We start from the raw sequence: 124,883 nt of genomic DNA, 5'->3' as shown, positions 1-124,883 counted from the left end.
TTGCATCAATTTAAGGGCCAATTCATTGTGTTTTTGTCCCTTTCTGTGCATTTGACATATTTTCCTACCTCAAGATGTTGGGAAAAGTCCATTTTGCAATAAAATATTACAGCCACCACACTCCTCTTGCAGACATGTGTTTGTGCTATTTCAATCACGTAAAGTAAACGAGATGTGCATTCTTGATACCTAAAGTTTTGCAATTCTTCTTGCATTCAAAACTAAACATCCATTTGGCTTCATCGCAAGAAATGAACACTTCTTCAAGGACCTGCTTAAGAGCCACTGCTATTCCATGAAATGCAGCTTTAAAATGTCAAAATTCTGCTTCAAACTTTTGTTGGTATTGGATTTCCTGCTGTAAATCTGGCGGTTGCGGCGACAGGGTGGTGCTCCGTATTCCTATTCTCGAATATTTCATGTGAGTAACACGATCACAACTTATGTTTACTTGTGCTGATTTATCCCGACCTCAAACACCACGCTGCGTCAGACTCAATTCACCTCAACCGCCGTCAAAGAGAAATCTGGGATGAGTTTATGCTTTGACAGGAAATGCTCTCTTTACAGTCTAAAAGTGAAAAAGCTACTCATACATAACATATCTAAAAAAGATTGAATATTGGTGCTCTGAAAGGAGGGAGCCGCATCCACAGAAGGCTGTCAATGGTCCTTGAACACTTCATCTGATATGGTTCATAATGCTCTCATATTAAAGCATCAATCTGCTCGGAAACCTCATTGGAAATGAGTCATTTCACATCAGCTATAACCCAGTGGATAAGCGCGCAGAGCCACAGATCAAAGTACCTGTGGGAGTCACTGAAGTGGTACGTTCTGTGGCTTGGATGAAGACTGAACCCAATCCCCCAGACTTCCAGATCCATTGCTCCATTTGAGGAAGAAGAATCATGCACTACCGTCTCACAGGATGTGCCCCCCACCCCTTTCCCTCCTGCCCAATATCCATACAGGTTATTCATTCAAACCATGGCGAGCGGAAGCGTTTGATTTTAAACGTCCCAGCGTTCCTCTCAGGGTCCGTCACCAGGGAGCCCAGTCGTCACTCCTCATTTGCTTCTATGCAGCAATGGAGTGAGGTGACCGATCCGTAATGGCTTCCACCATCTCCATATCCGGCTCTGTTATGATGTCTGCAGGGTGGCAATAGCTTGTGACTCAGGCTGCCAGTCTTTGTTATCCCCCAGATGAGGGATACTAAATCTTAAATGATGGGTTAAGTACACAGCGTTTGTCCCGCTGACACCAATGAGACACAATATAAATCCTCCTGAATTATTCTATGGGTTTCATTGGTGGTCATGGGGGGAGGTTTAATTGCACATGAGGGAGGGTACATTCTGCACGCACACTGACCCTCACAGCACATGGGAAACCACTTAGCAGTCAGTGGACGAGGTAATCAGACCTTTTACTCAAGTAAAATGAGCAACACTCTGTTACAAGTAGGAGTATAGCAATCAAATTCTGAAGTTAAAGTACAACACGTTTTAGTTTAGGTAAATTTACTCGCAATGAAATGGACAAACATCCCTGTGAATGAACTTCTACCTTGTGAAGTTACAAAATCATGTATAAATCAGTGTGCATGCTCACACATCCAAGTGTGCACTCATTTCTGCTCCCACACCTTTGAAGTAAACCGGACGTCTTGTGATTGGCTGAGCTGTGCGAAGTAAGGCTCTGCAGAGTGAGTGATAGGCCGCCCATGTGCAGCCCGGTCCTGTGAGAGAAAGGTGAGGCGAACATACATCAGACAGGTGTCAAAACTCACAGCAGGATGTGGTGATGGGTGGCGTTCAAGGGCTCCGAAAAATGAAAGGCAAGAAGATGAGGAGGATAGTGAAGGGGAGAGGGTGGGGGACAGAGCGACGGGCAGAGAGATAAGTTGAAGGAAGGAAGACTTTCTTGAGAATCAGACTTGCAGACCTTTTCATTGTCTCAAGATCTTAACTCAACATGCTCACAGGTATTTTTGTGAACAAGGTTTAATCGTCCTGAAATGCAGTAAAGTTTTGCAAGAGCAGCGTCATTGCGGACGTTCCATAAACATGCATTCTCCCTAATATCCAGCAGGGAGCGAGTCCTCTGATTGCATCAAAGTCTATTGAAGTCTATGAGAAAATTAAACCTCTTCTCACTTGATCTTTTACCTTAGTTGACGCTTTTCTGGTAAGTTTATGGTCTCAATCTGTAGCTTCAACTCTTCTTCAGTTAACTACAACTTTTGGACACTGTTGAAAAATCCTGCATGCCTTAATATTTAATGTGCAACACGTCGGTCGGTCGGTGCCTTCATATGCGAGCCACCAGACAGACGAGGTTGCATTAGCAGCAAAGTGACAGAGCTGCAGCCACGGGCCCATTAGGTCCAAGGAGACGGAGTGGCGTGAAGACAGATGGGATGAAAGACAAGCTCGCAGCTCTCAGGGTCTGCATGGTGCCACCCGTGTTTTCAGACTGTCGTTTAAAATAAGGAAGGCCATTAATAACCTCCTCACTGTGCTCTGCTCAGCTGCAGAGCTAAATGTGGCGCTGCATGGCATCAGACTGTGTCAAAGAGAGCATACACACCTGGGGGGGGGGGGGGGGGGGGGGGGGGGGGGTCAGCAGGCTAATGTGCATCTGAATGTGTTTGTGCTCTATGTGTGCATGTGCAGTATATTTGGGTTTAATTGTTTTTGGTTCACCTGTCTGTTTATGTGCAGTGCGTCTGGTTGGATGGCAGTCAGGTAGCAGGGACCCGTCAGCCCCGAGGTGCACGGTTACGGGTGCCAGTGGTAAAGACTGCCTTCCTTCTTGTCAAACCTTTACTTTGGCAGATGAACAAAATATTAAATATGACAGGGAGTGGGTTTTTCCCCCTCACGTACATTAGCCACACTGTGAATGTGTTTTTGCAAAGATGGGGTAGAAAAATCAGTTTTTCCTGAGTGGCAAGGTGACTCACATAATTATCGAGTTATTTTAGGCCTCTGTGCTTTTAAAACAAACCTCTGACAAACCTTAGACATTTGATTTATAATAACCATTCATTAGCAACTGGCTCTCCTGTGACCAACCCACCCAACAGCTTGAACCCAATCTTTTAACATGCAGTCAAATTAGCAGCGTTCAGCTGTGGGGAAATCTACCGGAATAAGTTCAACTTTAAAATCATTCAAGGCGACTGACACTCTGTTTAATGTGTAAATGTCTTTTGCCAATGTGAAGCATGGAAAAAAGGGTGGTAAAAAACCTTTCAAGATGTAAAGAAATGGGTTACACAGTTCCCTGTTTTACTGAGGTGTGAGCAGTGTGACCTAATACTGTCAAACTAAAGGTTACCTTCACATGAAGGCTGTGGTATGATCTGTAATGTGAGCCTTAGTGGTGTGGATTGAGCAACAGTTTGGAGCCAGTTTGTTACAGGTTAATTCCAGGAGGGTTTAGCAGATCAAATACTCCCTCTTTTCTTCAGTCCAACACAAATAAATGAGTCGTTTGGGAGGAAAAGCTGCTTTGTTGATAGAAACATGTTAAATTTGACTCCTGCATGATTATTTCTGTCACACGTGGGAGTAGAAAACCTAATTTAAGAACATCTGGTGAAGTGACTCCCTACAGATTATGCTCTACACAACGATGTGCATCTCCATATTAACACCGTCTCTCCCTGTCTTCCTCCTCCCTGCACACATGATGAACACACATCCATCTTACTTCTCCTGACAGGCAGGACCACAGCCATATTTTTGTACGCTTTATTACCAAGGAAGGAGGAAGAAAAGCTGCACATCAGATGATTTATCGTCAACAACTTGCACGCATAAGACACTGACATTTGTTCCTGTATAAACGGGTGTCAGTGAGGCGGTTTTGTGCCCTGGATGCAGATGTGGGCCACATGTAGAAGCCTTCAGAACGCTGTGCTGACTGTACGTCTCCAGGAGGGGCTGGCTGCCTCCCAGACTGCACTGCTGCAGCGCTGCCCCTCAGAATAAATAAGCCCTCATCATCTGGACACTTTCACAAACCAATTCATATTTACTCTGCCAGGAGTCTTAATACCTGGACCACGTTTTAAAGCTGCCAGTGTTTGTTTTTATTGTGTATTTTTGACTTTGACTTTATTTAAGTCACAGAAAGTGCTCAGTGCTGAGAAAGGATTTCAGAACAATCTATTACTTATAAAGTTTATACGTGTTGTTTTTTCTGGTTGGACACTAACTACATTAAATTGGCTTGTACTTTAACTCTGCAAAAGGAAAGTAAAGTCTATAATCAATAGATAACTGTCGGGGAAACGATGCAGAAATAACCAGGAATGAGCTGAGTCATTTATATTCAGATATAATTGTGCATGGTTTCCTGGCCTGGGTGCTTTTGACCTTTTTTAACATTTGTTAAATAGAGAGAGTTCATTTTTTATTGCAACCCCTATGGGGCTGCTTAATCCTACCAGTTATCTCTGTATAATTTATCAGCGTTTCCCTTTGCACTCGGAGCACATTTAATGGGCTGAGGTTTCCTGTTTACCCTCCACATGCATTAATACTAACACTAATAACAAAGCTATAGCGGAGGAATGTGACTTCACTCCTCACACACAAATCCACGGATAACAGAGGAAATGGCTCCAGTTTCAAAGAGACTGAAGCGCATCAGATGACCTGCGTGTAAAACAAACACTTGTTTGCAGCGGAAAGGAAAACAAATGTTGAGGAAGAGAATAAAGTCGCCTGGCAAGACAACAAGCTGCACTCAGCTGAGGGTCACGCCTGAACAATGAGGCCATGCACGGTCCATGTGCACACACATGCTCCTCTGCAGTCAGTCATAACACAGGGAGAAGGAAGTGGGAGCGTCCTGGGCCGAGGCCTCCAGGGCCCAGGGGGAGTGGGAGAAGAGCTCTGCATGAAAAATGAAAATAGTAGACTACATCAAAAGGAACCCCAGAATAAGTTTGTTTTCAACTTTCTGTGCGAGTCAGCAGAAAAGTTCCTCCCTGCAACACATGGTACAGTAAACAGACTCACAGCAGCGCTGCGACAGACACTGTGTTTATGTTGGGAACATGGTCAGGGGGCAAAGAGTGCAACACATAAAGAGCGGCAACCAATCAGGCGCCAGCGATGTGCCGCAGAATCACGGAGGAGGCTGTCCCTGCGCTCTGACGTCATCGCTGACCTTTGCTGTATTTACAGAGCAGGTTTGATTTCCACTCCTTTTCCATGCTCACACACGGGCCGTTGTGAAGTGGGCCCAGGAGGTAAAAGAGTGGCTTTGTCCCGACCTGGATGCCGGGCGCTGGAGTCATGTGCTCCTGCCAATCCCCGAAGAAGGGCCCACAAGCCGGGGCCATTGAGAGAGGCACAAGCGTCACCTGTTTTATATTAAACCTGTCAGATTAAATAAGGAGGCCAATAACCTGCAGCTCTCAGGGTGCTAAGGCTGACCCTCTGCTGCTCTCATCATATAGACTGTGTTCAAACTGAGCGGAGGGAAAAGACCGGCTCCTTCCTCAAATCATGCATCAATCTGCAGCTTGTTGCGTATTATATAAGATGCATGATAAAAACTTCTTGATTCATATTAAGGGGAATGCAAAATGTGTTAATTCCATGTGAGAGTGAGTCTGCAGCAGCATAAACCTCCAGTAGCTTAATCACCACTTTGATTTAACAAGTTTAGAAATCTAATTACCATTCAGTAGAAACATGAGGACATCTGAAAAGCCCGGCAGACAATATTGCCCTCTACAGGGCAGACATGTTAGTCATGCTAAGCAGGAGAGGCTGATCAGCAGCACATGTGTTGATGCATGTTTAATCCCAGAGCTGTAGGATCAGGGGCTGCAGGGGGGGGGGGGGGGTGGGGTGGGGGGGGGGATGAGATCAAGACCCTTGACTTCACCCTCTTGACATTTAGCATCCTTGACCTTCCTCTGCTAGCCTTTAGCATGCTAGCTCCACGTCAGGTCAGACAAACATGATCTATTAACAATGGTTTAACGATGTGAAATGTAATTCAAAGAGTGATTAAATGAAGTGATTAATAACTCCAAAGACCTGATCCTGGGAGTACTGGCTCTAATTCATGGAGTGTATCTGACTGTGAAAGTCATTTAAAATGAAGGAGACGGTCACAGGAAGGACCTTCAGTGATCCAGGACCTTCACTCCTTCACAGAGAAAGCCTCCTCTCTCCAAATTAGCTGCGTGGCATGAAGAGGAAGAAGGAAAAACAGGCGTCTCATCGCTCTTGTGGGAGTGAAGGGAGGCACCTATTTCCTCCTGCGTCTCCCAGGAGGAGCTGAGTGTGATGAACTGTGTGGAGTCAGCCTCCCCCGGTCCTTCGGCGAGAAACGCTGCAGCAGCAGAACAGAAAGCGTCTCCAGAGATCCGGCCCGGGTTCATCTTCACCGTGACTCAACATAGACCCCAATTTAAGACACAAAGAGCGGGTCAAACCAGCAGGAGGTGTAGCCTTTCCCGGGTTTTTATTCATTGTGATACCAACGTGCCTTTCTTCCTCCTCTTCCTATGTCTTTCTGGTTTCCCCTCTGATTCACCCTCATACGCCTGCATCTCCTCCCTTTATCCCTCACTCTCTCCTGCACACCATTAATTACCATAATGATCATTAGTGTACCTCCACAGTTTACTTCTAAAGTTCATTTTGTGACTCATGCACTCATTTACAATTATAAATCTTCTCACGGATGCAAATGCTTGCTTATCCACAATGGGATAATCACGAAGGAGGCCTCTGCAGGGCCGCCTTGCAGAGCAGACGTAAATCATGTCTCTTCCTCTTTTATTATTCATGTTTTTGATCATTTAGTAATGCAAGAAGCCGTTATAACAGGCTCAGATGTTTGATTGAAGTTGAGGACCCTCTCCAGCTCTCACCTTCTAGGGAAGGACAGAGACGCCCTGCAACCACTTCTACTTCTGAGTAAATCACAAACATGCCAAGGCCTGATCCTCGGGGACTCCGCACAACCTTCCCCGTCCTGCATCGTGTGACTGACCATTGTCCTCCTTCAATATCGAAGGACTCGCCGAGCCGGCTGCATCTCTTATTCTGAGAAATTAGCTTTTTTTCCTCTTTCCACATTAGCGCTTTTCCCCTCCAGGCATTGACATTTAATCAAACCCAAATCCCATTGTGCCTATTAACATATCAGGCTGATAGGAGTTGCTGTAAAAAGCTGGAGTACAGGAACCCGAGCCGAGCATTACCATAACTCTGCCTGTGTGATCTCTATTTTCTCTGCAGACGCCCACTCGTAAAAATGCTTACCTGGCAAACAAGTAAGCGAGGGGAGGCATTTTCTCCCTCCTCCCTCCCCCGTTCACCCCTGCTTATCTTTTCAGAATGTGTTAATTATTTAGCCGCTTATGGAGGAACGCCAAAGAGACAAACTAATGCAAAGGCACTGTTAGTATTCCAGCATCAGAAAGTTGCTCTAAATAAACGGTTCAGCTTCAGGAGTGCTTCATGCTCTAACGGATGGCTCGGCTTCGCTCAGTCTTCACAGTATTAATCATCACAGACGTGGAGGGACTCGGATATGTGAAGCGGATCGTCTATGACAAATGGCGATGATTATGAGGTCAATACCCGATAAATTGCCCGTATTGGACAAGAGTTGTTTTCCACAGCTCAGCAGATATCGGTGGCTTAGCTCGTGACCTTGATGAAGGTCCCTCCGCTCTTCGCCTGCCACCATGTGTTGGTTTGTGTGGCGACAAACCGAGGCCTAACTGGTAATTACCTCCCCCCAAAACCAGGAAAGCTCTCTGCAATGACACCAGGATATTTGATGCAATGAAAGAGACATGGTGGCTGTCAGCATTGTTTTCTTGGAGAGAGGAAGACGGAAGACGGCGGGAAATGGAACGGGGCCATGTTGTACAAAGAGCATTATGAAGACAAAACAACTTTGACAAGTCTGAAATTTGAGGACACTTCCACGGAGAAATGAGGGGAATCAAAGTCGAGCTGTTTGTCGGAGGGGAGGCGGCGTGCTGTTCGGAGAGCCACTTGTGAATGTGATGGAAAAAATCTGAGATTTACCTCAAAAAGATGACACTTGACAGGAGAGCTCGTCTCAAAGTGGCAGCCGGCCTATACGCACCGAAGAAAGCCTCCAGATTTCACACACAAACACTCAAGAATGCAAGTGATCTTTAGACTTTTAGACACAAAATAGGGAGGGAACATGAACAAAGTCACTATCAACACCGTTTTTAGTTTGTCACATCTTAGAACGCCTTTATTTACTTACTTTTTTCCCTGTGTCATGTAGAAATGTAATCCTTAGTTACATATTTCCCACTAATTGTGTATTTCTTCCCCTTCTCCCCTCTCTCATTCCCTCCCTACATCTCCTTTTTCTGAATTTTTTGTATATTTCTCTATACCTCTGCTGTAGTGTTGAAGTTTGTGGAAGAGTTGAAGCATCCACTAAAGTTTTTTCACGACAAATACAAACATTAGTATGAGAAATGGGATAATGGAGCCGAGCTGGAGAAGATAAAACATCCTCATTTATCTGTTTTCTGATACTGACACATTAATCTATGGCGCTGTCTTATTGTTGGATTGAGGAGAGTAAAATAAAGGAGTAAAAGTGATCTGCACTTCATTATATACTTGTTTATTTCCCTCTGTTACATAAGCCATCTCTCTTCTAATCAACATAATGCCAGCCTCTCTTATCGATGTACCTGATGCATCCTCTCTACATCCAGATCAGGATTACAGCTCTTGCATTTGCTCCTGTGCTTTTTAATTATCAGAGGTCTTTGATTGCCAATCTGCAGCATTGTATTACCATATGCAAGCTGCAGGCGAGGCTCTGTACAGTCGCTTACAATTAATTTCCTCTGTTAATGGACTATCTGCTCATATTCACCTACATGACACAACGTGGAGGCCACACACTCAGGTTGTGTTTTCCTATTAGGCTGTCAGGGTGAAATTATGGAAATGATATGCAGGCTCAGGTAATAATGACCTGAAGTCTGATGCAAATTAGTCCAAACATGCCTTGGTTGCACATTTGCACATTTTCTTTAACATGCAAAAGACAGACCAGCGCTACTTCAGATATTTCATAGTGAGATTTGAAATCCACTGAACAGGAAGTCTTATGAAGCACACGGAGTAACAGATGATGAAGAGGAGCACCTTGATTGTGACCTTGTGCACTAGCTCATAAATTATTTCAGTGATCATGATGATGAACGACCGCAAGCACCTGAACTCACAGTCCTGGCATGTCCCGCAGAAACACATTAAAATGTGCTGCTGCAAAATACAAAGGGAACGTCAAGTCATTGTTGAGATTTACAGTCACAAGCTGAAGTTTAATGATGGAATGGGAATTCAATTGAGTGTGTTTTCACTTGTTCATGTTGATTATATTACCCAGACTACAGTATAAAACCGAAATCTATTCAAGTTTATGATCCAACGAGGCAAAACACAGCAGCGTGTCTTAGTTTACAAGAGCTGAGAGGCATTCATATTGGATTGTTTTGGCCTTAAAATGACTATGAATAGTCCCTTTATTAGTTCATCTGATATCTATCTGTTAATGTCATAACACGAAGGGGGGGAATAAAAGGAATGAAGCAATCAAATAGTCTTTTAAAGTAAGAGAGTGGTTTATGTAAGTTAAAATAGGACTTTTTAATGGAGAAGGGTCATATTTAATATAGGAGTTAAAATCATCCTAAATAATATTTTTTCCACAGCTATACTCTTTCAGGATTTATAATGGAATTTTAGGCTGTTTTTGTTTAGTTCTGTATTATTTTTGACTATTGGTAACCTGTTGCCACTAAGTCATTGTAATATTTAACAGCAGAGTTTTCCTGCCAATAGATGGTTGCACCCTCCTTTAATGAAGCTCCTTCCCTCTGCAGGTTCCCTCCCCCACCCCCCTCGCAGTTTCTGGGATGGTGTGGTCCAGGAAGCTCTCCTCCTCCTCTCTCTCTCTCTCCTCGGAGGATCAGCTGACTGAATGGTATCTCCCTGCTCGGATGGATCGCTCCTCTGAAGCCGGGCAGGTCTCCCACCGCCGGATGTCTCCCCCACCAGCGACCCTCCAGTAGAGACACTCCCGCTGCACACAAACACACACTGGGAGAGATTACTCTGTGTTATTTCCCTCCCCGGGCAGGAAGCCTCCCCTCAGCATGGCTTCCAACTTCAACGACATAGTGAAGCAGGGATACGTGAGGATACGGAGCAAGAAGCTGGGGGTGAGTACTGTTGCACTTGCTGTCTGAGGGTGAGGAGGGGGGACGGAGGAGGAAGAGGAGTTCCAGTTGTTTGTCTTTAACATCAGGGGCGTCTGGATCAGGACCGACAGCCGTCCTGCAGATCAGAGCAAGTTTCTCTCCGGGCACAAACACACTTGTGCACACACTCACATGCTGTGCGAAGTGTGCACGAGTGACCGGTTGACAGCTGCTGTCATGTGCTTGTAGTTGTGAATCATTTCCTCCTTTATTCTCAGCTTCCAGACTTTCATTGAGAAAGTTAAAGTATATTTCTGGAGGAACAAAGGACTAAACTGCCCATAAGGAGATACACATGCTATTATAAACAGCCATTGAAGGACTGTGTTAAAGTATTATGACAGACATTAAATGCCTCATAACTACCTTTAATAAGGTCACTTACAATTGAGCACCACAGGCTATAAGTGTCTTTATTATAGGGATAATTAAAATGGGTTTTATGGATCTTAGGGTGTGCATTATAATTGGAAAGCTGCAGCGATTAGTTAATAGAATACACAGACATATTTTATGATGGATTGATCCTTAACGTAATTCTTTCCATGCTAAAATGTCAGAAAAATCTTCTTGCAGCCAAAATAAAGTGGATTTATTTCGATTTTGTACAAAAGCAAGATATTCAGAGACATATTTTGGATTTTAGAGGAACTACGATGGAGATGTTTCGCTATTTCTGACATTTTATAGACTATCTGGAGAATAATCTGCAGATGAATAGATAATGAAACTAGCCTAATAGGGATACTGGGGAAGCTGTACACACAGCCCAATCATCCCTGACTGTTCTCCTCTTTATAAATTATTCCCAGTATTGAGAGGTCTCACTGGATTCAGTGTGATGGCAGCTCCTGATAATGGCTCTCCATTGAGGTACATAAGGGAGAGAAATGGCTGGTCTGCTTAAATTGAAATGAACGATATATATTCAATTATGAGCGCCTTATTGTCTGACTCATAGAGCCATCTGCTTTTGTTCATGCTTCCGGCTCATTACGCCAGCGGAGCGGGAACACTCCCTCTCTCTGATGAAGTGTGATGATGAAGGCTAATGAAGTCTGACTGCCTCCTCTCATCATCACCTGGCTGCAGCGCCATCACTCCACCTTTGTTTGTGCCATCAGGACATCATACCGGATTAATTGTTGTAGAGGAAGAGGAACCTTAGCTGCCCCTAAACACAAGCTGCTCTCACAAATGAAAGTACATGTCCCTGTTAACATGCAAAGCAGCTGTTGCACACAGTTGGCTCAGTGTCTTTACTGCATTGAAACTAATGCATGTAAGGGATACCATATAGGATTAATCGTTGTAGTAAAAGGAAACTTAACTGCTCCCAACACAAGCTTGACTTCTTGCTTATGCTCGATAAAAAGAGGTAGTGCATAGTAGGGATAGCTTGCATACAGTTGGCAGGGTTATTTACTTCTTGCTTGTGGTGTTGCATATTAAGGATTACATACTGTATAGGATTAATTGATGTGTATTAATAGGAACCTTAACTGCCCCTAGCTTGATTAAACAATGAAAGACATTCGTCATCGTTAGCATGCAAATCATTTTGTTTACTTTTTGCATATGCTATTAGCAAGATGCATTCAGGAAACGAGGCTAGTGCATGTTGGGAATACCATTAGCTAACCCTAACTGCCCCGAACACACGCTGGAATCCATAAATGAAAATACATCTGTTGTTGTTAAGATGCAAATTAGCTTGCTAACAGTGAGCACGGTGTATTTCCTTCTCCTGTGTGCTATTAGCTTAATGCATTCTGGGAAAAAGAGGTCGAGCATGTGAGGAATTTCATATTAGATGTTTCATTGTGTTAGGGTCAGCCTTTACAAGCTGCAATGAAAGACTTGTTGTTACCATGCAGTTTAGTTTGCTTACATACAGTTGGAGTGGTTTATTTACCTTTTGCATATGCTATTATTAAGATCAGGAAAAGTGTAAGGGTTGGACAACATCGATATTATCTCAATATCATGATGAGAAGAGGTGTTGTCTTTGATGTTTGGATGTCTTCATTTGGCGCGTGTTGTGGTTTAAAAGCTGCATTACAGTAACGTGGTGTCATCTTCTGAACTCACAAGACTGTTCCATGCGCTCTTATTGTTTGTATTTACCAACTTAGTCATTAAACACACATTTAGGATGGAACATCTGTGTGTACAACTACAATACCATCCCAATATCATAGTATAATATTTAAAACCCCTAACCAAATGAAACCCTTACGTATCCAACCCTTACTGCTGAAATGAGCACTGAGTAGTCCAAACATTGGTTTATAAGGGATAATAAATGCAGATGTATGACAGAGGTAATGCTACAGTGGTACAGAGAGGATGCTCCTTCTCTTCCTGCTGTTTGTGGAGGAAGAAACAGTTGGTGTCCTGCTCGCCCACTCCTCTGCCTCGCTGCTGTTTCATCACAGAGAGCCGTGCAGCGCTGGCCTCAGAGGACCCAGGTGTGGGAAGACAGAAAATATTCTCCTGTCCACACTGGGGTTAGCTATTCCAGGCCCATTCTCCATCAGAAAGAGGGAGGTTTCCGTGTGCCACCTCTTTACTCCTCCGTGGGGAGATGATCGCGGATTCATTTCAAGTGTTTTTGTGTCGATGGAAAAGTGTGACGTGCGTGGGCTGACTGGAAAAAATATACATCTGCGTGGAGGGGATGACACTTAGAGTCGTTGTTGTGTAGCATCTTCTTGAGCGTCGATTTTGATTATGTTTCTGCTTTTGACTCAACAGCTCAATAGTGTTTATGGCTGGAAAGAGATGCTTGAGACAGAACAGAAGGGACGTTCAGACAGATTTTAGACACAAGCTGCTTCGCTTTTAGGATTCCTCACCGAGGAAACACTGCCAAACGTGCAGCATACTGTAGATCTGCATCCAATGGTCCCATATGTGTCTGGAGTAGGAAAGGTTTTAATACTCTGGGTTTGATTACTGAACAAGTATAGGATGTATTTCCTCAAATACCTACTACTTACTCTCTTCATTTGATGCCAGTAGAGCTGCGTTCAACCCTTCTTTTCAAGGAGAAATTATTCTTAGTTTGCTTTCTAAAATGAAATGGATTAAAGTAGGGAACATTACAATCTTCTAAAGCCTAAGATGACATCTTCAAATCCCTTGATTACTCTTCGAAAAGCCCCAGACCCAGGCATATTCAGATTTAATAATAGAGGACAAAGCTTTAGAGAAATTAATCTTCGTCTTCTGCTAAACCGACAGTTGTTTTCGGACAGTTTTTGGACATTTAGTGCCTCAGACACATTTCAGTTTGGTACCAGAAAAGCACTCAAGCTGCGTTCCAGACAATTTTACCCAGTTGGAGTTTCCAGCTTCCGACCTGCAGGCGTTCCAGATGCACGACGCCCAACGCAAACAGAAGACATGGCTGACCGTGACATGCTGATGTTTCTTTGGCAAGTGCGCAGTGCAGACTCAGCTTCTTCAGGGCCATTATTAACATTTTCCTGAGTATGTTTTGTGCAGAGATTGTAACCAGCTAGCATTGGCATCAGTTTACCTGCAGGGGAATACACTTTATTTTGCCTCTAGATGATGGTTAGACATCTGCTTTTTTGTGAGGTTGAGGTGGATGATTTTGACCCAACTTTACAAGGAACTCTAAACTCAAATGTCTGACTCTTTCTGGCAGGATGTGGTACATTCCTCCATTGGACTAGTCTGTAAAGTGAGGCTTGAAGCCCTGCAGCCCCACCTGGCAGGCGGCAGAAAGGTCCTGCCTGTTTTCCCCATCATGTGCTACTTTTAAACGCTTTTCTTTAGTGCCTTAAAGGTCTTTCAAATATCACATATCAAGGCTTTGCATCACAGATGACCTTCTAGCGGTCCCGCCCCGGCTCTCCATTGCCATTTAAAATGTATTATACATTATATTTTGTATTAGAAAGCAGCACAGTCCAATGGTTTCCTTTATGCGATATTAAAGTGGCCGCTCCAACACGGCCCAGCTCATCAGCATCTGTCAATATGATTGGCTCGTTTCCAAACCCTGTCATGTGTGAAGGCCGTGAGGTCCGTGTGTGTTCTGCAGAGTGATCACCGTCAGGGACGCTTTCTCCCCGGGACATTTGTTTTGTTTTTTCACCACCGGCAACGATTCCCAACATTAGCCAACTTCTTTGTCTCTTTGTTGGCCGCGCAGACAACGCCGCAGTGTTCTTGAATGCACAAGTACTCTCTTCCCTTCCTCACATCCCCTCCTCTTCCTCACCTCTTCCCCTTCTATTCTCTCACCTCACGTCTCACCTGTACTCCCCACGCTTCACAGTGTCTCTCTCACCCCCTCCCCATCTCCTCTTTTCTTCCCCTTTATCTGGATATCTCCCTCACCTCATCCTCCCTTTACTCTCTCACCATTCTCTCCTTCACTGGTTTGCAGACAGCTGAGAGACTGAGCACAAAAGCGTCCCATTCATCACCCCACGCTGCACCCTCCATAACCCCAACAGGCCATTCCCCCCCGACACAATCCACACACACACACACACACACACACACACACACACACACACACACACACACACACACACACACACACACACACACACACACACACACACACACACACGCTCCCGACAAACAAGTAAACAGTCTGCTGCCAGAGAACAGTGTGTGGATTCTCAATTAATTTTAATCCCGTGGCTTTGTACCGGACTGTCTTCTTCTCTTTGCTACATGAAGACAGAATGAGTGCCAAAAACAAGTCTCTCTGCACCGAGGGAAACCACAGAATCTGGCACAAGGTTTTCCTTTCTCGCTTTAGAGATGCTATCAGCGGGATGGGCTCCTCTTGAGCTGAATAAACTGACCTTTGAGTAATTTGTGCGTCAGCCAAAGCAGGCACATGTTTCCAAGGTTAACCGTGGCTCTGGTAAATAGAAAAGGTCAGCTGTGGAATATTTCTCCTCCGTCTGTCCAACGTTCTTAACAAAAAATCATTCTCCTTTAGCTGCAGGTGTGTGTGTGTGTGTGTGTGTGTGTGTGTGTGTGTGTGTGTGTGTGTGTGTGTGTGTGTGTGTGTGTGTGTGTGTGTGTGTGTGTGTGTGTGTGTGTGTGTGTGTGTGTGTGTGTGTGTGTGTGTGTGTCATTCAGCTCTCCATTCACAAACAGGTTTGTATTAACACTTCAAAGGAACACGATCCGGTGTCGGCCCTGAGGTGAAGTGTGTAATACTTTAAGAATAACGCTTCGCCCTCACACTTCACACGTGGATAATACTTGTTGGAAATTCATTTATCTCTTTGTAACCAAAGCAACACCACCCCAAAATAAACAATGCATGCAGTAAACATAACACTGACGTCTTTTACATACGGGTGCATGCAGATATTGTTGTTTTAGAGCGTGTTAATGAACTCTATTGGTTTATTCCACCACAAATAACTGTTGTTAGATGCAGAGACAGCTATAAATGTTTGAGTTTTTAATCACCAATATGTTCTGTAGCCCTGATTTAATCCCCTACTTAAGGTCAACTATTTAAGTGTCATTTTAGTTCGAGTGGTTTTGCTGGTTTTAGCTCAATTCAAGCTTATTCTTTAGTTTAAAACGTCAAATGTACTCAATTCTAGTTTGTTTTTCTGCAGAATTTACCTCCATGTCTGCAGAGTTGTGTGATAATTCACTATGGATGCATGAGAACATGTGACCTCATTTGTTATTATAAACACATTGGTTAAGCAGCTTTAAAGATAAGAAGATGGTGATATTTTTGGAGGCTGGAGCCCTTGACGTGCACTCTCCCAGATTTAGTGTTATGCACAATAGTTGAAAACATCCCCCATTCCTCTTCCAGCTACAACCAACAGTGAGCTGGAAAACATCTGTGAGACTCTGGTCATGTTATGGTGAAGGTGCAGACCGGTAGCCTAAGGATGAATATTATATATAATGTTCTGTAATTCAGGCGAGCATGAGTAAAGTCGTAAGGACACAGTTGTGCTCAGAGTGCAGTTGTTGGTCGGAGCAGACAAACACATTAAAAATGCGTTCTGTCGGCCCAGGACGAGGAGCGGGGGAAACACAATCAGACAAAAGTGTGGCTGTAAACAAATAATCAGTAAAGCAATAACCGCGCCGCAGACTGTGAGCTATTTATCTTCAAACACAAGGATATCATTTGCACAGAGACGGCTTACTCTCCTCTTTTCAGATTTACAGAAGTGTTCCGGGTTTAAAATGACTTTCTTTGCGAGGGAACCATTTCATATGTACAGTTTGTTTTGGGAAACAAGTGACAGCTAGTGTAGCTCGGGACGTATTGGAACCTTGCCGCATTCAGCTTTGGGTGGAAATGTTGTCAAAAGCACTCAGGAACTGACATTAAGGAGCGCTTGTAAACTGTTGTGGTTGTGGTTACTCCCCTGTTCTCTACAGAAGTGTTTCGGGGTTTTAAAATGACTTTTTAACGAGGGAAACATTTCACAATATTGGGGAGAATAGCCGTCTCTAATTTAAGAGCTAAAAAACAGTGACATCTCGTGTAGCTCGGGACTTATTGGACTTTGCCTCCTTCAGTTTTACCGTCTGGTTTCACAGAATTGAAATGTGTGACAACAGTTAAAACTGCCTTTAAGGAGCGCTTGTAATTTGTTTTGACATCAAATGACATGCTGGAATATTCCTACCAGTCACACTGGCTCTGTGGTTGGACTGGAGAGTTCATGCATCTTCCCATCTTTGCTCTATTGGGAAAGGAATTAGGATTTTAAACACGACAGTTAAAGGATATTCCCTTTTAGAGCTAGGATTGGATATCAGAAAGGCTGCAATGATTTAGATAATTGATCAGTGTTTTTTATAGAAATAATGCCACACATCATCAGAAACTATGGATTAAATTAGCAAAACTAAATGAGTTTTAATCACCTTTCGGCTCTCCACAGTTTAATGAAAATGATCGACTGCGATATTAGCTTTTAAGGTTAATAGAAATCTCTGCTGCGTATCAGATCAAGTGCCAAAATGAATGGCAAAGTGCAATTAAATGGGATGTTTTAGGGTGTTGGTTGGACAAAATAAATATTTATAAAGGCTTGCGTCCATAAAAACAATCTAAACAGTGGGCGTTTGGAAACCTTTCACACCCGGGTCTGATGCTAAGCTTGCAGTTTACAGACACAGACACTAATGGAGCAAATAGAGCCTCTTCCATCCATTAAATATGAGGAGAACATTTAGATTTATCACTCTTTTAAGTACTTTTTTGGACCAAGTCGTGCTCTCCTCCCATCCCTGCCTAAATACCTATTAACTGTTTTGTCTCCCTCAGCTGTTTCTGTCTCACAGAGTGTGTGTTTGTGGCCTTGAGGTGGACAGTTTGTATTGTCATGGTGTGTGTGGGTGTGTTCCCCCCTTTAGACGCAAAGAGAACAATGTGTCTATTGTCGGAGACGGCCGTTTAAGATAGGGTCCTGCCACTTCTGTGCACTCACGTTTAACAATGACAGGCCGTCCTGAGCGGTGCATTCAGGGGATTTTTCAGTGGAGCGTAGAAAGACAGAATTGTGGAAAGAAATCTCATTAAATCCATTAGAAATCATTGGATTTCTACCTCAAATAGCCACAATTCCTTCTGATTCCCTAACACAAATTGCTGTTTTTAATAAGCCTTGTTTATACGTGTGCCTTGTGTCTGATTGTAGCCTCCTCCCATCTCTTCTGGTGATAGATGCTATTCGATTGGGTGCATTAACTCTCAGATATGCAGAGCTGTACGTCGTGTGGTCGTTTCCTCTCGTTTCCATCAGCCCCCTCCATCAGACACAGACCTGAAGACAGATCGCCGGCTCTTATTGGCCCTGATGAATTGCATCTGGAGCGGGATGTGGGAGCAACACCTCGACCATCGTTATTCATTCTATTATAAAGCCGCTTTCATAAATAAATCTGGGCCCGGACTCCACTTGAACATTTCAACTCATTGATTCCCGTTGTTCCTCATCATCAGGAAAGCTTTTTGCCGTGGACAGATGTTGAAGTTGTTCCTAATGCATAAAACCCAATTGAATGAAAGGAAAAGCTACTTAGTAATAATAATGCCTTTGCATAAACTCTCTTCTGTCCTCCCTCAGTGTCCTGACATCCTTCTTTCAATCACAGCAACTTCTGTGATCCCCTCTCGCTGTATTGCTTCTGTTTCGGCCTGTGATCCGAACACAAACACATGTCACGTCAAGCTGCCGCTGTCCAGAACAGCTTTGTGTTCCCCCATGTTTTTCTGATGAGCTGCTTTTGTAAAGTGCAAAGTTCTCTAATCCCATCGGGGGGGGAGTCACAGCTCGATGGGAGAGGACTCTCCTCGTGGCTATTTAATCTTTCCAATCCCTGCAGAACCGACAACAGACGGGACACTCCATTCATAAGTTAGAGTTCAGAGAACAAATCCTTATTCCCCTTCGCTCTGTCTTTGAATATTTATAGCATATCATCTAAAGCAGCTTCATCAGTAAAGTCAGGATGTCAGTTTCAATTAAATTAGCTTCAAAAGCCATTAACCAATAACTTATCGGTCATTTCTTTTAAAGAAGACGCACATTTACAGCTTTCCATGGCCTCAATTAGCTGTGGTGTATTATTTCAAATGAAGATCTATTTAGAAATGCGACTCCTTTTCCGTTTCATGTTGTAAATCTGTTCTTATTTTGACTTTGCTGAAGGTTATTGTCACATTTTGATCACTTCAGTTGATCCTTATAGACTCACAGCTGTGCATCCTGTCTAAAAAATCCCAAATAGGCGACTGTATGCCAAAGGTGATAATATGTTAGTGGCATGTTTGCTCTCGTGTCTGCTGCCACCGTGTGGCCTAAAAGGGTACGACGATTTAAAAATGCAACAAAATCAAAGCTAAAAATCTGACAGGCTGTTCTTAGTCAATGTTAATTCATATTTAACCCATGGGGTCATGCTAGGACACAGATGTGGGTAGTATGGTTAAGATGTTTTAAATGAATTGGGCGCAATTAATATCTTTAATAAATTATAAAAAGATTCCCTCACATGAACTACCGTAAAATGCACATGTGATTTTAAGGTGATTATATTCTGCTCCATATTCAGGTCTGTCTGAGCCACATGTATCCCCCTCCCTGGTGGATTTACAGTCTTAGTGGTACTGTATTATTCGCTACTTTGTGCAGATCCTCTGGAGACTCACCTATAAAACAGCCGAGGAATCTATCATAGCTCCATTAACACTCCTGCTTCATCCTCCTCTCCTCGCCTTCCTCCCCTCATTAATCAACACACCGGCCCTCGGGGCTGTGCTCTGCAGCTATGCTCACTTTCACTGTGTGTGTGTGTGTGTGTGTGTGTGTGTGTGTGTGTGTGTGTGTGTGTGTGTATGTGTGTGTGTGTGTGTGTGTGTGTGTGTGTGTGTGTGTGTGTGTGTGTGTGTGTGTGTGTGTGTGTAGACCCAGTATGTGGATATGTAGTTGCAGTTGTGTACATGCACAGGTGTTATGTGTCAGATGTGTGAAAATCCATTTCCCAGAGCATTATTTTTCTGTTGCATTGCATTTAGGACAAAAAATGGGAAAACTGTTATTGTATTTTATATACAAGTTGTCAAATATATAAATATTAGTTGAACTTAAATGGGTTTTGTAATGACCAATGCCTATATTCATAGAGCAGGGCAGCCAAACGATCAATTGTTCTTTTGAAGTGCTTTTGTTGCATAACACGAAATCACATTTTACATTTTTATTGAACAATGTTATTGGTTTCACTATCTCAGTCACTCTGAATGCAAAGCACTTATTTTGTATTATTTTAATCTATTTATTAAAAACCTTTCCACAGGTTATCAAAAAGTAAACATTGAGGAACAAACTTTTGACAAAAAATCAAAAAATAGATTTGAGATTTAATGAACTTGACAAAAGCATCACCTGAATTCTTGATGTGAGACCACAAACACTTATAAATAAAGCTAAATAAACATGTAAGGGTACTGGTGTTGGCTCAGGGAAATACTATCACTTGTATCATAGTAAAACCCGTCTTAAAATGTGTCCAGATGAAGTAATTCCTGGAGAAAAGTCGTCCCTCCTCCCTTTAATATTTGACTCACGATCTATAATGAGTTCTTCCCCTGCTGTTACCTTTCATCAGCCTGCTTGCCAGGCACATTGAGTACAGTGTGCTCCAAAGATAGCCTCAGCTGTGTTTCTGTGTGTGTTAAGGGGCTTGTCGGGTTCTTAATTTACTCAGTGCGTTGCATAGGTAAACATTATTATGGCCTTGCTAAAATAATGAAATATAATACCTGATCTGCTTCAAAATGCAAGCAAATAGCCGTGTTTGCTCGTGTTGATTAGCCGAGGCTGCCGGGTAAACAAGGCTGTTTTATGTGGCACTAATTGTCAGGCTGTGTATTATTAATGTGTTGTTGGAAACACCTTGACCTTGTGCTGGTCGGGGGGGGGGGGGGATCTGTCTGTGTGGGTTTGTTTGGAGATGTTCTCCGGGGGTTTCTTTTAATAGTAAGGAGGGGACAGTTTGGTACCTGCCCAGCTCTGAAGCTACAGCTGACTCTCACGTTGCTTTTTTTAATTCACACTCTCATCCTAATGACCTCGAGTGGAGGCCGAGGCAATCTGATCCCCTTTCTATTTCTATTAAACAGCTTTTAATATTTCCACCAAGAATTATTGTTCTGGGAATGAATTTTGGATAAGGTCTGCCAAGGGAAATGGAGCACACAATGGCAGCCTTGGCAGCGGCACTTTGAGCAGATCATTTAAAGGTCATAACGGAGGAAATAATGGCTCTTAAGAGGCATAAAACAATTGAAAACATGAGGTTATTAAAGATATTATATAATGGAACAAGAAGAGATAATATGGTAAACTTTTGACCCGTCATTAATCTTTATCCACGTTGTGTGAATGCTTTTTAATGGAGAAACTGGGCTTAAAATAGCCCCCCGTTTAATGTCACAAACGCGCCTGAATGAAGGGCTTCTGAGCAGAGGTGGTTTCTTCTGTCACTGTAGACGCTTTCGAGCGTTGAACAGTGGGAATAAGATGCGTTCGATGAGTTATATTTGGTTTTTGTCCAATTTAAATGAAGTTAAATTCCTGTTTCTGCCAAGGAAGTCTAGTGGCTTTGAGGGCAGCCTACGAATTGTATGTTTTAGATTGTAAACATCCTTTTATAAGTCCAAATTCACTCATTATCTATAGCAATATGGTGTAAGAAGAGGGGGAAATGAGCGTGTCTATCTGGCAGTCGATTGAATCAAACACAGATTATGACCTCTCCCACTGAACACAGAAGACATGTTTTAGATGTGTTGTCCAGTTGTTGAGGGGCTTTAAGCACGCAATCAGATTAGGACTGGAACTAAAGTAATTCTGAAGTTGAGAGCACACATTGGGATCAACATTACACCCCCCCCCCCTCTTAATGTTCCCAGTTGTTCGCTCACATCTCGGAGAAATGAAGTGATAATTGCATTCCTTAAAGATTTCATGCTGAGACAACGAATCACAGCACACTTATTTCCAAGGGAGTGTGTTCTTAGGGAGGCAATGAGACACAAACTATCCGAGCCCCGTCTTTGGCACTGAAGTAAACTGAAGCCCAATCCTCTTTGATTTGCAGCCTGTGCCGAGTTGGTTCCAGGGAGCAGAAATCTCTTTTGGTTGTGAGGGAATAGTTGTTGCAGACACAGCTAACCGTATCAGAGGAGCAGCTCGAACATCAGTGAGCGAGTACCTCTTTAGAATTAATCCTCGCGGGGTGGGGGGTGGGTGACTGCACCAATGCATGAGGATTACTGCTTTTAGGGCCTCTGATGAATTTCAAATAACAAACGCTTCGCACACACTGTCCTGGAAAACGCTCTTTCGTTTCATAATACCCCGCTAAAGGGTTCTCCGGAAACCCCTGGCACCCCTCTCCACTTCACCGTCTTTATTTATATGATGATGAAGTGGTCAGCTAATGCTAATTAAGCCGGCCATTTGGTGGAGTTGCGTCATGGTGGCTCCTTTCATCCTCCTACTTTATATTCTCTTCCCACAGAGGCTGCTCGGCCACTTCTGAGGCTCTCCATCCTTCCTGCAGACCCTCACCTGTTGGCCTAGTTGCTAATTTAGCTCGTGTAGAAGCCGGTGGCGGCGTGAGCACCGACATACCAAAGTGAAAAATAACACTTTGCCCACCCGGGTTTGCATGCATGCAGATGACACTCTTTATTTATGCATTTATCTCAGATTAACATTCAGCCTGGCTCGAGGAAACCGTGCCGGACAACTCATTCCCGTCTCGTAGGAAACAACACGCCGCTGTATTGCTGCTTTTTCTGTCTCCGGGGGTCTCAGCATGCTCGTCGCCGAGGGTATTCTGCTGTAGTCAAATCCCTCTTTGCCTTGTACATAGATTAAATGGAAATTGCTTGTGTGTGTGTGTGTGTGTGTGTGTGTGTGTGTGTGTGTGTGTGTGTGTGTGTGTGTGTGTGTGTGTGTGTGTGTGTGTGTGTGTGTGTGTGTGTGTGTGTGTGTGTGTGTGTGTGTGCAGAGGATTGCTGACTAAAGCGGTAATACATAAAGAGGTTTTGGATGAGGGACGGTTTAAAGGAGCATGCAATTGTCATAATGATGACTTAAAGCTTGATTGTCCCTCTGTTAAAGTGCTTCACAAATGCACCGCCTCGCATACTGTACCCGGCAGCGCCTGCCAACATCAGGGTCACAAAAATCAATAATATAGAAGATGGAGTAAAGTATTATAAACTGTGTTATGGGATTATGATTGCACTGTAATCCTTTGTCCCAGCTTTGTAAATTGTCAAAAAGAAGATGTGGGTTTCCTGCACACGCAACACATCCCCCTGTTTACAGCATCTCCTCCTCCCCCCTCCCTTATACCTGGGAGAGAAACCTCAATATTGACCTACATCTCCTGCAGAATAATTTGGGCGGCTATTTCTGTGCCATCCTTTAGAAAAAAAGCAGCCCTGCTTCAGTGTGTGACGGCTGGATTACACACCGTGTGTGACATTTTAACTTGTGTTTTGCTGCTCCAGGCTGCGCTGCTCAGCATGGGTCGAACATCTCCCCTGTCTCCCCCCCCACCCACACAGTAATGAGAAACAACAGCAGAAATAGTTCTTCCCCTGCACTCAACAAGGGTATTTGCATGACAATTGGAAGCAGGAAAACACTCAGTCTGGAGCTGGGTGCTTCTGTTGTGCTTAATTTGGGGAAAGGGAAGCAGAGGAAAGGTAGTGGACACAATCTGTCCTCCGAAATGACTCTTAGTGGAGGCTGCAGCCAGTTCCTCTGTCTATGCAACACTTACTTTCTCAGCATCTGCTCTCACAACCTGATCATCGTTTCCAACCCAAGCATGCTTTCTTATTCCAGCTTCCTCTTTCTGTTTCCTTCTCTCATGCTTTCTCTTCTTCTACCTTCTTCTACCCTTGAAGTCTTTGTCATGACCCAAAAAGGAAAAGTATCCTCGTTCCCAATCTGACAAAGATTTGTTGTCCTTCCTAAAGCCTCCAATGCCCCCCACCCACACAGCCGACGCCTCAACGCGGGAGAATAAGAGAGTTACTAATACTCTGATATTACATTTCGGGAGCAGTTTGGCACGTGCATGCTTGATGAGAATGTCCAATCAGGCGTAGACACAAGAAAGAGATGGGGAATTTGAGAGGAGAAATATAGAAGAGCGAGGGGGACGACAGAAGGGCAGGAGGAGGGAGACGAATCAGGCTCTGAGTGAGGAGTGTGTGTGTGTGTGTGTGTGTGTGTGTGTGTGTGTGTGTGTGTGTGTGTGTGTGTGTGTGTGTGTGTGTGTGTGTGTGTGTGTGTGTGTGTGTGTGTGTGTGTGTTTGGGGTGGAGTGGGGGGCAGTGATTACTTGCTGCTGAGGTAGCACTGCATTACACATGAGGATTTGGAATGGCCCAGATAAAGTAATCTATGATTAACTGGGGCGCGGCTGGCTCGCCACTCTGCAAACAGCTGTAGTCAGGAGCGAATTATGAAATTATGGGATGTCCAAACATTTGAGACGAGGCGGGATACATGTGTCCGTACAAGCAGGGGGGGGGATGTTGTGTATCAAGTCAAAAGGTGACAGCCGGCGACCGGGGATGAGAGTGACAGAGGACAAATGCTTTGAGAGGAGGATTGTTGAAATGCTGGAGGAGATCTGGGAGGATTTGGGTGAGGGGGGGAGGCAGGGGGGAGTGATTGCCGCGATGATTGCTGTAACAACTGTCCAACGGAATAACAAATCAAATTATAAAAGATGGACACCGTGGCACAGACCCCGCCGCCGTCTGGAATTGATTGTCTGCACCAGGAGGTCTGTCAGAGTCCATCAGGCATCATCATCGCCGCGGGAACGCTGAGCCATGCAGAATAGAGAGGTGCAGGAATGAGTCCTCAACGTGGAGATGAGTTAGCGTTTATGAACTTCCTGTTCTGTCTGCAGTTCAATGGTTTTCTGAGTGTGTTTTTGGTTGTGTGGTTAACACAAGTTGAAGAGACCCCGCCTTTAGCTTAGCGGTGGTGACGTGAAGTCATGTGACCGTGCTGTAGTTCCTTTATAGCCCAACATTAGCTCCTTTAGCTTAGCTTAGCGGTGGTGACGGTGAAGTCATGTGACCGTGCTGTAGTTCCTTTATAGCCCAACATTAGCCTGCCTTTAGCTTAGCGGTGGTGACGTGAAGTCATGTGACCGTGCTGCAGTTCCTTTATAGCCCAACATTAGCCTCCTTTAGCTTAGCGGTGGTGACGTGAAGTCATGTGACCGTGCTGTAGTTCCTTTATAGCCCAACATTAGCTTTGTGGTGGGTATAACGTGTGTTTTATTTATTGTCTTCTCCGTGATTACAAGGTTAAATATTTTGTTCAGTCAGAACCCGCTCAGTATTCAACATGCTAAGTGTGTAATCCTGCCTGTTATCACCACATCTGAGTGTTGCAGGACTGCTTTGATTGAAGGGCTCTCCACTCCTGTATTGTCAGTAAGTGCCGCAGCAATCATTTTCAAATCACGTTTGCTAGCACACATAAATCACAGAGAGACTACAAAGCCTTCCCACATTGTCCCTTTCTTGTTCAAATCAAATATCTTAGGAATAATGAACGTTGTGCGCCTCTGAGGTATTATGATTGTGTGCACTCCTGAGGATTCAGCAGGAAGCTATTTTTATTCCGCCCTGTGATTAGTCATTTACCTGAAGCAGGCTGTCATTGGAAATCTTTCCCGTGTCTTCAAACAGTTCATCCAAATGACAAGTGATTTCGCCTGTGGGGGGAAGCAAGGCCCATATTTTATTGAGAGGCGAGACAGCTCTTTAATAGCGCCAGAAGTTTGATAATGCCCCGTGAGGTGAATGGACAGAAATGACTAAACCATCAGTCATCACTCAGGTGTCCGGGTCCTAAATTCTCACAGTCATGGTTTAATACACTCTCATTTAATTAACGTTTACTGTCAGTACACCATAAAGCAGATTCATCACGCCGGAAAGACGTCATGTTTTCTGTTTGTTCGTCAGGATTACTGGAGGTCTACTTAGCATAGTTTTCATGACGCTTGTCCAAGGATAAACCCGTAGAAATGTGGAGTTGATCTGAAGTATTCTTTATTTTTCACTCATGAACCAGCCTTGGCACTCTCTTGACGCCCTTCTTGTTTTATATGTAGACAGATGTGAACCTTTTATTAGAGCCTATCCAAAAGTCTGCGTCCATCTGTGGTCGTATTTTGGCTCTAATCCGTCCCCCCCAAGTATCAGCGGTTGTCGTTGGTGTTGATGAAGTCACTGCGCAGACAGACCACACACTGCAGGGTGGAAATGCACCTTTGATGATGTAGAATCAAACAGAGGTGCACTTTGAGAAGAAAAAGCATTGCACACAATGTCTGCAGAATGAATACGTCCCTGATAACTATGTGCTCAATAATTCAACATCTTACATTTTTAGAGACAAAGTTACTATTTTCCCCATTCAGATTTCCTCAAGGTCAGTTCAATTGTATTGGTGGTGCTTCAGTGGAAACCCAAGTTTTTACATGTTCAAATTGTGGCTTGGTGCACCCGTCACTTCTACTCTCATGCTTCCCACTGCACCCACCAGTAGATGAGCACTTTGGAGTCACTTTCCACTGACCACACAAACAAAAACTCTGTGCAGTTGTTTGTGGCTGGAGATGCTTTCCATTGTCTGCTTTTTAATAATGTTGGTGCTTTTTCTTAGTGACAAAGTGCTGATACAACCAAAACATGTGCTCTGCAGCAACATGCATGTGTCCTGATTCTGAAAGTTTGCTGAAACTTGAGGATGTTTGGTAGTGTGAGTGGGAAAGACTGGACCAGCACGCAGTTGTATATTTGTATGGTTAAAAAAAACAATCCATGGCATCAAAAAGTACATCATTTCATGCAGTGTGTCTCTTAGGATCCTCCATTCACATGGAGAGAGCAGACCAACCTGTTTGCTGTCTCCTGAAACCTCTTATACCCCGTCACCTGCTGCCTGTGGCCAATCAGGGAGGCAGCTTCACCAGGTGGCATCAATCTGCCCTCGTTTGGATCTGAATTACAATCAATTGCACCTTGAGACAAGTGTTTTATCAAATGTAACCTCCCAAACAGGCATCATTTAAACATATACATTAGTAAAGAAGATAAATTAACGAGTACAAATCCCTTATTTTGGAAATAAATGGGTCAGTAGTACTTAAAGTGGCACATATGTCACAATACACTTCACATGTTATGACTGCAATCACTTGCACATTAAAAGTACAACATAAAGGCCATTTAACCGTAAAAAGGCACATTTTTCTCAGTCATTTCTGGTTTTGGCCTCTTTACCTTTGTATTAAGAATGGACAGAGATGAACCAAAGCTTACACACATGGAATATGGGAAATCCTTAAATTAAAGTTGAGTTTACTGTGCATATTTTAAAAACTCAAGCCTACTTTGTGTTATTGAGCAGAGCTAAACTATGGAGTGGAGGTGTAACATCTTTCACACGTCAGTAATCAGAGGACATTTCAAAGCAATAACAGGAGGTGATTTCAGTTTTCCCAGAAGCGTCCTCTTCATCACTCTGTTTTTTCCTGGAACTGGTGGTTAGATCTCGGTGCCAGGCGGCGTGCTCGTGGCATTAAATGAATTGCACCAAACCAGCAGAGAGTCTCTCATTCACGTCTATGTAATTACAATCAGAGCTGGAGTGTCTCTGAATGAGCCGGAGAATAGCAGCGCCTTCACAAAGCTCTGACGACTGTGGAACAGGAGAAATTAAGCCCTCTCCATTCATACCCTCCTGTTCTTATTATGCACCAGCTATCTCACTGCTTTGTGCTCGTATAATTGCTTAATCTGAGCAGAGCTTGGGTAGCGTACTTTGTGTGCAGGCAGCATTGCTTTGACTCACGCTCCCTAAAGGGAATTCATTTTAAAACTCCCAAACGTGGAAATGACCATTGTCAAAAGGGATTCAGATCTCTGCTAGTTTTTCTGTCAAAGCTGCGGCTATATATATATATATATGCATGATTATGGGTATAAATACAGTATGCTCGATGTGATTTTATCGCCTCTTTAGGTCCTTCGGCTCGTCTTGAAAGCCTTTTCTGGATGGTGGGAGTAGGGAATGATGGAGGGAGTGTTGTGCATCGTTTTGTGCAGTTTGCTGTTTATAATGGGCCTGGGCAACACTTAACTAGAATGGAGGCCCATCAAGGCGGCCCGATAAGGACCTAGGGATCCACTCTAGTCAATTACTGCAAAGTGCCAAGTTCAACTCAGCGGGCCCTTTATGAAGTACACCAGCTGAGTAAACAAATTAATCCACGGCTCCCCAACACAACATGCGGCCCGGGGCAATCATACATCAGGCAGACTGATCGCGGCTGTCTGCACCAGGAAATGGAAAGGTCCCACTATTAGAGACGGGAAACCACGCAGGACTCATGAGCTACTGGCCATCACACTCCCTCAGCCTCTAAACGGGGGTGTCTGGGCTCCTTACACCCCGACACACACCGGCTCTAAAGGGGAAAGTTATGTTTTGGAGTTACTGCTGCGGGGGAACTCACTGGAAGGATATTTATCTTTTTATTGATCCTCAGGGATGTCGCTGCCCGGAGAAAAACATGAATCTCTAAAGGTGGAGATTTCAATTCTGTTCGTAGGGAGGAAGTGTGTCTTGCTGACAATCTCCTAAACCAAAAAAGAAATGTTGCATCAGCTGAGAAATGTGTCGTATTGACGCCGAAAACATTCCTGAATCATGATGATTAGACACGGTTTACACGCTTTACTTCTCCTGTCCCACAATGACAGATGCATTTTTGCAAATAAGACTAACGGGAAAGCTGCAGAGAGATATTTTGTGTGTGTGTGTGTGTGTGTGCATTCATTAGTGTCATGATTTGACCTTGAAGTATTCCGATATACAACAATCTGTATTTGTGTCATCTTCAGCCCGTGGTTGGGTCAGACTGAGGTCCATAATCAATACTGTAATGTGCTGCACCACAGAGAGAAGCGTGTGTGTGTGTGTGTGTGTGTGTGTGTGTGTGTGTGTGTGTGTGTGTGTGTGTGTGTGTGTGTGTGTGTGTGTGTGTGTGTGTGTGTGTGTGTGTGTGTGTGTGTGTGTGTGTGTGTGTGTGTGTGTGTGTGTGTGTGTGTGTGTGTGTGTGTGTGTGTGTGCACCTGTTTTAAAAAAGCAAATTGCTCCCGGATAGAACTAAGGTGTAAAGTTTGTTTGAAGCCTTTCAGGATCACGGATAACTTGGAGAAAAATACACGTTTTAAAACATTGAATACGTGTATTTGTTTGTGTGCATGTAGAGTTTAAAGCCTGCAGTAGCAGAAGATTTCCATCATATTGCTTAATAAATAAAGGAGTGAATTCATTTTCAAATCTGAAAATAAAGAATAGATTCATCACTGAAACAACAAAATATTCAGTGTTTACTTTATGAATTAAGAACAGTAAAAGTAAATTAATAATTGTGTGTTTCCTAACCTACATTCCCTCTTTGCAAAATGTTTTCACTAATTCAATATATGTTTCCCGGCTGGTGCACTAAATCCACAAAATCAACACACAACAAATATAGTATTCCTGCTGATCCTTCGGCTGATCCGTTATCTGTTAGTCTGAGAAACTATTAAATAAGGAGTCATTGGAGTTGCCTTCGTCCAAATGAAAGCATTAACTGTGAGTGCAGCTGTCAGTATTATCTGAATACATTTATAATGGGTTCTTAATATTTGAACGAGATACGTTCCTTTAAATGTATTTTCAGATTGATTCACGAGGCTTCAGAAGTCTTCCGTTTGGAGCTTTTCTCTCAGCTGTATTAGTCCCAGATCAATGGAACACATTTGAGCTCCTTAGAAAAGTAAGCTTTGTTTGTTGGTGTTTTGGTGGGAAATGGACGGAGTTCTGGTGAAGCAGCATTGACTTCTGTCTGCTGTGGAGGTTGCCTCTCCTACTCTGCTCTGTTGTGGTTTCAGCGGGTCGTCCTCAGCGTGTGTTTGTCTGTCTTTGTGTCTTCGGTTACCTTGATGCGTGTCTCTGCTCAGGGACGGTGGTGTTTCTGTAACTCACATCGCTGTCTGTCTTCAGATCTTCCGGAGGTGTTGGCTGGTGTTCAAGAAGGCTTCCAGTAAAGGACCGCGGCGGCTGGAGAAATACCCGGACGAGAAGGCGGCCTACTTCAGGAGCTTCCACAAAGTACACACACACACACACACACACACACACACACACACACACACACACACACACACACACACACACACACACACACACACACACACACACACACACACACACACACACACACACACACAAACTCATACACTCTGATTTTCATTTGTCCTATCTATTGATTTACCTTTTCAATACCAAGAGCATTACAGCTTCAACCGTATTGGAGCTGCAATGATACGTCAGAAATTCATTTAGTTAATTGACAGAAAAATAATCTGCAATTGCTTTTATGATCTATAAAACCCCCTGAGGAGAATCTCCATGGATCGATTTAGCTGGTTGGGACATACTCAGACAGGCAAACACTGCTTTAGGAGTGGCTTGATCACATCTGGAATAAGACATATTTAAAAACATCTCCCACAGGTTCATGAAATCCAATAAAGACAATACAATTAAATAACACATCATTTGTTGTTAAACTTAATGAAACATTATTTTGAAATGCTAAGTTTACTCTTGCACTTTCATCCAAGAGTTTCATTTTGCAATTTGTCCGATGGGTGATTTAAGTATCTTCAGCTGATGGATTTGACATCGATTGTCCCCGAGCAAAAAGGACAGCCTGTTTGTATCAAGGCATCACCTCTTAAAAAGTCCTCTGTTCACCAACACGTCTGACAGATCTTCTCCAAACGAAACAAGGTGTGGTTTATCAAACTGCTGTAGAACACTTTCCCACCAAGAGCCTTGTTTTCATCTTCATATAAACCTGTGTAAATGTGTCCGTTGGCCACAGATGATGGAGTTAAGGATCCATTAAGACACATTCTGCAACTTTATCTTCTCCTCTAGGGCTTTTTGAAAGTAATAATCCAGTGTATAATATCCCTCCCTGCCTCTTAAGCCCTTTGAAATTCTCCAATTATGGCTCATTATCAGGGTGAGAGGAGATGGTGAACAGTTCTGTATCGTAATGAGAGGAGATAAGAGCAGATGATAGGGGGCTCTGACTCGGGGGGCTGTGGTCTGCCATCATGTAATTATGGATGAGGGGGCTTCTCAGACTTCTGCACGCCTACATGATGTTAGCATCCCTCGCTGCTACGCTATCGTGAGTGAAGCGCCTTCCTGCATCATGCTGTGACACGGGCTGTCCTGTGTGGCTGTAACCCCCCCCCTCCCCCCTCTCATACATACGGCGCGGGAGTGAGCGATGAGCGCACACATGCACCAGTGCACCTGGTAATGCATCGCCACAAAGATCAGGAAAGGTCCCGTCTGAGGGCTTCATTCATCGCTGCGCTGCGCCGGGAGGAAATAGGCTGCACTGCTGGCTGATTTACAGAATCAACTCAAAGGGGATTGGCTTTCTATCCCACTTTGTTTTTGTTCTCTCTCTCTCTGCTTATTTCCCTGTGCCTTTTCCCTCTGTCTTAGAGGCAGTAAAACAATCCCTAGAATATTTTTTGCTCCAGTAGAAAAGTTGCTCTGGAGAGATAGAGCTGTGTTTAAATGCCTGAACAGAGGATGGTTTTAGTCACACTATAGTGGGGTTGGGAAACTGGTTAACTTGTTTAATTTGGAGGGAAATATCTCAACAAATATTAGAGGGATGGCCATTAAGATTTCTGCAGACCTTCATCGTCCAAAGTGGAAGGATCTCAAGGCCTGCCTTCTCTAGCATGAAGACATTTATGCTTTTTAGTGACTCTAGTTGAGCTGCTTGTTTGGTTTACAGCTGCTCATCCAAACAGCTTCACTTCCCCGGGTCCTCACCTATATTCCAGACAAATGGGAATTGAATCGAATGAACGATTGTCAATAAACTTGCAAGGACAGACAATAATGCATAAAGACAGAGAACATTTAAGTGGGATTTCTTAACATCTATCGGAGGGATTGGCTTGCATTTGGTACAGACATTCATCTCTTCCACTTCATTGACCCCTTCATTTCTTCTAGCAGCATTATCAGGTGTGAATATGTCCAAAACATCTTTTAAGTCAAGCGTGAGCTTTCCTTGACATTCCCGGAATCAGCCCAGGTGTTGGGGCTGACATCCTGGAAAAGATGACCTGCCAACTTCAAGATGTTATCACTGTCACTGTGTGCACGTTGACTGAAAGCACGGCCATGTCCGTGTGAGTGCACCGCTTGATTTCAAATGTGACGTACACCTTTGAATAGAGGAGAAGAAAAGACGGAGAGGGAGGAAGAGGAGGAGAGGAGATGAGGAATAGGTCTCATCACAAATGATTCACTTTACTCGGACTCTAGCGCCTCGGGTCGGGAATGCACCCAAATCTCTCTCACTTAGACTCACACACACACACACACACACACACACACACACACACACACACACACACACACACACACACACACACACACACACACACACACACACACACACACACACACACAAACACACAGTAACGCAAACAGAGGAGGAGATGAGAGGCTGTATTCAGGGCTCAGGAGTGGATGCTTGCTTTGTGTCAGTTATACGTATGAATGGTCGGCCCGGGGACAAAAACATAGGGCTACCGTTTCCTCACTGGCAGACACAAAATACTCTTCTCATATAAAATATATATAGATGCTATCTTTAAGGTGGCCATCCTTCAATATCTACAGCCTCCTCGCACTTTACTGAGTGCTGAGGAGAGGACACACGTTATATCTCCTATGTTATAGAGCAGATACATGTTGTGTGTGTTATAGGGTCTTTTATCGTTGGACCTTTACAGAACGGGCAGTGAGCCGAGCTAATTCATTCCCAACAGGCTGGCAAAAGGCCCATAGTTAGCACACAATGGACAACAATAATGTAATGGGCCTTATCTCCCAGGCAGAGCGAACACACAGAGGGCCGCTGAGCAGAATGGCCTGTAAATGCGGGGGATATTCAATTAAATGTAATCTTCTCTTTCTTTTTCACTCGCAATCAATCTCCTGGTAAAGTGATTTAGATGCTTTTGATCACACTCCTCTCCTCATTGACTGGAAAACCAGTTTGAAGGAGAGGCACTTAAACAGAGGCTGCACGATTACACACTGTGTGCATCGGGTCTCGTTCATAAAGTGCTTTTAGCGATACGTTATAGTAATGTGCTGCAGCTCAAAACTGCCAATATTTACCCTTCTCTTAACATCAGCTTCAGTTCTGTTTCCCTCCTGCTTCCCTCTCATGCTAAGCCTTTAACTACTATTGCACTTTCAGCAGAATCAATGCAAGATGGCAATTAGGTCTATGCTGGCGCTGCTGGCTGTGTTCATGGAGGTAATGTGCTTCCTCTTTAGATCACTGAGCTCCATAACATCAAGAACATTACCCGGATGCCGCGGGAGACGAAGAAGCATGCCGTGGCGATCATCTTCTGTGATGACACATCCAAGACATTCGCCTGTGATTCAGGTACGTGAGTAGGGGAGCAGGGGAGGGAAGGACTACTTTGTTTTGCATGCAAACACAAGGACAGGAATGAAGAGAAAAGTTTGTCAAGAAGCGGAGGAAGACTCAACTTGGCTGAGAGGCAGAGAGAGGTGAAAGAGGCAGTAAAGAATTGGAGTTTAGCCAAGTGATGCTCATTTGCCGCTATATTAAGAAGTGGGAGGATCCGTTCTGAAGTATTGATTTTCACACTGCAGGTATGAAAAATGATATTGGCCGTCGTTTGCAGTGTGTTGCAACCCAATTATGGACTGTAACAATCCAGATTGCCTCTCATACGTGGAAAGGATGCCAAAGAGGCACATGATGATGAGCACAGACTTTATTCTTTAAGGTGGAAATAAATGGAGCCGGCTGGGGAGGATAAGGTGGATGCACTTAATGTGACGGGGATGAAACTCTCCATCCTAACTCCAGCCTGGTGGATGTGTGTGTACATACAGTAAACCTCAGGAGACATATTATTGACCTCAGAGTGGTGAACTCTCTCTTTCTCCCTTGGCTCGGATCCATGCACAAACCCCCCCTCCTCTTCACACCACCATATGGATGTTTCTATCACCCTGCATCAATGACCTCCTATTGACCTTCACTTCCTGGAACCCCCTTACATTCACGCCCCTCACGCCTCAGTGCCTTGTGTCTGCATATGTGCACAGATACAAATGATCTGTATGGCTCTGTTGTGGTGTTTTTAACCCTGACTTTAGCAAGGTTTTCAACGTGTCTTCCCCCTGGACAGAGTTATACAAAAGCTCAATTTAATGGGACCAAAGGCATAGTTTTGTGTGTGAAAAAAAGGCCAACACAAAAAGAAAGAGCTAGTCTAAAATGTGTAGACAAGGTCAAGTCCAGGAGGAAATACAAATCAGGTGTGGTGAGAAAAAAAAGGTCTTTTAAAGGCGTAATGTGACTTTAATAAAAAACAAGGTTGCATGAGAGCCTGGCAAGCTCTCGTCAGTAAGAGTTTGTCTCTGAACCTGGCAGATGGAAAGCCAACCTTGGACATGTCTAAAGAGAAAAGCCAGATAACGACGAGGTGCTGACAGGTTTTAACAGAAATAAAAAACACAATTAGGCCTCATGGTGATCTCCTGATATATATATTATATACTTAGAATAATGTGATGCTTCACCCAGACGGTAACAGACCTGACATTTGTTGACAGATGTGTGCATGGGAGCAGCTGTCAAATATGGAGATACAGAGTGTGACCTGCAGATAGAACAAAGCGTCATCTGCATACAGCATTATCTTCCTCTGATCTGAGGAAAGACAAAGGGTCCTGATCCCATGTTTTTCACTCCAACACTAAGCACCACTCAATCCTATCCCCTCACACACCTACAGAAACATCCTCCTCCCACCGTATTCTTCATGCACGGCACACACAGACTAGTGAGGCAGATGAAGTGTTTGTTTAGCCGATTTTCCTCTCAGCAGTCTCAAAAGTGTGGGAGTTTGGAGGCATTCAGAGGCCATGGTAACTCTGAATGAGACAAGCTGAATCTTGGGAGGCATGGGCGAGGAGTTAAAGAGCAGAGCTGCTGCCTGTAAGTGTGTGTGTGTGTGTGTGTGTGTGTGTGTGTGTGTGTGTGTGTGTGTGTGTGTGTGTGTGTGTTTCTGTTGTGAATGAAGTGCTTCAGGCAGCGGTAGACCTTTCCTTCACCCTGCAAAGTTGTGTGTATCCGTCCCATTGGACACCACAGCTGATCTGACACAGCCTGTCACTAAATGTGAGGAAAGTAAAAATACCTCCCTGCATGTTTTACAACAGCGTGCATTAATTTGATTAATGGACACAGAACATGCTGCTGTTCCTGTGCATCCAAACGCGCCTCTGTACACATCACTGGACATGGTGACATATCCCATAATTCCACTGGGCTTTGAGTTAGGAGCTTCAGAAAGATAACCAACTCCCCGTTTGCCTCATTTCATCCTCCAGTAACTCTCCCCCAAAGCTCACACAAGACAACTGGAAAATCTCCTCCGCTGTAAACACAGTTTTGTTTCTGAATCAACGGGAAGTTGAATTGATATTCACAAACAACAAACCGCCACGCAGACTCGATTCAGGGAATTATTATTGGTCTCCACTTAGCCTCCAATTAAAGCATTCAGTCTCACAATGAATGCCCTCCCACCTTTAGGTGCCAGCTGTCACATGTTGTAGATATAACTCTGGCTCGAGAGCGCTGCTTCAAAGAGAGAACAATAGAGCTGCAGGGATGAGTCCGCTTATGCATCAGTCAAATGGTTGTTATCCAAAATAGCAGAACACTCTTTTATCAGCCTCTTAAATGTGGATATTTCCTGTATTTAAAGTGAATATCTGGCATGCAAAGCTTCTTACCTGCATCAAAACAAGCAAGGATGACATTTTGTACAAACAAAGGCATTCAAGATGTTCATGAACACAGTCTTTTCTTACTCATGATATGTGCCCCTTAAACTTGATGGAAAGCAACTTGAGCCGCCTTGTGTTAAGCTAAGCTAACTGGCTGCTAGCTCCATATTTAGCGGACAGATATGAGAGTGATATCGATTTTCTCATCTAACTTTCAACAAGTAAGCAAATCTGTGTTCTTCCTCTTCCTTTAACCAGCTCCTTCTTTTGAAATTTCCTTTCTCTTTTTTTATAATGCGCCACATTTCCTTTCCACTTAACAAGCTGCAGCTTCAATTTGGAAAATAGCTTATTGATTGTGTGAATGCAGGATCACTAGCTTCAGTTGTGACTGCGGACATATTGTTCCAGCTCCTCACCATACAGCCTCGCAAGAGTATTGGCAAAGGAGGGAGGTTTCGTTGCTGAGCCCACCTCCTCTTTTAATCTGCTCCTCATCGATCAGATTGATTTTTTGATTGATTTTTCTGTACATGCAGCGTTTTATTCTAAAATTCCCCGGGTGATTTATGTGCCACGCTAAAGGCAGCATGTTTGATCTGTGTTTTATCATGTTTGCACTGTTGGTCATGCAGGAGGTGTGTGTGTGTGTGTGTGTGTGTGTGTGTGTGTGTGTGTGTGCAGAGCTGGATGCAGAGGAATGGTGTAAGCTGCTGTGCGTGGAGTGCCTGGGCAGCCGTCTCAACGACATCAGCCTGGGAGAGCCAGACCTGTTAGCAGCGGGGGTGCAGCGGGAGCAGAACGGTGAGTGCCCAATTAGTCCCTGCTAACACAGACGGCCATTCAGGGTCAATCTCTCGCACTCAGCTCGCCACGCAGACGTTAGCGGTTGCGGTACAGGCCCGCGTGTTAAAGAGTCTTCAGAGGGTTAGGGGAGCAGAACATCCTCCGTCCAATTAGGCCCGGCTAATAAGGGCCATTTTTTTGTCAATATCTGATCCCAAGTCCCCTGTTGCAGTCTTTAGTGGAAGAGCGCATGTTGGTTCAACTTTAAAGTGTGTGTGTGTGTGTGTGTGTGTGTGTGTGTGTGTGTGTGTGTGTGTGTGTGTGTGTGTGTGTGTGTGTGTGTGTGTGTGTGTGTGTGTGTGTGTGTGTGTGTGTGTGTGTGTGTGTGTGTTGGAGCACAGGTCACAGGCTGTGGCCGAGGCTCTGTTCCAGCCCTAATGAGAAGTGCTGTGCATCACTGGCTTCCCTCATAATGAAGCTTGTCACAGAGATGGATGAGATTATGGCTCAATGTGAAATAAATGTGCTTCCCCACATATTCCCCTCACAGGAAATGGAAATGGAAAAGAGAGGAGTCAACGGGGCGCTGCTCTCACACCGGAGCTCATTCTCTGTGTAATTTGTAAACTCGCGGAGGAAATTGAAGAAGGCAACAGGCAAAGAGGAGAAGTTTAGAGTTGTAAAGAAGGAGGGCGGGTAATTGAAAAGAATCAGCCGTCATTTTATCTCTCTGTGGACTGAGATTGTATTCTTCAACATAACTCGGGCTCAAGATATCAATTTAAGTTTTTGACTGAGCCCGCTGAAGTGTAACATCACCCCTGAAGTTTGAGAAGTTGTGTAATAAAGCTCTCTGTGAATGAAGAGGCTCTGCAACCGCGCTTCAATTAGCGGCCCTCCCCAAACAGCAGGGGCCCATAATTAGATCAGAGTTCATTTCCACTGTCCCTAAAAATACGCCACATCGCCATTCTCCATCCGCTGCTTATTTTGAGTCATTAAGTGTGATGAGGACTGATTTAGATCACGGAGTCTGCCTCCCACAGCTCAACGTGCTGATCCCAGAGCAGCTCACTTTACGGCAGGTTAGACCCACCGCAGGTCAAGTCAGGTAAACTTAAAATACCTTTTGTTAGAGGGATCATGTCCTCCACTTTTGACACGTTGGATAAAAACCTCTCCTGTAGAGTGAATTGAGGGTAGGTGCTGACTATTTTTGTACAAAGTGCTGCAGGGATGACACATTTTGGGGTTTCTTCCAGTGTTTTCGGTACACTCTGTGTCATCAAATGCTTATAAGACATGCACGGTTCAGGAGGATCAGCTCCTCAAACAAAAAGCACTTCATGACCTCATCATCACCACCTGAGAGGAGCTAAAGGAAGACATTTCTCAGTGATATTTAAGCCATGCACATAGTTTTCGATGTTATAGGCCCTAATTATTTACTATATTTAAAAGAAAAGAGCCCGGGAAAATGTCTCCCAGCAGCTCCAGAGTAACAGGGACCATGTTTGTGAAAGAGAACATTTTAAATGTCACTCAGTGCTGCAAGCCCCATAAATAAAATCTCCATTTCACTGAATTAGAGGCACAGAAATAGTTGCTCCCTAACAAGGTCTTTTTGAATCTCCAGAGCGCTTCAACGTGTACCTCATGCCCACGCCCAACCTGGACATCTACGGGGAGTGCACCATGCAGATCACACATGAAAACATCTACCTGTGGGACATCCACAACGCCCGCCTCAAACTCGTCATGTGGCCTCTCAGCTCGCTGCGGCGATACGGACGAGACTCAACCTGGTTCACCTTTGAATCCGGAAGGTGTGTGTGCATGCTGATAACAGTGTGTGTGTGTGTGTGTGTGTGTGTGTGTGTGTGTGTGTGTGTGTGTGTGTGTGTGTGTGTGTGTGTGTGTGTGTGTGTGTGTGTGTGTGTGTGTGTGTGGGACAGAAATGTTAGCGGTTAGCGGCGGGAGGGACAAACAACTTTGAAAATGTAAAAACTTCAACAAAGCGCTTTTGGAGATGGAGGCATCCCAGGAAACACATTTGCCGCAGAACGCTTCAGGCACTGATGTGACAGGTGCCTCTGTCAGAGTGTGTGTGTTTGTGTGTGTGTGTGTGTGTGTGTGTGTGTGTGTGTGTGTGTGTGTGTTGGACATCAGTGGGGTGTAATATCAATGCTCCTCCCTCTGTCAGTGCACATTCAGCCATGCATTTCTGTAAATCAGCAATCCAAGAGTGAGCGCGATCAAAGCGTGTGCGTTTCTCTGCGTGTGTGTGTGTGTGTGTGTGTTCCTGGCGCAGGATGTGTGACACAGGAGAGGGTTTGTTCACGTTCCAGACGCGGGAGGGGGAGATGATCTACCAGCGGGTCCACTCCTCCACGCTGGCCATCGCCCAGCAGCACGAGAGGATGATGGAGGAGATGGAGAAGAGCTCCCAGGTACACTTTAACATTTCTGCTTTTTGTTTTTCTCATTCACCCGCAGCGGCTCACAGCCAGGCCGGGTTTATTCCAGCACTGCCAGCCTCACAAACAAATGAGAGCAAGTGTCGGCACGCCCAAACGCAGGATAGAGGCGATGCACACAAATTAGAAATAGACGCTGCACGAGATGCATGAATCTGACCAAGACTAAACAGGAGTCAAACACAAGCTGAGCTAAGGGGGTGGAGGAGGTGCAGGTGTGCAGGAGGTCAGGGGATTGCAGGGCTGATAGGGGACAGGTGAAACCAATAAAAAAAAGTATTGAATATATTTGAGCCTCAAATACCAATGAAAGAGGTGTCTTGATCACAATCCAGGACAATAAACATACTATGGAGCACATAATCAAATACAGGAGCTAAAAACTGTGAAATGGAATAAAAGAATCAATAACATCTGAAATCATTTTATTGATTTATTAATCATTCATTCAATGTTAAAAGACCATGGAGGAGGTAACTTCATTTCAGTAGTCAAGAGGTAGGTAAAACAATGCTTGCAAAAAAAGGACAAATGCTTAATGTGAAAATACAGGATGAAGCATGAATATAAAATAACAACCTGCATCTCAGGTGCAGGAAGTGTTCATTTCTGATTCATATACACCGTATTATGTGAGCAAGAAGAAACTGTTAGTATGCTTCAGGCACGAGTAGCTTAAATGTAGCTTATACATCTTGTTGCATGTATTACTGGAAGAAACACTGAACAAAGACTGGGCTCGTATTTTTAGAATCGATGTGTTTTAGACGTGTCTTTCTGTCCGTTTCATCTCAGCGGTTTTTTCACTGTCCGTCTGATTTAAGCTGATCAAGCCGGCGAGTCACTGAAGCCGTTCACAGGATTATTTTTAGAAACCAATGAACATAAGAGCTATAAATCATGCCTTTCTCTTTCTGTCTCACACTCACACACACACACACACACACACACACACACACACACACACACACACACACACACTCACACTCACACTCACACTCACACTCACACACACACACACTCCGGGTACTGCTGTCCGGTCCTGGTCCAGCAACCTCTGACGTCCCGTGGTCTTGGCCTCCGCTCCCTCCTTCCATCACAACACCCGTCCATCCTTCCTTCCTTCCTTCCTCCCCCCCCCCCCCCATCATCTGTATTCTTTATTTATGTAGGCCTGCCTAGTGTTTGATGAGCCTTGACCATATGGCCATGCTCTTGGACACCCCCCTCCCATTTGGGAACATTTCCAAATGGAGCCTTTAGCCTCAGCTCCATAAATCCAATAACTGACCACTCAGAGTCCCAGAGAGGAGAGGAGATGCAGATCACTCAGAGTATTAGGGACTTCACGGTTAGAATTATGAAATAAAAACGATATATCGGCCCTTCCGTTTCCCTCTGTGTTGCAGATCCTCCCCAGAGAGACGCTCACCAAGTCCATCTCTCTGCCGCGCAGCGCCTACTGGCAGCACATCACGCGCCAGAACAGCGTGGGAGACCTCTACACTTTCCAAGGTATGGACCTGGAGTTCCCGATGTTCCTCACCTGGGGGTGTCAGGGGGGATGTGGAGCACAGGATTAAATATTGTGATTACTGCGACTAAAACTGGTCACATGCAAGCATCAGTTCTGATCCACAGCCACAAAAAAACAGTCAACTCTCAAGAACTGATAGCAGCTGCTCATAGCATTCAGCTTCTGCACGTGGTGTGTGTGTGTGTGTGTGTGTGTGTGTGTGTGTGTGTGTGTGTGTGTGTGTGTGTGTGTGTGTGTGTGTGTGTGTGTGTGTGTGTGTGTGTGTGTGTGTGTGTGTGTGTGTGTGTGTGTGTGTGATTAGCAGGCTGATGGGATTGCTCTCTGTCCTGGCATTAGTTGATTAGTTGACTTATCTGAGGATTATGAGCCTTCTTGCTTTTTGCCTCCACTGACGGAGCCCAAGATGAAAGTCTCTCTGACGTCAATTTATTTTGAAAAACCTGAGGCTGGATTCATTTTTTTAATTATCATTTAATTACGGCGTGATAAAGTTAAACCACACATCTTTTGGACGTATAACCTCCAAAGGAAGATAGGCGACCTTATTACCTGGGCACGAATTCATGCTGAAAATATGACATGTTTATTTAACTCAACAGGATGCAGTTATTGTGCATATTGAGTCTACAGTATTTCATCCTTTATCCATATTTCTATAAAAGGCGTTCACATTGATCTGGGTGCGAATAGAGATAAGGGATCCTGAGTCAGCCTGTGGTATGTCTCACCGCGCTGCTGATGAATATCCAATCACCACAGTCAATTTGCTGAGTCATGCTCGGGCTGCATTCAAACACCTCGCGGGTCCGGCGGAATAATTAAGGAACACGGTTTCCTGTCCCGTCGAGGGTTATCCACCTATTTGTTTATTTCCCTGCCTCTGTTACCAGGGGTTGGGGGGGGGGGGGGGGGGGCTGGCAGCGAAGAACCCTTCTGCAATGCCTCTGTTTTAATCTATCACACATCTGCTTTTCATTTGTCTGGAAACGCTTCAAAAAAGCTAATCCCTGGAGCCTTGTTTGCCATAAATGAAAGAAATCATGGTGAAATGGTTTTGGATTAAAAGAAATTGAGGGTTTTAAGGTTGGAGAGAAACACTTTGATCATCTCGCTGCACAGTTTCCAAGTAAAACCAAGAACTGCTTTCTAAGATAATGCATCAACTGCCATCTCTCGTAATGGTATTCACTTTTTTGCATTTCACTGGCACTGCTCTGTCCTCCCAGTTTGCAGCACTTTAAAGAGTAAGAAAAGTATGGCCTGTCAACTAACAGCTCTAAAGAAACAAGAACGCTTGGGTTTCATCTCAGACTCATGTAATCTTTGTCGTTTCACGCTCCCTCCCCCTCTCAGCGTTTCATTGCACCCTGCAGTTTAGCGCCCTAGCATTAGCAATTCTAATAGGATGGAGCCGCTCTGAGTTTGATCTGCTGGGAGTGATAGGGAGAATTTTACAGAGAGGTAGCAAGTATCAAACACACCGGGACGAGGGATAGCAGAGCAGGGGGGTACCGCTCCGTCTGCAGCAGGTGACGGGAGGATAAGTGGATACTCCATGTGTGTCTGCGTGTCAGGAGGATTGTATAGAAACTAGAAACTTAATGGAGGGATAAAACATGAGCCGAGGAAGTTCTCATTTTAGAGCCGATTCGAATCACAGCTCTTTATTTTTCTCATACGTCTTTTCACCCTCTGTCTGAAACCAGAGCCCAGTCTGCTCTGATTGGTTAGCTGGCAGGCTCCGTTGTGATTGTTCAACCGCAAAGAGCTGTCCCGCCCCCTGAGCCTATCAGTACAATGTGTTGGAGCGTGAGTGCTCAGTGTTTGAAAGGGAAGTTAAGTGACCCGATCTTCAGCGTGCGTTGGATTCCCCTCACAGCTCGTTTTTGCTCCTGTGTTTGGTTTGATGTCATCAGCCTTGCATAATCCGTGCACACACACACACACACACACACACACACACACACACACACACACACACACACACACACACACACACACACACACACACACACACACACACACACACACACACACACACACACACACACACACACACACACACACACACACACACCACACAGTCTCTGGTTACAGCTGTTACTAGAAGGCCATCTGTGTGAGAAAGGGAGGTGCAGAAAGGTGTGTGTGCACATGCATGAATAGCTGAATAGGTTGTGTGTGTGTGTGTGTGTGTGTGTGTGTGTGTGTGTGTGTGTGTGTGTGTGTGCTATCCCAGGGTAGGATGACATGACCTTCGCTAAAAATGAAAAGGCTCTGACAAATCAGTGTCCGCTCTTCGTCGGGATGGAGAGGAGCTCTGTTGTCTTTCAGTATTTTGTTGCGTCCGTTGGCTCTCATCTCCTCGAACTAACCTCCGGTGTCTCTGAGCGAGGAGATGATGGGATGTGTTTCCTCCTCTCGGTCTGCCTCTTTTTTTTTTCGTACAGCCAAAATTGGCCTTGGTTGAGGAGAGGGATTGTCTTGGCAGAGATGTGGGAAGGATACGCCCGGGTGCACACCAGTCGTTTCAGCAATCTGTAAAGTGGAGCGTGCCGCGGACAGGAAGTGGATCCAACCTGCAGGAGCGTTTCTACAACATGGACTGAATTGCTCTTAAAAACCTTATGACATTTCTGCACGTGGTGTGTGTGTGTGTGTGTGTGTGTGTGTGTGTGTGTGTGTGTGTGTGTTTGCTATGTTATGAATGAGAGCGAGGACTTATTGATTAGTCGATCGAAGGAAATATCTGTGCTGCCTAATTTGATAATTGATTAAGCAAAAATGTCAGAAATGCTCTTGTTTCTCTCAAAAAATGTAGATTTCCTGCTTTCTCTCAGTTGTATATCATAATAAAGTGAATAAAGGTGTGTTTTGAAGTGACAAAACAAGATATTTAAAGACCTGATCTAAGACTTTAACTATTTTTGAACATTTTAAGACCAAATGATTCATTTCTACCGAGAATAATCCTTATTTCCCGCCCTACTTGTGTGTTGGCTTTATAATGAGTTGCTTATCTTATTACAATATATATGCCAAGAAGCACTTCAGCGGAAGAGAGAACGATCTCGTTGTCGATGTGGCCCCGAGAGAAGAACGCTTTTAGGAAACACCTTTTATTCGTTAATCAAATCCTAATTAACCTGTGGAGGGAAACGAGGCTGCAGTGTGTGTGTGTGTGTGTGTGTGTGTGTGTGTGTGTGTGTGTGTGTGTGTGTGTGTGTGTGTGTGTGTGTGTGTGTGTGTGTGTGTGTGTGTGTGTGTGTGTGTGCTGCAGGTGAGAGGGGGTAACACTGGTGCTGTGCTCCTCATGAAATATTAATCAGCGGCCACTTCCTCCTTGTTGTGTGCATGATCAGCAGCCTGCAGACACCTCATCCTCAGCCCACCTCGCCAAACAGCATCCTCATTTATTATTAATGCCCCCCCCCCCCAGCCTCTATTACTCCCTCTGTGTGTGCAGTTAACCAATATGAACCGCAGAACAAATTGGTGCAATTAATTTAGATTAAGGGGGAGAGAGGGGGAGCAGACAGACAGAGAGGACGAGACGCTGGGCATCACTCTGAGGGGAAGGTATTCATCAGAGGCGTCTCTATCGGACACTTTAGGGTTTACATTTGTATAAAGATATACAACGCATTGTGCAATTAATCTGAATTAAAGTGCAGATGGGGAAAGCAGCTGACAGGAAGAAAAAGAGGAGACAGCGTGCATCACTCTGAGATAGTGATCTATGTGAGATGAAGGGTTTCATTTTGCATCACTTTAGGTCAAATTCCATTCTCAAGGTTTAAGTTTCTGTGCAGCACCGCCCACATTACACCGCTTTAAAAGATCATTTGAGCTTTTCTTGTGGTCTTGCATGGACAGTAGCTAAGCAACAGTTACCCAAAAATATATTGTGTAAGGAAAGAGGACTTTGTTCTTATTCCTGAGTTCACTTCGTCTTGCACTGTCAGTCTTAAGTTTGTTGCATGCTGCAGGAGCTTGATAGTTTATTGCCAAAACTACGCTGTGGGGTGCAACAGATTTTAGATTGTTCATCCAGCTGAAGATATTTCCTCCACTGACTCTTCCTCCTCTCCCCCCCCCCCTGCAGGAAGTGGCCTGGAAATGACTTTTATCCCCCGAGCACAGACGTTCCCCAGCTTCCTGTCTGACGAGCAGGAGCAGAACCAGGAGCAGGCACCGTCGCCCTCTAGTGGCCGAGGGTCCAGTTGCAGCCTGAGACCCCTTCAATGACAGAGAACTGCCCCCCCACCCCCTAAAACCGGACACTTAACTCCCCCCCCCACACCCACACACACACTGTAGAAATATGTATAGACACATGTGTAATATATCATTTCCTGGTGAAACAGTCGACTGTAGAGCAAGCAGCACACGAGAAGGATCCTGAAAGCTCCTCTGTGTGTGTGTGTGTGTGTGTGTGTGTGTGTGTGTGTGTGTGTGTGTGTGTGTGTGTGTGTGTGTGTGTGTGTGTGTATGTGTGTGTGAGTAGCAGTAGCTTCAAAGATTGCACCAAATATGCTGTAGTTTAACATGCTTTATGTTGTCATTATGCTGTTGAAGCCAGCCGTATCCCCCCCCCCCCCGTTTTAAATCACACCCTCCAGCAGTACAGAATCCCCTCAGTTTTCTGACACATAATCCTCCCTAACTTGCTGTACTCTGCTCCCTCTTGAATGTGAATCTGCCTCACTCAGACACAGCCTGACGGTGGTGGCAGTGATGAATCAGTCATTCAGAGATGCAACTCAACGATAAACCCCTCTCTGGACTGCCAGCGCTACGGCACACTAGCAGAGCGACCTGATTTGAGCAGCTCCTCAGCCCTCATGCAGACTCATACCGTACAGTCATGGGTTCATTAGTTAGAGGAGGGGAAAAGTGCATCATGGGACTCATGGGAAAACATCACTCTTTGATCTGCTGGTATTTAAAGTTAGAAAAACCTTAACATTCATCTTTGAGAATCTACGCTCAGTTAAACACACTAAGATGGCATCAAAGGAACAGTTTGACAATTTGGGAAATTAGCTTTCTTTAAGAGCTTTTTTTGCAAAAGTGGGACTTCTTGATTTTATAATTGCTCCAAATAAATGCAGGGTATGCAGGAAGAGTAATTTCAGCCAAGTATATCTCAGAGAATTCGTACGTTTAATATTAAGCCAGCAGCTGGTTAGCTTAGCTTAGCATAAAGACTGGAAACAGGTGAAAAAGCCAGTCTGTTTCTGTTTAAAGCTAACATAATTAACCTGTTTGCATCTGAAAAACCACAACAAATTGCTTTAAGCATTTGGTTTTGCATAGAATTAAAAAATGGGGTATTTCATGGTAGTGTGTGCACTTCAGAGGTGAAGGTATAGGCAGATTCCCCCTTTTCTGTGTTTTTTCCAATGCTAGGCTATCAATCTTCTCTAAATCTTGTCAAAAGGGTATTTCCAAGAGTGTCCGAAGATTTCCATCTATAAGCAACAGCTAAAAGTGAGAAAGATTGGGATTGAAATAGCCCAAATCTTCTGTATCATGTGAGTAAATGACCGCTGTGTTGATAAATGTCCTCGAGTAAGAAGTGCCTTCAGACACAGACGGCAGAGAGACTTCTGGCTTTCGGTTTACCTACAATATGTACCCTTAACACGTGTTTAAAAAAGTCTTAACTTCCTCTTAAATACTGTAGACCCAGCCTCTGAAACACTATACCCAACCACAGTCTCGCATCAAGACTTTTCAGCAACTTTATAATTAAAAAGGATTTAAAGACAATCATTTTGGGGAATGTCAAACTAAATAATTTATTTGATGTGTGTTGTTGTTGTAAAGCTGGAGAAATTAGCACTTACTCTGTGTTGAGGTAATGCTTGCAGTCAGTCACTTTATTTTGTATATTTTATTCAACAAAAATGTTCATTTAAACGCGTCCTGCCACAGAGCCACGGTCAGATAGACGGACGTTCCTGCCCTCGTTGTCCTGAGTCTTAGCTACAGCGTGGTGAATAAATGTGTGTAAAATAGAATCATAGAGCCACTACATGTGGAGCGCCACAGCGGAGACTGGAGGAAGTCAATATCATTAGCAGATTCTGTTGTTTATTGTTGACTTGTTTGTAGCTCTGACATCTGTTGTTGTTGTTGTTGTCACGTTTTGTGTTCCTGTCAGATTCTGTGTTGATAGCACTTTGAATACATTGAGTGTAGGACTACAGTTTTCACTAAATGTACATATGTAATGTTTTTGATGATAAAAAAGGTATTAAATTGACTGTTCGATCGTTATCAGCACATCTGTTTGTGTTTATGGGAATTTTGAATGCAAAGCATCATTTTGCATTCGCTTACTGCATTCTGTTGAGAGTAACAGAACCGACTGATCCTTTCATTTCTTAACATTTTCTAAAAAGCACCAATGGTTTTCAGGTCATATGCAACGTATTAGGTGCAAATACGTTGCATAATAATGTAAAAGTCCAAATGAAATCACACACTTGTATCAATATATTCAGAGGGTTGAACAGACCCCAAAGTGCCAAGAGTTTTGGCTCAAAAACCTCCAAAATACACAAAATAATAGATTTTACACCCATTTGAACAAATATAGCTTCATGCTAGCTGTTTCCCTCCATTCAGTGTTTGTGCTAAGCTAACTTACTGCTAGCCAGCAAGCAAATGCTTCATATTAATCGTACAAACACGTGGAGTATCTGTCTCATACAACTCTCAGCAAGAAAGACAATGAGCAATGTCTCAAATCTGTCAAACTATTCCCTGAACAGCTCAACCACGAAGAGGAGCAGGTTCTTCTTCATCTTCACAGCAGATCATTTGTTTCCCTAGAAATACTTCAAAAGATTCAGTTCAGCTTTCTCTTGTCACAACCCCGCTTCACAGGAAATAACGAGGTAGAGGCTAACACATTGTTTTATTTATACCACATGGGAGGCATGTACAGTCACACACACATCAGTTTCAGTATCTCAGCACACACAAACACACACACACACACACACACACACAGTCAGATGTACAGATGCCGGGGAACAGCACACACTCCAAACTAAATTGTCCCTTTATGATCCACATTTGTCTCGTTCTCAAGCAGAAAAGTCTGCATATCCATTACCGCCTCTGCCACTGCCTCCACTTCTACGGAGATAAATGAATCACATAAAAACACAACTTAAATATTGAGTCACAGCTTGGAAATCACACAGAAGACGGCTCATCACAAAACCACTCTTTGTTTTTTAATTACACATTCATCAATACACAGCTGTAGCACATCTAATTAGAGTTTCACAATAAGAGTGCGTCCTACACACAGATCCCTCTGGGGGAACACACACACATCTCCAGTGATGTACAGTGCTGACTTCCTATCCATTAGATGATTAGACACCATTGTGAAGCGTTCAATGAAGAACCAGGAGGGATGGAAGTGAAAGGAGCGCAATTACAGCAGCTTTTGTCTGGCGTTTTACTCGCGGGTTAGGGGAGTGAGGAGAATGATTTCACAGGCTTTTGTCTGCTCTTTCTGCACATTGTTTCCCCCCCAAACAAATATTTCCTCAGCAGTGATAATGAAGTACATACTACGTTTGATTAGTGGAAGCAGGCCGGTGTTGGACACAAACAAACCTGTCAGCTGTGAGAGAGACACGAGCAGCGGCTTGTTAAACCACAGGGTGAATATTAATCAGCGTCAGTCTGATCAAATAAAAATCAAATACAAAATCAGAGTCTGTTACAATATGCTTGTTTTTGCTCTGAGGCTGCAGAAAGTGCACCATTTGTTCCCTTTTGTGTCATAAATGGGACTATCTTAACCTTTTAATGGTGCCAGGATAACAGCATTTAGTCTTTAAATGCTTGCAACAAAATATAAACTAAACCCTGACATGCACCGTGGCTTGTGGGACTTCCTGTTGTGCCCACATGTGCATCCCTTTATAACCTTTGTCTGATCAATTCAATTGGCCCCAGGTGCAGACTCTCTTCGAGGTTAATTAAAGCAAAACAGGATGCACCTGCACAGCAAAGGGGCTGAATATTAGTTTAAATGATAGATTTGAGTTCTTTAATTCTTATCAATGAGCAGACATCTCTAAGAGCATGCTTTTGTTTTAGTATTTTCAGCAATTGAGTGAAGATTGATGGGGGAAAAAAAGCAATGTTATCCTTTGAAAGCTGCTTTTACAACACAGTAAAGAGTGCAAAAAAGTCTGAATACTTTCTCTGAACATTATGTCATATTTACTTATTGTGCAGCGGCTGTTTAGTCTTTAGATTGGCATAAACAGGGCTGTTTTTTGTCTGCCGGGCTTTCTTTACTGTCCTGGGGCACGCTGGGACGTTCCCATAGATGTTAGGCTGTGGATGTGAGGAACATGTTGTTAGTATATGAGGTGTTCAGGTGAAAGGTGATTAAGAAATGGCAAAAAAAGTCAAATGAAACGGGATGAAATGTGCTTTTTATGATGATATGAAAGGCTTCATTCCACTGTTAGTGGTTGTAAAGCAGGGTTAACAAAGGAGGCGTTGATGAGAACAGTGTCACATGACGAGAGGATATAGAGTAACGGGTTTATAATGCAGTGCGTGTCTGAAGAGGAGGTAAGGGAGCGCCCTGAACGTGTCGAGTGTGAAGACGAGCGTGGATATGATGACTAACGTGAGGCTCACCTGTCTCTGTGAGGGGTGCAGCTTCACCCGGTACTCCTCCCTGCGGTTCTTCTTCCTGTGGATCAGTTGACAAAGGTACAAAAATAACACTGGAACACAACAAAAGAATAAACAAGACAACACATTTCATAAGTCTCAGTTTTCTGGTCATTTCTGATGCGTAAGCTTCTTCGGAAAGCACAAATAATCAAAGTATAGATCTTTTGCATCTGATATCACTTTTTCATCAACTTTTCAGTCTACTTCTCTTTCCAGAACAAGACCAACTACAATGTCAAGAGGGAGGATCAATGTGTGTGTGTGATGTGAAATAATCCACTTACAGGATCTCTTTACCTGCCTTACATGTTTAGAACGTTTACAGAGCCGAGTGTTATTACACTGACTGCAGCTCCACAGCCGTGTTTACCCTCAGGGATAACGTAAAGTACCTGAGCCCCCCACTCTCAGAGATATAAGGAGTGAAAGGGTATAACTCCCAGAGGAGCAGGTCATTTGGATGCTTCCAGGAGGAAGATATACTATTGTCTGCATATGATTTAAAGACGAACCAGTCTCCTACAAATTGACGTTCCCATTCAATTAAACTGCATTTTGGATTAGGGAAACATCCTTTTTCAGGATTACAGTCTGAGTTTTGGGGGTAAAATATCATGATTTGGACTGAAATATGGACATTTCTTACATGAGTTAAGTCACAACATGTATTGATTTCCAAACACTTCATTAATTCATATCAATGTCGCAGTCAAGATCAGACAAGAGTTTTATTTTTTGATTAATGAAACCACAACTCGGGGTCTCACCTGCGCTTCACTGCTACTACGATGATGACGATGAGGAGAAGAAGAAACGCAGACCCAGCCCCGATGTAAACATACATCATGTACACAGAGAGGCTGAATCCCCCTGCAGAGGAGAGGGACACAACCCAAATAAATATACAACATTAGCCGTCTTAGACATTGTAACGAGGAAGCTGAGCAGAGATGAGTGTTGCTGTGGTTTCAGCATGTGTGAGTCTGTTTGCTGAGTTTAGAAACACACCGCAGGCAGCGTTTCATTATGATTCATCCGTCACCGTGAGAAGTTTCTGCATCCATGAATCACTTTAAATATGAGAAACGATTTATCAAAAGCCATTCATATATACACTGACACTCCATGAGCAGCCGCTAAAACCCAAATTAATACCAATAAACCACTGCAAATGTATAATACACACATACTGTACATGTCTTACTGTATTATTATTGCACATTCTTTATTTAAATTATTATCAGAATTATATTCATTTTATATCTTTGTTGCTCATAATATTGCACATTATTTGTTATGTTTGTTTATATATTTGGAGTTATTTTGACTTCTTATCTTTATATAATTATTTTTACCCTTTTATTTTTATTCCTATATTCATCTAAATATTTTCATTACTTTAATTTCTATTGAACGTTTCTTTAACCTCGTATATTTATCTTAGTATTGTTATTCTATTTTAGGGTTTGTGTGTGTGTGTGTGTGTGTGTGTGTGTGTGTGTGTGTGTGTGTGTGTGTGTGTTTGTACCTGGGGGGGGCACAGTGAGCAGCACAGTGGTGGTCCTGACCCCTGTGTCGGTGCTGAAGTTGCAGCGGTAGAAGCCCCCGTCCTCCGGCTCCACCCCGGTCAGGTGCAGGCTGATGTCCAGGCTGTCCTCGCAGCTCACCTGGCCCCTGTCGCTGTAGTCCTCCCGCAGGAGCCGCCCCTCCACCCTCTTGCACACCCCGATGATGTCCGAGAGCCGACCGGGGGGGCTCCTCTCCAGGACCACCTGGTACACGGTGCCGTTGTGCTCGTGGTTGCAGCTGATGGTCAGGTTGCTGTCAGGCTCGGCCACCAGCACCGTGTCTGGCCTGGTCCCCTTGGGGGTGGGGGGGTCTGAGCCTTCCTCTTCCTCCGTGCTGTCCTCTGGGGGCTCGTCTGTAAACACAGAAAGATGGAGGGCCCACAGGGAACAGAAGGTGGAACAAGAGAAGAATTTAATGCTTGGTAGAAATAAACAATGTATATGAGTGTAATTTCTGGGAAAAGGGAAACACACCGCCTCAAATTACGAATCATAAAATGTTTATTTAAATGTCTTCTAGGAAAGTGTCAAACTAATTCATCAATATGAGTAACTTACTCTTGAACTTGTGACGTCAAACAGTATAGAGTCTGTAGATGCTCTATAGACAAGGAATGGGGAGTTATGGGGGGTAACGTCGTTTGTTTTCCATATCGATAAAAAAGGACTTCTATTCTCTTCTCAGTCGCTTAAGTAAAATGTGCCCGAATCATCAGCACCCTCACCAGCACCCTTCTTTCTCACATTATTGGGTGCCCTTGCATCACATTGCACATGAAAAAAACCTGGGGAAACTTTGGCAAGTCATAATAATCGTGGTACATCTCAAAAAAGTGTGCATGCCGTAACAACGTGCAATCAAAACCGATGGAACATGAACATCCATTGGCTTTTTCTCAACAAAAAACAGAAGAACAAATCAATGTTTTCACCACTCTGTTGTATCTGATTCAAAATAATTATGTTTAAAACCACAGGAATAACTGGTCGTTTACCTAAGTCCTCCACCTGGATCATCCGGGTCCAGGGCCCCAGAGGGAAGGTCTGCACGGAGCAGTGGTACTCCCCGATGTCCTGGTGCGTGACGTTCCTCATGGAGATGCTTCCATCCATATGTGTGGTCTTCAGGAACTCCACCCTGTCCCTGTACTGGTGAGGGGAGTGCACTCCAAGCTCTGGGCTGTAAACGACGAAGGCGGACTTGTCGGGTACTTTAGTCCAGGATACCATGCTGAGGTTCCCGTCCCAGGGGCAGAGGCAGCTGAGGACCATCCCCTCCTCAAGACGCACCGTGGACCCCTCCGTCTGCGGGACAGCAACTGAGAGAGGGACATTTTATCAGTTCATTAGAAAGTACAGACTCACAAAAGGCTTATTTGTCTTAACGTTTATCAACCAAACAGGAAGGTTTATGGTAGTAAAATGTATTCATTCCCTTTTTAACTTTAATATTCAACTAAGATAGACATAAAAAGGCCTGAAATCTCCCCTGCTTGAAGGCAGACTTTCCCAGCGCAGAGGCTATCCCTCCGTTAATGGTAATTAGGTTTATTTGAGCCAGTGAACATCAACACAAGTAAGAGATCAAGCCTCCGAGTTCTCAACGGCTTTTTATCCCAGCTGAATGAAAACTGATTTCCAGTCCGGTGATGCCCCGAGGGAGAGATGATGGCAGGTTTAGAATAATAATGTCTTACAAAAATCACAACAAGCTTCACAGACAATGTAATACAAACAGAAGTCCTAGTTTAAATCATTAAGAACTTTCTTCCATACACAACTAGAGACCATGCCCCTTTACAAAAAGTTCTATATGTCATATTGCCAATAATTAATCTACTATAAACTCAAGACATATAAATAAACTCCTTACCTTTAAGAAAAGGGAGAATGAGGAGTACCACGAAGTACCAGTGGAGCTTTTGTACAGCCTCCATGTTGCCCCGCTGAGGGAGAATGAAAGCTGCATTGATGAGACGAGAGACGCAGCGCTTCACTTCCTGCTGCTCAGTCTGTAGAGGAACACTACAAATACTGAGAGGAGGGGGCACACTTCAAGGAGCCCACTGTGAGGTTCTGCACTCACAGGGGCACTGCAACACCAGGGCAGGATCTGGGGGGAAAAGTGGAGGTATATCCTTTAACTACAATTTAAAATCAGCCAAGTTTTTTAAACTTTTCTGGAATTTGTGGATCATTTTGATGCATCTTTCCAGAATTTCTTTGACATTTTTAATAGTTTTTTAGATATTTGACATTAATTACCAGGTTTTTTTGCATGTCATACATACAGTGGCTTGCAAAAGTATTTGCCCCCCTTGACATTTTTCATGTTTTGTTGCCTCACAACCTGGAACCAAAATGGATTGCTTGAGGGTTTGCATCATTTCATTCACAGAACATGCCTACAACTTTGAAGAAGTGTTTTTTTTTTTATTGTGAAGCAAACAACAGAAAGGACAAAATAACTCCAGCGTGCAGAACTATTCACCCCCCTAATGTCAGTACTTTGTAGAGCCACCTTTTGGGGCAATTACAGCTGCAAGTCGCTTTTGATAAGTCTCTATGAGCTTGCCACATCTTGCCACTGGGATTTTTGCCCATTCCTCATGGCAACACTTCTCCAGCTCCTTGATGTTGGATGGTTTCTGCTTGTGAACAGCAGCCTTCAAGTCAAACCAGAGACTCTCAATTGGATTGAGGTCTGGGCCTTGACCAGTCCGTTCCAACACATTTAAATTCTCCCGGTTAAACCATTCGAGTGTTGCTTTAGCAGTATGCCTCGGGTCATTGTCCTGCTGGAAGGTGAACCTCCGTGCAGTCTCAAGTCACAGGCAGACTGAAACAGGTTCTGCTCCATATCCCTGTATTTAGCACCATCCATCTTTCCCTCGACCCGGACCAGTTTCCCAGTCCCTGCTGCTGAAAAATGTTTCACTGGGATGGTGTTCTTTGGGTGATGGGGTGTGTTGGGTTTCCGCCAGACATAGCGTTTCCCTTGGTGGCCGAAAAGTTCAATTTTAGTCTCATCTGACCAGAGCCCCTTCCGCCATACATTTAGGGAGTCGGCCACATGCCTCTTGGCAAACTCAAAAGGTGCCTTCTTATTTTTAACACAGCTCTATGGAGTGTGCGGCTTATTGTGGTCCTATGCACAGACACTCCAGTCTCTGCTGTGGAACTCTCTGTTGCCTCTCTGATTAATACCCTCCTTGCCCAGTCTGTGAGTTTTGGTGGGCGGCCGTCTTGGCAGGTTTGATGTGGTCCCATGTTCTTTCCAGTTGACATTTATGGATTTGATGGTTCGGGGGTCACCAAAGATGTGGATATTTTTTTATAACCCAACCCTGACTTGTATTTCTCAATAACTTTGTCCCTGACTTGTTTGGAGAGCCCCTTGGTCTTCATGGTGTGATGCCTCTTGCTTAGTGGTGTTGCAGCCTGTGGGGCCTTTCAGAAAAGGTGTGTTTGTACTGACAGATCATGTGACACTTAGATTGCACACAGGTGGACTTCATTTCACTAATTATGTGGCTTCTGAAGGTAATTGGTTTCACCAGAACTTTTTAGGCTTCATAGCTAAAGGGGGTGAATACATATGCATACCTTTTTTTATATATATTTCTCTCATTTCATTTCACCAGCTGATTTCATCACTCAGATTAAAAAACATTCAAATTACAGGTTGTAATGTAACAACATAGATAAAAAGCCAAGGGGGGTGAATACTTTGCAAGGCACTGTACAGTTATAATTAAATAATGCACATTTTATATTAAAACAGCATATCTTCAAAGGCTTTCTATGGATGCCAATGTCCGTGTTCCACTTTGGCCTTCACTGAAACACCTTTACAACTTTTTCCTGGTGAATTTGTAATGAAACAGAAATATAGAAGCCATTTACGCCAATGTTCTTTTGGTTACCAACCAACTAACCCAAGGTGGTGCCATGTGCAGAGCCATCAAAAACCTCCATCACCACACTCAGCTGCTCAAAGCCACAGCAGGGGAACTCTGCGAGAAACGGGTACTTTGTCCCTGAAGCAAAATCAGACATCAAAAAGACAGCCGCTTAAATCTGCCACTTGGCTCTTTAATATCAAAACTATAAAACATGGTACAGAAACACACAGTGTAAATAACGTTAGGTGTTTAGGAGTTCGGAAAGGCTTTCAAGGCACTTCAACAGGTAGGCATTCAGAGGCTCCTTCTCTGCTTCTGTGGGTAATGGAGAAAACAATGTGTAGAAAACAGGACATAAAAAAACACGTTTTGCATTTGAGTGAATAAATGCGTACCCTTCTTAGAGATGCTGCGTGCCTCCTCTACTCTCAACCGAACAGAGGGACACTTTAAAGTAGTCTTTGCCTTTGAGGGGAAATTAGAAAGAAAGACAATGATGGAAAAATCATTTAGAGGAGTGAATGCATTCAATCTGAAATATACCACCAACAAACCAGCCTTTAAAATAAGCTGTAAAGTAAAGTTTAAGTGTGTGTGTGTGTGTGTGTGTGTGTGTGTGCGTGCGTGCGTGCGTGCGTGTGTGTGTACCCTCTGGTTGTTGTGGAGCAGTGCCCACAGTGCAGACGCCCCCATGGAGCGTGTTTCCATCTCTCTACTGCTCAGACCGCAGAGCAGCACCTTCATGGCTTTATCTGAGGGAAACACATTGAGATAATCAGACGCCGTTCATCGTCAGCAGCCACAGATAATTCAAGATGACAGGAAGGGCGTCATTTAGAGGCGTTGACCTGGATGACACCACATGTTGATATTTTGACTAAAGGAGTTATTAACTGTGTCATTTCTTCATCACTACAGTAGATTGTTTTGCAACATAAACAGGAACATGTGAAAACTTTCCACAGGAAACAGAAATCACACTACAGTGTATGATCACCCACATGCTTTTACACCTCCCACCTACAGCGCCCACAGAGGGGCTCTGTGACTTCCTCTCCTCTCTTAGTATATGTGCCTCTCTGATCTTCACAGGCATCCTACTTTACTTGCCCTAAATGTTTAAAAATGAAATGCTACGTTTTGTTTCCTACTTCAATTCGAGCCATTACAGAGCAGCTCTAGAGATCAGATGATAATAAAACAGTACTTAATTCTGTCCATTTCACTTTTCCATTCCTTCTCTTCATCTTTTTTCTATTTAATTCTTTATTATGTGCTATAAAGCCACACCTTTTGTGCATCCTAACTTCCCCTGTGGTCTGAATTTCGTCCCAGAAGAACATTTAAACTTCAAGTTGTGTCGAGACTCATCTCCACATAAATTGTTTCACTTCTTCAGGCTTTGGAGACCTAAAAAGCTCATAATATGCACTTAAATAACGCTGTCCCTGCATGAGATCAGTATATGCAACTCCTGCTTCTCCAGCATACCGTTGGCGAGGAGGTGAGTCTTGTTGTTGGGGCAGAAGCAGAGGTTGTGGAGCGTCAGCAAAGCGTGGCGGCGCTGCAGAGCCAGGTCTGCCAGCACCTCCAGAGCTCCAGGCACCCGGAGGATACTCTGCTGACCGTCCTCCGCCGACGAGAGGCTGACCAGCAGCCGGAGCCACAGGCCCAGCAGAGCCCCACCACCACCACCACCGCCACCTCCACCTGCAGACCAGGCTTTACCTCCACCTGCTTTGGGCCTCTGCACCGACAGGAAGCCCTGCAGGAAGTTATTCTGAGAACGACAGAAGAGCAGCATTAAGATCTGATGCTGAGGTCAGATAGGAAGCGTGAAAGGAAAGCTATAAGACCTTCTACTCGATGTTCTCTATACACTGTGTTTTCACTCTCACCTTCTGCAGGACGCCTCTGCAGTCCCGGGACATGGCGAGGTTTGCGAGCAGACAGAAGGCGAGTTTCTGAACGGGGGTGTTATCAGAGGCGACCCCTGAGGCCAGCTTCATGACCAAGAGCATCAGGGAGCTGCTCGGAGCGCCTTTACATCCTGTAGCAGAACCAGAGCCACCGCCACACACACAACTGCAGGCTGAGAGGACAAAGAGAACATAATAAACATGAGAATTTCTGGGGATTCACCAGATTTCTCTACATTTTGTCAGAATTTAATAACACATCACACATGCATGCACTGTCAAATGTGTGTACAGTAAGTATAATGCACAGTAACTCAAAGCTGCAGGTCACTTTTACAGGAATACTCCAAGATTTTCCAACATATCCCTCGATTTTAGTGGAAAAGGAAGATAAATGCATCAATGCAAAGTCCACAAACAGTATAAAACACTTCTTCTTCTCAGTCTTTTTGGGAGAACTGGTTGCTTCTTACTGTTTATCTTAAAGCCAGCTAGCTGTTCACCAGTAGCGACATAAACAGAGAATGCACGCTGTCTGCTCCTTTACCAAAACATCTGTGCATGCTCTGCTTGTTGGGTGTGAAAGCTAAGACAAAAATGATGACTAAGAGAGAAATAAAATCCCCTTAGTGGGAACAATGAAGACGTGCAGCTGCAGAGACACTCAGTCATCTTTATAAACAAGAACACAATCATAGGTTCTTAAAAGCAAGAATCAGGAGGCTTTACCTTTAGAAATGTGCTTTATTTGTAATCATCATTTGTTGGAAAGCACTCTCTGACTCTAAGAGAGAGGGAAGTCATTTAGACCATTCAGAAATGTAAACACAAATACAAATATCTCTCTAGGCACCACCTTCACATCCGATAACTGACACGAGTAATTGCTACAGCTGGAGGTTACATATAAAACACAGAAATGAATGAGCTTAAGACAGAGTCGACACTGACTGACGTTTCCTCTCGGAGAACATGACAGCTTGTTGGTTATGCTAATCCTTGAACGGTAACACACGGCAACAGGCGCATGCTGATGTTCGCCCAACGTTATCTCAATACCTGTCAAAGAAGCCGCTCCATCACAGAATTAACACGGGAGGTCTGCTTCATAATGGATCTCCGACTCCACTGATGGGAGTCAAAGGCACTCGCACCGCTGCGGCATACCTACATGTTTTTATGATCTTTTTAGGAAACAAGTGTTTTGTTTTCTGTCTGTGGGAGATGGTTTTTGGGGCTGCTACAAGAATATCTGTGTGGCGCAAAGGAAGACAAACAGCCGTGAAGCAGGTAGACTGCAGAGGTCTCAGGAGGAGGAGAGGTAGCCTGAGGGTGGATGGTGTAACGCTAAGCCTGGCTGCATGCTGTCTGCTGTTCGGTTAACCTTCAGGGGAATAACTGAGCCGACTTCACTGCTGCTGCACAGCGCGAGCGGCTTTACATCACCGAGGAACCGCTGTCAATCAAACTCACATAAACTTTCTTCCACTGATGAATCTGATTTCCATTGCGCAACACAAAAGAGTAAATATCTGTGCTGTTTCCTCCCCACAAATCATGCATTTCCTGCCCAAAGGTCATCTTTATGAATGATCTGCAGATGTCTTCATTTCCAGCAATCATATTAAGATAATGCATTATCGTTTTCATTCAAACACACCATCTATTGCACAGAGAGAGGCTCTGTGCACACATCGTCTGCCGTACATACAGCGAGACTCTGCCTGACACTGCCTTCATTGTGACGAGGCGAGCAGCGCTGCTCTCACACAGCGAGACACCATGTTGTTCAGCGGGCAGCGAGCGGGACAATGGGCATCACAGTGTGAAGAGTGTGTGTGTGAGTCAGTCAGATTGCTGACCGCAGACAGAGGCCATGTGCAGGCAAGGGCCAGGCACAGTGCCTACACACAGACACACACAGACACACAGACACACAGACACACACACACACACACACACACACACACACACACACACAGACCTGTGGTGCAGTTGGCAGTGTAGACACACAGCAGCTCCAGCGCCGCCTCCATGGTGGGGTCGTCCAGGAGGAGCCACGGCCAGAGAGCAAACAGAGCCAGTGCGAGGCGAGCATCTGTAGCCACCACCTACACACACACACACACACACACACACACACACACACACACACACACACACACACACACACACACACATGGAATACACACAACACACACACACACACACACACACACACACACACCAGAGGTTATCTTGATAATGAGAATTCTGTTCATTAATAACATTTGTTTATGACTCAGACATACAGGCTCTTCTTCAGTTCTTTTATTTCAACTAAAAACCTCTCTGTTTAGAGGCAGTAGGTTTTGGCTGGATTTCAGAGCAGATTGACTGAAATATTCAATATAATCTGATGCCAACAAACACGGATATTTGACATAAGACTAAGCCTAAGATAAAATCAGAAAATAGCCGACACAATAAATTATACAAATACTAATGACTAAAACTACAGAATAAATAATGATTCAAACCTCACACTTAAACCCAAAACAGCTGCAGAATTAACACCAACACACACATATGTTAAAGCCCACATACAGGCGTGTACATGATTACAGATGCACGACAGAACTCTGATTTATACAACAGCACCAACACAGATGGCAGTAATCAGAATAAAAAGCTCCGATGTTTTTTGAGTGTGGGGTTGAACACACAGGGAGGAGAATAATAACACTCCATGGCTGTTTAGCCCAAAAGCAACCAGCAGTGACTGAGAGGCCACTTAGAAAATGAGAAGCCGCTAATATGCTCCTTAAGTAAAGCCATTACCGGGTTCTGGGAGCTGAACTTAGCAGGGCCCGGAACATTTAGGTGAATCTCATTTACAGACCCAGCCTTGGTGCTCCCAGGTCCCATTAAAAAACAATTAGCAGAGGGGAATTAAAAGGCAGCGCTCACTTTGCATTCATCGTTGCGGTACAGAGCGCTCCGCAGGACCTCCACACTCAGCTTCACCTCCTTTAAGAAGCTCTCCTCCTGAACATATAGAAAGAACTTTAATGCTCCACATCACAGAGAGGCTTCATAATATTTATCCAGAAACGTCATGTTCACTTCAGATTCTATCCAGTGGAAAACAGGCGAGCAGAAGTGCTGAGTCTGGAAGTTTCCAGCCAGACTTCACTCACCTTCCTGCGGTGGGAAGCCTTCCCGGGTCGGACGGACTCTAGGTGGAGCTGCGAGTGAGTCCGCCTCATCTGCTCCACACAGCTATCAATAAGACCAGCTGGGACAAAGAGAAACAGATATGTTGTTAACCTCCCAATAAACGAGCACTTACATTAAGGTATCAGGCCTAATTGACCAAAAAACCACTGACATAAGTCCAGAATCAGATTAATATTACCTTTTAATTAAAGTAGAGACCAACAGTGACAAAATGTACTTTCATTGACGCGTTTATGTGTGGAAACTGTTCCTATGCCTTGATTTTTCACCCCCAAAATCACCAAAGTTCCAGGATTTGATTTTATGATCTGTGTAAACATGAATACTTGAGTTTTTTACCCCTTAAGTCACGATCAAAAGAGAAAAACAGGTGTGCGTGCCTGTTAATGTCTCTTTTTGAAGTGTATTACATTGTAGGTTAACGTGGATAAACCACAACCCATGCTGTGAAACACCCAGTAAAAAAACCCTTTTCAAAGTGTCTGCAACAGGTGTCTACTCTGAGTTCTGGGGCTTTACCTTTAGCTACGTGGTTCTGAGCGGAGCGGCTGCAGGATAACAGCGCCATCAGAGCTCGGGCGGTCGGCTTCTTCAGAGGATCCTGGAGAGTCCTCTTGTCTAAACTCTGCATCAAACGTCAAACAGGGACGTTATTATTCAACAGAATCACAGGCTCTCAAGAGATAGCATCATTGCCTACTTTTATATGTATAGAAGTGGTAATACTGATTAAAATCCTTTGATTTAACGATCCTTTAAAATCCTCTTTCATGACCACACATCACAGGAGAAACAGGCCCTGTTGGCTAACATAAGACCCGAGCTGAAGAGCATTTGATCTACCAGATTTAGAAGATTACAATTAGACTGAATGTGGAAAAACATCAGGAATTAAATGTGATTATTTCTAAATAGCTCCATCTCCTGGAGGGTCAAGTTTCTGTGGTTCAATGTTTTCAGAGCTGGCATTTTATTCCTGTCTTATTTTGGACATAGCTTGTTTTTATTGTATATTATCTGGGTTTTTTAATCATTAATTATGTGTTTCTTTAGCACTTTGTCTCAATTCTTTTATTGTTTTATGTGAAGTACCTTCAACACATTTGCCTTTAGTTTTACTCAAACGACAACATGTTCCCCTGCTTGTTCTCCAATAATAACCCCGAGTCTAGACAGACGTACCTGCAGCAGCAGGTCACACAGCTGGCCGGCCGAGGGACCGTTTAAAACGTCCCACAAAGCCAAGCCATGTTTAGAGTTTGTGACCTCTGCACCCAGACTCTTTGTCTCCTCGGTGAAGACCGCGGTGAGGAACTGCAGAGCCGCCGTGTGCAGAGCAGAGTCGGCCCACTTCTCAGTCACACACACTGATAATGTTCCTGCACACACACACACATACGGGGGGGAAATAAAAAGAGTGAGTTGTTCTTTTATTGAATGACACAGCAGAAGTACATATCACAGCGAGACAAAATGGCACATCCATTGGTTTAAATCCCCCGACGGATATTTGTCCATGAACACACTCATCATTTGAATGTGTTTGCAGACACGCCATAAACAAGTGCACAAAGACATAAATACAAGCATGAAAAAAGCTCAGCATTCATCTTTCACTGGACTCATCACATCTCCCTGCCGGGCCATTAATCACAGAGGAAGATAAGGTGGAGTGAGGACGGGATGCAATTATCCACAGCCGGCATCTGCTCAGGGAACTTAACACACACAGTAATGATGCTACGTTAAAATCAGAGTATGAGTTTCTGCAAAAGTATACCTAGAATGCTTATCCTGGGTATTTAGCTCACTCAGCAGAATTAATGTTGTCTATCAGTCATTCATGGATCTGTTTTTAAATTCAACGAAACACCGTCTAAAGAGACAATAATCTACGATGATAAATGGTGATTAATGATCCATAATGGAAGTCATTCTGCAGCCTAAACCAGAATAATTAATGTTGTCTCTTTCACTCACACACACGCAAACAGTGTGTGTGTGTATGTATGTGTGTGTACCTGCAAATGTGTGCCAGCGCCTCCCCAGCGCAGCAGAGACAGATGGGTACGCCGCGGAGCCGTCCCTCCTCACCAGAGTCGCCAAGAGCGTCAACACGTCGGCCCAGCACACACACAACGCCGCCCGGGTACCTGCGTCTGAGAGGAAACACTGAGTCACACACTTTATGACACCAGATATACACACACACACACACACACACACACACACACACACACACACACACACACAGGGAGAAGGGGAGATGTGCGGGAGGCAGAAAGTACATTTACCCAAGAAATGTAAGGAGTTTTGCTATTTTATGTCACTTTCCACTTCTAATCCAGGAGATTTATGTGAGTTATTTTGGAGATTGAGATTAAAAATACAACATAAAATCAACAAATCATTATTTAAGATATAAATAAACACATTCGTGCAATAATAATTGGCTTCATTTATGTACTTTAAACCACTCAAGGCAGTAAAATACAACATAACACAGCATCTATTTTATGGAAAAGGTGTCTTTAAAAGCCAGGTTATATATCAATATAAAATTAACACATTTCTTTCTGACCTAATCCTTTGATATCCAGCATGAGTGCAGCCACCAGAGCCACCAGCAGCTGTTTCAGGAAGTCCATCTGACCAATCAGCTCCGAGCTCACGGTGACACATGACCCCAGCAGTTTGCAGAAGCCGGACAGGAACTGAAGCTGAGCGACGAACTGCAAACACACAGGAAGAGGATTTTCACAGGTCAAACACACACAGGAAGTGAACAGATTGCACACATTTATAGAGAAGCTGAGGTCAGAGACAATATGAAACAATTGTAGAGTAAAATAAAGTCATTCTGCTTTAAAGGAGCTGCAAAAACAATGTAATAGAGGAGGAGAATTGAGAATAGACAGTGAGCATTCCACCCACACTTAAATCTGTGTGTGCCCTCAGAAGACCTGAAGCTCTGAGCTGCACTCACACACTTTTTCTTGTGGTTGAGTTATAAAATAAACTCTTGAAACCTGGCAGTGTTTCTCACCTGGATCTTGATGTCTTCCCTCCCTCCTGGCAGCACGTTGGGCGTCTTCAGCTCGGTGAGACACGTCTCGATGGGCCGCACATCCACCAGACTGAGGAGGAAGAGGAGCATGATGGGATATGTGTGTAAGGAACTAGCTGGAGCGGATGGAGGCTTCAATTAGAATGAGTAAAATATATATACGTGTTTATTTACATCCTCTTTTATTGTTATTATCGTAATTGCACAAAAGCATCCTTCTAGTTTGTATTCCTGACCCACACCCTGCAGGAGGGGGGGCTCTCACCTGGCCAAAGCCCGCAGGATGTGCTGGTGCGTGACGGCGCTCAGCGTGAAGTCGGGCAGGATGGACAGCAGGTTGGTCAGCAAGGCCGCAGTGGGCCGTCATCAGGTCTGGAGTTACCATGGCTACGGGCTCCGAGGGCTCGCCGTGTCGGGAGTCTGCGGAGGTCACCGAGTCGCTGGAGTCCGTGTTGCTCTGACCTGTGAGAGACAGAGCCCAGAGATAAGAGAGACGCCTCCACACTGCACACACTGAGAGGACCATCATGTGTACCTTGAGCCGTCAGTCTGCTGGCCGGTGTGTCTTCGGTGGCGCTCAGTGGGGAGTTACTCTTGGGGGTGTGTGGCCCTGAACCCCTTATCTGCAACGTGCAATACAAAGACGTGAGGATGCATGACATTATGAACATGTGAGTGCACGTGTTCAGGTTGCTGACCACGGTGCTGGAGGTGGACAGCGAGCTGGACGGCCGGCTGGACTCCACAGGGGGGTCGCCTCTCCACAACCACAGAGAGCTCTCAGAGTCTACACACACACATGAAGACACCTTAATAACACACACTTGATGAGACATTGATGAATAATAAAACATACACATGATTCCTACCCAGTGATTGGCTCTCCTGGGGTCCGCTGGAGTCCCTGGCCCGAGGCTGCAGGTTGAACGTGAACCGGCCCCGGTAACATTTGGAGGCGGAGAGAGCCACGTGCTGGAAGTACTGACAGTGATACAGCAGAGCCTGCAACGCTGGAAGACCCACCAGGGAAACGCCCGACTCTTCATCATGGACACAGGGGTGCTGCAGGAGGACAGAGGAGTCTACATCAAACTGGTTTAGGGCTTCTACTGGGCTAGAAGAGACAGAGGTGAGGGAAAGGCTGGAGGTAAAATCATCTGGGCGTGTTGAACTCTGTCTGAACCGCACGCTGCTCCTAAGGTCTGAGCCCTCACTAGATCTATATGTTCAACATTCAATATTAAACTAAAGTCTTGTTCTGATAAGGCTATAGAGGGCTACAGGAAGTCCTAAGAAATTGAGAAAATACTGGTTAAGCTTAATGGTTTTCCAAATTAGGATGCTGTTTGTGTTTTGACAGAGATTTAAAATGAGTTATTTTGGATGCGAGCGCCCTAGTAGAGCTTCACTTCTAGCAAACAACCCTGGTCTGACCCTGCAGCTTCAACAACAGGGGGGAGGTAAGAGGGGGAGGAAAGGGAGAGAAACTGAAAGAGAGAAAAGCAGTTCATGGTCTGTAAAAGCTTTTCAACAGTTTGGCAGAGCGGCTGACCTGCCAGTGGGAGTCCTTGGCCTCCTCAGCGTTGGCAGGCATGGGCATCACCAGCAAGTTCTGCAGGATGAATGCAGCCTGGACACACACACACACACACACACACACACACACACACACACACACACACACACACACACACACACACACACACACACACACACACACACATACACATACACATACACATACACATACACATACACATACACATACACATACACACACACACACACACACACACACACACACACACACACACACACACACACACACACACACACACACACACACACACACACACATACACACACACACACACACACACACACACACACACACACACACACACACACACACACACACACACACACACACACACAATCAGCAACAGTGCCATCTGCCTGCTTTTGGCTGGTAATACAGAAAGGAGTCCAGGCATATATTCTGACCGTGGATGAAATAAAAATGACATTGGTTTGTTTTTGTTGTGTGGAGATTGTGCAACAACAGGAGTGGCTGAGTTTCAGCAATAGATGGGGTACGTTTTTGTCAATAATTCCTGTAAATATAAAGAAAAACAGGCTGTTCTGTGTGTTTCAGCTCCTCAGAGTCCATGGTTCATTTCCTGTTATGCAATAAGGACACATAGATGGTTCTGGGTGTCTAACGGGCAGGAGAGCAGAGTAGCAGATCAAATCAAATCCAATGTTATTGCACAATGGACACACTTGAATCAGGGGGCTTTTCAGTGCATACAGCATCCTCCGCCCTTAGATCCAACTACAGACAGAGACAGTCCAAATGTCACACATGGTACCTCTCTGCGGACCATGCTGCTCTCCTGCTGATCCAGGAGGATGTTGAGCAGCGTTCCCCACAATCCTCCGCTGATGTTCTGACAGCTGGCACACAGAGCCTGGCACCCGTGGGGCCCCGAGGTCAGAGCGGCCCCCAGACCCAGACTGGCAAACCTCACCTGAGAGGGAGACACGGAGGAGGTTAAGCTAGAAGAGTTAGAGTTAAATAAATATGCTGAAATCTAATTTGTCAACGAGCCTTCTCAGACCGAGTTATTTTTAGAAACAGACGGAGGGTTTGGTATGACTCGCTGTCAGGGGCCTGCTTTTATCTGTGAGTTCTTCTGCAGCTCTTATGGGTTTCAATTAATCCCAAACATGATTGATTAAAGTTGAGCTGGAGATTTAACAGTACAGTTTATAGTAGAACAAGAAGCTGTGTACCTCCTGATCACGGTCGACCCACAGCGGGATGAGCCAGGCCAAACCAAGCTGAGAGGGGTTCGCCTCCTCGGCAGCCTGCCTCGTTCCCCAAAGACCACTGGGAAATGAAGTCCTGATGAAACAGAGACAGAAACATTGGGCAACACTTTCTAAAGATGAGATGAGAAACTTAGAAAACCAGCGCCCTCACAGCAGTTTGAACGTCGTCCACACTTGCCTCGTCTTTGTTCTCCACCAGCATCTCGTGGGACAGGTGCAGCAGGCAGATGATGGCGTTCTTGGTCACACCTTTCCCCATGAAGGACATGGAGTTCCCCCCCCACTCAACGTAAAATGAGGAGATCACCTGTGTGTGTTAAATCAAAACAGTAATTTGTATGAATTATGTGGTCTATAAGCGGCAGAAAATATAGAAACATGTTCATGCAAGTTGCTAAAAAGTCAAAGGTGATGTCTTAATTTTATGTAATGTCTCTCCATCCCCCAAAATATTTACTTCAATATGATTTAAAACAGAGAAAAGCAGCTAATCTTCATTTTTGAGAGGCTGATTTTTCTGACATTTTTGCCTGAAAAATGACATGATTAATACATTATCAAAATAAATGACAATGTGTTTTATGGTTTCCCATTTGCTCTCATCCTGCAAACACATGACTTTCAGAAATGCAGGTGAGGCTATCTCATGTCCCTACAGCAGAACAAGAAGTACCACCTGATTTAGAGATAACGTTTGCTTGTCATGCACCTCGCGGCATGGAAAGGAAAGCTAAATACAGCTGAGACTAATTATTCTGCTCTGATGTGCCATCAGGATGTGGGACGGCGCCGGAGAGCAGCTGCAGAGCCAGGCCTGTGGAGCTTTAGGGCCCTACAGTGCTGAGAGCGTCAGGTGAGAGGTGGGTCAGAGGGAGGAGGAGTGTGAGGTGTCTCATTGTTATCAGTGAGATGGAAGCAGCCGCCAGAGATCCCGACTGAAAAAAGTTAACCTTCATCTTACTCCATGTCCATAAAAGCTGCCCATTGATAGGTGTTGTGTTAGCAGGACTGTCTTTTCCACCGGGCTCCCAGAAATAAAGTTCTGTGCACAAGCTGGTGCGACGGCGTGTTACGGTATTGTTTTATGGACCGTAGAACAACAAAACAGATGGAAAAGGCAAGGTTGATTAATCTCATCAGCATCTTCACAGTGTGGCATATCTATTGCAATGCGTAACCATGCTTTCCCTAATTAATTCCTCAGAAAGCACTTTCCTTTTATTCTCCATGTCTGTAGGCGCAGGCCAGAGGGTAGGAGGCCTGCACATGCAACATACACACCCTGAATACAGAGTGATTACAGCTTCAACACACACCTCTAGCAGCCCGCTGAGGTACTTGGAGCAGAGCAGTCTGGGCTCCAGGTCGGCGGAGTGAGAACTCCAGCCGGGCTGCGCGGTCAGGCTGACCATGCCCTGCAGAGTCCTCTCCAGGCTGGGGAGGCCGTAAAAGCGCGGGGCGTCCGAAACCCGCAGGCTCTGCAGCAAACGCACTGCCAGCTGGCTCTGGAAGGGGCCCGCTAATGCCAGACAAAGCCTGGACAGAGGGAGGAAGAGGGATGAGCAAACCAAAGATAAGAGAGGAAAGCCTTGCAACTAAAAGATCTGAAACAAAGGGTCCTGTCTGGTGATCAGTCAGTGTCTCCTGGGTGATATCCCTGGTACCTGTCAGTGGTATGTGAGAGTCTGAGCAGCAGTGTGTTGAAGAAGCAGCTGAGCTCTCTCTGCAGCCTCTGGCTGACGTGGTCATTCTGCTCATCCGGCTCCTCCGGGCTCTGAGAGGAGGTCTGGGTCTCCACACCGAGCAGGAGACTGAGGAGGGACGCCGTCTCCTGGAGAGTTGACACACAGAATCAGTGAGAGGCAAGAAAGAGTAGGAGTAAAGTGTTGACTGTGTTTAGGACTCAATAACTTGGGCAACACCTTCTTTTACCTGTGTTTAAGTAAAACATCAGGCAAGAAAACAACTAGAATCAGACCTTCCTCTCACTTGAAGAAGATAATGCTGTGTTTTTATTCTTTTACTTAATAATTATAAGTTTTTTACCACTTATTTAAACATTTTTCTCCTGGTATTTGTATGCCTTTGTGTCCTTTGTTAACTTGTGAAAGTACAAGGTGTTATTAACTTGGATTAGTATTACCTGTATATATAATCAACCTGTCGACCTTTCTTAAATCTTAAAGACTGACCGATGGAGGGAAGATGTGGAGGAAGCAGACAGGTGTATTTGAGCAAGAGTAGAGCTCCTTTTTTATTGTATTACCAACCCGGTTCCTGCAAAGCTCATATTCAAAACCAGATTAAGCAACATGCAGAGGTTCTTCCTGCTCATGGACTACAGAGTTATTATAAGTGTAGAGGGAGACAGATGTTCCTGAACCAGCTCAGTAATTACAGAAACATCGAGCAGAGCTGAGCCGCTCACCCCTAGCAGGCATTCAATTCGAGTCTGCTTACACTGCCGGGGGGGCGGGGGGCTTTACACACACAATAATGAGAAAACCAAGGTGAGACTGATTAAATCCTAAAAGTAGCTCTCAGTGCAAAAACTGTGAGATGATTCTCCGCCTCGGGGCGAAAATATGAATCCAACTTTGTTTTAAGAGCTCAGAAAATAATGCGTGCCGCGGGTCTGAGGGGGAATTATTTTTCTGTCGCTATGAGAGAGTAATGTGTTCAGCTTGTGATTTATTCACGCTGTGATTACAGGTATATCACCCTCTGTGTTTGAGGAGAGTAACCAGATTACTAGCTAACATACGCACACACACACATTTTACACTCCAGTACAGCAGTATTATTGCATATTCTCTACCACACTGACACACACCACCTGAGGGTTTTAGTTTTTTCCAGGGAGTGTGAATTATTTGTACCTGGTTGAGAAGAAGCTCCAGGATCCAGCGCAGGTCCTGGTCCTCGGGATCAGGTGCAGACTCAGGGGGGTTGATGTAGGCATTCAAAAATGCAACAATACCCACGAGCAACCTCTCGTCCTCCACACAGGCTGGACGCACCTGGAGGAACCTGCAGGGAGGAAGAGACCGACCTGTGTGATATTCATTCATTCATATCCAACCCTCTTTTTTATTTTAAGAGAAAGGGAACTATAGCAGTGATTCAGAAGATGCTCAAACCCATAGACTGCCTCCTTTGTACTTGATCAAAAGGGAATAAAAAGCCTGTCATACTTCTTCAGGAAAGCTTAAATACTCACAGTGAACAGAAAAGGCATTAAACTCAATGAATCCATGTCAATTCTTTAATAGAAGTCACAAAGACACTGAGCGCACTGAGCCATGGAAACATTTCCCAGTGAGTTTTGTTTCCTTCAGCAGCAGGAATAATAACGGCACACATCCCCCTCATTGTTTGCTTAATTAATAAACATTAACCACACATATTTACCGAGTCTTTAATTGAATTTGTGTGCCGTGTACCTGGTGACTGCTGCCTGCCACCCGAGAGAGGTGAGGGTGTCCCTGCAGCTGTGGGTGCGGGTGTGTGGCAGGGCGAGGCGCTCCGTCAGTAGATGGAGGCCCAGCCTGGAGAGGGCGGAGGTCACCGAGCCGTGTCCCGCCGCAGACACGATGGCATGGATGCAGTCCTGCAGGGCGGCGGGGGGGTGCACTACCTGCAGCCACACAATCTGCGCCTCCGACAGCTTCAAGTCTGGGTGGAATCTGTGGGGAACAAGATGTAGGAAAGTTGGACTTTAAAATTGGACTATATGATTTTTGAGTTGCAGCTCGAGATAATAAAGGTGCCTCGGTAAATAGTGATGTGCTGACAACTGTGTTGCATAAGTAACGTCCTCGGCATACTAATGACTGCATTAACAAACATATTTGATCACCAATCTGCAGGGAGGAGACATTTATGAGTCATCCAAAGAGCAGCAGAGCAATCGACAAGAAATGCTCAAGAAAACTGTCAAAACAATGTGGATAAACGTTGTAATAAGACAGAAGAATATCACCAGAGATATGGAAGGTACCTCTCAATATTCACTGAGTAATTCATCTTCAAAAAGCACTGTAAGAAAGTTAGTGGATTGTGCTTTAAACGTCTTTCCTGTAATTAAGCTCAGAGACATTCTCATCTCTTTGGATCAGGTCACATTGGAGGTAAATCAGGACAGGTGAAAGACAAGATGCTGAAACTAATTCGTAACAACGATTCTCTCCTACAGACGGAGAGCGTTATATATAAAAGTGGTGTGCATTCTTGGTCTCCAATCAATCCTTCATCATATAAGACTACCTCACACTCGCTGCACGCATAAAAGTAACATGATTCCTACTCGGTATCCTCCGTAGAGACGCCGTGCAGCTTCTCCAGGAGGTTATCTATCCCAGAATGCCACGCAGTGTTCCAGGCCAGCTGCAGGGCGAGGCGGGCGGGGGCGAGGGTGAGCAGGTCGGAGGAGGGGGGGAGCACGCAGCAGTACGGGCTGACAGCGTGATGAGACGCCGCCTGGAACGGGAGGTTGTACCTGCGAGGAAATTTGGGTGATTATAAAGCTTAGTGTCGCTGATGAGAGGAAGGGAAGACAAGTCTACCTGCGTATCACCGACAGAGGCAGGGAGAAGGGTGTGAGCGTCACGTCTGTGTTGTCCAACCTGATATGACACAAAACAACACATATTTAATGGATGCATATTTAGGCATGAAGGCTCTGTGAGATAAAACACTCACCATATTTCCATGCTGGCAATCTCATCAAACAGCAGTAAACTCATCAGGACAGCCATCTCATTCCCGTTGACGTTGTTCTCCTTTAGTATCAACGAGGCTGTAATGAAGACATGGAATACAGTTAACATGACAACCACAGCCTGAAGTTTTAATAAATATATATGATAATATTTTAGTTGCTTTAGTTACAAATACTACGTTTTATTACATTTTCTGTGTTTTTCTTACTTTTATCTCCTTTAACTGTTTAGGTAATAAAACATACAAAAAATACAATCAAGTGATCTTTGTTTCCTGAGAAGCCGCAGAACATAAAGTGCAAAGCTGTTACTTAATGTGGGGTGTTATGGACGTACCCCTGACCAGCGTGAGGAGCAGGAGGCTGCGCTGAGCCAGGCGATGCCTCAGAGACGGATCAGCGTACACCAGCTTCCTCAGGATGCACACACACGGCTCCAGCAGGCAGTCTGAGCTCTGAGGAGGGAAACACACACACACATACACACACACACACACACACACACACACACACACACACACACACACACACACACACACACACACACACACACACACACACACACACACACACACACACACACACACAGTGTTTAATTGGAGGGTAAACACAAACAACTCTTGGAGGGTTAGGGTAAACACAATCTCTCTCTCTCTCTCTCTCGCACAGGGTCATGGTTGAGAATTAAAACATAGGAATTATTATGCAAGGTAGAACTGCTCTGTTTTCTTAATGTATTCATGCAGGGGATCTTTAATATTGTTTTCCTCCAAAAGTACATGTCCTATCTACCACAGTATTGACTTATGACTGACTTATAACAAAGAGCAGACAGGCACAACTAAAAAAGCATTGAACCAGGTTTTATAAGAAGGAATGTGGCACAACATAAAGTCAAAGCGGTGATCTGTTGATTTAAATGTGAAAATGTAGTGCCTAACATCAATGAATAACTGATGAATAATCATGATCATCAGTTTGTCATTCAGTTTGTTTCAAGCTTATTTAGATGATGAACTGGATAATTATTCCTGGTAAGTTTTCCTGGCTCGCACAACCCTGACATGACATTTCCATCGCCTGTTCCAACTCCCCATAAGCTAAATAAGCTTCTTGATTGCTCAGGTTTCAGGCATTGGAGGGACAAACAGGACCTGCAGGCATCAACACTTCTTAGGTGAGAAAGTCCCTGGCCCTGCTCCTTCACTTCCATGTAAACACACATGCTGCACGATTAGCTGTTAGCGCCTTCTGATTCAAGGCCTGCGAATGATCAGCAGACTGCAGTCACTACGGGGCAAACATCGCCGCTGACCACGGCCTGTCTGACACCATTAATGCCGGCCACTTCATCCTCCATCATGCACGCCACACTGACTCGACTGCACCTCTAACAAGGACATGGAACACATACTGGCTTTCTCTCAATTGGCTTCAACAGAAAAGCTCCCAGTGTTTTTCACTTTTTACCTTGTTGCCGTTTACACTCCCCACAATGAAAGCGATGACTTTGTCTGTTATTCCAAGATTCTTCAGCACTGGGTGCATTGTTGTGTCTGCAGGGAAGCAAGCAGCAAAATTCAATATACCCACAAAAACATTTGCATAATCATACACTCTTTGCTTTCTCTGCTTCCCTCAAACATATGGTGGTGGGAGGGAGCACACTGCGGCATTTCTTGCAAAAATACATTTCACTAGCAGAGATCTCACACAAACTTTAAGAGCTGTTGTTATTGTGCATAAAATTACATCTAGAAATCTGTTTAGGCCTTTAAAACGTACACATTATCAAACCTGATATTCTCAAATCAATCAACAATGTGAACGGTCCTTCTGCTCGTACAATTTGCATAATTTCTCTCCCGTTTACAGACCAAGTGACCTCTCCTATGAACCATTAGAGATATGATTGCACAGTAGTGGACATGCACTTTAAAGTAAGCTTGTGAAAACATACTCTACATGTCTCACCTTGCAGCACTACAGACAGTTGCTCCCCTGCCGATCTTTTCAGGGAGATGTCAACAGTTTTCGAGGACAGGATACCAAACAGCTTCTCCACAGACTCCACCTTAGCACCAAAAAAGACATTTAGGGGATGCAACGAGTACAACACCGACAGAAAATGATAATTAATCAATCGTTTAAGGATTTAATAGTGCAAAAATGATAGAAAATGTTGATTTTAAGACAAAGAAATGAAGATTGTATGCTTTAATCTCTTTAATGTAATGTTAAAGTGAATGTTTGTTGTTTGTTTTGGACTGACAAAGCAAAATATCACCTTGGATTAATCATTAATCATGAAGCCCATACTATATCGTCCTCTGCAGGAGTGTGTATCTAAGTCTGTCTGTGTTTGTGTGTGTATACCTTGAGGACAGACTTGTTGCAGGTGTCCAGCGAGACGTCTGCAGGCTGTCGGAGGCAGAAGAGGTTGGGCAGGGAGGAGATCGCTGATTGGTCCAGCTCTGGTCGCGCTGCCTCAGCATCATCATGGCTGCTCAAGTGGGGCAGGATTTGTTGCACTGCTGCTATTCTCACACTGCAGAAATCATGCAGAACTTGGGAGTTAAAAACACAGCTCTATTCAGGAGCCTTTTGTCTGCATCAAAATAACAACTCAGGGTTGAAAATCTAACCTTCCTTTTATTCTTTTTGGGACGAAACATCCAAGTGGTTGTCAAAACACATCATGCAGGGAAGACCAAATTAAGTGCTGATGCCAGAATTGACCAGGGCTTGTCTCCCGGCCCGGGGTTAATTTCAATCTCTATCAATATTCAGAGGCTGGGACTGGCTGTTTGAGGCCTCACAAAGCACAGAGAGGACTTGATAAGAACATCAGCAGACAGATGGTGGTAATATGTCTATCACTTTACGTGTTGTAAAGCAGACTATTAAGACCTCCAGGAGTTTATCAAACATGCAGAAGAGACATATCATCACAGACACACAATCCTGATACCCAAACACAAATAAACCCAGAGAGACACAGAGACAGAACAAAAGAGCCCAGACTCACGTGGGTTGTTTGGTGAAGAGGAGTCGCAGCGCTGCTTTCAGTTTGGCTTTGCTCGGAAATGCGTCGTCTCCTGCCACGTCCGACATGTCACTTATCAGCAGGACACAGTTTCCCAGCGAGTCTTCAGTGCCGGCATAGCCCTGCAACACACACACACTCAATTCTCAGAAAGCTTTGGCAGACAATGCACCGAACAATGGGGAATTCCGGCAAAGCAGCACAACAGTAAATAAAATATGCATCGCTTTGATTATGCTTTGGTTTTCATTTCGTCTCCTGTTGACATGGCAGCTCATCTCTGAATGGCCTCCTTGAATTGAATCACACTTGACAGCCTAGTCAAACTCTCATGTATATTCATGAAGTGTTTCCAGGCTCTCTGTTGCCTGAAACTCAACAATTAATAAAGCCTTTTCTCCCCATCCAAAAAAGGAAAACAATACAACACAGAATATGTAAATGAGAGAATAACTACATGTTTCTACGCTCAATACGCCGTCTTTGTGGCTCAAATTGATCTTTTGATCGTCGTTGTTTTGATCGTGGAGATCATGCAACACTTCCTGCAGCTCCAGACCTACAACACATCTAAAGAGAGTACCTGTAACACGGGCATGACCGGGTGAAGTGCCTCGTTGAATCTGTCCCAGGTTGCTGCTGTCATCATCAATCGTCCTTTGAGCAGGAATAGCAGAATATCCTTGGCGGCGTTGTTCACCTATAGATCACAGGTAAACTGCTGAATTCACAATGACACTGCTGACTAAACATTTACCAGCAAGCAGTGAAAGGGACAGACGATTAAACTACATGACACCGGTGATCCCTGGCGCGTTATCAGGAGCTCAAACTCTCGTACAGTGACATAGAAAGTACTTGTGTTTGATTACATGGTTTCTTATCAACACATTGAGAGAGAACATGTCATTTCAGCCTCTCGGGGTCCCTAAATCAAACAAAAGATGGACTTTGGTGACGTTGTGAAGTAGCGTGGGATCATGGGAGTTTGTCGTTGCACATGGTTTTTATCTGGAGCATAATTATCCGCAGAGTTCTGTTGAGTAAACCAGTAAAACTATTAAAGTAAAATCTGTGTTTTTCATCCGATACTGTTCAAGAGACAGAGGATTTTGGGTCTGTATGCTAGTAGCTACCGTTTGCTCAGCTTGTTTCTCAAATTACAAACATGTGATGACTAACATCCTTTATCCTGTTGAAAGATGGAGTTAAAAACTACCAAAATGTCAAAGTGTACGGGAACAATGGGGCTAAAAACTGGACAAAAACTCAATTAGTGTCAGCTTTTGGCAGATTACGCTTATTGTGTGTCTAATCTGTGTTGATGGTGTCTAACATATGTATATATTACTCACCTTTTACTCCCCCCTCTTTTTTCTTTCTAGGCTCTTATCTTTTTACGTTATATGTTCTTGTTTATATTCGCACTGTGGGACTGCCAGAAACCGTATTTCAATTTTCTGTATGTGTAACACATGTGGAAACTTTGACAATAAAGTGGACTTTGACTTTGTGCATGTTTAAAAACTACCTTCATTTGAGGAATATTATATATTTAGAAGAAGAATGACTGCTCCAAAAAGTGTAATTGGTTCTGTGGAGCAGATGTGTAACAGATGTGTGATAGCGTACCTTCTCTGCAGAATCCTGGAGTCCGAAAGCAGTGATTTCGTAGAGCACCCTGTGGTGGATAAGGAAGTTGACTCCGCCACAGGCCGCCGCCGCTTCCTGTCTTGCCGCATTCTGGATGCCGAGGCAGTCCTAAGGGTGTATGTAATCACACCAAAGCACATCATAAATTATCGGCGTCCTCCCGCATGCAGGAGTTCACTTTAAAATGTAGCAGCGTACTCCAGATGGCGGTTAGTAAAACGAAAGTCTGATTTCAAATGTCAAGTGGGATTTTTTTTATAGCTCGCTGTCACACATTCATCCATCTTCATCAGGGTTTTTTACATACGGGTTCCCGGCAAACTGCCTTAGTAACCATTATTTCATCCATGAACCTGGATTTAAGTGTGTGTTGGATGGCAGCTCTGACCTTGACCAGGCGTAAAGTGCATTGGTATGTTTCCGCCCTGACAGACGGTAAGGGATGGGACAGCAGCTTGAGGAGGAGCTTCTGGCTCTCCCGTTGGAGGAGGGGGCTGGGATCATCAAATGTCCACCTAGTGATGGAAACCACAAGACTTTAAAGCATGCATTAAAACACACGCATCGACATGAGTTCACATTGTGAGGTTTGAACGTACAGGTGGGAGCAGATGTGAACACACTCCCTGACGACTGGGAGGTGTTGGTGAAGCGGGAGGCCGTTTATCGCCTGGTCTGCCAGCTCCAGCAACTCCAACCAGTTCTTCTCTCCCTTTATGCAGAAATAAATAAATGAGCGACGATAGAAACATCAATGTGAGTGATGGGCTAAACAGGTTAGCGACAGGTGAATATGTGGAAGAGTGGTTTTTGATTCAGAGCAATGCCTCATCCTCACAATGAGCAGTTTATCAATTATTCATCTCTGGAATTCTGGAAGGAAATGAAGACATCCGTTACGAAGTCCCATGCATCTCGTCCACTTAAATTCAAGTCATCTTGTGTTCAGTTGTCATGACTTCTCAGTACAACCTGCCTGTTTGACACTGCATATGCTTAGAAAGTGGTGAGGATACTGCTTCAATTCACGTACACTTTTTCCAGTCTTTGTTCCAAGTTTCCTTCTACAATTCAAGGTTGCACATGGGGTGAAATTGATACACAAAGACCCTCTTGTGCGTGAGGTATCCCCTTAAGAAAGTTGTGTTGTATATCTGTATAAATATTCCCTGCAGAGCTGCTTTTGCTCACTGTAAATAAGGGACACGCTTACCTCCGCCTTTGCTTCCTTCATGAAGTTGCAGGTGGACTCCATCCAGAGGGCGCCGCGGGTCACCCTCCTGTACAGTTCGTGGCTGTCCGAGTTCACCTGCTCCAGGTAGGCCACCACTGCCTCATGCATGCTGGGTAATAAACTCCCCAACGACGTGTCCAAGCACAGGTGGAAGATAGCGGTTGCTGTCCTTTCTGGGAGATGTTCGCAAGCCTGTGTGAGGAAGAGAAGACTTAATTCTCTGGAGGAATCACAAAAAAAGGCTGGTGCATTTCTCCATTTATAAGCAGTCCTGAAAATGTAATACAGTTTCAAGGGATAAAGTTGAAAACACTGATACTGTGTACATTTCCATATGTAAAGTCTGAAAATAAACACTGTAAGCGGATTATTTAATAGTCATTATCTTTTGATCAGTAAAGGTGGTTTCCACTATGTTGTGATTTGTGCACACACACCTTCTCAGGAGGGAGGATGGTCTGCAGGAGTTTGATGGTGAATATAGAGACGGCTGTGTAGGCCATCCTGTGATGAACCTGAGCGCTGCGGGGAATATCTGCTGCAAAGCTCTGATGGTGGCTCAGGATTTCCCCCAATAGCTCCATGCAGGCTTGCAGCTTTTCCTTCTAAAAAGAGAGAACACACACAGAGACAGAAATGTAGACAAAAGCTCGGCAGACAAACACAGCACCACATGCACATTCTCTCACACACAGTCAGACACACACACACAGCTTCTGGCTGCGAGCCAGGAGAAAAATTGCTCGTTCCAGGGGTTAGCAATTGAATGTAATCAGATTTCAGGGTTATTTTGGGACGAGATACAGATCCACGCTATCTCAGTGTGAATAAATTGGAACAATCTATTCTCAGCCACTTTGTTCCAGAGAGCAGAAATTAAACAATGGACGGTTTCCACCAGCAGGGGGCAGTAGATGTCCTGTGCATTGCTGCGGCTGGCAGGAGCAATTTCGGCTGATTCCCAGAGGAAAAACCTCGAGGTCTGGCACACCAAAGCTGCTCTCCACATAAAGATGACAAACCAGTTCTTAGGCTGCAGCTCTGGGCATGTATTAAACAGCAGGGGGCCACAGGGGCCGGGCCCTGACAAGTGTATATGTCCCCCCGCATAGGAGCACACTCTTTACAGTCAGGGAGGATAACAAATGTCTGTGCGTGATACAGAAACATCGTGCAGTGTGTAAACGGAGACATTTACTAACCCAACATTGATTCACATGAGAGGTGTGCATGCATGTGAAGCTCTTTGTAGCTTTATATAATTCAGCTCCATCACATGCCTCTACTTCTCCTTGACAGTGCAGCACTGTATGCCTGTGTGTCGCTGGCAAATTGTCTGGTGGCCAACTCCCCCCCCACACACACACACAACCACCCCCCCACCCCACCATCACCACCAGTACCCCTTCAGTGAAGTGTATCCATTCATCTAGATAAGAGGCTTTGTCGTGAGTCGTGTTTTGACTTGCCAGCTCTGTCCCCGCCAGGCTGCGATCGTCCCACACCAGCTCACAAACGCTGTCCCCGAGCAGGAGGACGGCGTCGCTCAGCAGCTCCAACACACGGTGAAACACGTGAGGAACCTCTGGGAGAGAAGAGAAGGAGAGAAGAAACTGAGAAGGAGACGTAGACTAAGGATAGGAAGTGAAGGTAGTCAACGTGGCGTCAAAAGCTTGGCTTTTTGGCCGTCTCTTATATGACTTAAGAGGTACAAATGAAACACATTTTAAGGTGACCAAAATGTTTTACATCATACGGTTTTGTTACATTTCAATCTAGAACTGTACCGGGTTTATATCTCACCTGTTTTAAGCAGCGGTAAGGCATGCTCCATGGTGGCGAGGGTGAACTGAGCCAGAGTGAGCTGCTGTAGCTGCAGCTCCAGGACATCCTCCACACCCAGGTCAGGAAGCTCCAGATGGGCCACGTCTGCAGGGGACTGTGGGGTCTGCCAGGGGGCCTGGACTGCTGATCCACCTCTGTGTGAGCTGCCACTGCATGAAGACAAATGTGAATTCATGATCTGAGCTTGGACTACTCAGATACAAGCAGTGACGTATGATTTTCCCATCATGGAAATCAGGAGTGATTTTTGAATATTTCAGAGCCGCTAGAGGGCTGCTGTTGATGTTCATATTAAAAAGAATAATGTAATCCTCCGCTGTCGTTCAAACGTCGCTTCATCTTAGTGTGAGGGCTGCAAGTGTCACCAGCTATTTTGTCATTATCAAAGCCACTAAAATCCCACTGTATGTTTCGGAAAAAGCAGAAGACTATCGTGTTGAGTTCACAGTCTGATGAACAGAATTGACAACAATGCTGAATCCTATCAGAACGATATTGCTACAACAAGAAGACAGACTCCATTTGTGCCTCAGAAGTGTGACAGCAGGAAAACTAAGTTAATCTCTGCTCTCTCTGCCAACATGATTGCTAAAGACGTGCAAATAAAGAGAGGCTTAGACAGCAGGAACAGCTAGACCTGATGTACCCAAAGCGAGGGAATCGTTTCTTTGTTGTTGACACAGTAAAATGGAGTTGCCTGCACACACACACCTGGTGGAAGCTGCGTCTCCATCCTGCCCATCTCCCCTGGCTCTTTGGCCGGTGCGTCCCACCACAGAGGGCCGAGGAGAGCACTCGCCCCCTGGGGAGGAGGCCTGGGAACGCTGCGTCCCCCGAACCTCCTGGGAGTAGGAATAGGACGAGTTCTGGGACACTGGATCTACAAGGAGAGAAAAACAGGACATAGAGGCACATCAGCTGCACAAAGAGTTATTATATTCAAGAACGACACCTGAGAAAAGTGTTTGATGTGTGAGAGTACTTGAGATTCAGCCATAAACAAACGGCTGCCTCTCATACGGCGTGCTACCTTGCTTTGTGGAGAAGAAGCTTGGATCCTGATGAAAGCGGAGTCTCCTCCTCAGCCCCACACACAACTGCCTCAGGCAGGAGAGACCCTGCAGGTGGAGGAACCTCGCCTCACCTTTACCTGAACCCAGCCTCAGCAGGGACAGCAGGTTCTGCAAACACAAGACCAGATCAGTGAAGTACTGTCACTGGGAAGCCGGGATATAGAAGGTTTTTCTGAGGAATATGGGATGTTATTGAAATGGCAGATACTTGTGCAGCTCTATATACAAACAGAGTACTGCATTAAAACAGGACCTAAACACAGACAGAGGGAGAAAAGTTCTGATAAAAGTTTGAATTAATTATTGAAGCAACAATTTGTTCTGGGTTCAGTCTCTCTGCCCACTGGTGCTAATGATGGCATGTCTCTAAATCCAAGTCTTTTAATTTAGCCTAATAGCTCCAGCTACTCGGAGGAGGGTCGAGGAAAGCCACACGAGGAACAGCGCTTCGCCAGAAAGATTTCTTTGAGATGATGAGACTGCTGGGTGACAGTATGCTAATGCTGCCTCGAGACCGATGTTCCACTTTATTAGCAAAACTGTAATGTTCACAGTGGGGCTAAATCACGTCTCCTCCAATGCTTCGTCGAAGCCTGTAAAAGAAGGGCTCAGATAACAGATGCACTTTGTTGCTAACAGTATGCATCAATAAATGCATGGATTTGTGAAAGCATAAATAAGCAAAGAACATATGTAAATTAAGAATAAGATGGGGTTCACTGTGGATTTGAGTCAGTCGGCTCCGTCTGAATTCAGTTACAATTAAACATCCAGTTTTGCATGAAGTAGTGTGGAGCTGCAGAGAGGACAGTTTAAATTCCTGCAGACAACATGAACCACGTCTACAGAATGTCTCGTATTTAAGGAAGCATTCAGAGGAAAGCAGCAACAATTGCACCAAGGATTTTTAAACCCTGCAAGAGGTGCATCACGATCACGCTGCCTGCTGAAGCACAGCACGACTCCAGAGGCCTCCACAACCTCCAGCAGGATCAGGGACACGGAATTATAAATCGGTGTTTTGATCAAGGACATTATTTGACAGGTTATTATTGTGACACTGGCTTGAATGAGCATCTAATACATTATAGGATGGTTCACTCTGCAGCTCAAGACAATGGTATTTAATTGAAGTGAGTAAACAAAAAAATGATAGCCGTGATCCAGCCTCCGTTTTTGAGTCAAGACAAATCAAATAAAGGTATTGCCTATAAAGAAAATATTAAAACAATCAGCACAACTCAAGTCAAAGCCACTCCTGTGTGCAAGTTGCAAAATACAAATCACAATCCTCGTCCCTGAAGTTGCAAAAACACCAGAGTTTCTGCTGCTTCATTAGTCATAGTTTATAATAATATAGCGAGTGGACCTGCCGTTTATGAGTCATCCATCTCTCTGTTTATCCCTGTTAGAATAGAATCCAGTCTGCAGTGTACCTCACACACTTCACTGATAGAACAGAGAATTGAAACACTCAGCTTTATAATCAAAGGCAGTTTTGGTATCACAGCTGCACGCTCACTCCCTTTCTCTCTCTCTAAAGCTCTCATCGTGCAGTAAAAGCCTTTAATTCAACATCAGTTCAAGGCATTTGTGCTGAAGTTTTTCAGCTCACATCAGTATAGCTAAACATAAACGTATGCACATGAATAATACTATTGGTCATGTGTTGATACCTGCACAATGCTCGGTCTTTGCAGGAAGATCTCTGCAGGGAAGTCTTGCATAATGACGTCACACAGAAGTTCACACGTGGTCCGCACCAAGTTAGGGCTGCTGCTCCTCAGAGAACTGTTGATAAAATACAGTTAATACACAGAACACATGCAACTTTTATGAAGAGTTGGCACTGATTGTTTCTTATTCTGGGTAACTTTAGCACAATTCCTACCTGAATTGAATCTCTTTGGCATTTTTACCATGCCTATGTTATTTGTTGGATACATGTACTGTCTCTCACCTCTCGTTGGATGACAGTATGTGTCTGTCTGTGTTCGTTAAGGTCAGCCATGGGAACACAGAAAACTTGAGACACCTCACTGACTCGTGCACTGTAAAACACCGAGGGATAAAACATAAAAAACAGACAATTATTGCCTTTTTATTTCGCGCTTCTTTCTTATACTGTTCTCAGCCTATACTCATAGCTTTAATGTCTATATTTATCATTATGAGCTCTTACTGGTACCTGCTATCTTCTGAGGTGGCACATCTGTATGGCTTGGCATGCTGTTGTGGAAATATCCCATTTTAGGACAATGGTCTTCAGGTGGAACGTCTGCAGGTGCTACAGCAGAGATGGCATTTATTTTCTCATACTTAAAGCACCAAACTCTTACAATACTCCTGCATGAAATGAAACATGATGTGGTTTGTAGCAGAGAGGATCCAAACTTGCAGCACCTGTTGGAGTTGGAGTTGTGTTGCGCTGTCCATGCGTAGAGACTGTTTTGTGACTGGGGAGTAGCGGCGGGAGCAGGAACAGCTGGTCCAGGGTACCGTCAATGACAGCTCGCAGGCTGGGCTCCACGTTAGAAGACAGCTGAGTGAGGAAGTCCACCGCCCCGACGTCTCTGAGCATCTGGGCTGCACTCGGATGCTTTGGAAGACAAAAATAAAAAATGAAATGAAAATCTATAATTCAGTGTAATGTTGGGTGTAGCTGTCAAAATGTCACTGTGAAAATCACTCTGCATTTACACCCAAGCTGATACTCAGGTACATTTTGTATCTGAAGTGGAGGACATTTAAAGGGGTAGTCCGGAAATCTTGAAGGTACTTGGAGAAACAGGAAGTAAAGTAAAGTGCTTCTGGAAAACATTTTTAAGACTCCTAATTCAATCAATATCAGCTAAAGTGAACGCTATATTTAGAACATTTCCACGGCTTTAATTCAGGTAAGACAGCCTTTGCAAGAAATTAAATTGTTTTCGATGTTTTCTTCAAAGCCAACAGTCTCCATTGGCAAAACAGTCATTCAAACGTGCACAATACAGGAGTTGCTGCTCGAATACTGACTCTAACAGTTAGTGTAGTAACATCACAACAAAACCAACCAACCAGTCGATGCTAAGGACAGGAAAATACCTAAAAATACTGGTTTTGTCAATAGAGTCTGGTTGCTTTGACGATAGCATAGATAACTACGTTCCTGATTGGAAGAAGCTGTCTAAAAATATGTGCTATACGGTTGCAATGATATAGATTTTATTTGGTGTCTCAAATACGTTTTCCAGTACCCCGATCCCCTTTAACATGAAGCTAATAAAACCCCACTTTAAAATGTCCAAGCTATCCATTTAAGCCTGCCATGACACTTCACCACATCATAAATTGGATATGTATTGATACTACCTGACTTAACTGGTTTTAGCCTTGTCAAAGAAAGCCTGAACTCAAAACTACTTCATAAGTTTATCAGCATATTTGGAGAGTTGGTAGGCTGCTCCTGTCTAGCTCCTGTCCACTTGAGGACTCACCTTGTAATATATATATATTTATAAACCAGCTAGAAATATATCCATCGTTCAGCTATAAGTGTATCTACCTTTGATAAAGTGCAGAGCAACTCAAGGACTTCTTCCTGCATCGGCACCTCGGGGAAGTTAAACCACTCGAGAAGAAACACAAACAGCATCTTCTCCTGCACGATGTCCGAGACGGAGATGAGGGAATGGTCCAGCTTACACAAGATGTTCTTCAGCGCTCGGACTCTTATCTCCACCAACGAGTGGCCTGAGGACGAAAAAACACAGCGTTGAGACGAGACTTTATAGCAGTGGACTGTTGTATAAAGTATATTCACTGAAATATGATTTTGAGGTAGATGTTATGCTACTTCAAACTTCTATTTCACTAAATCTTGGAAGAAATTATGGTACTTTTTACATTGTTTTGACAGCTTTGGTTATTTATATTGGTTAAAATGATTTGCTACTTCGAAATATGAAAAAACTAATACATTAAAACAACTAAATTAGATCAAATTAGCTCCACATTACCAACTGTGAGAGTCAATATCAATTATTCTTAAATGGACCTTAATGCTAAATGAGTACTTTAACTTTTGTTATTTTCAGTACTTTGTTATGGCAATAATGTTGTGCTTTTTGTACAGAAAGATCTTGAAAACAGGGCTTTTACTTGCAGTATTTTACAATTTAGTATTGCTACTTAAACCTCAGTAATAAATGAGTACTTTTTCCACATGTAGTTGTTTTTAGCTAATGACAGCTAGCTTACTTTGTGTTAAAGTTTACAAAAGTGAGATGACATTTGTTTCTGTTAGCTTAAGTTAGCTTCAACATTAACCACAACTTTACTTACCTAGATAAGAGAAACCAGATGAACAGACAGTGTTATTGTTAGCTTACGTTAGCATGCACGTAGCTAATACAACACACTTTGTTTACATCATTAAAGTCAGGCACTTTAGCTACTTAGCATTAAGTTTAGCTTACCTATTTTCTTTATAAGCGGAGATAACTCCATGTCCAATCTTCCTGTGTAGAAACAGGTTAAAAAAAACCTTATATAATATCAGAGGTTGGTCAGTTTTGTGAGTGTTTGTCAGCCGGTGTCATGTCAACAGTTCTGTGTTCAACAAACGCGCCTTCAGATCCACTTCCGGCCGGTGGACCGGGGTGCGTTCAGGAGCTACAGCTGTGTAGGAAAAACCGACATTCAAAAAGTTATTTTTATAAACAGGGCACAATCTTTCAGAGAAACCCTGCTAATCAGCCCTCTTTGCGTAACCAGATCCCACTCAGTTATTTCCTTCACACTAATTCACTCATTTGCAAATATTGTTTTTAATTGAAAAATTGTCTAATGTCAATGTGTACATTTTGTAAATCTGATAGGCTGGCTTATCATAATGCACACTGCCTTCAATTCTGTATATTTGTTTACTTATATTGTGTATTCAATATACTGTGTATACTTTACAGATGCATCCTTCATATTTAATATGTACTGTCTATAATTACTGTGTATTATTTTTGTTGGTTATTTTATTTATTTATGTATTTCTAATTCATGTGCAATGTGTTATCTACAAGCTGCTGTGGGTAATTCCCTAATTGGGATCAATAAAGTAAATCTTATCTTGTGTTTAAAACCAACATGAAAGCAATGCACGTCAAATAAGACAAAACATTCACTGAAAAACAATCTGTCCTCATATTTTAATACAATTACAATAAGCATTATTAATTCTCTGTGCCGTATTTAATTTTACCTTCTGATAATATCCTCATGAATCCAGACTTTCTCTCAACAATGTTTGCGAAATGATGTGCAGTAGTTTGCCTTTTATCTGATCTTTAAAAGGTTGTGTAAACATGCTGAAGTGAATTTTCTTGTCAGGATCATTAGTGTTTCAGACATATTTCTAAAGCATTGAAGGCTTTTGCATTGCTGGAATACTGAAATACGTTTTGACAGCAGCAACACTATCCTGTCATTAAATTAATCTTTTCAAACCTTGACGTGCTCAAAAATCAAAGTGGATGTGCACCGCCTCTTAACACGAGAGCAGGCATAATGTTTCATACTCTGTGAGTAAGTAAATCCAATTACACCAGATCTCACACTCGAGCTGTGATGTCGATGTGATCAGCCAACAGGGTGATAATTAACAAACTTAGCAAAAGATATTTGATATGATAATAATGTAACAGCGTTCCAGAAATCCTGAGAGACATTAGCCCATAATTAATTTGGGCGTGCACTACAGTATGTATTCTGCCACCTAGAAGAGTTTGAAGGGGTAGAAGAAAAAATGTGTTGTGTTTTTATAATCCATATCTGTTGAACTTGTGCTTACATAGGTACATGTCGTCAATATTCTCCTTGGTGAACATTCATTTTAGACACTTTATATTTTCCCTTGTTCATATGGACGGACTACTTTTAATGTTACTTGTTATGAAGTCTCAAATAGACACAAAATCACCAAAAACAGATACAAAACAACAGGAAACAACCACAGAGAGATGCAAAACGTCTACAAAATGATGCAAAACAACACATAAGATACACCAAATAACCTAAATAAAATTCAAAACTACAACTGGGTCTTGATATTAATTAGAACGACCACAAATAGACAAAAACAAATCACTATTAGAATCTACGACTCTTGATCGAGGGGTACTGGGATCATGTATCATATCGCTGCACAATTAGCCAAATATTCAAATCCTAGATGCTTCAATAGATGGGAAATCATTTTACAAACACATCCCTTTAACTTAGTTTGAAATGTTTGCAAAGTTTTGCAAATAGCAAGAATTGTAAAGTGTTGTTGGTTGGAAACAACAGCACAAGTCGTATTGATGGACCTGCCAAAGGGTCAATTGACCTGTGGAGGTTAAGAACTCAAATTCTCTGAAACAGTGCGTAGAGCTACGCAGCTACAGTTGCACAATAGTAATACAGACTCTGACATCCAAACAGCTGAGGAGGTCTTCTTCTCCTGCTGGAAAAATAAATGGCCTGAGGTCAGACTAGCAAAGCTGTTGAGTCGGCTTCAAACACTACATCCCATCCTTTCTGTTTGACAACCACTGTGTGTCTTGGATCATTTGTTAGCAAAGGCTGCAGACAGTAAGCAGAACTTCACTTTAAATGAATGAAATCATGATGTATGCTCAGCCCTGAGATGGGTTTCCCCCAGAAGTCTTTTCAGATGTTTGCCCCCCCATGTTCTGAAAATGACCTTTGTCTGTGTTCCCTGTAAACATGTTTGAAGGACTACAGTCTTCTGCACTTTTCAATATTTAATTGCTTGTGTTTTTGAAAGCAATTTAAGGATTTGTAATTCATACACACAGTCTGTCATTTATTTTACATCAGGCTAAATTACTCATATGCCAGAAAGACCCTCAGGCTGTTAATGAATGCAAGCCTGATCTCTGCGTGGAAATCATGCCAAATAAAACATTGTGAAGCCAGATTTACTCTCCAAAATCTCTGGACTAGCACGAGCCGGCCAACCTGGAGAGAAGGCATGGAGCAATAACCTGCTGATGTTTCATTTACAGAGGCCTTAAAGAGGTACACGCTGCATAGCTGGAAAAGTAGTAAAATGCATCGTTTTGCTACAGACAAGCTTAAGACTCATTACATTTATTTGGATTTAAACTATCCATAAACACCAGTGACACGACACGACACATACACCAACCACACTTAAATACACAATAAAAAGGAAGAAATAATAGTCAAAAATAATTGCATTAATGATATCTTAAATACATTTTTAAATATAATAATAATAATAATAAATAAATAAATATAATGAAAATAATAGTAATAATAAAGATATAGTGTAGTAATAATAATAATAATAATAATAATAATAATAATAATAATAATAATAATAATAATAATGATATGTTTTGGAAAAATAATAAATTAACTAGGTGTTAATATTAAGTAAGTTTCCCAAAGGCTGCCTTGCAAATTGATTGGTTGCCTCCAAAGCATTTCCAGCATTAAACAAGGTCAAATCTGCTTCTTAATGATATCATTATTGTAGCTGTCCAAGATTCACCGCCCCATATGGTGACAAAATACAAGGAGCTGCTTCCAAAATTATTAATGTGAGCTCAAGGATGATGTTACAACAGACCTGAAGAGCATAAGCAAACAAAGGCAATTAGTTTATTGTCTTAACGAGGCGGCCATTTGGATTGAGCTCTATAGCTGAGTCGTTGCATTGCATGTATGCAGCTGGTGCAGCACTACTTATTTAAATCATATTTGAAAACTTTTAACCTGAGGCAAGGAGTGATATGATGGACTGATTAAGCCGCGAGGCATTCATTGATTTTTAAATGTTGCAACACTAAATTGGGGAAAATGAATATATTAATGCAGTGAAATCAAACTGGATTATTAGTGTGGACTCTCCATCCTTCTCATAAATGCTCAGTCTGTGTTTCTGCACAGCTATCCCTGAAACAAAACCCAGCACTCCCACTGGTGCTGTCACAGTTTGACATGCCTGCTACCCGTCTTCCGCTCCACTGCAAGTGTTGAGGATATGAGCGTGGGCACCCAGGGGCCCCCAACTACCCCCCTCCCCACCTGACAGAGGAGTCAAGTGAGTCAAACTGCAGCCGGCGCAGACATACTGTAAAAATAATTGACGACTGATACGGCATTGATTTGAAATTAAGATAGAGAAGTTTCACCACAGGTAAGCAGGAGCCTACTCAGTGTTGCATCTAGTTTTCAGATTTAGATTTTTGACTCGTGCTTATACATACATTCAATTATATATTGATCTTGGGGTCCGTGGTGTTTGACGACATGATGCAGAAACATATCACTCTCTAAGATTGTATTCATGTGAAATCAGTGGTCAAAGATCACTACGTTTACTCAAGCCCTTTGAAGTACTTGATCTTTACATGCATATACACATTTTTTGAATTGGATGTGTTTACAATAAGGCTGCCACAATACCAGATATTTTGATGCCAATACTTTTGACTTAATAAACATTTTAAAGCATGTTACTGGAACAGTATTTCTACGCCGTGGTATTAGATAATCTGAGTACTCCTCTGCACCTGTGTGAAAGTGAAGCCGCCTGCAGTTGTTTGATCTGTTTATCCTGTGATGACACGCTGTAATGCCCACAGCTGAACACTGATTGTTTTTCCTCTCTGGGAACAAATATGAAGCAGGCTAAACTTTGTTTGTCAGATCTAATTTAGCTTGTAGAAACATTGCATCCTTGCTTTTCCCAGTGTCCTTGGTGCTAAATGTAAGAGCTGACATACCCCCACCCCCCCTGCGTCGACACATCAAGTGAAGGCAGCCTGATCAGCCCTAATAGGGCCGGGTAATTAGAGTCTCTGCATAAAGCCTGTCTGCACACAGCGCCCCTAAGCAGGCTGGGGAAGGACTGCCATACACTTGACAGTGTGGAAAAACAATGTAATGTTCAGTATATGGACCAAATTAGCCTGGCACTGGTAAACACAATCTACTTTAGAACAATACTGACACTAATTAGGCGACCAATGTTTTGCTTCAGAGTTCAACTTTTAGTTGCTGCATCAAATAGTTGGAGAGCAAACTTGATGTTTCCGGAATACAAATGAATAAGACCTTCCTGCAGGCCGAGCACACAGTGGGGAATGGAACTCATGAGTATTGCTCTACAGCAAACAAAGCCTAAATGGTTTGCTTCGACCTGCACAGGAGTTATCCTTATATTATCTTATGAACGCTCGAACATATAGGCTGCGTTTAAATATCATATATGCAAAGATTGACTATAAAGAACTTGACTATTGTGAATATATGATTTCATGTTTCAAAGACCTTCAAGGCTTGACTTGAGATAAAGACTAGAATACATATTGATGATTTTTTAAATGCTTTTAGTCATGCCACCCATCTACAGGCTCCTTATGGGACTGAAAAACTCGGATCCTGCATTTTAAAACCACTGTCTGGGAGAGTGAAGCAGCACCTTAATAAAAATAATCTTTAGTCATTTGTACAAAATAAGTTCAGGTGGAGGCGATGGGATTTGTATGTCTCTGCTGCTATAAGAGAACTGAATCTTTCTGCAGCAACTACTTCTTGAAGTTTTGCTACTTGTTCAGTCTTTTTCTCTCAATTCATTTCCATTTCTGCATTTCCTTTACAATCACATAAGACAGTACACAGTCAGCCATTGATTTAGCCAGCACGTCTTTCTGTCTTTGTGCAGCACAGGTTTACAGAACATGCATGTTTTTGCAAAATCTTGCTCCATGCTGCATTGCACAACCACTTCCTTCTATTTTTAGCCACCGTGTACGAGCAGTTACAGTGAAATGTTATGCTTAATAGCATTCAGGTGGCCAGTGTTTTTCACTTCACTGCCACTAAATATTGTGCTTCTTGCAGGTTCTTGATTTTACAGGAACAATAAAAGAGAAACACATTAAAAAAGACATTAGGCATGTGTAAAACATACTTTCAGATTACATTAATAAGACCAACTAATATAGTAGTTATAATTAAAATTCTTTTATATCAGGATCATTTAAAGGAGTTAATCAGAACACCTTTCCTGGAAGCCAATGCAATAAATCCATACAATAATATATTTTAACCCATCTCTGTAATAATAACCACATTATCACATTTGACATCGAAAAACACTTCACAGTTCAGGTCTGTTTTTAAAAATATGGGATGTCAGCTGTATTTAATAAGTTAGCGCATGTTTTTATTCATTACAGTGCACAAAACAAAAGATGTATTCAGGTAATTATTTGTTTATGTATCTCAAATAATTTGCAGATTAGGTGAAATGATTTTGAATGCTTTCATGTTTGTTTGAATGCTGTACTATTATTGTTCTCTTTTTCTGCATTTATTTAATCAAATGTGCAGTGTTTGGGTGTCCTGCTCAGAGCTGTGCGTCTGATTCGCTGCATCTGAATCTGCTCCCACAATTCAACAGGCAACAAAGGAAGAAAGGAAGAGAGGCCGAGAGCTACACACTGTTAGCTAACCTGGACACACAGGAATCACCTTATTGTGTCTCTCTGGTTGGAAATATAGAGCTTTGTGTTTAGAGAAGAACCACACCTGGCTTTATAAAGGCGTTATACCTTTGTCAGTGTTCAGAGGGATGACCAAAGGGGATGTTACGACTGCTAATGCAAGCTAAAACTAGCTAAGCTAACTAGCTAATCGTGCAGGAGCGACCCTTCATAAACGTGTTGTTTTTCGTGACAAATGCCCACATCTCTGGGTTATTTTATCTGGTAATACAAGCACAATTGACCGGGTAAGAGACAGTATATCATGCATGTTTATATATTTGCTTTTAAATGTTTATTTACTTTGAAAGTAGCCATGCTACCAAACTAGCTATTAGCATACAAGCAAGCAAACGTGTGTTTCACGGACAAGCTATATCAAATAATAACCTTGTTTTCTTTTATTATGAGCTCAAAGATTAGGGTGAACCGATCACATTGTTGTTGTTGCTGTCAGTTTTATAGTAGTGTCATTAAAGGGGCTAACTGAGAAGCGAAGCTAAGCTAAAGGCATGCTGTTGTGTCTGTAGGCCTTGTCAGGTCAGGACAAAACAGGCTCGAATTGATTGTTTTTATTCTTCGTTTTGTCCAGTATATCTACATGACATGTGCTATTCCCTTTTAGAAAATCAACTGTTAATCCTACATGTTTGACTTTGCGTATAACTGGCTTTTGTGTTTTGCAGCATCAAATGAAAGGAGGTGGAAGTGGAACTTGACCCATTCAACTGAGTCACCATTTTCCTGCACATAATGGTGAGTAATCAGATTGCAGCTGTCGTCGTTATCAGCTTTATTTAGGAGCTGAAGCTGCACATGTCTCTAGACAGGCTGCTGTTTTATTTCCAGATTCCAGGGCTCTCCTTTTTGACAGATGTCAGAGAATATTGGTATATTTTGCTGGCTGTTTAGAGCTGATTTATAACTTGTTCATATGAAAAAACATGTAATTTAAGAATCAAGTCATCTTTTTCCAGTAATTAATCAATCAAAAATGCCAGACATGTTCAGCTTCCTGCTCCTGAACTCTGTGTATGTGCTGCATTAATTAGTTTTAAGTGACTTTGTGTGTATGAGTGCATTATGCTGTTATGCTAACCATCTGGTGGTGTCTTTCTTAGCAAACACTTGTATAACATCTATAATCTTGTGTGGTCTTCTGTCTGCAGGGTGTGATGGCTCCACTGTATGCATGACTTGTTCCGTGTGGCCTGATGGGAGGACGCTGTGGATAGTACTTTCATCGGGATACCAGGAGAGCCAACCCATGCCCCCGCTTCGGAGGGCCTGTCAGAATGAAGAAGATAAGCCTTAAGACCATCCGCAAGTCCCTCAGCATAAAGGGCAAGGAGGAGGGCGACTTCGTCATGCTCCAGCAGCCCTCGGTGACGACAGAGTTTTCGAAGGAAGAGTCACTTTTTGGGGGCTGCTACACCAAAGAGCTTTCCGGCTGTGACCTTGGCGGCGAGGAGGACAAAGGCGGTCAGAATAAGGCCCGCACGAAGAGCGAGGGCCTGATGGGATCTCTGAAGAGGAGACTGTCTGCCAAGCAGAAGGCCAAAGCAAAAGGCAGCTCCTCCGCCATAGGCTCTGTGGACGATGATGAGGACACCTTCTCTTCCTCTTCTGCGCCCATCGGCTTCAGCGAAGTGAAAGCTCAGAGACCCCTTAGATCTGCATCCCTGCGGAGCCACCATTACAGCCCATCGCCGTGGCCCCTGCGGTCAGTAAACTCTGAAGAGGCGTGCATCAAGATGGAGGTAAAAGTTAAAGCCATGGTTCACTCTCCCAGCCCGAGTCCAAACCTAAACGGTGTCCGGAGGGAGTTTCATGACTTTCAAATGGAAGGGCTCTTTCAGGAACAAGCTGAATCCTTAAAGAACCTCCAGCAGCCTCAAAACGGGGAGCTGCATCTGAATATTGATGAAAATGACGTGCCTGTGGTGCTGGGGTTGACTCCCCAGGACTACATCCAGTACACGATGCCTTTAGATGAGGGAATGTACCCCGAGGGGTCCCACTCCTTCTGCCTGGACAGCTCCTCTCCTATGGAGGTGGTGACTGAAGCCGACAGTGCGTCCCTCCACGCGGACCAGGGGCAGGAGGAGCATGAACTGGTGAGTGGGCTGCCTCCAGACCTCTTCATGGAAACCTCAGTGAATAGTCTTCTCCTCGGTTCTGCCGGTGTGATGCTCCAAAGCTCCAGAGGAGAGGTGCCCCCTCCCCTTTCTCCACTCCTGCCGCCCATGATTAGCAATGTTCTTATTCCACGGACGTTTTCGGGGTTCAGCTCTGCAGACAGCCAGGTCGCCGAGAGGGTAAGACACCACCTCAACTTCGACCCGAATTCAGCTCCCGGGGTGAGTCGGGTGTACGACTCGGTGCAGAGCAGCGGGCCAATGGTGGTCACCAGCCTGACGGAGGAGCTGAAGAAACTGGCGAGGCAGGGCTGGTACTGGGGCCCCATCACACGCTGGGAGGCGGAGGAGAAGCTGGTGAACCTGGCTGACGGCTCCTTCCTGGTCAGGGACAGCTCGGACGACCGGTACCTGCTCAGCCTGAGCTTCAGGTCGCAGTGCAAGACTCTGCACACCCGCATCGAACACTCCAACGGACGCTTCAGCTTCTACGAGCAGCCGGACGTGGAGGGACACACGTCCATCGTCGACCTCATCGAACACTCCATCAGAGACTCGGAGAACGGAGCTTTCTGCTACTCTAGGTCTCGCTTACCGGGATCTGCAACATACCCCGTCAGACTAACCAACCCAGTGTCTCGGTTTATGCAAGTGCGCTCCCTGCAGTACCTCTGTCGCTTCGTCATCAGACAGTACACGAGGATAGACCTTATCCAGAAACTGCCCTTACCGAACAAGATGAAAGACTACCTGCAGGAGAAGCACTACTGAGGACGCAGAGACAGGACGGCGGTAGCAATTTGCACTTTTGTGTTCAGTTAAGAGATTTAAACAAGGTTTACAGACGACCACGGTTTGGAGACGATGGGTTCTGTTGGCTCTTGATTTCTGTCAATGTTCAGTCCTCCATTCCACTGCTCTGGGTTTTTCTCCACGCTGGTTTTCGGAGGCTCTACTCCCAGAACAACATAGTCCAGCACATAATCGATTGCAAAAAATATAGAAGAGGTATACAGCCAAGTTGTCTTAGATGCATACACTAAGTGCAGACATAGGGATGTAAAGTGAAGTAACATCCAGCTGTTCAAAGATTATCGCCATTTGCTTTTAAGTTGAGCCTGAAGGGACAGTTCCTTTAATTTTGTCCTCCTAATTGTACATTTAAAAGACAATTTCAATTACGTTTTTACATCAAGTGTTAAACCTCCTGCAGACTGACACATTCTGACCTTCTCTTGCTTTTTATTACTCATGTTTTCTGCATAACCAGACTGAGAATAAGAAAATCATTCTGCATCCATACTATGCAACCAGTCAAACATAGGACACACTTCACCAGATTTTTGCTAACTCACTAAAGTAACTGCTTATCCAGTGGATGCACTCAGGTATTATCAGATTTTTGAGTTGTTTCCTACCTTCAGTTGTACAATCATGGACTTTTATAAACATCGATGCTTATTGCTTAAACAAAAATACACTACCGTTATCAATTGAAAATACATTAAAACCGTATAAATCAGAGCCATTTCCACACCATGTTCTTGGAAGAGGTGTCCAAAATGTGCCAGTCTGAGAGGGTTTGAGGAGAGGAGTTTAAATAGTGTGGCTGCATGAAGCCATTTTGTAATGTGCAAACCTAAAGGTACTGACAATGCTGGATTTTTAATGTGCTGTTTGTAAGGAACAGCATCACCTAGATGTGTAAACCTTTTTCTAAATATGTTACCATTTTAAAAGTTAAATCTGTGTGCATTAGGAATGTTAAAACCGCAGCTCAGGCCTAACAAGTGTTTCTGTGATGCTTGTGTCTGCATGTAGGAAAGGAGGAGCATGTGGGAGGAAACGTCACAGCTTCGAGGAGCAATGCAGCTGTTTAATGCACAATTGCATTTACCTAAGGCAGGTTATATGTAGAGAAAAGTGCCCGTAATTGACCTAAATCAGGATGTAGTTATGGCTGTTTTCTCTTAAAACGATCTGGACAGAGATCAGAAGATTCTTGGAAATATTGTGAGATAACGTCGTATGATTTTGGAAAGTCAGGGTCAAGTCCTCCTCGCCATCTTGGAGCGATGCCAGGGTTAATCACGGCTGCATGGCATCATATAGGTTTATACTACATTTTTAACCATAGCTTATTCACACTGTCCCCACAGATTGTCTGTACTAAAGGGAAGAGCACAGTATGCATCGCAAGTGCTTTACAGAGATACTATGACAGGGAATTTCACACAATGAATTTCTTTTTGGAAAACGGTCCCGCGGACAAATTTTGGTAGGTCGTTAGCGCATAGTTTTAGAAACGTGTCTGAGGAAGTCTAGCACAGCAGAATTAGATAGGAACTTTGAACGGTGTTGCATGTTTAAAGACTTTTTGAAGCTTTGAGTTGTATAGGGCTGAAGGATCTAGGTCGTGTGTTTGGCTGTGTAGAGGGAAGGCTTTTCAAACATGGGCTGGACATTCTGTGTAAAGCATATTCTTGTCTTCGTAGGATCCCGTCTGCGAGTTTGTTTTGTGACACTTGCCATCTGGGGGATTGGGCTGTACGCTTGTTATTTGAGGTGATCATTTTATCTGCAGAACAGTTTCAGAAAGCATGAGAATCACAAAACTACATTTGTCACATTTTTTGCACTTGAAAATTCTCCACTGACGAGCTCGGATCCACTCCTGCCTCGAGTTGTCCTTCAGATGGCAAGGAAATAAAGTCACACGCTCGTCCGTCTGTGTTCATATAACTGTTTGGATCAAAAAGCAGACTGTTTTTGTCATATCTTGGGATATAAAGGGTAAGGCACCAGCGTCATATCAAAGCCTCTGCTTATGCTCAAAGGAATGGGATCATGGAAACAACATGGATGTAAATTTGACTTTTTATTTCCTGTGTTTGTTTCAGTTGAAATGTGAAAGTGAAATGTTAGTCTTTTTTAATACAATGTTCCTTTTTAATTGAATTTTAATTTGTCAGATTTCGACGCGCAGGAACCAGTGTTGCTGCTGGGACTTTTTTCTAAAATACTGACATAGTTTATGACTTATTGCCTTCAATGTTTGATTCCAGAGGTTGATGCTTGTTCCGACTGCTGAAGCGTTTTGGATTAATAACGGCACTTAACAAGCAACAGCGTTTTATTTTCTGCGTCTCCGTGAGTGAAGGTGATTGTTTACAACATGATTTCAAATTTCCCTTTTCCTGTTTTTGTTTCCCGTCTCTCACTCTCACACGAACATCTTGGTACAATTAGAACTTTCATTTTAATGTGTTATACACATTTGTGCTGCTTTATATGGATATGATTGCCTTTCTTGTATTTAACAACGGGGGAATTAGAATGTCACCAACGTAGATGTATGTACACACAATGACTCATCGTCTTGGGAGAGCGACGCAGATTTGTTAACAACGGCAGTCGGTTAAAGGAGCATTAGTAGCAATTAGCAAACCCTCTGTAGAGTTACCAGTTCACTCCAGTTTACATCAACTTTCCAAAGTAGATGGTCTTTTTGTATTTTTCTTTTGGAAAAAAATCAACAGTGATTTATTGCACACTTTGGATACAGTTCAAGAGTTTTTTGTATCTGCCAAGTATAAATTATAAATAAAACTATATTCTAAAAAACTGTTCTGTCATCCCTCACTTCAGACTGCATGCACGGTTCAAGTCATGGCAAATCTTCAGTAATGCATCCAATTACATTTTTATAGGATGACCCTGAAGGCAGCATCTCCCTTGTTCTATAATGTTGGGCTATAAAGGAACTACAGCACGGTCACATGACTTCACCTCACCACCGCTAAACTAAAGGAGGCTAATGTTGGACTATAGAGGAACTACAGCACGGTCACATGACTCCACCTCACCACCGCTAAGCTAAAGGCGGCTAATGTTGGGCTATAAAGGAACTACAGCACGGTCACATGACTCCACCTCACCACCGCTAAGCTAAAGGAGGCTAATGTTGGGCTATAAAGGAACTACAGCACGGTCACATGACTTCACGTCACCACCGCTAAGCTAAAGGAGGCTAATGTTGGGCTATAAAGGAACTACAACACGGTCACATGACTTCACGTCACCACCGCTAAGCTAAAGGAGGCTAATGTTGGGCTATAAAGGAACTACAGCACGGTCACATGACTTCACGTCACTACGCTAAACTAAAGGCGGCTAATGTTGGGCTATAAAGGAACTACAGCACGGTCACATGACTTCAGGTCACCACCGCTAAACTAAAGGCGGCTAACATTGGGCATGATGATGTTTAGTCGTCTGATTTAGACTTTATTGTAGAACAAAACGTTGACATATCTATAGCTTGTCTTATTTCAGGCTTACAATGAAATACAAATTCAGAAAACCATTGACTTCCAGACAAGGAAAACAGAAGGACTCATTCCTGCACCCCTCTATTTGCAGCCAATCCCAAAGCTGTGGTTCCCTTATTTACAAGATAATCTTTAAAAGCATCCAAGTGAGGCGTAGTCTTCCAGCCTCACTTTACTTTAGTCGACTCTGGAGGAAAATGAGTGATTCCCGGAGGAGGTGGGGGTGTCAGGTTTGGACTGGGTTGTGCTGAAACACGACCCGCATGATGATGAGGAGGAGGTCGGGTTTGTTAACTACAGCGTCTGACAGTCCTCTCCAGCATCTGAGGTGAAGATACACAACTGTTTACTCTTGCAGGATGTTTTATTCATGCTGCTGGTCGCATGTCATATAGAGACGCCTTAAAAGGTCTCGTCTCCACCTTCCTCTGCTGCTTTTTTAAAACCTAATTTGCAGCTTTTCAAACTCTGAATTTAGTGAAGGAAAGATTTCACTTTGCTTGGAGCTCCTCATGACAGGACTCAGCAGGTTTAGATTTGCAAACATTGTGATATTTATCCCGCTCACTTTGCCACCCCGGATGTTGCTCCTTACCCAGAGTGCCCATGGGGAGCTGTCAGGTGATGAAATGTTAAATATGTTGCTGTTCAGCAAAAAATAACATTGAAATGATGCAAAAATCTTCACAAGCGGAATATCTGCATATGTTGTGCCCTCAATTCATGTGACATGCACAGTTTGGCATCCTGTTATCCAAAGGAAAGAGTTCAGTTATTCTCACAGTGCATTTTGGGTTTAAAAAGTGTTATTGCTATACTATTTTTACACCGCTTTTGTGTATTTTATTCCCATTTTCATTTGTATTCCTGCAATAGGTTTGGTGCAGGGCACGTACTGTAAAGTGGAGCAAGTTTTTAAAGCTATTGTTTTCTAAAACATCTGGCTTCTGCGGCAGAAAAGCACTTTATGAGAGAGGAGAGGGTGAACCTGAACAGTAAAGTTGTGAGCCAGACGGATTGAAAATGAGCTGAACCTCACCATAAAGTAAAAAGGGTATCCATCTGAACCTCACCATAAAGCAACAGAAGGAAGAGCATGCAGATTCAGAGGTTCCTCATCTGTAGGTTCATCACTACCAACAACCCCTGTTTCACAATTTCAATAGATGCAATTTAATCAAGAAATATCAACTATTGCCACTATATGTAACTTTCTGTGAGAGATGTCTCAATATAAACACAGTTTGGTGTGGTGGTGAAGCAGCAAGGGATCATGGGAGTTGTAGTCTTGTTGGGAGAGTGTTGGGAGAGTTGTAGGGACAGTGTTCATGGTTCAGGTGGTTTTGGATTAAAAGCAGTTTGAGGTTAAAAATCTGAGTTTCTGTTCATCTGCTGCTAACGTTTACTCATCTAGTTTCTCCGTTATATCTGAAAAATAAAGTAAAAAGCCCCCAGATCTGAAATATGTATTGTTAAAATATGGCTTAAAACTGGATAGAATGTCTGACACATGCACAAAGGGGATACAACGCTATGAAAGGAGACCAGAGGAAATGCACCATCATTAAAATCACACAGTTCTCTGAGACATTTGGGATAATTTAAATACACAGCTTATAAACAACATATGTCAAGTTATAAAGGAGAAAAGTTATGCATTCATTTTGCATTTAAGATCTTGTTGCAGGAGACTTCTGGCTTGTCTTGTGTTAAACATGTGGGCGAAAGCAAATTCAAAACACTTTTTCTGTTCTTTTTGTTGGTGGGAATGCCTCTTACTGCCATCTGGATATTGCCTGTAAATTGTAAGTCAGAAACATGAATAGTTATCGCAGCGTTTGCATGTCTTTCAGAGCATAATGTCCACACAAAAGTGCTAATTTGTGAGCAAATTTCCTCTCAGTGTGGTTCTTACTCCGCGACTGTTTACTCTGGAGAATCCATCCATCACATGTCTGCCGTCTCAGATTGATGATCCATTTTTACCATCTGGTGCGCCGCGTGGGGCATCCATTTTTCACCTACAAACAGGGATGATGTTGACAGCTTGAATTAGCCGGAAAACATATATATATATCGCTTTAAATTGTCATGCCAGGAACACGTGGGTGGGTCTAGCGAGTAATGATAAAGCCGAGGTTACCTGCTGGTAACAGATGTCTTTCAGCCCACAGTGAAAGGTTGGGCTCTATTAAAGCTTGTGATCCCGTGCCAGCCGTGCCATGCACCACTGAAACCCTCTCCTTCTCCATCTATCATGTATTAGATTCCTCTGAACCCCAATTAGCCCTGTTAGGGAGGGACTGCCTTCATCATTACCAGGTCCCCACTGAAACAACAGCTCATCGTGCTCCTTCATTGTGATCATTCCTCACAGTTTCCCAGGTTTGTTGGAAGCTTCCACTTTCTGTGTCTCACTCTGGTGGGCTCCCTTTGCAGATCAAAAACACCTTTCATCGCCGTCCTCTCTTCCAAAAGCAATGTCTCTCCCACACGTGGCAAAAAAACTGAGTTTAGCAAACAAAGTGTCTCAAACTGTGAACACAGAGTAACCAGGCTCAGTCACTGTTTTGGGGAGAGATGGGAGTACTTCAGGATGTGAGCGCGGTTAATGACCAGAAAATGGCCGATCCAGATGGCCTCAGCTCTGGGGCGTCGGCGGAGAAGAAGCTGGCCCGTTTGATGTTTGATTGATAATCTGTCAAGGAAACGGTTCTCTTTGTACGGCTTCATCGTGCAGGATTAATACATGATGAAACCTGAGACCTATACATTATGAGTTGCATATGCACACAGTTATTGAATGTTAATAATGATATGCAGGAATTGTGTTTTTGTGCAGCGTGCAAAGCTTCCTGTACAGATTGAAGGCCAAGGGGAGTCGTAAGTCGATCATAATTATGTCATTAAAGAGTGACATCTGGAACTTTGGGGCCACACACCTCCTTCGCTTCTTTGCCCCCCGTGACAGTGCTGATCCTCCTTTATCCCTGAACAATCTGCCCATCACTCACACAGGAGTGAGGTGTGTGTTAAGAGGGGGGAGGGAGGGGGTGAACAGGTGGCAGGAAATGGTTGGGGAGTGTTTTGAATGGGAAACTTTCCTCCATTCCTCACGGAGTACCTGGGTGTCTGCCCTTCAGCAGAGGTCCAACGGGCACAGCAGCAAGGATGGAGAGATGAAATGAGAACAGGTGGCGGTTTGTCGTTTAATGGGGAGTGGAGTTCCCCCGCAGATCTGAGGAAGGAGCTGATGGAGCCGCATGGATTAACTCCACCCTACTGCTCTCAACGGGCTCCACTCTGTATCGGAAACAAAAGAGCTTAACCATAGAACGTGTGTGTGAAGGGAAGCCTTGTTCTTCAATATACATAGAAGTGGAGGTAGCCAGTATGACCTTGTTTTATAGACTGCAGTTGTAGCTGAAGCCATCTTCATTTGTAGAAAAGGGGGTGGAGCTCACTGGGTGACACAATACAAAGGAAACCAGTACAACAGAACACACACACACACACACACACACACACACACACACACACACACACACACACACACACACACACACACACACACACACACACACACACACACACACACACACACACACACACACACACACACACACACACACACACACACACACACACACACACACACACACACACGGGCAGCAAGGTGATGCTAGGAAGCGACGCTAGACAACACACAAGGAGGGAATACTTTCAAAATACAACAGGAAACTAAATTAGGACAACTAGAGGCGGGACCTCATGAAAACCTAGGGGCTCATTGGGACATTATTTTCTCATAGACTTCTGTACAATTTGTCTCCCCATTTGCAGGTTTAACCCACTTCAACAGCTTCTCTTGTAATTGCCCCTTGAGCTTTGCATATAACGCTCAACCGGATTACTTTATAATTATTTTGGCTGCTGTTAATAGAACATATCCAGCGATATAACCCAAGAAGAAAAGGTGCACTGCCAGAAGACTTTGTGTAATTAAACACAAACCTGCCTGTGTTTGGTCAGGGGCCGATCTGCCATCATTTAGATTAAATTGCAGACACACTGCACTGCCGCTGTCCACAAAGTGCATGGCAATTAACAGCTCCCCCTCCTCTGAGTAGGCATTACCCAGCATGCCCTCCCCTTCATCTGCAGCCTTGTCCTGCTAATGTTGTCCCTGCTTCTTCCTCCTGCAGCACCTGATGTGTCGGCTACACAAGCTCGGGGCCTTTTGAACCTCTGGTGCGATAATGAGCTCCATCTCTCAGCGCACCACGCCTCAGGTACACCTGCCCGCCGCACAGCGGTGAGTGGCGCTTTCAAATGAAGCCTCAGTCATTGTAGCTGTAAGAGAGACATCCTAATTCCCCGTGCATATGCTGCCATCCCTTCTTTATGTGATTACATTTCCCACACAATTAAACCGGAGCAGTCATTTCTCTTCTTAGATGTGATATTTTCTCAAGTAAAAAGGGTATCCATCATTTTTAGTCTGTGTGACAGCGAGGCTCAGAGACTCCATCTCGGCTGCGTTTAGTCTAATCTCTGAAATGTATGCTAATTGTTCTGCTTTACACCAGTGGCTAGTATCCATCAAAACATCACAAGCTAAATCCATTCTTAAGAGAGGAGCAACTTTGAGGGGAGAAGTAAAATCATTAGTGCGTTTCTGTATCCCAAGCACGATTTCTGGTTGGTGTTTTCTATCCATCAGACGAGTCTCAGTCTATTGTACACTGTGCATGATCTAAATACATGTTTACAAGTATGTACAGCGCAGTAAATATACACTTTTTATTTCATCTTTATGGCTAGATACCCTCATTTTCACATTGCATCGAAAGCTGTCTAATGAATGTCTTCATCTCCAAAGATACTACTACAGTTGAGATGAAAACTGTGTCGTTCTTTGTGATTTTCTTGTGCTTGCCCTTTAAAATATGGTGTTTATCCTCTTGTGTACTCTAGTTTTCTCCCCTCTGATGGGGGAGATCAGAGGACGAGCTCCATCTCCAACATTGATGTAAATCTGAACAAGCACTCTCGGGTAGCCGGCTTGAAAGTGGGTCTGGAGGGAAGTCTTTTAAAATTAGATCCAAACCGAATGAATTGTGAGGAAGATTGGCCAGAGCCTACTACTTGTAGATATACACATCTCTTCACAGGCTGATATCTTGTTACTTACATCATGTTCGGTTATAAAACGGCATGTTATTGTCAGAAAGCAGCGTGGTGCAGAGAAAGAGAAACTATTCTGAGGTAGGATGTGATTTTGCTTTATTAGTATATAATCATGGAGGGAGCCAATGTGGAGGTTGAACCTGCACTCTCTTTAATAACCAGCAAAGGGCGACTCCACTGATTGCAGAAATGATTCAGCTTGTGTAGAAGTCTATGAGAAAATGACCCCTCTGTTCACTTTACCAATAAACCAAAGGGTACATAAAGGTGTTTGGTTGTTTCCAAGCTCCACTCTCTCGTTGCACTTCTGGATGCAGAACAACAACACGTTAACGGCATCTGAGAGCTTCAAAACCACAGGAACTACATTGAGTTCCTGTACAGACTCTAGGAGGAAGTCCCATTTATTATCCGAGCCATGACTCATGTGGTTTGAGTTGCGTGATCTCCTCACTGGTCATGTTTCTAATCTTACTGACGTTGTCTCCGTCCAGCCTCTTGAGCTCCCTGCAGCCACGCAGACGCTGCTCAAAATCCTTCAATCCCATTAGGCTTTGCAAGTATTCCTTTGCCGAACGTCTGTCCACAACAACTCAAATAGAGAAGGCTCATCCTGAATCTGTCCTCTTGCCTTTTCCAACAACAAACAGCAGCCCCGGAGAAGTCTGTTTAATCCACCTTCCGTGTATTAAAGGGCTTAATGTAACCTGGCATCGTAAATGAAATGCTCATTCATAATGCAACTATTTTTAATGGGTGACTCCCAGTCCAGTAATACTTCGCTCTTTCAATTGTTCTCCATTTTGTAAATGATGTAATGCAATGTTGATGAGGTAAAAGTGGCCATGGTCCATGCAATATTGATGAAGACGGGGAGCGGGACAGTTAAATATCCACAGCTGTCCAAAGACAGATAAAGTAATGAGTTTTTTTATCTCACACTGTCTGTTTGAAGAGGTGCTTTTGTGCTTTTCCCTTCCCTGTAGAGTGTAATATAGGTTTGAGTGCATGTAAATGGACTGCAGAGGCTAAAATCCCTGTGTTCCCAGGGAGTTTCTTTCCCACACACTCCTCGCCCCTTTGCCTGAAGCACCTCCATTGGACTCCTTGTGACATCACTACATAACAATCACTTTTCTATTGGCTGGCTCTCCAACACATTGTACGTGACACAGGCTCAGGGGCGGGACTTCTCAGAGTGGTCACAACAGAGCCGGCCAGCTAACCAATCAGAGCAGACTGCGCTCTGGTTTCAGACAGAGGGTGAAAAGAGGTGCTGCAGCACAGGCAGTCTGAGAAACATAAAGAGCTTTTTGAACATTAAAGCATGGAGACCCAGTAGAGACTCTACATGATATGAACTTCAAGATATTAATAATAGAGCGCCTTTAACGTCAGAGTGCTTTAGTGAGGTTTGACCGCTAATCATTTGAACGTATGCATCTAATTAAAGCTAAAAGTCTGTGACTGTAATACAGTTGAAGCTTGAATCAAAAAAGGCAAACAGTTGAAAGGTCTTATTCAACAGCTTTACCTTTATGAAACCTTCCTCCTTCCTTCAGGTCTCAAAGGTCAAAGCAGCCTCTTGAATTAGAGCCGTTGAACTGATTGAGCATGATGAGGAAATAAGTGTTCCTGCCTCCGCTCTTATTTGAGTCACGGCCTTAAGCCCCATGAAGTGGGCTTTATGGTGTGTGATTTAATTTCTAGTAGAAAAGGAAAAAAATAAAATACTAAGAGCTGACAAGGAAAGCTCATTCGCTTGGCTTTTTTATAAGACTTCCAAAAACATTTCAGTGTGTCATTTTGACTAAGTAGCTTTAGCCCATGCATGTCCGCTCCTCCTACTTGAGTGCCATTCAAATTTAAGTAATACAATCCTTCCAAATCCCCCTCGAGAAAAAACTGCAGCTTAAGTAAGGTTAATGTTCACAATCCCGGCGTCCTCCACCGAGATTACATTTGAGCGTGTGAATCACTTGTATCATAAAGGCTGAGATGACATGAGTGGAAGAGACGGCAGAGACGGGACCCATATGTGAGGGGAAACATTGATTCTGACAGGTATAATAATCATGCATTTCCAGATCTTTAATGTGACAAATAAGCAGAATTAAAAGCCTTTGTTTTTTTGGGTAAAAATTGCATCCCTCTTCAACTTTGATTCATCAGGTATAAAATCATCCAGTCGTTATTCCTGCACTATCCCCTTTGACCCATAGATGTCCTTGTTCAGCAAGTCATTCAGCTCCAACCCTGATCTAAAAATAAGTTGCTTCTTTTTCAGAGAATGAAATGACAACAAAACGTCAATTTTCTAACATTGCATGCATGTCTGGAATCAAGACTTCAAGGTGGAGCTCCTTTTTATCCTACCTCCCAGAGATTCTACAGAAAGACACTGCAGATGAAAATGATTTGTGAGCCTTCAGGTTCATAGTTAGGTCCAATTTAATTTTTTACAGCCCCTCTCCTGTGTTGCGTGTGTTTATTGCAGATCTAAATAAGGATGTGTTGCAGTGCAGACTCATGTCCTCTGGAGCTCTGAGGTTTCTGTGCTGCAGAGTTTATCACACGTTATAGAAAAGAGCTAATCCTTGGGATTTGTGTTTTAATTCATTTAAAGACTTAACTTGCAGGTTTTAGCTATCATACATTCATTATGGAACCCCTCATTTGAAGCTGATCATGACAGGTGGAAGAGTAGAAACAAGTAAGAGTCTGTTCACAAAACGTATAATGTGAAAAATCAATACATATGCAGGTCTGGAGGACTGGCCAAAAAGAACAGCCCAGCAGGGGCCGTAAGACCCAGAGCCCCCCCCCCCAAACTGTAGAGAAACACAGGAACTAAACTTACAAATAAAGCAGCAAAAACTGGACTACCATATCCTCCAGCCTAAACAAAGAACAACACAACCCCAACTAAGATCTACTGAGGACTGTTAGTCCAGCAGATCAAATGAGCCTCTTTCTTTATATCAGAGACGATCTGGAACACCAGAAACCTATATTCGACAAATGACACCGAAGTGAAAGCAACACACCAGGATAAATAAAATAAATAAGGTGGTTTTCCGGCTGCACACACACACACACACACAAAAACTCCAAAGCACCCCGACCCTGAGCTGCTGAGGGCTAACTCACCTAGCTAGTCTTCAGTGGTTTGCCGAGCTCGAGGCGGCTTTAAACACTGAATCAGTGCGTCATCGGAGACCAACGATGTAGCCAACTGCAACACACTGAAGCGTACCCCCACTCAGGATCACCACCAAAAATAAAAAAGGCAAAATAATAAAGTGGCAAGCTCTCCAAACCTGCCCGGCGACTAACTAGTCAGGGTGCACGAAACTGAACTTTTAGGTTGGTGAAGAAGATACCAAGTTAAAAGCCGAACTATCAAACAAATGACTTCATGCACAACAAAACCTATACATTCAACTCTACTCATGGACATTTGATCCAGAAAGACCCCCTATTTATGTTGCAACCACAAGAGAAATACCACTGCAAAATGCCAAATTCTAAGAAAAAGAGAAGTTCCATTTAATCATATGCAGGCCTGGAGGACTGGCCAAAAAGAACAAACGATAGAGGAAGTCAGAGCCAGCCCACCAGGTGCTGTAGGACCCAGACCCCCCCAAGCTCTGAAGAAATTGTGCAGAAACTAAAACAAAGCCGCGAAAACTGGACTACCAGATCCTCCAGCCTGAAGAAACAAAAAGCAAACAAGGACAAATATAGGACCCTAGGATACCCTGGCTAGTCTTCAGAGGCTTGCCGAGCTCGAGGCGGCTTTAAACGCTGAACTCAGTGCGTCATCGAAGACCAACGATGTAGCCAACTGCAACACACTGAAGCATACCCCCACTCAGGATTACCACCAAAAATAAAAAAGGCAAAATAATAAAGTGGCAAGCTCTCCAAACCTGCCCGGCGACTAACTGTTACCCAGTCAAAGCCCAACTATCAAACTGAAATGATCTCACAAACAGCCCTCTGCAAATCTAGAAAAACTCACAAACTAAGACAAAACACAGAACCCAAACTAAGGTCTGTTGAAAGGCCTCCGTCTCCTCCAGACTTCCTTTACTTTAGAGAGGAGGATGGATCAGGAACATCTGAGGACCGGAAACATCAGGAGGCAGAGAATAATTCCCACAGTGTACAAAAGGTATTAAAAGCGCTAACAAGTTAAGTAGTTATTATGCACCCATTACTGAACCATGAAGGTAGATTACAGATGCAATATGTTAACAGTAGCGTGACCTGTGGATAGTCTATAGTATGTACCTCATAAGTGTACAGAGAATGTCCTCAGCTGATCATTACATCTTAAAAACCCACAAATGAATTGTCACCTTACCCCAATTACCCTCGCCAGCCGCAGTGCTTGGATCCGTGTGAGCAGAAGGAGGAGTGTCGAGCAGCAGCGGGCGGCATTTCAAAAAAATATGCGCTTCGTTCTGTTGGTTTCAGCCTTGAATCTTCAGCTTGTTCTTTCCTTGGGATAATTAGGACTGAGTGTGATGGCACCTGTGACTTGATGGGATCCTGTTTACATACAGTGTGAATCGTTCATGCAAAGAGGAAGTAGCATCACCTTTACACCACAGCTCCTTCTCCGCTTTAGAGAATGGATATAATGAGTGAAAGCCATAAGAGCACCTTTCTAATTGACCTTTCAAGACTTTAAAAAGACTATAAAAGAATGAATTTCTCAAAGCTGCTTTTGCCTGCCACTCGTACAACAGGAGAAAGACTTGTGATTGTTCCTTTTGCAGCAGTTACAGAGACTTCCTTCCTCAGAAGTGGTTTAACAACTTGTTATTCACCTGCACAGCTCAAGTGAACTCCTGAAAGGCGGTAGTTACCGACATTGAAATAAAACCCATACTCCTCATCACAGAGTGGAGCGCAATTATGTGCACATTGGCTGCAACAATGAGGACCAGTTTCATAACACGAGACCACGAGGTGAGTCACATTTGATGACTTTAGACTCGACTTGGACGTTGAAACCTTTATAAGCCCAAAAGAAAGCATTGTGATTATCGATTCCCAAAACTGAATTCCCCAGATGCACTTTGTTTAAACCCTGATTGACAGCATCCAAGTTGCAGAAGAGAACCAGGTCAAAATATAGAGGCAAGCATCTTAGAAGATTGACAAAGAGTCTTGGCGATTGGTCAAACAGGGTCGACAGAAATAGGATCGACAGTATTGTATGTTTAGAGCAGAAGACCGTTTGAATGAAGATGCAGAATTGTGATAATTGCAAAGAAGGTAACCCCCATTGTGCAGCACCACCTGTATTGTATGTACCGGAGTCATTTCAAACCCAACGTTTGCAAAAATAGAGTAGTGAGAACAGTTTGGACTCCCAATAAGCATTACTCAGCTCCAACATACAAACACGCAGGTTGTAAAGGCACTGCATTTGGATACAGGAGGTTTTCTTCCTCAGAAGTGACTGATAGTACCCAGAATTCACCTGCACTGTTCAAATGAACTCCTGAAAGCCAGAGCTTACAGACACTGGTGAGGGGAGAGCAGCCGCCTCATCACAGAGAAACATGACATTACACCTGAAACCGTACTTGAAACCTTTACCCAAGCCCAAAGACAACATTGTATTGCCACCAGCAAGTGGACACTTCATTCCCAGATCCATTTAGTTAAAAATTCACAGTTTTCTTGAGATTTTTACAAAATCAAAGTCCATTAAATAGATGATCCTGACAGTTTCTGTACCCAAGTGTCTGACCATTTGTCAGAAACATGATTGAGACTTTTTTTTGGAGCAAAAGACCCTTAGAGCGAAGATGCAGACAAGTCAAGAAATTGAATGAGGTCATTTTGAAAATATTTGCCCCTTCTGGTGACTTGATATCACATTCAAGCAGAAAAACATTTGAGCTCTAGCAGCGAGCTTTGCTCCTCAGACCCTCTATTGATGATAGTCGGCACCAGTTCAAAAAACGATACCCAAGACGACTTTGTTTGTGTGAAAGAAAGATGCGTCAGTCAACCGGAAGGGCAGTAATTGAAAACTTGCAGGCTGTAAATTTGGAGTGCACTGGACTTAAGTAGAAACACTTGAGACTTACTTGATGCTGACAACGAACCAGGGCGGAGTGTGAAGGCCGGCTCCGCAGACATCAGAGGTCTTGTCCGTCCCCGTTGTCTCAGATCTGCTTTCATCCACCATCAGCTCCACCCCGTGCAAACCAAAGGAACCACGCCCATATACTTGGGGTCACGCTCTCCATATTATGAAATAATATATTTCAAATATCAATATATATTTGCATAGACTTACATTAAAATGGGTCTTCACTTTACCAATTCTGTGTTAGCCATGGCGAGTTCAGCAGGTTCTTCTTCATGTCTTCCAACAAGCTTCAGAAAAATGTACCTTTTGGCTGTAATCCTGCTGGCCAACAAATAATTGAGCCAACTGTCCAACACTTTAACCACCACTGAAGAGAAGTAGCCGGTGTTATCTGCAGCACACACCTTCCTGAAACAGAGTGAAGTCAGGTCAAAACCTGCACAGATATTGATTGATATTAGATAAATAATTCAACTCAAAATATTACCCTCCTCAGATGCTTCCTTACCTCAGTGTGTTCTGGTTTATATCCTCGTTGTTTTGTCTCGGTGTGACACACAGACTTTGTTTTCCAGCTTCAGAAGAAAGCAGCAGCAGTGTGAAATATTGATCACACCACCACCGTTCATTCAGCACTGGTGAGAGCCCCCCCCCTCTCCTTTCAGAGGGAGCCTCTCCTCTTGGTTGCCCTCCTCCTCACAGCAGGGTCAGAAACACAGCGCTGACCGTGGAGCTGGTGGAGATTCAAAGTCCTGCTCAGGGACCCTTCAGCAGCACGGGGGCAGCACTGCAGGAGACGCTTTATCCTCCGTCCCATGGACATTTCTCTTTCCACATTCACCATGCTCGAGAGAAGGTGGTTTTCTTCCTGCAAAACAGAGCACATGACTACATTAGAAACATTGAAATGACAAGCTTTTATAAAATGTTGCTTGATTAAATGTTTGTTGCAAATGACATAGTTAAGACCTTATTTTAAAATCTTGGATGTTTGTGCAATGGATGTTAGCAAGAGCTATTGCTATGACTAACTCAACTTTAGAGATAGGACAAACAACTGTATTATGTAGAAATGTGAGGGTTCAGAGCTCCTCGCAGAATGCAGCTGTCATTTTAAAACAAACATCTTTTGGATAAGGAAATGTTTATTTAGTTGTTTAGGATGAAAATAAACCAGGAAACAAAATAACTAAATAAAGTGGATGGAAGTTAGTATAGCCCTTTTTCCGCCATACTTAGTGGATAGTATAGAAATATCAAAATCATCCTCCATCAGAAAAGCTAAGAGAGGAACATAAAATAGTTAAAGAGCATCATCAGACTTTACCTGCTGAAATGAAGAGTGCAATGATAAAAGCATGCAGCTCTCCACCTCTCTTGAGTCCTGAGCAAAGGGTGTCACGTACATCTGATTGGATTAGAGGAGGAAATTCAGCTGATCTAAACTCTTAATCAGGAGCCAACATGTGATCTGAATAACATGCAATCAACTCCGGGTACCAGAGACACTCAGCTGAATTAAGAGGGGAAGCTAGGGAAATAACAACAAGTGTCAAAGAGCTGCCACATCTGTACAATGTACTGAAACACCTGAGAGCAAGACACCTGAAGCAGAAGCAGTCACATGCTTTACTTAGAGTATGTGTAAAGTAACATAGATCTTGACTTCAGATGAATAAACAAGGTCCTGACGTACAGAAAACATTAATGAACCAGACATCTCGGTGCTACCAGTTTGGACCGGCCCCGGTATGATTCACTATCTGAATGGATTTTTCCAGGTCCATGTTAGACTCTCCTTCCTGTGTCTGTGTGCCAGCGTGAGTCTCCCTGCAGGAGGGTAATACACAGAGCTGCTCTTATTTGTTCAGGTGTGGCGATAGACATCCAGAGAGAGGGGAGCAGAGGATAGAAATAATAAGCCATATTCATCGACTGACACCGGGCTCCTCTGGGACAGGAAACACTAACCTAATTATAGCAGAAGATGTAGCATGTCATGCTGTTATTATATGTAAGCTTATTGAATCATGATTCAGCCATGGCTCATTTATATTCGGCTCTAGAAAGACATATTTAGGACAGAGCTCCTCCAAGCAGGTACGCACAATGTGTTTTGACACTTTCATAATGCTGATTTACTTTGATGGAGAATAACCTCCTTAAATATGTTTGCTTTGCACCCATTCAAGACTGCGATGAAGTCTCCTCGAGCCGGGTATCTATATTTAATCTGATTTTTGGGTTGATTCCAAAACAATGTGACGTACTGTAAGAAGGCAGCTGAAAGCACCCTCAAACAGAAGCAGCCCCTTTCTCCTCAAACACTCCCTCCTGCTTCCTGTTACTCATCTTCGTCGCTAACAAACTGCTCCTCCTCTGACCCGGGCGGAGCGACGTCAGCCTCCGTTCTGCAGGAATCCAAGGTATTCTCCACGGCACCAGCTGGTGCACCACTTGTGCCTGTTTGATCCTTTGGCAGACTCCCCGCTTCTGTTTTAAGTGTATTTTTAGGATATTACAAAGATGGTGATGTTGCCCACAGTAATGTTGGGGAGATGTGTCATCCTGCTTCTGCTCGTTGTCACTTCTCATTAGTTTCTCCTTAAAACGTTTGCAGAGTCAAACACAGGATTTGGGGTCAGGGGGAAGCGTGTGTGTGTTTGTGTGTGTGTTCTTTTCCTGCTCACACCTCAGTGGGGGGTAATTATTAAGAAGCCACAAGCTGGGGTAATTTTTCCCCTCATATGCAAGAATTTCCTCCAGATTTTGGGTTTTATAACATGGCCTCATGCAATTGTGTTTAATAATGCCAAAACTACTATCAGGACTGCAGCTTCCTTAAAGAACTCCTGCATGCATATGAACTCATGTGCAAATAACCTGTTTACATGCTGAGGCAGATCTCAAATCGGGATCAATAAAGCAAATCTAATCTTATATTCCCACACCAGTGCCTTTCATGCAAAAGGAGGGGGGTGTGTGAGGTGAAATGCTGCAGACATGCCTGGATTTAAATGATTGTCTTGTGAGGGGAGTAAAGTCCAAATGCAGATGTAATGCATCAAATGTAGATGGTTTGAATACAGTTAAGGCCATCAGAAAAGGATATCTTTTAGCTTCAGAGAGTTGTTATTGCCCTGTCCTGAAGTCTGTTATCAGGACTATTATTCACTACAAATGATGGGATCTAAATAAAATCCTGTCTGCAGAACCTGGCAATCTTCCAGTCTATTTCTATTTGCTGCTTTCGTACAGTATTGAGGAATGCATGACATCCCTCTTTTGGTATTCTGTTTGGGGGATTCAAAATGAAGATTGATGGGGAGGTATGTCACTCTCCCTCTCCCTCTTCATTTCTTCTCTTTGTCTCTCTTCCCGCCTCGATGCCTTTCTCTTTTCCCTCTCAGACTTTCTTCGGGATTCTTCCTATGCTCCCGCTGTGGCGTCGTGGCACCTCATCCCCGTTACCTGGTGTCACAGTCTTGACTTCCCTTCCCTTTGTTAATCGGCAGTAAACAACACGGCTGTCTGGGGACTCTGCATGGCGTAGGGACATATTTTTACCCCAGAAAAAAAAAGAGGAGCAACAACACATGATTAAAGAGGAAGCCTCTCACAGTGTGCACGGTGATAAAAGGTGCTCAGATATCTCAGTGACAGGTCAGAGCAATGCACACAGCTAATTGATGCTGAGTCTCACCGCAGTATCAGGAACATTTGCAGTTTCACACCGTCAGCGAGCTTATTTATCCTCCTGGGTGTAACCTGGAATTAATTCCTGTTATAATACCTTAAGTCAAGCATCACTTCCATTTAGTTCCTGCCCTGAGTGATGACAGAGAGGCCAGTTATTGTCATGTTTGTTTTGTTCAAGCTGTCTAACTGTCTGAATAAGATGCTTCTTCTCTGTTCTGTAGACCTTAAAAACATGCCGTCAGACTTCATTAGTTTTTGTATTGATTCTGATTCAGTCAAGGGCATCATCATTTCTAAACCAACATGTAAAACAAAGATAAAGGTAGATGAGACTCTGATGATTTATATCACTACTAACTGCTGAGTTAACAGTGGTAATGGAGCTGAAATAGGCTATGCTCAATAGGCTACAGCCAACTTTACCTTCACTGCGCTGCATAATGCACACACATATGTTCACATGAAGTAATGAAAAGCTGCTCGGACAAAGATCAGCACAACTCCATGAGATCTCATAAATCGCACATCATAAAACCATAATCACAACATCAATATGTTCTCTTGCAAACAAACCCTACAGCTCATCCTCCCCACTTCATGTGTGTCTGTGCGGGGTGGGGGCGTGCATGTGTGTTTACGAGAGCCCTTACAGCTGATTAAATATGTGAATATTTAAAAATGACAATTCTCAGCACAGCTGCAGACCGTCGACAGGTCTGATCCTGAGGGAAGCGCCGAGCTGTTCCTCCTGCATTCAGCTCCACGCGCCTCGCTGCACGAGGAGGCTCCAGCGCCATGGAGGGGACTCCATGTCATCTGTAGGATCTGATTTCCCCCACAAATACAGAGCACTCGGCACGTTCAAGGCACGGAAAGAAGGGGGGAGATCCCAGTGGGCCATGGAGTGTTTGGCTTTCAATTAGCTTCCCTCTCCTTCCTCAGGCTTTGCCTCTGTTCGATGGCGGCGATCATGGTGAAATGTCTTTGGCTAGATCATCACATGCTAACATGCAGTTCCTTTCAGAGTGGGCTGTAGGAGAAAGCAATGCAAACAACGAGGTCGGTATATCATCATGAAAGGTCAGTTTGTTCACATGCAACATTTATAGGCAATGTAAGGATGAGTGTGCACCTTTGAGCATACGTGACTTCATTTTCCCCCGTCTTTGCTGTTTATTAGCAGGAGCCTTTGGCAGAGTTGAAGCATCGTGCCAAGCCTACCTTTGCTGTCTCTTGTTATTACTGGCAGGAGAGATGGTGCTCTTGCCCCGAGCGCTTCAATTGTTTCTCCAAAGAAAACAGACAGATGTCATTTACATTACAGCAAACACGGCCGGGATGTTTCCCTGGTGCAGGATGGCATGCAGAGAGGATAACCATGGCAGGGCATACGTTCTCCACCTCTGCACATAGATGTTTCCCACATGTGCTGCAAACAGTGCACACACACACACACACACACACACACACACACACACACACACACACACACACACACACACACACACACACACACACACACACACACACACACACACACACACACACACACACACACACACACACACACACACTACTGAGAGATGAAGGCAACTATTGTTGAATATGACCATGGAAGAGTAAACCAGTGTTGTTAAATAAACACACTACTATTGCACATTGAGCAGAGGCTGCTCCTCCTGACCTCTCTATTGACTGAGATTACTAAGAAATGAAGTATTTTAGACTGTGGTATATTTAATTTGACGTAAGTGTAGGATCTAAGTGTTCATCCAGCATGAGTAATCGTGGTATCAATCTTCTTAATTCTTGCCAAAATGTGGGACTATAGCTTTAAAACGTTGACAAAAACATGCATGCACACTTTTATGGCCAGCTCACTGAAGCTCATTTGCATGTGTGTGAGTAAGCAGCCCCCCCACCAGCTTTGAGGTGTAGCTGTGCTTAAGAGTGCCCCCCCGCTGAGTCCATCTGCAAGCTGACCCCCTCCCCACTCGTCAGCCCGGCTCTTGCATCAGGCGTGCACCCGAATCGCTTCGCTCACTCTCCGCCTCAAGTGTTTCTCACTCTCTGTCTCTCACACACACACACACACACACACACACACACACACACACACACACACACACACACACACACACACACACACACACACACACACACACACACACACACACACACACACACACACACACACACACACACACACACACACGCAGAGGAGAGGAAGGAGGTCAGTGGGTCTCCTCAAACACAGAGGCTCTCCTGAGGAGCACTGACTAGTTTACACTGCACTCAATTACCTGGATCTGATTATTGGCTTCTGTGACATTCGGCTTCCTGTTTCTGCACCCTCACACTCTTCCTCTTTTAACTCCTTCCACTTTTTCTTCTCCTGCCACTAACCAAATCACTCCCTATCAGTCTGGGTTTGTCTCATCTTTTCCTTTTTCATCTTTTAGCGTGTCATTATTACCTAGCAACAGCCATCCGTTTTCGCCCGCTATCTCTCTGCAGCTTCACTCCTTTTCATCCGTCTATTCCCCCCCCCCCCACCGCCACCTCTAATATCTGGCACATAATCTGGCAAGGGAGCTAGAGTAGAAAAATGAAAGGAGAATACATCATATATAAGGCGTAAGCGGCCTGTGAAATATTACTCGCACTTACCCACTGTGTTTGTCTGTCTGTGCGTAATAAAGCGACACACTGTAGTTATTAATATTACACAGTATTGTATAGAATAACACATCCAAATGGTTGAGTGCCCTCAAAAACCTTTTAGTACCCTTCATCAGGAGCTGCATAACATTTCATAATGAGCAGGCTGAGCGGTGTTTAGCTAAGTTTCTATTCTCAGGAGTTTAAGCAGGAATTCCAAGCCTGAGTGATTTGAAGCCCAGGACAGCGAAGAGAGGATGAAACACAATGGTGCTATATCTTTATGAAAGCCCTTAATGCTTTACCAGCTGCCAGCGCCTAATATACTGAAAATCTTGGCCCTATTTAAGTAAATCTACACAGCCATGATTGCACTGGAAGACTGCAGTGAGACATTAAAGGCAAGAACATGTCCATTTTCACATACATTGGGCTCTTTTGCTTCCATAACATCTCTTTTTTGAGAATATTTAAGATACAGAACACATGTAGATGTCTATTTGTCTCTGTAGATGTTTCCTCATTTCATAAATGACCGTATATCCAGAAAATACTCATTAATTATCTCAGTAATAGCTGGAACTGAGGACTCAGGATTACCCGGAAACAGGAAGACATCGTCGGCATACAGGGAGATTTGTATGTGTTTTTCTTTGGTTTGGATCCCGGTAACTACATTGCTAAAGGCTCCATTACGAGTGCAGATAATAAAGGAGATAAAGGGCATCCTTGTTTTGTGGCTTTACTTTTTGAGAATTGACAAGAAACTGAGGTTTGGGGTGCAGAATCAAAGTACACCAAATGTTTGATAATGTCTCATTAACATAATCAAACATCACATGTAATGCATATTGCTGTACAACAAACAATGGTCTTAATGTAGTAAATCAACTTGGAAGGCTTTACGGTGATACATCTTAGTTGGTAGTGTATTTGAAAGACATCTTTCAAAATGAAAAGTGTTTATTTGACTAACTTTCCCAATTTGTGGCTGTAAATCTTCCCTTAATTCAGTAGAAAAGTAAACATTTCACCCCTGTTTGATTGAACATTTCCCCAGAACATGCTATAAATGATATTATAATTAGATTATTAAAAGACGATGCATTGAAAACATTACGTTCCATGAGGCAGATTTACTAAATGATTGACACCCGCTGTCACACATTCAAATAATTGAACCCAGATGCTCATTCACAAGAAAGCTGCACATTTCATTCCTCTTATTATGCTGTTGTGTGATAAGTAAGGGGTAGGCAAAGTGTTGCACATCTTGTTGCTCATGAATTATAATCAGTTTGACAGCCACACACTAACGCACAAGATGCTGCGAATCTGCCAGAATATTTTCATACCCAATGAGAGTGCACTGATTTATTAAAATCCTGCAAAATGGAGAAAAAATGATGTTGGAAGGGAGAGAGCTTCAATTTAACACCGTGGACGTGTCTGCAAGGTATATTTATTTTACTGTTTTGTATTTCACATCCATCCATACCTTTGTCTCTGCAGCCAAACTAAAACCAGACCTGTGCACGTCACGATGCTCACATACTTTCACTTCCCTGAGGTGAGGAGCAGAGTTCACCTAATTAAATCACACCCAGCTGTGTCTCCACTGACAGGGGGGGGGGTGGCACTTCCTCAGACCCAATATCCTCCTCACTGAAATCACACATCACCCATAGGCCTCCACCTCTACCCCCCCATTATGCTCTTGTCTTCTCCTCCCTCTGCATGTCATTCTGTCGCTTCCCTTCTTCCTTCCCTTACCTCCCTCCCTCTCTCCTTGTCACCTGCCTCCTCCGCCCACACACAGCAGTCGGCTGTGCGGAGCAGCAGCGAGATAACACGGAGGCCCGGACACTCAGACACCTCATTTATCAGCTCACACTCACACACACTTATTCTGTGCACAGCCTCAGCCAGGCTGCAACAGGGATCTGACACCGGAATACTTCATCAGCACACACACATTACACAATCTGCTGGAGAGTCAACACAAAAAAAGGTTTCTGCTTCTGAATAATCAGACAGACATGTTTCTGCACCACCATTTGAAGTTGAACATTTTTACGCTTTCTTTTCACCCTCTGTCTGAAACCAGAGCCAGTCTGCTCTGCTTCGTTAGCTGGCTGTCTCTTGGTTAACCGCTTAGAGATGTCCCGCCCCTTAGCCTATCACGTACAGTGTGTTGGAGCACCAGCCGATAGGAGTGTGAGTGTTACATAATGATGTCACAACTGTTTGTTTTTTTTACAGATAATTAGTCTTTGTGCTAACCGTATCAGTATTCTCAGTGATTTCCACAGCAGAAAAATGTTAATGCTCTTCACTTTAGGTGTTCTGATTGGAATGCAAGAGGAAAACATTAAACAAAAGGGTGTTGGATAATTCTCTTGATATTCAAATAAAGCTTGTTATGATAGAGATGTTAGCATGTCAGTAGCGGCGTTCCATCAGTATGCTAATGCTCGGTTCAGAGGAAGCACGGTGTCATGATGGTAACCTCTTATGTAAAGAGAGTTACCTGTGAAGGAGTGCCAGGCGCTCTGCAATTACAGTATAATATCTGCAGTGATGCTGTGGATATAAACCGTGTTGCTAAATTATACCCGATACATATTCACATTGCTGGATGTCTCCTCTCGTTTGATAAGCCAGGTTCAAGTCTCATGATCTTCCACTCCTTGACGGTTCTGTGAGGTCTTAACTAGTTATTGCAACTCAAGCACTTGGTTACCTGTCTGGGAAACAAACGTACTCTATTAGTTGGTCAAATATGGTATTTGGCTGGTTTAGCTTTACTTCAGTACACAAAATATTACTTAGAGACGTAAATACTGGACTTAAACACATTTAAAGATGATCGGGACTAAAGTTGGTCAAAAGATTTGGTTGGTTGAAGCTTTTTTAAAGACGGCATTTCATTCTCCCCTTACAATGAAAACATTGTTTTGGAAGATCCGCTGCTTCCAGAGGTATGTCCATTTAATGTGAGTCCTTGTGAAAGTCTTGCATGTGTTTGATAGATTTATTTGTCTTTTGTTCACCTGATCCTTTTAGTTTACTGTGAAATATCTGAAGGCCGTGTTCTTTTGTACATGTAGAGAAGAAGAAGAGTAAAGACTTCTTCCTGCGTTCTTCTTCCTGCTTGTGTTTATGTGCAACATAGGCCATCATTCCACAGGAGCACCAGCCCTTTACTGCTACTAGGAGAAGCTACACTTCCCCATTTCTCTGGTGTGTTTTATTTTGAAAATGTAATTTATATGGACTGGACATAGATGCTGAGTTGCATTCAAACATCTCTAGTGTCGTCCAGACTGATTTAAACGCATTGCAAGTGCCCAAAATGAGCCAGGTCACATGTACTCTTCAGTGTTGTTGACAGACTGGTTATAGCCACAGACTCTGCAGCAGCGTCTCAGTCGACTTCTCCCTCTCTCCCAGTCCCACCCTCTACTGCACCCCCCTGCCCATCCATCCATCTGATTGACAGGTTATGAGCCAATCCCTGCATAAATGACTCCGACACACTAGGAATCTAGAGCAGCTGGCTTCAATCAATCTCACTTAAACTATTCTCCGTCGCCAGCGCTCTCTAATGCCGAGACAGCAGAGAGGGCCGCTCCACTGTAATGTTATCAAATCTCTTCTGCAGGGACGGGGCGATCACTCTCCTGCAGAACGGAGGGGCAGTGGAGGAGGGGAGGGAGAGGAAAAGGTAATTGTGCTTTTTATTTTAGTGTTTGGATGGTGAAAGCAATCATGGACAAAGTGATACAGTAGGTACAGTGTCACACGTCAGTAAAAACTCATAACAGCAGCTATGATTCTGTTAATAGGGGCGATAAAACCGAGCAGACATAGCAATCTGTGTTTGGACTGGCGGTGTGAAAGCCCCCGGGCGTGTGTCATAATAAACACTGGAGAAGAATCACTCCCGGTGTGTGGACATGGCCTCCTCGGCTCCCTTTGTTCCAGGTCTGCTGTCATGGGGGACCTAAATGTAAGCCACAATCCCTCAGTGGTGAACAAGTGAACTTTCATTATTGCCGATTCTGTCGAGCCACAAATAACTTCACACGAGAGACAGAATGATTGATACTCTTCATCATCTTCGCCCCCCTCCCCAGCCCCTCTAATTTAATTCCAAATAACTTTGAAGCCGTGTCACCCATACCAAGGAACTCACCAATGGAGCAATGCTATTGATCCTAAAAAAGCCTCATACATTTCTCTTTCAGACCCAATGAAGAGCAACAACAGACCTCCCCCGGTGCAATCTTTTCAAATCAGATTTGTAGTGCCGTGTCTGAGCACACAGAGGAAGCATCACCCCAGATAAATGTGCTTAATTTCAGCCTCATTATAATGAATCTGACCCTCCCTTCACGGCAGCTTCACTTCACTGTCCTTTTTCCGGAGGTAACTACCAGTCAGCATCCTTCTCTCCGCTCCTGAACAGTCATCATTTTTGCAGCCACAGAGGTATAATCGGCCCCGACCAGGAAGCCCCCGGACTCTGAACGAAGCACTTTTATGCAGAAAAAGCCCACCAGCTCCAGCCTCCTCTTTCTGTTTGCAGGAGGAACGTTGATGGTTGCTTCACAGACCCCTCCAGTCTGTATGCATTTTAGCAGGGCTTCAAATTTATCACATCAAAGACGAAGCAAATTGCTACATAATTCAGTTTGGAAGAATTCTGCCAAGGCTGCACAAAAAAAAGGTGAAGGAGGGGGAAAAACATACTGTCTTAATTTCGCCAGAAAATGAAGCCTTTATGCACAAAATTATTCAAGGCGGTTTTGTTCCAGACCAAAAGTTTTTAAGGCGAGACACAACATCTTTTCATGCACTGTGTTTTAAGAGAGTTGTATTGTGTTCTTGAAGACTAGAGGAAAGAAAGCATCCACATTGTGCATGAATTTGCTCTATTTTACTGACTTTCTATCAGACAATGCCTCATTTGCATATTGAAACATTACATATACCTTGTCATATTTCTGGGTTCCTTGTTTATCTTATTTACTGGCAGTGTCATGAATATATCTTTTTCTCATACCTCACCGTTCTTAGTGTCTCCCCTTTAAGGCAAATCTGTATACCTTTATTATATATATTTCTCATTTAATTTAATCTGCTTATTGGGCATTTTACTTCCAGATGTGTGTATTATTATTTCATCTTTGTATTGTATATTTTAATGTTTCTTTTTTTGTTCTTATAATTATTATTGTATTTATCTTTTATTGTATTTATTTCTGAAATAGACCCGATCCCCTTTAATGCTTTGCAAAATGCATGACTTTTTCTCATTCCCTATATATTTTAATATTGTAGAACAATGTGCACATTTTTATTTCAACACCTTATATTTATATTCACTTTTTAGACTATTTTATTTTATTCCATTTCTCAAATGGAGTGACTGTCACACAACCCAAACCTCACCCTGCAAATTCCGGGTTCAGCTTTCCCTCCCTTTATGCTCCACCTGATTTCATGAGACTGTTCCCACGATGCTTTGCTCAAACAGCTTAGCTCAGCAACCAGTGGAGAACGTAGCCCAGCGTCAAACACACACCCAGGAATACAACATCTGGCTTAGCCTCGGCTTCCTTATCTGTCCCATCGCATTCATGCACACACACATTCACACTTTGTCTCTGAGTTGCATCTCCCCTGACGTTACGGTACAAACTTAGTTTATGATGGAGCCGTATGTGATTTAATATTACCGGATGACATAATGCGTTTAACAATGCACCTGGGTGAGTATTATCAGTGAGGAATGGCTCATAAAGTGTCATCAGTCTGCGGTAGGGACGCACAAGTGTGAGATTAGCTGACGTCAGAGATGAGTAACTGACCTGATTAGACCACTTTGATAAACACTGAGAGGATTGTCTCTCACTCACCTCCTCTCTCCGCCGCCTCCCTCGTTAGCTGCCTGAATGGCTACGCATGAGAACATTTGCCTATATTTGAAATCATCCCCACCTTCACACAGATTGAATTAGTGCGAGCAGAAGTGAACGGCCTGATACGAAGAACAGATGTGCAGTCCTTCTCGAATCATCCCATTCCTCACCACTGTGTTTTGTACATCCCACCACCTCTTGATGCCCCTAACATGCTGTGGGATGAGGGCGAATGTAAATGAAAAATGCATTATTCATTTTCCCACAGAGCCGTCTAAGAGTTGCTCTGCTGAAGCCTCACCCGTGCACACAGAGACAAAGCCCGCCTACACAATTTATGACCAGTTTTATTGATTTTCTCTTTTGGGGTGGGGATGTCTGCAACTCTATTGTAACCAGAATCTATTTTTTCCGCTTCCAAAATAAGTTATGTGCGGTGAGTGTCGAGCCCGTCTTCGGCTGCCGATGTTTTTCCACTTTTTCCTTTTAAAAGGATGCACTTGAATAACAATGAGGGAGCAATGACAACGAGCGAGCAGTGAAATTTAAAGATGTGTGAGACAAAAGAACATCTTCCATCTTAATGTGATTTATGACTCGGCTGGAGAATCACCTGTAATGATTCAGCATGTTGATCAGAGGCTTGCACATGATGCAGAGATATCGCAGTGAAACCGAGAACAGACAGCAACGCAGATCAATTACTCCATCGCTCCACATTGTGCATTCTGGCATTACACCTGCAGCTACAGCACACACCCCCTCTACATCACAGCAGATCACCCCCTGCCACAACATGCAAGAATAATATGCATTCAAGTCAGACACTCACTCTTATTGTCTTAAGAAAAACAATTCAGTGCGTTTTCAAAGGCATCTCAAGGGGGGCTTGTTTCTCTGCCCTATTTCAATGTCGCCGTGCGATTCATAGCAGAGGCCCACCAGGAAGACATGTAAATAATTAAGTAGAGACTTGGTCACAAGGTGTTGTATCTACAAAATGAGCAATTACTTTCTTCCTCCTGGGACGGGGGCCGTTTATGGCGTCGGGTCAAAGGGGAAGACGAGCTCTGCAGGGCAAACCGGCATCAAATCCCTCCATTACTGATTTATCATACAGCCTCATACGAGACGAGGGACCTTTAGACGATGTTACACACGGCTATAGGCATCCATAAGACTTCACAGACACGTCGTGCAGAGCTAATGTTCCTCATCCAGCATCTGTTTCCTGGGTATGAACCTTAAACATCCTTGACCTCTGATGTCAAAATATCTTTAATCCATCTTTTTCTGAAGGAGGGCTGGTGAAGGGGAGTAATCACTTTGACTTTAGAGCCTCACATTTGGCATTTTGGACATCAACAGCTTTTGTTTTGCAATAAACAAAAGACAGGAGAGGGCGGTGCAAAGACAACCGAAGACCTTTTGGGCTATTATCATGTTACATTCCCTTTGTTGACCTGTAAACACACAACAGGAAGGGTGTGTTCAAATGGAAAGTGAGAGCCTAGTTTGGGATGGTGTTACGCTTCTTATCCAACCCACCCAGGTGTGGCTCATCACACTGATGACATGGATCACATGACATACAAAAGAGCCAGCAAGCAGAAAACACAGGTAGAGACCCCTAGTGGAGCGGAGGGGTTGTAACACAATTCTGAGGTAAAAAATCAAGTGAGAAGTAGAGTCATTTTCTCATAGACTTCTATGCAATTGGATTCAACCATTGGCTTCATATCTCCAGTTGGATCTTCTTCCTCTCTTGTTTCCTTAACCCCTCCTCTTATTATTAGGTAGGCTCTGGAAAAGGTCACCAGTTTATCTCAGGTTAGGGGAGTTGATGGAGAGGATTGACATTTAAATGTGGACATCTCAAAGGAATGAAGGTGAGTTTGATAAAAGAACAACCCCTCAAAAACTTCGCCTGGTTAACATGTGTTTCCAGTCAGGTTTGCACTGAACATCAAAGGTAAATAAGCCCCAAAAAGCACAGAAATAACCTCTTTGTCAGTGGGTTGGAAGTAGAAATGCGAACACAGCCATTACGCTACATAAAAATAAATCGGGAGAGAAGTAATCCAGACATATGGTGCCATTTAATCCATCCTGTTAAAGCAAACCTTGTAAAATCTGGCATCTGTTTCTTTAATAGGCTTAAGGAGGAAAGACCTTGTCCCAACCATATCCTCCCACCCCCCCTCAGGTGTTTTGTGCATGTCAATGTGTCTGCAACGATCTGCTCCCTTAATCAGAAGCAAATCTTGTTTTCAATAATTAGCTGACAGACAAAAAGGAGAGAAACCTCGTTTTCCTACGAGACAGCGTGCCGCTGCACGATCAATATAATGAATGTGTAATGGCGAGCTCCAGCGGGAAGACGGTAATGTAGAATTAAAAACATGTCAGCCCTTTCACATGTTGAGGCCCCCCCGCCCTTTGAATCCATATCTGCTGACAGTATCCGCGCTAATAAACGTGCTCTGCAGAGACGTCGCTGTAAACTATTCAAAAGGGGTTTTATATCTTCTCCTGTAAATATTTAGTCAATCGAACATCTCAGATCGTGCACAGACAACTGCAAAATAAAACCCCTCGTCTCGTCTGCTCTGTGTTTTATTATCTGAGTTTTTATTCCTAAACTCTTCCCTCCCTGTGATGCTGAGTGTAGATAACCCACTACAACAGAAACCCTGTAATCCAGCGAGCGACAGATCATAAATGCTCATGAATCTTCAGGGATATGAGCTTCTGATTAATGCAGCCGTCTCGCAGCATGCTGACGGGACTATATTGGGCCTGCAGTCGACATCCAGGGAAAGCAGTTGTGATAAAGAACTAATTAAAGGTGGGAAAAGGTGAATATGGTTTTGGGGATCTATCAGTAATTGGGCACATGAAAGACACTGGCAGGGGGCAGAAGCCACTGCTGCTCTCCCTTGTTAGGCACTAATGTGAAAGTTAATGTATTTTAAGCCGGTGCCCAGACGCCTGCAGGAGTGCCGTGGCCCGGCCTCCTCTCAGGGAGGGAGACCCTGAGCTGTTTGTAACAAACACCTCTTCCTCTTCTCAAGTTTAATTCATCAGCTAAGAGAGGCGAACACCAATGTCACAGGAAACAGACTGGAGTATTCTGCAGCTGGACTCACACACCTTTTCACTTTGAGTGAGATGAAAACAGGTGGTTAGCATAGCGTAGCATACAGGCTGGAGGCAGAGGTTGCATTAATCTGCCTTGCAGCATCCATTATTTTCACTAATTAACACCTTGGATAGTTATTTATAATCCGTCTGAAAGAGAACATTGTCAGTGCAACACATTTTGCTTTTGATTGTGTCGCACATTGTTTGTTACCCACACATCATTTCCCCGCTTTATGAATGTTCTGCTTCCTTTCTTTCCTGAAATGTAATTCAAAAGGAAACAAACCGGGATGAGTTGGAAATACTGATGTTCTGGGAAAAAACACTTTGCTTTTCAGAGTTAGATGGAAACAGGTGGTTAGCCTAGCTTAGCATAAACACATCAGCAGAGGAAACAGGCAGCCAGTGTCCGCCTTCAATCAGGGCCTGCCGAGGACTGCTCTTGCATAGTTATTTTTATGCATTGTCCCGGTCAAATAAAATAATTAACTACCCAAAAAATAAATGAAACTAGACTCACAAAGTGTTTTTTTAGTTCGCCTTTATGCTTAAAACCCTTATAAGCAAAAGACAGAAATAGCCTGAGTAGAGAAAAGAGCAGAATAATTAAAGACTACTGTACCTGTACTGTAGCCTGCTGCTGAAGCCTCACACAATGACTTGCATGTTATTGGTGTATTAACCCTTGAGCTTCAAAGACACCAGCTGATTTTACTGGGAAAGCTCTGATTTATTTAATCCGCCTCATGAAGTATATGTAAACATCGCATAGCTTACAGTTTGCCAGTTGTATAAAAACAGCTGCATCGCGCCTTATTAAAATTCACCAGTGATAGCAGAATATTGTGCATCACGCTGCAGCAGCACCAACGTCTCTAATAAAAAAATCTATTGCCTAATTAACTGTCGTGCTTGAATTAATGAAGTGATTGGAGGAATATCTTTAAAGAGGCATTGCAGCTTTGAGGGGGATGCACGGTAACTCAGACATTCTTTAGTCGCCTTTATCCAGCGTCCTGTAAATGCACGAATCCACCTCTAAATATACCGCCTTTCTTTATTTCCTAAAGCAGAAGGATTGTTGCTTAGGTAAATGCTAATCAGAATCTTTTTTCAGGGCTGTTTTCCGCCTTAATTGAAACTCAGACGAGCGTATTAAGGCTAATGGCAGTTGTTATGGGTTCCTGAAATGCCCTCAAGTCTTATTAGCTTTTCCGTCTTTTTTCCTCCCCGCTTTTACTCCTCACAAACCAGAGTTAGTTGACAAAGTTTCAGAGGATTCATTTGTTGTTTAATGTTCCCCCCGAGGAGACAGGTGCCAGCCCGGATCTTATCGGCTGTTGCATAATGAGTAAAAATGATGGAGCTGGGTTGGATCCTGCAAAGGTCAGACTCTCACCCTTTTACAGAAACAAATGGAATTAATGAAAGCTGTTTGTCTGCGCTCCCCCCCTCCTCCTCACTCCTTTAGCTCCTCATTATTCTCCCTCTGCAACACGGTGCATTCACTGTCAGCGTCTCCCCTCAGCAGATCATCTACCGGTGCCACTTGGAGATCACAGCAAGCACATTGCACGTAAGCTGCTTCAGCATTGTCCCTCTTTCCAAGCTGAGTTTCAT

General features: G+C 43.7%; 4 protein-coding genes across 9 annotated transcripts; 2 read left to right on the top strand and 2 right to left on the bottom strand.

Annotated features, from left to right (window-relative positions):
* The first annotated feature begins 10,031 nt into the window (after positions 1-10,031).
* Positions 10,032-46,961, top strand: dok6 (docking protein 6). 2 transcript variants are annotated; one of them, XM_063912682.1, is made up of 8 exons: positions 10,032-10,279; positions 29,991-30,098; positions 33,384-33,498; positions 36,570-36,689; positions 38,308-38,497; positions 38,983-39,121; positions 40,558-40,663; positions 44,791-46,961. In XM_063912682.1, exons 1-8 carry the CDS (start codon positions 10,214-10,216, stop codon positions 44,931-44,933), a joined length of 987 nt encoding a protein of 328 aa, XP_063768752.1. In that variant the 5' UTR covers positions 10,032-10,213; the 3' UTR covers positions 44,934-46,961. The 2 variants fall into 2 exon arrangements, with proteins under 2 accessions (XP_063768752.1, XP_063768754.1); XM_063912684.1 differs by lacking the exon at positions 10,032-10,279 and adding an exon at positions 24,470-24,754.
* A 633-nt stretch (positions 46,962-47,594) lies between these two features.
* On the bottom strand, positions 47,595-53,101 carry cd226 (CD226 molecule). Of its 5 annotated transcripts, none has more exons than XR_010168372.1 (7): positions 52,854-53,095; positions 51,976-52,299; positions 50,941-51,333; positions 50,180-50,282; positions 49,374-49,462; positions 48,949-49,061; positions 47,595-47,837 (listed from the first exon to the last, which is right to left on the bottom strand). XR_010168372.1 is itself a non-coding variant. In XM_063912678.1 (7 exons), the coding sequence occupies exons 1-7, from the start codon at positions 52,915-52,917 to the stop codon at positions 47,786-47,788; spliced, it is 1,104 nt and encodes a 367-aa protein (XP_063768748.1). In that variant the 5' UTR covers positions 52,918-53,094; the 3' UTR covers positions 47,595-47,785. The 5 variants fall into 5 exon arrangements, 4 of the variants coding, with proteins under 4 accessions (XP_063768748.1, XP_063768749.1, XP_063768751.1 ...); XM_063912678.1 differs by having other exon boundaries at positions 49,374-49,428; positions 52,854-53,094; XM_063912679.1 differs by lacking the exon at positions 48,949-49,061 and having other exon boundaries at positions 52,854-53,101.
* A 1,948-nt stretch (positions 53,102-55,049) lies between these two features.
* rttn (rotatin) lies at positions 55,050-84,078 on the bottom strand. Its single transcript, XM_063912677.1, is given in 51 exon segments — positions 55,050-55,200; positions 55,281-55,350; positions 55,534-55,637; positions 56,377-56,665; positions 56,784-56,977; positions 58,789-58,915; positions 59,754-59,831; positions 59,984-60,081; positions 60,543-60,648; positions 61,206-61,402; positions 62,045-62,182; positions 62,605-62,755; positions 63,070-63,160; positions 63,356-63,438; positions 63,440-63,552; positions 63,626-63,713; positions 63,789-63,877; positions 63,960-64,152; positions 64,643-64,720; positions 65,463-65,621; positions 65,887-65,964; positions 65,966-65,998; positions 66,104-66,232; positions 67,242-67,461; positions 67,590-67,756; positions 68,805-68,955; positions 69,369-69,611; positions 70,232-70,423; positions 70,491-70,550; positions 70,627-70,723; positions 70,983-71,100; positions 72,116-72,201; positions 72,620-72,719; positions 73,022-73,193; positions 73,674-73,813; positions 74,275-74,391; positions 75,324-75,452; positions 75,733-75,859; positions 75,944-76,056; positions 76,558-76,770; positions 77,016-77,183; positions 78,048-78,163; positions 78,382-78,572; positions 79,135-79,303; positions 79,454-79,604; positions 81,173-81,287; positions 81,457-81,547; positions 81,685-81,783; positions 81,900-82,095; positions 83,044-83,231; positions 83,957-84,078. Coding segments are annotated over 51 exon segments (6,720 nt in total). The 5' UTR covers positions 83,988-84,078; the 3' UTR covers positions 55,050-55,126.
* A 5,877-nt stretch (positions 84,079-89,955) lies between these two features.
* On the top strand, positions 89,956-95,259 carry LOC134884202 (suppressor of cytokine signaling 6). Its single transcript, XM_063912910.1, has 3 exons — positions 89,956-90,303; positions 90,742-90,811; positions 91,225-95,259. Exon 3 carries the CDS (start codon positions 91,351-91,353, stop codon positions 92,962-92,964), a length of 1,614 nt encoding a protein of 537 aa, XP_063768980.1. The 5' UTR covers positions 89,956-90,303; positions 90,742-90,811; positions 91,225-91,350; the 3' UTR covers positions 92,965-95,259.
* The last annotated feature ends 29,624 nt before the right edge of the window (positions 95,260-124,883 follow it).

The sequence above is a fragment of the Eleginops maclovinus genome, chromosome 21 (assembly GCF_036324505.1).
Source record: "Eleginops maclovinus isolate JMC-PN-2008 ecotype Puerto Natales chromosome 21, JC_Emac_rtc_rv5, whole genome shotgun sequence".
Lineage (NCBI taxonomy): Eukaryota > Metazoa > Chordata > Actinopteri > Perciformes > Eleginopidae > Eleginops > Eleginops maclovinus.
This window is presented reverse-complemented; position numbering and strand designations above follow the sequence as displayed.

Bases quoted from the DNA above. Each gene is read 5' to 3' on its own strand.
- cd226 (XM_063912678.1), bottom strand. From the start codon at position 52,917: ATGGAGGCTGTACAAAAGCTCCACTGGTACTTCGTGGTACTCCTCATT. The intron at 50,283-50,940 runs GTACAAACACAC...TCTCCTCTGCAG, and splicing joins GCTCACTGTGCCCCCCCCAG to GGGGATTCAGCCTCTCTGTG. The intron at 47,838-48,948 runs GTAAATATGACA...TTATCTCCGTAG, and splicing joins AAACAGCCGCTGCACAATAA to AAGTGGAGGCAGTGGCAGAG.
- dok6 (XM_063912682.1), top strand. From the start codon at position 10,214: ATGGCTTCCAACTTCAACGACATAGTGAAGCAGGGATACGTGAGGATA. The intron at 10,280-29,990 runs GTGAGTACTGTT...GTCTGTCTTCAG, and splicing joins TACGGAGCAAGAAGCTGGGG to ATCTTCCGGAGGTGTTGGCT. The intron at 39,122-40,557 runs GTACACTTTAAC...TCTGTGTTGCAG, and splicing joins AGATGGAGAAGAGCTCCCAG to ATCCTCCCCAGAGAGACGCT.
- LOC134884202 (XM_063912910.1), top strand. From the start codon at position 91,351: ATGAAGAAGATAAGCCTTAAGACCATCCGCAAGTCCCTCAGCATAAAG.